Consider the following 129,798-nt stretch of genomic DNA (forward strand, 5'->3'; position numbering starts at 1 on the left):
CCACAAATTTCTTGTTAAAACCTCTTAAGTCTACCCCTTCCTTTTTCGAACATTCTGTTAAAAATCGCGCAACTTTTCAGCGTCCTGCTACTCATGCCAGGAATATAGTATATGCATATGATTAGTATGTGTGGATAGAAAACACTCTGAAGTTTCTAAAACTGGTTAAATCACGGCTGTGACTATAACAGATCGTGTGTTTCTTTGAAAAACGCAAGAAAAACTGCTCTCTGAAAGCTAAAAATAATTTCCATAAGTCACTTTCAAAAGGGGACAAAATTTAATATCGACCTGCATGCAATTCATACAAATTCCACACGATGTCGCCATTGTCGTCATTTTCAATTGAATTTTTTGTTGGAAAATCCAACTATCTGGATTCCGTTTCTTCCGGTCTCCACCAGGATCTATTCAATGTGGACATTGGCAGCCATTGATTTGCAGACGAGGAGCTATTGAATATACATCGCCCTGTAATCATTTTGATAGATTATAAACGTTTACTAATACCTAAAGTTGGATTACAAAAGGATTTCGAAGTGTTTTGTGAAAGTTTATCGTCGACTTTTTTAATTTTAAAAAATGACGCAGCGTTTAAAAACGATGTTTTTTTCTGAATGACACAGCTTCCATAGAAAGCTATTTTGGGTATATATGGACCGATTTAAACGAAAAAAAGACCCAATAGTGATGTTTATGGGGCATATAGGAGTGCCAAGAAAGAAGCTCGTCAAAGGTAATGAATGTTTTATATTTTATTTCTGCGTCGGATAAGCAAAGTCTTTGTTTACGTCGCATTCAGGCATTTTGAGGTGTTGCATGCTATCAGATAATAGCTTCTCATGCTTTCGCCGAAAAGCATTTTAAAAATCTGACTTGTTGGCTAGGTTCACAACGAGTGTAGCTTTAATTCAATACCCTGCTTGTGAATTTTGATCAAGGTTTGAGTTTTAACGAGTACATTTAGCATTTAGCGTAGCGCATTTGCATTTCCAGGTGCCTAGTTGAGACATATGCGTCTCAAGTAGAATCAAGAAGTTAACAAATTATAGTTTTGGCAATCTACTTTGTGCATGACTTTGTGCATGACACAAGTAATTTTCCAACAATTGTTTACAGACAGATTATTTCACTTATAATTCACTGTATCACAATTCCAGTGGGTCAAAAGTTTACATACACTAAGTTGACTGTGCCTTTAAACAGCTTGGACAATTCCAGAAAATTATGTCATGCCTTTAGAAGCTTCTGATAGGTGAATTGACATAATTTGAGTCAATTGGAGGTGTACCTATGGATGTATTTCAAGGCCTACCTTCAAACTCAGTGCTTCTTTGCTTGACATCATCCAAAGAAATCAGCCAAGACCTCAGAAAATAAATTGTAGACCTCCACAAGTCTGGTTCATCCTTGGGAGCAATTTCCCAACACTTGAAGATACCACGTTCATCTGTACAAACAATAGTACGCAAGTATAAACACAATGGCACCAAGCAGCCGTCAAACCGCTCAGGAAGGAGACATGTTCTGTCTCCTAGAGATTAACGTACTTTGGTGTGACAAGTGAAAATCAAATCCAGAACAACAGCAAAGGACCTTGTGAAGATGCTGGAGGAAACAGGTACAGAAGTATCTATGTCAATAGTAAAACGAGTCATATATCGACATAACCTGATAGGCCGCTCAGCAAGGAGAAGCAACTGCTCCAAAACCGCCATAAAAAAAGGGGGACAAAGATTGTACTTTTAGGAGAAATGTCCTCTGGTCTGATTAAACAAAAATGGAACTGTTTGGCCATAATGACCATCGTTGTGTTTGGAAGAAAAAAAGGGGAGGCTTGCAAGCCAAAGAACACCATCCCAACCGTGAAGCACGGGGGTGGCAGCATCATGTTGTGGCAGTGCTTTGCTGCAGGAGGGACTGGTGCACTTCACAAAATAGATGGCATCATGAGGAGGAAAATTAGGTGGATATATTGAAGCAACATCTCAAGACATCAGTCAGGAAGTTAAAGCTTGGTCGCAAATGGGTCTTCCAAATGGACAATGACCCAAAGCATTCTTTCAAAGTTGTGGCAAAATGGCTTAAGGACACCAAAGTCAAGGTATTGGAGTGGCCATCACAAAGCCCTGACCTCAATCCTATAGAAAATTTGTGGGCAGAACTGAAAAAGCATGTGCGAGCAAGGAGGCCAAAAAACCTGACTCAGTTACACCAACTCTGTTAGGGGGAATGGGCCAAAATTCACACAACTTATTGTGGGAAGCTTGTGGAAGGCTACCTGAAATGTTTAACCCAAGTTAAACAATTTAAAGGCAATGCTACCAAATACTAATTGAGTGTATGTAAACTTCTAACCCACTGGGAATGTGATGTAAGAAATAAAAGCTGAAATAAATCATTCTCTCTACTATTATTTTGACATTTCACATTCTTAAAACAAAGTGGTGATTATCACTGACCTAAAACAGGGAATGTTTACTTGGATTAAATGTCAGGAATTGTGAAAAACTGAGTTTAAATGTATTTGGCTAAGGAGTATGTAAACTTCCGACTTCAACTGTATATGGCTCTGCTTCTGGCTACCTAATAGCTAAGGTCACACTATAAACTATTTAAGAAATGGTTGTCATGACTTCTTTGAATAAAAGGTTTTAAAACAAATAAAACCGTGTGATAAAAGAGCAATAACAAAAAATGTTTCAAAACTTTCAATTCAGCTTTTAAAAACATATTCTCGTAAGGAAAAGCGAGACACAGAGACACTGGTTAAAGCTGTTGTTCTGTGTGTTAAACACATACTATGGTGGGTTTCCTAAAATCATAAAGACCATCTTTAGCACTAAGTACATGTGCTGATCAAAAAAATAAATAAATGTAAGCCCAAACTATAATGCTCCGATGTACATAAATACATATAAATTGGGATTTTGTCAAATCATGTTCCCTGATCCGAAACCACATCAGTGTAAAAATAAAACAACTTTTGGGTTCCCAAATGTACATATACATTTTTAGTAATTTATCAGACGCTCTTATCCAGAGCGACTTACTGGAGCAATTAGGGTTAAGTGCCTTGCTCAAGGGCACATCAACATATTTTTCACCTAATTAGCTCAGGGATTCGAACCAGTAACCTTTCAGTTACTGGCCCAATGGTCTTAACCACTAGAGGTACCCTGACACCACGGTACTTGGAACTTACATTTTTTTTACGTGTGTGAGGTCTTCTCCCTGCTAGCAATGGTGTGAACCATTCAATCAACAATGTGTATGAAAACGTTCAAACTTTTAAATAGACCCTCACAACCAAAAGGGAGTACGATGATTGCTAAAATAACACAGCAAAGTCGTCTCCCCGGGTTACCATAGCAACCCGACCATTAACCCCCCTACCCAAAAAAGAATCTCTGCATTTGCTCAGCTGACTAAATTAAATAGATCATCCATCACAAAAAAAATATTAAAACAAATTAAAGATTAAAAAAGTGGTAAAATAATGTTGATGAATATACACAGAGGCATATTATAATATTATATACAAAGACAGACAGGCAGCAAGTACCAGTGGGGGAGGATTGGTGAGGAGAGGAAGATTTTCTATTCCAGAGGAGAGAGGAGAGAAAGGTCTTTCTATTCCAGATCAGATCAGATCAAATCAGCATCGCTCCCCCCAAAAATCTAAATTGTTCACTACCACGATCACTTCTCCTCTTCTCCATTCATTCCTCCTTTCTCCCCAAAGACACCTTTAGTCAGTAGTACAGGTCATGTAAAACAACAATATTACATTACACAGATTAATAATAATAATAATATATCCACATTCTTGTCCACTGTCCACATACAGAATATGTCTGCGTCCCAATGTACCCTATTCTCAATAGGGCTCTGGTCAAAACTAATGTACTAAATAGGGGAAAGGGTGCCATTTGGGACGCAGGCCAACATGTGAAAACACGCATAGGGCATTTTCCTGGGAAGTTCAAAATTCAACGAAAAACTTTTGGTAACCTCATCTATCTCTCTATATAAAACCCTGGTGAGAAGAAAAAATATATATATATTTTTTTAATGAAAACATTAACAAAAAAACTAACTGAAGCTCAGGACCATTAGGTTTACATAAATGTACATATGGCTTACATATCTGCTTCTGATAGGACAGGGGTAGAGGAAGAGGATGAGTCCACCAATGAGGCAATGCTATTGTCCAGACTCCTGTTCCAGGTGCTCCTATTGGGTGTTAAGGGAAAAGTGGGTGTGGAGCAGTTGGAGGGCGGACCCGAGCTGGAGCTAGGGCTGTGATTGGATAAGGAGAAGAGAGCGTCGCTACGGAGACCTTTGGACTCGAGTTCCGCCTGCAGGTATTGGCAGATCTCCTCTGGTAGACGTTGTAACTCTGCCTCCAAGTCTCGCTCCAATCGGGCCTGCAGCTGGAAATCACAAAATGGAACATACACCAATTTGAGACTGCATTCAGAATACTACAAAAATATCCCCTGTGTATAACGTAAAATACCAAATAATGCATGTAGAGCAGAATTAGGCCGATACCTACTAATTATCAAAATCCAGAAAAAAGCTGTTAAATTCTACAACCACCTAAAAGGAAGTGATTCCCAAATCTTCCATAACAAAGCCATCACATACAGAGACATTAACCTGGAGAGGAGCCCCCTAAGCAAGCTGGTTTTGGGGCGCTGTTCACAAACACAAACAGACCCCACAGTGCCCTAGGACAGCAACACAATTAGAACCAACCAAATCATGAGAAAACAAAAAGAGAATTACTTGTAAAATAATTTACAGTGCTATTTGGCCCTAAACAGAGAGTACACAGTGGCAGAATACCTGACCACTGTGACTGACCCAAAACTAAATAAATATTTGACTATGTACAGGCTCAGTGAGCACAGCATTGCTATTGAGAAAGGCCGCCCGAAGGAAGACCTGGCTCTCAAGAGAAGACAGGCTATGTGCACACTGGCCACAAAATGAGGTGGGAACTGAGCTGCACTTCCTAAACTCCTGCCAAATGTATGACCATATTAGAGACACATATTTCCCTCAGATTACACAGACCCACAAAGAATTTGAAAACAAATCCAACTTTGATAAAGCACCACATCTATTCAAATCAAATCAAATTTTATTGGTCACATACACATGGTTAGCAGATGTTAATGCGAGTGTAGCGAAATGCTTGTGCTTCTAGTTCTGACAGTGCAGTAATATCTAACAAGTAATCTAACAATTTCACAACAACTGCATTATACACACAAGTGTAAAGGAATGAATAATAATATGTACATATAAATATATGGATGAGCGATGACCGTGCAGCACAGGCAAAATGCAATAGATGGTATAGAGTACAGTATATACATATGAGATTAGTAATGTAGGGTATGTAAACACTATATAAAGTGGCATTGTTTAAAGTGACTAGTGATACATTTATTACATCTAATTATTACTTATTAAAAAGTGGCTAGAGATTTGAGTCTGTATGTTGGCAGCAGCCACTCAATGTAGGTGATGGCTGTTTAACAGTGTGATGGCCTTGAGATAGAAGCTGTTTTTCAGCCTCTCGGTCCCAGCTTTGATGCATCTGTACTGACCTTACCTTCTGGATGATAGCAGGGTGAACAGGCAGTGGCTCGGGTGGTTGTCCTTGATGATCTTTTTGGCCTTCCTGTGACATCGGGTGATGTAGATGTCCTGGAGGGCAGGTAGTTTTCCCCCGGTGATGTGTTGTGCAGACAGCACTACCCTCTGGAGAGCCTTACGGTTGTGGGCGGAGCAGTTGCCGTACCAGGCAGTGATACAGCCTGACAGGATGCTCTCGTAAAAGTTTGTGAGTGTTTTCGGTGACAAGCTACATTTCTTCAGGTTCTTCACCATGCCGTCTGTGTGGGTGGACCATTTCAGTTTGTCCGTGATGTGTACGCCGAGGAACTTAAAACTTTCCACCTTCTCCACTACTGTCCCGTCGATGTGGATAGGGGGGTGCTCCCTCTGCTGTTTCCTGAAGTACACGATCAACTCCTTTGTTTTGTTGATGTTGAGTGTGTTAAGTTATTTTCCTGACACCACACCCAGAGGGCCCTCACCTCCTCCCTGTAGGCCGTCTCGTCGTTGTTGGTAATCAAGCTTACCACTCTAGTGTTGTCTGCAAACTCGATGATTGAGTTGGAGGCGTGCATGACCACGCAGCCATGGGTGAACAGGGAGTACAGGAGAGAGCTGAGAATGCACCCTTGTGGGGCCCCCGAGTTGAGGATCAGCGGGGTTGAGATGTTTCTAACCCTCACCGCCTAAAGGCGGCCGTCAGAAAGTCCAGGACCCAGTTGCAGAGGGCGGGGTCGAGACCCAGGATCTCGAGCTTAATGACGAGTTTGGAGGGTACTATGGGGTTAAATGCTGAGCTGTAGTCGATGAACGGCATTCTTACATACAGTGGGGAGAACAAGTATTTGATACACTGTCGATTTTGCAGGTTTTCCTACTTACAAAGCATGTAGAGGTTTGTCAATTTTATCATAGGTACACTTAAACTGTGAGAGACGGAATCTAAAACACAAATCCAGAAAATCACATTGTAGGATTTTCAAGTAATTAATTAGCATTTCATTGCATGACATAAGTATTTGATCACCTACCAACCAGTAAGAATTCCGGCTCTCACAGACATGTTAGTTTTTCTTTAAGAAGCCCTCCTGTTCTCCACTCATTACCTGTATTAACTGCACCTGTTTGAACTCATTAACAGTATAAAAGACACCTGTCCACACACTCAATCAAACAGACTCCAACCTCTCGACAATGGCCAAGACCAGACAGCTGTGGAAGGACATCAGGGTTAAATTGTAGACCTGCACAAGGCTGGGATGGGCTACAGGACAATTGGCAAGCAGCTTGGTGAGAAGGCAACAATTGTTGGCGCAATTATTAGAAAATGGAAGAAGTTCAAGATGACGGTCAATCACCCTCGGTCTGGGGCTCCATGCAAGATCTCACCTCGTGGGGCCTCAATGATCATGAGGAAGGTGAGGGATCAGCCCAGAACTACACGGCAGGACCTGGTCAATGACCTGAAGAGAGCTGGGACCACAGTCTCAAAGAAAACCATTAGTAACACACTACGCCGTCAGAGGAGGAATGGGAGAAGGTCATGTGGTCTGATGAGACAAAAATAGAGCTTTGTGGTCTAAACTCCACTCGCCGTGTTTGGAGGAAGAAGAAGGATGAGTACAACCCCAAGAACACCATCCCAACCATGAAGCATGGAGGTGGAAACATCATTCTTTGGGGATACTTTTCTGCAAAGGGGACAGGACGACTGCACCGTATTGAGGGGAGGATGGATGGGGCCATGTATCGCAAGATCTTGGCCAACAACCTCCTTCCCTCAGTAAGAGCATTGAAGATGGGTTGTGGCTGGGTCTTCCAGCATGACAACGACCCGAAACACACAGCCAGGGCAACTAAGGAGTGACTCTGTAAGAAGCATCTCAAGGTCCTGGAGTGGCCTAGCCAGTCTCCAGACCTGAACCCAATAGAAAATCATTGGAGGGAGCTGAAAGTCCGTATTGCCTAGCGTCAGCCCTGTAACCTGAAGGATCTGGAGAAGGTCTGTATGGAGGAGGGCCAAAATCCCTGCTGCAGTGTGTGCAAATCTGGTCAAGAACTACAGGAAACGTATGATCTCTGTAATTGCAAACAAAGGTTTCTGTACCAAATATTAAGTTCTGCTTTTCGGATGTATCAAATACTTATGTCATGCAATAAAATGCTAATTAATTACTTAAAAATCATACAAATGTGATTTTCTGGATTTTTGTTTTAGATTCCGTCTCTCACAGTTGAAGTGTAGCTATGATCTCTACATGCTTTGTAATTAGGAAAACTTGCAAAATCGGCAGTGTATCAAATACTTGTTCTCCCCACTGTAGGTATTCCTCTTGTCCAGATGGGTTAGGGCAGTGTGCAGTATGATTGCGATTGTGGTGTCTGTAGACCTTTTGGGGCGGTAAGCAAATTGAAGTAGGTCTAGGGTATCAGGTAGGGTGGAGGTGATATGATCCTTGACTAGTCTCTCAAAGCATTTCATGATGACAGAAGTGAGTGCTACGGGGCGATAGTCGTTTAGCTCAGTTACCTTAGCTTTCTTGGGAACAGGAGCAATGGTGCCCCTATTGAAGCATGTGCGCACAGCAGAATGGGATAGGGATTGATTGAATATGTTTCTAAACACACCAGCCAGCTGGTCTGCGCATGCTCGGAGGACGCGGCTAGGGATGCCGTCTGGGCTGGCAGCCTTGCGAGGGTTAACACATTTAAACGTTTTACTCACATTGGCCACGTTGAAGGAGAGCCCACAGGTTTTGGTAGCAGGCCATGTCAGTGGCACTGTATTGTCCTCAAAGCGAGCACAAAAGGTTGTTTAATTTGTCTGGGAGAAAGACGCCGGTGTCCGCAACGGGGCTGTTTTTTTTTTGTAATCCGTGATTGACTGTAGACCCCGTCATATATGTCTCGGGTTTGAGCCGTTGAATTGCGACCCTACTTTGTCTCCATACTGACGCTTAGCTTGTTTGATTATCTTGGGAATAGCTACACTGTTTGTATTCGGTCATGTTTCCGGTCGCCTTGCCATGATTAAAAGCAGTGGTTCGGGGCATTCAGTTTTGTGTGAATACTGCCATCAATCCATGGTTTCTGGTTAGGGAAGGTTTTAATAGTCACCGTGGGTACAACATCACCGATGCACTTGCTAATAAACTCGCTCACCATGTCAGCGTATACATCAATGTTGTTATCTGAGGCTATCCGGAACATATCCCAGTCCACGTGATCGAAGCAATCTTGAAGCGTGGAATCTGATTGGTCGGACCAGCGTTGAACATACCTGAGTACGGGCTTTTCCTGTTTTAGTTGATGTCTATAGGCTGGGAGCAACAAAATGGAGTCCTGGTCAGATTTGCCAAAAGTAGGGTGAACAAAAGGATTTAAGCTCCTGTATGTTGTTATGATTACACCACAAGTCGTTGGTCATAAGGCATACACCCCAGCCCTTCTTACCAGACAGATGTTTGTTTCTGTCGACGCGATGCGTGAAGAAACCAGGTGGCTATGCCGACTCTGATAACATATCCTGAGTGAGCCATGTTTCCGTGAAACAAAGAATGTTACAATCTCTAATGTCTCTCTGGAAGGCAACCCTTGCTCGAATTTCGTCTACCTTGTTGTCAAGAGACTGGAAATTGGCGAGTAGTATACTCGGGAGCGGTGAGCAATGTTCCCGTCTACGGAGCCTGACCAGAAGACCGCTCCATCTGCGGCGCCGTTGTTTTGGGTCGCCTACTGGGATCAGACACATTGTCCTGGTTGGTGGTCCAAACAGAGGATCCGATTCGGGAAAGCCGTATTCCTTGGCTGTATGTAATAAGACTTATGATTTCCTGGGGTAACAACGTAAGAAATAATACATAAAAAAACAAAATACTGCATAGTTTCCTAAGAACACGAAGCGAGGCGACCATCTCTGTCGGCGCCATCTTACTGGGTGAAATACCACTGTGTTCACTCACAGCAACAAGATTTGTGACCTGCTGCCACAAGAAAAGGCCAACCAGTGTCGAACAAACACCATTGTAAAAACAACATACAGTTGAAGTCGGAGCTTACAACAAACCTTTGCCAAATACATTTAAACTCATGTTTTCACATTTCCTGACATTTAATCCTAGTAAAAATCCCCAGTCTTAGGTCAGTTAGGATCACCACTTTATTTGAAGAATGTCAAATGTCAGAATAATAGTATGATTTATTTCAGCTTTTATTTCTTTCATCACATTCCCTGTGGGTCAGAAGTTTACATACACTCAATTAGTATTTCGTCGCATTGCCTTTAAATTGTTTAACTTAGGTCAAACGTTTCAGGAAACCTTCCACAAGCTTCCCACAATAAGTTGCGTGAATTTTGGCCCATTCCTCCTGACAGAGCTAGTGTAACTGAGTCAGGTTTCTAGGCCTCCTTGCTCGCACACGCTTTTTCAGTTCTGCCCACACATTTTCTATGGGATTGAGGTCAGGGCTTTGTGATGGCCACTCCAATACCTTGACTTTGTTGTCCTTAAGCCATTTTGCCACAAATTTGGAAGTATGCTTGGGGTCATTGTCCATTTGGAAGACCCATTTGGGACCAAGCTTCAACTTCCTAACTGTTGTCTTGAGATGTTGCTTCAATATATCCACCTAATTTTCCTCCTCATGATGCCATCCATTTTGTGAAGTGCACCAGTCCCTCCTGCAGCAAAGCACCCCCACAACATGATTCTGCCAGCCCCGTTGGTTGGGATGGTGTTCTTCGGCTTTTAAGCCTCCCTCTTTTTTATCCAAACATAACGATGGTCATTATGGTCAAACAGTTCTATTTCTGTTTCATCAGACCTGAGGACATTTCTCCAAAAAGTACGATCTTTGTTCCCATGTGCAGTTGCAAACCGTAGTCTGACTTTTTTATTGGAGGTTTTGGAGCAGTGGCTTCTTCCTTGCTGAGTGGCCATTTAGGTTAAGTGGATATAGGACTAATTTTACAGTGGATATAGATACTTTTGTACCCGTTTCCTCCAGCATCTTCACAGGGTCCTTTGCTGTTGTTCTGGGATTGATTTGCACTTTTCGCACCAAAGTACGTTCATCTCTAGGAGACAGAACGCGTCTTCTTCCTGAGTGGTATGACGGCTGCGTGGTCCCATGGTGTTTATACTTGCGTACTAGTGTTTGTACAGATGAACGTGGTACCTTCAGGCATTTGGAAATAGCTCCCAAGGATGAACCAGACTTTTGGAGATCTACACATTTTGGCTGATTTCTTTGGATGATGTCAAGCAAAGAGGCACTGAGCTTGAAGGTAGGCCTTGAAATACATACACAGGTACACCTTCAATTGACTCAAATTATGTCAATTCGCCAATCAGAAGCTTCTAAAGCCATGACATTGTTTTCTGGAATTTTCAAAGCTGTTTAAAGGCACAGTCAACTTAGTGTATGTAAACATCTGACCCACTGGAATTGTGATACAGTGAAATAATCTGTCCGTAAACAATTGTTGGAAAAATTACTTGTGTCATGCACAAAGTAGATGTCCTAACCGACTTGCCAAAACTATAGTTTGTTAACAAGAAATGTGTGGAGTGGTTGAAAAACGAGTTTTAATGACTCCAACCTAAGTGTATGTAAACTTCCAACTTCAACTATATATTTATTTATTTGACCTTTTGTACTTTATTTGCACATAATTACAACACATCAATAATATGACATTTGAAATTTCCTTATTATTTTGGAATTTTTGTGAGTGTAATGTTTACTGTTCATTTTAAATTGTTTATTTAACTTTTGTTTATTATCTATTTCACTTGCTTTGGCAATGTACACATATGTTTCCCATGCCAATAAAGCTCCTTAAATTGAAATTGAATTGCGAGAGAGAGAGGGATAAGGAGAGATAGAGACAGAGGAAGAGAGAAAGAGAGAGTGAAAAAATATACTTTAATTGATTAGATGAAGGATTAATTCAACTTTAACAGCCATGCCAATAAAGCATATTTGAAGGTACAGTATGTGTGTCTGTCTCACCAGTGTCTGTGTGTGTGCGTCTCACCAATGGTTGCTCCTCCTCTATGTGTCGCTGGGCTTCTCTCTGACCAATTACCAACTTCTCCTGACGCCTTGACTGGGCCTCATCCAACTAGGCAGGGTGAGGAGACAGAGATAATGGAAAGAATGCAGGAGGAAGGGGGAGGGAGAGAGGAAGAGGGAGAGAGAGGGAGAGAAAGAAAAGAGAGAAGAGGGAAAGAGAGGAGGGAGAAAACAAAGAGCAAAAGGGAGTTATTGACATCACAATGGCTGACAGAGATGTATTCCGCCATGAGCATGAAAGAGATGTACTCAAGAGTGGGGCGATAAGTATGTGTGTGTGAGGCCTGCACACACTTACCCTGCGGATTAACGTGACAGAGTCTGAGATATGCTTCCTGTTGATCTCATTCAGTTCCCTACAGAGAGAGGTAGAAAGAGAGAGGTGAAGAGAGACCATGAGAAACAGACACACACACACACTAGTGTTGTCTCGATACCAGAATTTTGAATTTGATACCAATACCAGGTTTAGTATCACGGTATTCGATACCGAAGTGATACCACTGCAAAAAAGATAAAGCATATTAGTAAAGTCAAAGAATAAAAGCTGGGCTGAATTTACACTATTCAGTGCATTCGGAAAGTATTCAGAACCCTTGACTTTTTCCACATTTTGTTACGTTACAGTCTTATTCTATAATTGATTAAATATTTTTTTCCCCTCATCAATCTACACACATAACCCCATAATTGTCACGACTTCTACCGAAGGTAACTCCTCTCCCTGTTCGGGCGGCGCTCGGCGTCGCCGGTTTATTAGCCGCTACCGATCCCTTTTTATTTTTCTGGTTGTTTTGTCTGTGTTCCTTTTCACACCTGGTTTCAATTGCTTTGATTTCTGTGGGTATATAGGGCACCTGTTACCTGCCGTAATTCGTGCAGGATTAAGTTTGTGAGTATTAGCGTTCAGTATTCTATGCGGTTTATTGTTTTCGCATTGACGTATGTGTATGTAGTGTCGGAACTGTGGTTGTTCCTCCGTGTACTGACACGAGTTTGTTTTCCTTCGAGCGCGTTGTTTGGACATTCATCTGGGCCAATTTTGTATTGGTGGACTATGTGTACTGATCTCTACATTAAACACGCTTCTCAAAGAAAATCCCTGCTCTCCTGCGCCTGACTCCTACACCTCTCACCGAGACGCACTTTATCACAATAATGACAAAGCGAAAACAGACGAACAAATTGTTGCAAATGTACTACAAATAAAAACATACCTTATTTACATTCAGTACCAGTCAAGTTTGGATACACCTACTCATTTCAGGGTTTTTCTTTGTAGAATAATAGTGACAACATCAAAACTATGAAATAACACATATGGAATCATGTAGTAATCATGTTAAACAAATCTAAATATATTTTACATTTGAGATTCTTCAAAGTAGCAACCCTTTTCCTTGACAACAGTTTTGCACACTCTTGGCATTTTCTCAACATGAGGTAGTCACCTGGAATTCATTTCAATTAACAGGTGTGCCTTCTTAAAAGTTAATTTGTGGAATTTCTTTCCTTCTTAATTCGTTTGAGACAATCAGTTGTGTTGTGAGGGGTGGTATACAGAAGATAGGCCTATTTGGTAAAAGACCAAGTCCATATTATGGCAAGAACAGCTCAAATAAGTAATGAGAAACGACATTTCATCATTAATAAGACCTGAAGGTCAGTCAATATCGAAAATGTCAAGAACTTTGAAAGTTTCTTCAAGTGCAGTCGCAAAAAAACCATCAAGCGCTATAATGAAACTGGCTCTCATGAGGACCGCCACAGGAAAGGAAGATCCAGAGTTACCTCTGGTGCAGAGGATAAGTTCATTAGAGTTACCAGCCTCAGAAATTGCAGCCCAAATACATGCTTCACAGAGTTCAAGTAACAGACACATCAACATCAACTGTTCAGAGGAGACCGTGTGAATCAGGTCTTCATGGTCAAAATATAATGCTACTAAAGGACATCAATAATAAGAAGAGACATGCTTGGGCCAAGAAACACGAGCAATGGACATTAGACCAGTGGAAATCTGTCATTTGGTCTGATGACTCCAAATATGAGATTTTTGGTTCTAACCGCCGTGATGCTGAGTAGGTGGACGGATGATCTCTGCATGTGTGGTTCCCACCATGAAGCAAAGAGGTGGTGGTGTGATGATTTGCTGGTGACACTGTCAGTGATTTATTTAGAATTCAAGGCATTCTGCAACGATAGGCCATCCCATCTGGTTTGCGCTTAGTGGGACTATTTTTTTTTTTTACAAACAGAACAATGACCCAACACACCTCCAGGCTGTGTAAGGGCTTTTTGACCAAGAAGGAGAGTGATGGAGTGCTGCATCAGATGACCCGATCTCAATCCATTTGAGATGGTTTGGCATGAGCTGGACCGCAGAGTGAAGGAAAAGCATCCAACAAGTGCTAAGTGTATGTGGGAACTCCTTCAAGACTGCCTGAAAAGAATTCTAGGTGAAGCTGGTTGAGAGAATGCCAAGAGCGTGCAAAGACGTCATCACTTTGAAGAATCTAAAATCTATTTTGATTTGTTTAACGCTTTTTTTTGGTTCCTGCATGATCCCATATGTGTTATTTCATAGTTTTGATGTCTTCATTGTCTTGATTGAAGTCCAACTGTGGTATAATTCAATTGATTGGACATGATTTGGAAAGGCACACTTGTCTTTATAAGGTCATTGTCAGTGCATGTCAGAGAAAAACCAAGCCATGAGGCCGAAGGAATTGTCCGTAGAGCTCTGAGATAGGATTGTGTTGTGGCACAGATCTGGGGAAGGGTACTAAAAAATGTCTGTAGCATTGAAGGTCCCCAAGACCACAGTGGCCTCCATCATTCCTAAATGGAAGAAGAGAAGGGCCTTGGTCAGGGATTCAACCAAGAATTCGATGGTCACTCTGACAGTGATCCAGAGTTCCTCTGTGGAGTTGGGAAACCTTCCAGAAAGACAACCATCTCTGTAAAACTCTACCAATCAGACCTTTATGGTAGAGTGGTCAGACGGAAGCCACTCCTCAGTAAACGGCACATGACAGCCCGCTTGGAGTTTGCCAAAAGGCACCTAAAGACTTTGGTCTGATGAATGACAAGCGTCACATCTGGAGGAAACCTAGCACCATCCATATTGTGTTAAACAGTGTATTGTTTGTAACAGTGATAACATCAAGTAAAACTGAAATGATAAAAAAGAAATCCAAAGTATAGATATCCATCAACAAACTTTGTATAGCTTAGCATGCTGTCAGGATGTTATTCAGCGGCAGGGACTGGGAGACTAGTCAGGATCAAGGGAAAGATGAACGAAGCAGAGTACAGTGAGACCCTTGATAAAAACCTGCTCCAGAGCGCTCAGGACCTCAGACTGGGGCTAAAAATTCACCTTCCAACAGGACAATGACACTAAGCACACAGCCAAGACAATGCAGGAGTGGCTTCGGGAGAAGTCTCTCAATGTCCTTGAGTGACCCAGCCAGAGCCCGGACTTGAACCCGATTGAACATCTCTGGAGAGACCTGAAAATAGCTGTGCAGCGACACTCCCCATCCAACCTGAGCTTGAGAGGATCAGCATAGAAGAATGGGAGAAAAAAAACAAATACAGGTGTGCCAAGCTTGTAGTGTCATACCCAAGAAGACTCAAGGCTGTAAAGGGTCTGAATACTGTAAATGTGATATCTGTTTTTTATTTGTAATACATTTGCAAACATTTCTAAAAACTTGTTTTTGCTTTGTCATTATGGGGTATTGAGTGTAGATTGATGAGGGTGAAAAAATACAATTTAATCTATTTTAGAATAAGGTTGTAACGTAACAAAATGAGGAAAGAGTCAAGGGGTCTGAATACTTTCCAAGTGCACTGTATATAGAAAAGTATGTGGACACCCCTTCAAATTAGTGGATTCGGCTATTTTAGCCACGCCTGTTATTGACAGGTGTATAAAACCGAGCACACAGCCATGCAATCTCCATAGTGGCTCAGCCACGAAGATCACAGAACGGGACCACCGAGTGCTGAAGCACATAGCGTGTAAACATCATCTGTTCTCGGTTGCGACACTCACTACCGAGTTCCAATCAGCCTCTGGAAGCAACAATAACTGTTCATCGGGAGCTTCATGAAATGGGTTTCTATGGCCGAGCAGCCGCACACAAGCCTAAGATCACCATGTGTAATGCCAAGCGTCGGCAGGAGTGGTGTAAAGCTCGCCGCCATTGGACTCTGGAGCAGTGGAAACACATTCTCTGGATGAATCACGTTTCACCATCTGGCAGTCGATTCTGGGTTTGGCGAACGCCAGGAGAAAGCTTCCTGCCCCAATGCATATTGCCAAATGTAAAGTTTGGTGGAGGATGAATAATGGTCTGGGGTTGTTTTTCATGGTTCGGGCTAGGCCCCTTCGTTCCAGTGAAGGGAAATCTTACAACGGCATTTTAGACGATTCTGTGCTTCCAACTTTGTGGCAAAAGTTTGGGTATGGCCCTTTCCTGTTTCAGCATGACAATGCCCCCCCCCCCGTGCACACAGCGAGGTCCATACAGAAATGGTTTGTTGAGATCGGTGTGGAAGAACTGACCTCAACCCCATCGAACACCTTTGGGATGAATTGGAATGTCAACTGCGAGCCAGGCCTAATCTCCCAACATCAGTACCCAACCTCACTAATACTCTTGTGGCTGAATGGAAGCAAGTCCCCGCAGCAATGTTCCAACATCTTGTGGAGAACCTTCCCAGTAGAGTGGAGGCTGTCATAGCAGCAAAGGGGGGACCAACTCCGTATTAATGCCCATGGTTTTGGAATGAGATGTTCAATGAGCATGTGTCCACATACTTTTGGTCATGTAGTGTATTGCTTTTACATTGAACAATATGTTGATAACTGGTAAAATAACAAATATAATATATTTTATTCTATATTCAATTTCTTTCCAAAATATACCCCCATATTAAATACCATGAGAATTTATTACATTTTCCTAATGAAAAACCATAGCTGAGATAAATTTACAATTACATTACATTAACTGTTTTAAAATGTAATTTGATACATATTTGGGTTAATTTGCTCATCTATGGCCATATTATCAGGTCACATTACATTCATTAGACCTATGATTCATTATTCATTGTACCTAAATAATTTAATATATTAAATCAATAGTTGAGTTCCAAATTACATAAAAAACACTTTGAAGCTCATTTCTGAAGCTTCTATATTGCAATAGTCTACACACCATAGAAATCATTTAATTTCTGCAGTTTCTGTATTGCAATAGTCTACACACCATAGAAATCCTATGGATTTTACATAGCATACTACGATTCCCAGAGTGCATTGCAACTCCCAGGGTGGCTACTGCTAGCAAGCCCAGACAAACACGAAGTAACGTTAGTCTAAATATATTGCTTTCATAGCTAAGTTATGAGTGCATTTCACATTACTTTTGGTTTGTAATCATATTATAATGCTCACATGAATGTCATGCTGAATATATGTTCATGTCATTGTCCCCCCCCCCAAAAAATCTAATTAAGTTGCTAGCAGAATGTTACAATGCAAATGTCATGTGTAAAATAGTTTTTTATGTTGTTTTGGAACTAAACCTCCCTTGCACTGCATGGTGTTTATGTTAGAAAAGCCATGTGTCTGCAATTTCTCATTCCTCTCGCTTGCTTCTCAAAAGTGTCTTGTGCTGTCAGGTAACCTGGCCAGCTTACTACTTCCCCTTTGAGAAGATTCAGACAAATGATTAAAATCAAATTGTATTATAGTCACATGCTTTGAATAAAAATAACATGGCTATATACAGGGAGTACCAGTACCGAGTTGATGTGCAGGGGTAGCTATGTATATATAGGTAGGGATCAAGTGACTAAGCAACAGGATAGATAATAGAGAGTAGCAGCAGCGTATGTGGTGTCAGTATGTATGTGTGTGTGTGTGTGTGTGGCATCAGTTTGCATGTGTGCGCATGTTATGTGTGTGGGGGGGCATATGTAGTGTGTGTATGTGGGTGTGTGTGTGTGTGTGTTGGGGTGTCAGTGTAAGTATGTGTGAGTGTGAGTCCAGCGTATGTGTGATGTATGTGCGTATGTGTAAGTCCAACGTGTGTGCATAGACTCAGTGCAGGAAAGTTAGTGCAAAAAATGGTCAATGTAGGTAGTCTGGGTAGACATTAAATGAGCTATTTAGCAATCTTGTTTAGCAGTCTTATGGCTTGGGGTAGAAGCTGTTCAGGGTCCTGTTGGTTCCACACTTGATTCACTGGTACCGCTTGCCATGCGGTAGTAGAGCGAACAGTCTATGGCTTGGGTGGCTGGAGTCTGAATTTTTTGGCCCTTCTTCTGACACTGCCTTGTATAGAGGTCCTGGATGGCAGGGAGCTCGGCCCCAGTGATGTACCGGGCCATTCTCACCACCCTCTGCAGCGCCTTGTGGTCGGGTGTCTTGCAGCTGCCGTCAGCTCCTTTGTCTTGCTGACATTGAGGGAGAGATTGTTGTCCTGGCACCACACTGTGATGTCTCTGACCTCCTCCCTTTAGACTGCCTCATCATCGTCGTTGATCAGTCCTACCACCGTTGTGTCTTTAGCAAACTTGATGATGGTGTTGGAGTCCTGCGTGGCCATGCAATCATGGGTGAACAGGGAGTACAGGAGAGGACTAAGCCCAGTGTTGATGGTCAGCGTGGCAGATGTGTTGTTGTCTACCCTCACCTCCTGGGGCCGGCCCATCAGGAAGTCCAGGATCCAGTTGCAGAGGGAGGTGTTCAGTACCAGGGTCCTGAGCCTGGTGATGAGCTTGGACGGGACTATGGTGTTGAACGCTGAGCTGTAATCAATGAACAGGATTCTTACATAGGTATGTATTCCTTTAGTCCAGTGTGGACTGCAATAGAGATTGCGTCATCTCTGGATCTGTGGGAGCGGAATGTGAATTGGAGTGGGGCCAGTGTTTCTGAGATGATGGTGTGGATGTGAGCCATGACCAGCCTTTCAAATAATTTCATGGCTATAGATGTGAGTGCTAAGGGGTGACTAGACAGATTCAATCCTCTCAATCCGTACATGACGTGAGACACATTTGACAGAAGTACCAAAAGTAAAAACAATTATTCTACCGAGACATTTTTCATGTTCAGAAGTTTCGGTATAGCGTGCAACACTAACACTCACACGCACGCACGCACACACACACACACACAGTAACATACGACTCAGCCTTGTCTCTGTCTCTGCTCTTGGCCTCGATAATGCTGTGCTGTCTCTTCCTGTCTAGAATCTTTTGAAGCTCCTTCTTCTCTCTGTAAACAATAACAAAAACAAATAAACAATAACTTGTAACTTAGCTTTCTGGTAATGGTGTTTTGATATGAATCCATCTGCATTCGGAGTAATACAGTTGCTATAATAGCTGATGCGTGGTGAGCGTTCTGGCACAAATGGTTGCAGTGCACCACCTAAGTGATGAGCTTCACGTTGGTGGTGGACGAAGTGAGTTCCCCTTAGTATTTACAGCGCTTTGAACATCTGGGAAAGCGCTATAATCCAATCAATTATTATTATAAATGATCATAAATGATCTTACCTCTTACCTCTTACCAGTGTTGGGAATAGTTACTTGAAAAAGTAATACATTGCATTTAAATCAATACAAAGAACAAAAGTAACACGTTACTTTACAAAAGTACTTTGTGTGGAAAGGAATGACTTGTGTTACTAGTTATATTACTTTGACTTATTTTCATGAAAAAAAATCTCCATCCGACAGTTGATTTACGTGCGCTCTACTAAATATAGGCTACTTACTAACTCTGGTTTGGAGTTTCTCTTTTCATCAGTGGCGTTCTTTCCTGTGCTAGTCTAAAAATACTTCACTATCATATGGGCTGCTTAATTAGCCATATATACTGCAAGCCAAACATCTGTACAGATCTTTTTGTTCAAAATCTTTCTCTCGAGCTGCAAGTTCTGGTAATAGATCGCACATACATGATGGACCCATAGAGATGTATATAGGGCACACTTGCAGCTAGACAGGACAGCCCTCTATGGGCTTTCATATCACAGAAGCGATCAATGTCAAAGATTAGAGCCCTCTACATCTCTATGGACAGCATCTTTAATGACATTTCTCCAAACAGCCTTTCTCCGCTCGCTTGAGAACTAAATGAGGAAACAAGTTGAGATCGGATCATGGAAACACGCACCCAGTAGAGATATGGTTCTGAAAGTAACTGTAAAAATATTACCCAATTTGAAAAAGTAACGTGTTACTTTAGTCCGCTACTCATAAAAGTAAGCTGATTACGTAACGTGTTACTTTTGTTACACTTTACCCCCAACACTGCCGCTCACATAAGAACTTAACTCTACTTATAAAGGTGTTTTTATAGAAATCCATCTACACTGAACAAAAATATAAATGCAACATGCAACAATTTCAAAGATTTTACTGAGTTACAGTTCATATAAGGAAATCAGTCAATTGAAAGGCCCTAAAGTATGGATTTCATGAATGTTGTCCCACTCCTCTTCAATGGCTGTGTGAAATTGTTGGATATTGATGGGAACTGGAGCACACTCTTGTACACGTCGATCCAGAGCATCCCAAACATGCTCAATGGGTGACATATGTCTAGTGAGTAAGCAGGCCATGGAAGAACTGGGACATTTTCAGCTTCCAGGAATTGTGTACAGATCCTTGTGACATTGGGCAATGCATTATCATGCTGAAACATGAGGTGATGGTGGCAGATGACAGCCCTGGTGGACCAGGGCAACAGCCCTGGTGGACATTCCTGCTGTTAGCATTTTTGAGACATCTGTGGAATTGTGTTGTGTGACAAAACTGCACATTTTAGAGTGGCCTTCAATTGTCCCCCGCACAAGGTGCACCTGTGTAATGACCGTGCTGTTTAATCAGCTTCTTGATATGCCACACCGGTCAGGTGGATGGATTATCTTGGCAAATGAGAAATGCTCACTAACAGGGATGTAAACAAATTTGTACACAACAATTGAGAGAAATAAGCTTTTTGTGCATATGGAACATTTCTGGGATCTTTTATTTCAGCTCATGAAACATAGGACCAACAAAATATGTTGCGTTCATATTTTTGTTCAGTATATATTGGAAGTCATACAATATAGTTATAAAGCGTTAAACAGTATCTTACTTCTCACATAATAATTTATGGTACTTAATAAGGTGACAGATGTAAGGTGTAAAACTGTCGTTATAAAGCATGAAACAGTATCTTACCTCTCACAGATCTCCTTAAGTTTTTTGAGCTGAGCCGTCTGACATTCCTGGGATGTCTCCTTTATTTTCTGAAATGCCTGGAACACACAGCAGGAGGGGTGAGAATCTGTATGTGATTCGTATGTGTGTGTGTGTGTACTTCTCGTAGGTGTGTGTGTGTGTGTGCGTGTGCGCATGTGCTTGGGTGCATGCGTGCATACCTCTCGTAGGTGTGTGTGTTTCTTCTCTCTCTCCAGTGTGTGTTGTTGTTGCCGTAGTTTTAGGAGCTCTTGCATCTGCCACTCTCTCAGCTGCACCGTCTGTTTCTGTAACTCCATCTCCAATGCTGTCAACTGCCTCTGCACCGGCTCTGCTGGCTCACTGACACACACACATAAACAAACAAATATATATATATTTTTTACAAATATATTATTATATACATACAAACACATTAATATACACAAATATTCCCCACTGTGTCTCCCCCCCTTTCCTGTGTAAGGGGCAAGTGGTTGATTTGGAATCTCTTTCTCCTTTTCATCACCCCCTACCAACTCTTCATCACCCCCCCATCCATCCCTCCCTCGCTCTCTTACTTTTTCTTCATGCTGCTTTTGAGATGTTTCTCCATCTGACTGCGTCGTCTCTGTGTGTCAGAGCGGAGCTGGTTACAGCGACTCCTCTGCTCTTTACTCAAGGCCCACACCTTTTAATACACACACACGCACGTATACACGCACAACCGTGCACAGACACACACACATGTCAAATAGACAGTGTGCTGATGCAAACACAAACAGCAGTATTCGTAATGGATTTAAGCTGTCTATAAAAAATATCACTGTGGTTTATTGACAACATCTTTACAAGTTAGTATTTCACATTTTGCAGAAAGACGGACAAGCTGTGTGTGTGTGTGTCAGTCTAACCTTCTTGAGGTGTTTCTTGCGGAGCTCCTTGAGTTCTTTACATTGTTTCTTCAACAGCTTCAGATACGACTTCTGCTGTTTCAACTCTTCTGTAGACTGAGCCTGGAGATCTGAGAGAACGAGAGAGAAAGGGAGAAATGATCTAACTGGTTTGGCCTCCCACCACATGAGGGTGATAATGAGTTCTGTGGTGTAATGTAATGTGGATGGGTGGATAGGAGATGACTTACTTGCCAGGACTGTAGCAATAAGATCCTCTTTCTGGCCTGACACATGGAGACAGGAACAGGACAGGACAGGTTGAAATGTAGATGTGATGTTTTCACTTCAGAACTCAGCAATGATACTCACATAATGGTTGTGCTCCAGTCTGACTACATTGCAGACATGCTGAGATCTGCATCTGCAATGTAGTCAGCCTGGAACGCGACCAATAGCTCTCCCAGGTTCTTGAATAGAGCATCTGGTTAAGCCTACACACGATAACTAACAACAAATACGTGCTCTCGAGTGGCGCAGCCGTCTAAGGCACTGCATCTCAGTGCTAGAGGCGTCACTACAGAACCTGGTTCAATCTTGAGCTGTATGACAACCGGCCGTGATTGGGAGTCCCATAGTGCGGCCCACAATTGGCCCAGCGTCGTTCGGGTTAGGGTTTGGCTGGGGTAGGCCGTAATTGTAAAGAATAATTTATTCTTATTAACTGACTTGCCTAGTTAAAAAAATATATACAATACTAACAATACAACACTCACAATACTCACACACATCACCAATCCCCATAACTCCACAAGGCCTGATATTTAATACAATACATAACACACCAGGGGTGGCTGGTAGGCGGAGATATCGGAGGATGGGCTTAGTATAATGTCTGGAATGGAATAAATGGATCGGTGTCCTCCGCTTATGCAAGTCATGTGTTTGATACCTTTCCATCCTCCAATAGCTCCACTCACCAGCCTCCTCTATAATACACCAAACAATGATAGGTGTGTGTGTGTGTGTGTGTGTGTTACAGTGTGGCCTACCTGGTCCAGATGAGCTGATGAGGTCGCTGATGTCATCAATGGGGGCGGGGACGGGGTGGAGGGGGGAGGGGATCTTCCCCAGGGGGGCGTCGCCCTTCCGATCCCTCTCTCCCTCCTTCGGCTGCTCCAATACACGCTACACACAGTGGAGAGAAGGTTGATGATTCTTAACTTGTAACTTGTGTAAATCTTTAATTCACAATTTTGACATCAGTCTCAAAGGCCTGCTACATTGGATGTGTAACTTTTGCAGATTGCGAGGCATCCCACTCATTTCAATGAACCCTGGGCGTAGTAAGCAGCATGGCTCTGCAAGGAAATTAAACTTTGGTTCTATTTTCAAGAATTCGATGCACGGATCACACCCAAGAACACTTGTCTAGTGTAGCAGAAAAAACCCTACTGGTTTTCACCACGCCTCAGTGTAGCCCCCATATCATGTGATGTGTTTTTGTGTGTGTGTGTGTGTGTGTAGGTGTGTTCTTCTATCCTTGTGAGGATGTAAAATCCCCCAAAGTCCCTACAATGATAGTAACACAAGGAAAAGTGTCCCTCGTGGGAGGTTATTTTAAGCTAAGGGGTTAGGTTTAGGGTTACAATTAAGGTTAGGGTTAAAATTAGGGTAAGGGGTTGGTGGATAGATTTAGGAGTTAGGTTTAGGGTTATGGTCAGGTTTACGGTTAGGGGTTAGGTAAAATAATTTTAGGTCACCATGAGGATAGAAGAACATAACATGCGTGTGTGTGTGTATGTGTGGTCTCCTCACCTCGCCGTTGTCCTCCATCAGAGCAGCTAGCTGTCTCTCTCTCTGGTCCAAAAGACTCACATGTTTGATGGGGTTGGTCAAGGCCTCAGCATACTCTAACATAAACACACAACACAACACAAAAGTGAGCAATGTGCCTAGACCTAGTGCACATACACACACTTAGTAATGTTTGTTGCTCTTGGAATTTAACTGCAGAAAATGCTATCATCAAAGTAATTTTCTTAGTAGGCGACGTCAGAGTTCAGCATGTCTGTAAACTCAGGATAGACGGATGATACCCCAGTTTCTGATTTGTTATTACGACATGGAAGATAACGAAGTGGAAATGAACAGGTTTTCTTGGTCGGAATTTCAGATAACTCAGTTCTTTAGTCATAGAGGTTATGGGTAATATAGTCCTTGGGGGTTAAGGGTAGTGTAGGTTATGGATAGTGTAGTTTCTTACCCTGGTGTTCATTAGGAATGTAGTCTTGAGCCTCGGTGTAGACCAATAAAGAGGGAAGCAACAGAGGTTGGTTCATCTCATTCTTCAAACTGATGTAGTGGTAACCTACACACACACACAAGATGACAGCATTGAAAGAACAGACTGTACGATACAAGATCAAAAAGATCTGCACACACGCAGCCAGGCAGACAAACACAGTACTGACCCGGTCGGATGGTTGACACAGGGCAGATCCGATGTCCGAGGAACTTCCCGTTCTCCTCAAACACAGCTATCCTCAGAGAGGCCAGAGTGGGCAGGACCACCTACACACAGAATGCTGTTACCTTGTGTATGTGTGCATCGTTATGTGTGTATATTGTTATACATTGAGTGTATGAAACATTAGGAACACCTTCCTAATATTGAGTTGCACCCCCTTTTGCCCTCAGAACAGCCTCAATTCGTCAGGGCATGGACTCTACAAGGTGTCGAAAGCATTCCACAGGGATGCTGGCCCATGTTGACTCCAATTCTTCCCACAGCTGTGTCAAGTTGGCTGGATGTCCTTTAGGTGGTGGACCATTCTTGATACACATGGTAAACTGTTGAGCGTGAAAAACCCAGCGGTGTTGCAGTTCTTGACACCCTCAAGCCGGTGTGCCTGGCACCTACTACCATACCCCGTTCAAAGCAACTTAAACTTTTGTCTTACCCATTCACCCTCTGAATGGCACACATACCCAATCCATATCTCAATTTAAATCAAATGTTATTTTTCACATGCGCCAAAAACAGGTGTAGACTTTACCGTGAAATGCTTACTTACGAGCCCTTTCCCAACAATACAGTTAAAAAGTAAGAAAATTAACAAAAAGTTAAAAAGAAAATAGTATCACAATAAAATAACGAGGCCTACTGGGGTATGAGGTAGTTGGAGTGACTGACTGAGGTAATATGTACAGTACATGTAGGTTGGATTCACCTGCTCAGTCTGTGTCATGGAAAGAGCAGGTGTTCCTAATGTTTTGTACACTGTGTGAGTGTGTGTATCGATATGGTGTGTGTGTCTCTTCAGCCTGTAATAACGTTACCTTGTTGAAGACAAAAGTCTCATCATCCCAGACTGGGTCCAGGCTGTTACCATTGGAAGTTCTGGTACGGTACTTCCTCTTTGTGTCAGCAGGAAGTCCAAATATGTCCACTTCCACGTACACACCCACTTTCTTATCGGTCAGGAACTGGCCCGAGATCACCTGGAGATGGAGGGATGGAGAGAAGGAGATAGTTACAGACATATACGTACATACACACACACACACGTAACCCCACCGCCCCACCCCCACCCGTCCCGAGACACACATACCCACTTACCCTGATCTTGACGGTGTTGGCTACGATGCCGTCCACTATGTTTTCAGTGAAGGGGTCAAAGTGTTTGTCTGTCCTTCTCATGAATTCTGGTTTGAGCAGGTAACCACTGTGTCCATTATACTCAAACACACCCATGTTCAACTGCATGGGCAGGTCTGAGAGAGAGGGGGAGAGAGGGAGATTGTCAGTCATGGAAATAAGTGAAGCAGGGGGACAGAAGAAAGAGAGAGGGCTGAGAGTGAGATGAGAAAATAATAAAGAAAGGTATGAGAAGATAAGAAGAGTTCAGGTATAAGGAAGAAAGATCGACATACCGAGTGTCTGGAAGTTTAGTGCCACCATCTGACAGCCTACGTTCCAGAAGAGTTGGGGCATGTAGTTTGAACTATCAACTCTCGTCCCTTTAGGATAGATACGACTCAGCTGCTTCTTATTGTACTCAACAAACTCGATGGGTGCACTCTTCAGTGTGTCCATACCCTTGGTCTCCACAAATGATGACATCTCAAAATACTTATTCCTCTCTGTGAGAGAGAGAGAATATATACAAATCAGTTAAAATCAATCAATATGTCAGTGTGTGTCTCTTGGCTAATAATGAACTATGAATTAGTAATTTAGCTAGCCTTATGCACTACATGAGAGGAGTGATTAGGCGTAATGACACCTATCCGCTCACTCACACACACACACGCACACTAATGATGCACATCATTGACACACACATACACACACACACACACACACACACACACACACACACACACACACACACACACACACACACACACACACACACACACACACACACACACACACACACACACACCTTGCTTGCTATCATCAGACACACACACTCACTGTTTGCAACCTCAAAGCTCTTGAACTTGACAGGTTCTATGTAGTTGACAAGGGTAGACATCTCCTCTGTCGCATTTACCTCACTACTGGCAGTACCCTGAGACAGAGAGAGAATTGTTATGTGTTCATTTTATTACTGGGCTGACCCATATTGATAGAAGACTTCGGGGATCAATGAAGGTCAATTAATAAATAGAGGTTTCACCTCATCAGAGTTTGGTTTCTTCAGTTCAGCCACAGGTTCATCTTCCTCCTCCTCATCACTCTCTCCCTCCCCTCCTAGAAAACATACACAAACAACTGTTACCAATATCCTCCATCTATCCAGCCACCCATTCATCAATCCATCCATCCATCCTTCTCTCCCCTTCCTCTCTCCATCCCCAGCATGTTCTTCATTCAAGATGTGAACTGACCAATTGACTTCCGAGGATCTCCGTCCTTGACCAGACTCTCTGCCAGCTTCTCTTCCCCATTGGACAGCAGCTGGCCCCCCTCGCTGTCACTGAATGGGAAGTCTATATACACACACACACACACACACACACACACACACACACACACACACACACACACACACACACACTTTAGCAGACATTTAGTGCATTCATCTTAAGATAGCTACGTGGGACAACCACATATCACAGGCATAGAAAGTACATTTTTTCCTCAATAAAGTAGCTATCATTATAGTCTGAGCTAGAAAGGGGGGGGGGGGGGGTCAAGTACAAGTGCGGTGAGGCAGATTATTTAAGATACTGTTTTCAGAAAAAGGACAGGGACTCTGTCCTAGCTTCAGGGGGAAGCTGGTTCCAGGACAGGGAAGAGCTTGGACTGGGCTGAGTGGGAGCGCTGCCCACCCGTAGTGATGGGAGGGCCAAGAGAACTGAGGTGGCAGAACGGAGTGCTCGGGTTGGGGTGTAGGGTTTGAGTATAGCCTGAAGGTAGGGAGGGGCAGTTCCTCTTGCTGTTCCGTAGGTAAGCACCATTTGTAGATGTGAGTTTCGACTGGAAGCCAGTGGAGTGTGCAGAGGAACGGGGAACTTGGGAAGGTTGAAAACCAGGCGGGGCTGCAGCGTTCTGAATAGGTTGCAGGGGTTTGATCACACAAGCGGGGTGTCCAGCCAACAGCGAGTAGCAGTACTCTAGATGGGAGAGGACAAGTGCCTGGATTAGGACCCGCACCGCTTCCTGTGTGAGGTAGAGTCATACTTTACGGATGTTATAGAGTATAAACCTGCAGGAGCAAGTCACTGCTTTGATGTTTACAGAGAATGACAGGGTGGTGTCCAGGGACACGCCAAGGTTCTTTGCACTCCAGGAGAGCGACACTGTGAAGTTGTCAACTGGCCTTTCCTGGGAGAAAGAGCAACGCTTGTCGAAGTTGAGCTTGAGGTGGTGGGCCGACATCCAAGTTGAGATATCTGCCAGGCACGCAGAGATCCATGTCACCACCTGGGTGTCAGAAGCGGGGAAGGAGAAAATTAGTTGAGTGCCAGCCGCATAGCAATGATAGGAGAGACCATGTGAGGATATGACGGAGCCGAGTGACTTGGTGTATAGAGAGAAGAGGGCCTAGAACTAAGCCCTGGGGGACACTAGTAGTGAGAGTACACAGATCCTCTCCACGTCACCTGGTAGGAGCGGCCTGCCAGGTGGGATGCAATCCAAGAGTGTGCAGAGCCTGACACGAACAGCCCTAAGAGGATGGAGGAGAGGATCTGATGGTTCACGGTGTCGAAGGGAGCGGATAGATCTAGGAAGATAAGAACAGAGGAGAGAGAGTCAACTTTGGCAGTGCGGAGAGCCTTCATGACACAGAGATGAGCAGTCTCGGTTGAGTCTTCAAGCCTGACTGGTTAGGGTCAAGAAGATCATTCTGAGAGAGATAATGAAAAAGTTAATCAGAGAAGGGATATAGGTCTATAGTTTTTGACGTCAGATGAGTGTCGGTTTCTTGAGGAGGGGAGCGACTCGGGCAATTTTGACCACTGAGATGATGAAGGGGGTGAGGAATGGGAGAAGGTCTCCAGAGATGGTCTGGAGGATGCAGGCAGGGATGGGGCCGAGCGGGCAGGTTGTCGGGCGGGCATACCTCACTAGTCACAGGATTTCATCTGGAGAGAGTGGGGAGAAAGAGGTCAAGGCGTAGGGTAGTTCTGTGTGAGTGACACCAGTGGACTCAATAGGCTGAGTGAATGAGTAGTGGATGTCTTCAACCTTTTTTTTCAGTGGTTGACAAAGTCGTCCGCAGGATTTTTTTGTCTCATTTTGTCTGTCATAGTTGAAGTGTACCTATGATGAAAATTACAGGCCTCTCTCATCTTTTTAAGTGGGAGAACTGGCTGACTAAATACTTTTTTGCCCCACTGTAAGTATTTGATACATCAGAAAAGCAGACCTTAATATTTGGTACAGAAACCTTTGCTTGCAATTACAGAGATCATACATTTCCTGTAGTTCTTGACCAGGTTTGCAGACACTGCAGCAGGGATTTTGGCCGACTCCTCCATACAGACCTTTTCCAGATCCTTCAGGTTTCGGGGCTGCCGCTGGGCAAGACGGACTTTCAGCTCCCTCCAATGATTTTCTATTGGGTTCAGGTCTGGAGACTGGCTAGGCCACTCCAGGACCTTGAGATGCTTTAAAAAAAAAATGTAACCTTTATTTAAGTCAGTTAAGAACAAATTCTTATTTTCAATGACGGCCTAGGAACAGTGGGTTAACTGCCTGTTCAGGGGCAGAACGACAGATTTGTACCTTGTTACTAGGTTACTAGTCCAACGCTCTAACCACTGTGCTTCTTACAGAGCCGCTCCTTAGTTGCCCTGACTGTGTGTTTCGGGTCGTTGCCACAACCCATCTTCGATGCTCTTACTGAGGGAAGGAGGTTGTTGGCCAAGATCTCGCAATACATGGCCCCATCCATCCTCCCCTCAATATGGTGCAGTCGTCCTGTCCCCTTTGCAGAAAAGCATCCCCAAAGAATGATGTTCCCACCTCCATGCTTCACGGTTGGGATGGTGTTCTTGGGGTTGTACTCATCCTTCTTCTTCCTCCAAACACAGCGAGTGGAGTTTAGACCAAAAAGCTCTATTTTTGTCTCATCAGACCACATGACCTTCTCCCATTCCTCCTCTGGATCATCCAGATGCTCATTGGCAAACTTCAGATGGTCCTGGACATGCGCTGGTTTGAGCAGGGGGACCTTGCGTGCGCTGCAGGATTTTAATCCATGACGGCGTAGTGTGTTACTAATGGTTTTCTTTGAGACTGTGGTCCCAGCTCTCTTCAGGTCATTGACCAGGTCCTGTCGTGTAGTTCTGGGCTGATCCCTCACCTTCCTCATGATCATTGATGCCCCACGAGGTGAGATCTTGCATGGATCCCCAGACCGAGGGTGATTGACCGTCCTCTTGAACTTCTTCCATTTTCTAATAATTGCTCCAACACTTGTTGCCTTCTCACCAAGCTGCTTGCCTATTGTCCTGTAGTCCACCCAGCCTTGTGCAGGTCTACAATTTTATCCCTGATGTCCTTACACAGCTCTCTGATCTTGGCCATTGTGGAGAGGTTGGAGTCTGTTTGATTGAGTGTGTGGACAGGTGTCTTTTATACAGGTAACGAGTTCAAACAGGTGCAGTTAATACAGGTAATGAGTGGAGAACAGGAGGGCTTCTTAAAGAAAAACTAACAGGTCTGTGAGAGCCGGAATTCTTACTGGTTGGTAGGTGATCAAATACTTATGTCATGCAATAAAATGCAAATGAATTACTTAAAAATCATACAATGTGATTTTCTGGATTTCGTCTCTCACAGTTGAAGTGTACCTATGATAAAAATTACAGACCTCTACATGCTTTGTAAGTAGGAAAACCTGCAAAATCGGCAGTGTATCTAATACTTGTTCTCCCCACTGTATTTGACCAATATGGAGAGTGATGGAGTGCAGCATCAGATGACCTGACCTCCACAACCACCCAATCTCAAGCCAATTGAGAAGGATTGGGATGAGCTGAAGTGCAGAGGGAAGGAAAAGCAGCCAACAAGTGCTCAACATATGTTGGAAAAGCATTCCAGGTGAAGCTGGCCAAGAGTGTCCAAAGCTGTCATCAAGGCAATGGGTGGCTACTTTGAGGAATCTAAAATCTAAAATATATTTTGATTTGTTTAACACTTTTTTGGTTACTACATGATTCCATATGTGTTATTCCATAGTTTTGATGTCATCACTATTATTCTACAATGTAGTGTGTGTGTGTGTGTGTGTGTTTGTGCTGTGTCGGTATGCATTTGTGTTATGTGTATGTGAATGTGTGTGGGTATTGTGTGAGAAAAAACAACAACATTAATACCTTATTTATTCAGAGCCTTTGCTTTGAGACTCAAAATTGAGCTCAGGTGCATTCTGTTTCCATTGATCATGCTTGACATGTTTCTACAACTAGATTGTAGTCCACCTGTGGTAAATTCAATTGATTGGACATGATTTGGAAAGGCACACACCTGTCTATATAAGGTTGACAGTGCATGTCAGAGCATAAACCAAGCCATGAGGCCAAAGGACATGTCTGTAAAGCTCATAGACTGGATTGTGTCGAGGCACAGATCTGGGGAAGGGTACCAAAACATTTCTGCAGTATTGAAGGTCCACAAGAACACAGTGGCCTCCATCATTCTTAAATGGAAGAAGTTTGGAACCACCAAGACTCGTCCTAGAGCTGGCCGCCTGGCCAAACTGAGCAATCGGGGAGAAGGGCCTTGGTAAGGGAGGTGATCAAGAACCTGATGGTCACTCTGACAGAACTCCAGAGTTCCTCTGTGGAGATGGGAGAACCTTCCAGAAGGACAACCATCTCTGCAGCACACCACCAATCAGGCCTTTATGGTAGAGTGGCCAGACGGAAGCCACTCCTCAGTAAAAGGCACATGACAGCCCGCTTGGAGTCTGCCAAAAGGCACCTAAAGACTCTCAGAACATGAGAAACAAGGTTGAACTCTTTGGACTGATTGCCAAGCGTCCCTTCTGGAGGAAACCTGGCACCATCCCTACGGGTAAGCATGGTGGTGGCAGCATCATGCTGTGGGGATGTTTGTCAGCGGCAGGGACTGGGAGACTAGTCAGCATCGAGGGAAAGATGAACAGAGCAAAGTACAGAGAGATCCTTGATGAAAACCTGCTTCAGAGCGCTCAGGACCTCAGACTGGGGCGAAGTTTCCCCTTTCAACGGGACAACAACCCTAAGCACACAGCCAAGATAATGCAAGAGTGGCTTCTGGACAAGTCTCTGAATGTCCTTGAGTGGCCCAGCCAGAGTGACCCAGCCGGACTTGAACCCGGTCGAACATCTCTGGAGATACCTGATAATAGCTGTGCAGCGACGCTCCCCATCCAACCTGAAAGAGCTTGAGTGGATCTGCAGAGAAAAATGGGAGAAACTCCCCAAATACAGGTGTGCCAAACGTGTAGCTTCATACCCAAGAAGACTTGAGGCTGTAATCGCTGTCGAACGTGCTTCAACAATTTAAAGGGTCTGAATACCTGTGTAAATGTGGTATTTCAATTATTTTTTTATACACATTTGCAAATATGTCTAAAAACCTGTTTTTGCCTTGTCATTATGGGGTATTTTGTGTAGATTGATGAGAAAGAAAAATTATGTAATACATTTTAGAATAAGGCTGTAATGTTACAACATTTTATATTGTATATATTGTATATACCGTTAACAGGTGAAGCCTGCTCCAGAGCGTCTATTTCTCCTGTCCTCCTCCTCATGTTGCCCCCGCTGGACGCTCTGTGGTGGTGCTTCTTCTTGTTCTTTATCAGAATCTTACCCAGCAGCTCCTGGGGCGAGGGTAAGGGCTGAACAGGGATCAGCTATAGGAATGGAGAGATAATATAATATATTAGTAAAAAAGTTGAACGGCTTGACCAGCTCCTAAAGCAGGGATCATCAACTAGATTCAGCCGCGGGCCAATTTTATCTTGAGTGGCTGGTCGTAGGGCCCAGAACATAATTCCAAATAAAAAATGTTTTTCTGTTTTTCTTTTCTTATTTCTTAGGAATAATTCCAAATAATTAGTTGACTGCATATTACCCACAAAAATAATATATAATATTTGACAAAAAAATTATCATTTCAAACCTTGCTTTACATTTGTATACAATCACATCTTTCTACTTTGGGTGGGAATAGATTTTTTTTAAAGTATCATTTGAAACTGTCCTAAAGGATTGGACACAGCATAATGAAGCAAAAAACATTCCTTACCCCAGGACACTTCATCAGAGCCTCACATAATTCTGTTTATTACGTAGAGGCTCTTATTGTCCCATTATGCCTAAACATAAGCCTTTTTGTAAGTCCCGTGAATAAACGTAGCAGTTCCATGAGTGCAGAGTGCTCTTTTTTCTTCCTTTTTCTTTATTCTTTGAAGTATTCTGGGGTAAGGAATGTTTTTTTCTTATTTTTTTTTACCTCAGTCGAGCACCTGATTCCCCTTTTGTGTTTAAGCTGGGCTGAAGCGCATTTGGGTACACTTTTATTTACACCATAATGAATGTTGGTCATGTGCAGCAGGTGGCAGTCCTATCACCTCTGACCACAGAACATCTGCTGTCATTTTCTGTTTCATTCCACCCAGCAGGTGCTCTACCGCACAAGGTCTGTTATGGTGTGTCCCGCCCTTAAGAATCACCCCAACCCTGACATCTAACCCCTAATCCTAACCCTTGACCTCTAACCCTTAGCCAGGCCTACCGGGTATTTCTCTAGAGGGTCGATGAGGAGGGCGTCGCCAAAAATAGTCCTACAATATTCCGCCATCTTGGCCTGCTGCTTCGCCCTGAGAGAGGGATGGTACGGGGGGACGAGAGAGAGAGAAAGAGAAAAAAATGAATGTAATAAGAGAGATACTTTTTAGAATTTTAGTTTTTCTTTCAATGAGCCATTCTCCTTATCACTACCCAGAATGATCACTCACGAGTCAACATGGTTTTCAAAGGAGAGGATTACGGGATAGGGAGAGGTCTTAAATGCACTTTCTGCTATTGCTTCAATCACCTCCTATAGGAGAGAGACAGAGAAGAGACAGAGAGAGTGTGAGAGAGAGAGGTCAAAAGTAGAATTCCATTTCAGACACATCCAATAATATGTGTGGTTAAGAACCTTAAAGGGTATCTCCGTGGACATGGTGAAGCCTTGTGTGATGCATACTGAACATAAATATAAAACACTTTCAAAGATTTTACTGAATTACAGTTCATATAAGGAAACCAGTCAATTGAAATAAATTAATTAGGCCCTAATCTATGGATTTCACATGACTGGGAACACAGTTATGCATCTGTTGGTCACAGATACCTTTAAAAAAATAAAAAAAAGGCAGGGGCGTGGATCAGTCCGGTGTGACCATTTGCTTCATGATGCGCTACACAGTTCCTTCGCATAGAGTTGATCAGGCTGATGATTGTGGCCTGTGGAATGCTGTCCCACTCCTCTTCAATGGCTGTGTGAAGTTGCTGGATATGTAACCTTTATTTAACTAGGCAAGTCAGTTAAGAACAAATTCTTATTTACAATGACGGCCTACCCTGGCCAAACCCGGAGGGAACTGAAACACACTGTGGTACAGGTCGGTCCAGAGGATCCCAAACATGCTCAATAGGTGACATGTCTGTTGAGTTTCCAGGCCATGGAAGAACTGAGACATTTTCAGCTTCCAGGACTTGTGTACAAATCCTTGCAACGTGGGGCCGTGCCATATCATCCTGAAACATGAGGTGATGGCGGCAGAAGATTGGGCCTCAGGATCTCGCCACGGTATCTCTGTGCATTCAAATATTAATTGATAAAATGCAATTGTGTACGTTGTCTGTAGCTTATGCCTGCCTATACCATAACCCCACCGCCATCATCTGGCACTCTGTTCACAACATTGACATCAGCAAACCACTTGCCCACACAACACCATACATGTGGTCTGCAGTTGTGAGGCCGGTTGGACGTACTGCCAAATTCTCTGGAGGCAGCTTATGGTAGAGAAATTAACATCCAATTCTCTGGCAACAGCTCCGTTGGACATTTCTGCAGTCAGCATGTCAATTGCAAGCTTCTTCAAAACTTGAGACATCTGTGGCATTGTGTTGTGTGACAAAAACAGCACATTTTAGAGTGGCCTTTTATTGTCCCCAGCAGAAAATGCATTTGTGTAATGATCATGCTGTTAAATCAGATTCTTGATATGCCACACCTGCCAGATTGTGGATTATCTTGGCAAAGGAGAAATGCTCACTAAGAGCGATGTAAACAAATTTGTGCACAAAATTTGAGAGAAATAACCTTTTTTGTGCATATGGACAATTTCAGGGATCTTTCATTTCAGCTTACGAAACACTTTACAAACACTTTACAGCTTATAAACGCACTTCACATGTTGCGTTTATATTTTTGTTCAGTGAAGAAATAAACACACATACTGAACCCCCCCACCACACACACACACCTTGAAGGGTATCTCAGTGGTCATGGTAAAGCCGTGCGTGATGTAAGGTTCTTCATCCTGGGGCCGTCCTTTCCAACAGTCCAGCTCTATACAGCGACAGCCGGTCAGCAAAACCTGGCGATACATCTCCACCGATGACAGACCTGTCAACTGACCAACTGTGTGGTGGGAGGGGGGGGGGTGGAGGTAAGAATGAGTGAGATGAGTGTGCGAGCAGCAAGTGTATCATTGTGTGTGTGTGTGTGTGTGTGGCATGTGTATCCATGTGCGGTGTGTATGCGTGTGTGGGTGGGTGAGAGGATAGTCAGTTGCACAACTGAATGCGTTCAACTGAAATGTGTCTTCCACATTTAACCCCTCTGAATCAGAGAGGTGCGGGGGGCTATCTGAATCGACGTCCATGTCATTGGCGCCTGGGGAGCAGTTGTTCTTGTGGATTAACTGCCTTGCTCAAGGGCAGGACGGTTGATTTTTCCATCTTGCCGGCTCAGGGATTCAAACCAGCGACCATTCAGTTACTTAACCGCTAGGCTACCTGTGTGTGTGTAGCTGTGAGGCTTGTCTGTGTGCATATCTCAGTGTGTGTGAACTTGTGACGTGTTTGCATGCATTTGAGCGTGTGCATTTGTGTGTGTGTCCGGGTGTGTGTTTGTGTGTGTACCTACCTGTGAGGTATGTGTTGTGTGAAGAGTTGATAAAGTAGTGGGACAGGGGCTGGTTCATATCATCTATGATGTCTAGTCTCTCTGGTGGGACGATGGTATTCTCCTCTCCTCCAAGATATTTACTGAACCCCATCAGACTGATCTGGTCTGGAGAGAGGGAGAGAGAGAAAGGGAAGGAGAGAGTGAAAGTGGGAAGAGAAGTGAGTGATCAAAAATAAACACATACAGGTGTCTGTGCAAACACATATACACACACAACAACCACAAACACAGTCTCTCTCTGCCTCCATTACCTCTCTCCAGCTGGCTAGCGTTGCTCTCGTATTTCTCCATCAGTTGTCTGATCTGCTCTCTCTTCAGAGGAGGATAGAGAACCTCGTTGAGACGAGAGTCTCTCTGACGACGGTTTATAAAGTCTGTCAGCTGATCCAATGAGAGGAACGGCTTTCCCCTAGAACCACTGGGGGGGGGGGGGTTCGAGAGAAAATAATGTTGAGATTTGAATCTGGCATCATAACATGTCATTTTTATGTATGTGTGCGCTTGTTTGTTTGTGTGTGTGTGTGTGTATGTGCGCATGTTCATGCATTCGTGTGTGAGTGACTCACAGCTCGACAAAGATGCGTTCTATCTCTGGTCGTAGACAGAGACTGTGTAGAAAGCTCTGGAACATTTCCCAAGTAAAATCATCTGGCTTAATGCCCTCCACCTACAGAGGTTGCGAGGGATGAAGGGAGGTGAAGAGAGGGAGGCAGGGAGAAAGGCAGTTAAGCCACTGTTCCTAGGCCGTCATTGAAAATAAGAATTTGTTCTTAACTGACTTGCCTAGTTAAATAAATAAAAAATGAAAAGTGTCAGTTGAAAGGCTTCTACACATCTATCAAACTAACAATTGATCTAGGAGGAAGGGAAGCGCAACTAAGGTACACAATAGTACATTTTGGTAAATAGAAGGTGCTCTTTGGTAAAAGGGGTAAATTGGTCATCAAAAAGAAAGGAGCAAGGTTATCATAAAAATACAACTCCAAGCTAGAAGTATCAGAACACTTAGAAAGGTAGTTTTAAACATGGCAATCCTGCCTCCCTACAAGCTAGGGGTATTGATCATATTCCGGCCTCTATTAGAAAAGGGGACCGTCTTAAACAGTTAAACCAAAGGGAAAGTTTTTGGATTTACAAACTACAGGCCACAAAATATCCTGGTTTAAATGAAGATATGGATTTCTCACCCTTCCTGTAGGGTTGTGATAGGTCCATTTGCTGTCATCTAGTGGACATTTTGCTCAATTTCCCTCAGCTATGTTTAGACTGTTGTTGTTCATGTTTTGCTGTGTTCTAGTGTACTATGGAATATATTGATTTCTTATTCTTGATACTTCTCCCAGTCATTTTTAAGATTATAACTACCTTTCTAAGTGTTCTGATACTTCTAGCTTGGAGTTGTATTTTTATGATAACCTAGCTACAGTATTTCACCTTTTAATGTGTATAGTATTGGTTACTAGGTGTGTCTAATCAATTTTGTCACAAATCCCTCTTCCAATTAGGGCTAATTGGAAAAACTGTTCAAGAGGGGATATTGGATTCTTTTTTTTCCGTACTCCCTGACGAAGGCCATGTAACCGAAACGCTGCATTGCCTTCTATTGAACATGCCATACTAATAAAGGCATTTTTAATTAATTATGTGAAGAGTGCCTTGGTCCTCCTTTCTTTTTGATAACTATTGATCTGTTGGGTAGTTTTCCCCGCAACACCAACTGGTGGAACTATGAACCACTATGTCCAGCTACGGCTACACATCATCAACATTCTCTCGACAACTGTCCGTAGATGGTTGGGTTGGCTTTAGTTTAATAGATGTGTAAAAGCCTTGACAGTCAGTTTACCAGCCCTTCTGTTATTGAATCAGCAGGGGGCAGAATGGGACAATAATAACACACACAGGCCTGGTATGACCAGCTACATACAACAGTTACCAGGGCAGCGCAGTATGTTGCCAAGGAACTGTTGTGTGTGTGTGTGTGTGTGTGTGTGTGTGTGTGTGTGTGTGTGTGTGTGTGTGTGTGTGTGTGTGTGTGTGTGTGTGTGCGTGTGTATTCATAGGGAGAAATGGTCTTCGACTAAAGCCTCCCGCATGCAATTTTACACCCAACTACGATGTTTGGTGCAGTATTTATCAAGTGAAAAAATGTGCATGAAAACGAGTCATCTATCGTTGAATGACAACAAACACTTCATTGAAGAATCCCTACTGTTGACCGATGACCGACGAAGGTGCAAAGACTTGAATTTGTGTGCACGAATAGCCGATAAAACCCTTGCCGAAAACCAAAACATCACAAAATGTTGTAATAATACAGTATTTGCACAAACTGTTCTGAACTATTTAAGATGGGAAGCATTAAGGGACACCTCGATATTACGGAGGAAATGGGTTTGAACTTTGACCTTTGAACCTGACTTTGCAATGCTTTCAGCAGTTCACATATGCTGATCAGCTCTAGGGGCAACTTCATCCTACACCGTATTTACTGATAGACAAAAAATGGAGGATTATGGATGAATCTGATGATGGATAACTGTGCCAGACAGGTTAGAGATGAGGTTATTGGTTATAGATCAAGATATTGATTACCCTGATCAGACCACACTATTCCAACCACATGAATAAATGAAGGATTGTGGATCAATAATAATTTTACTGATAACTATGACAGAGAGGTGATTGATTATAGATTGATAGTTAATTAATTGATTGAGTGATTGATAGATTACCCTGTTGGTGACCAAACCACACTGCTCCAGCGCTGTCTCCACTCGCTTCTTATCAGAAAACATCTTAAGAATACTGAGCGAGAAAGAGGGAGGAAGGGAAAGAGGGAGAGGGGAGAGAGAGCGAGAGAATTGTTCAGCATTGCTGATTTGGCAACACAAAAAAAATTGTCACGCCAATAAAGCATTTCAACTGAATTGAAATTGAGAGAGATGGAGGGGGAGAGCATGTGTTATTGTTAGAATCCATCTTACTAAATTGGATGTAATAATTAAGTTCACCTAAGCACTTTGCATTTAGTTTGGAAACAAAATGTTACATGGCTGGATTTCAGTTTCATTAAAATTAGTTGAGAGGGATAGCGAGCGAGAAGGAGAGAAAGAGAGAGAGTAGGTAGCGAACAACAGAGGGAGAAAGTGAAACTGAGAAAAGAGGTAGAAAGGAGAAGTGGAAAGTCATGTCTGAGAACTACGCCAGGACTGGCAGAAGTGTGTATGTGTGTGTCTCACTTCTTCACTGGAATCTTTCCATCCTGATTCACCTGCAACTTTAACTTGGTGTACCTGAGAGAGAGAGACAGAGAGAGACAGAGAGAGACAGAGAAATAGAGAGAGAGAGAGAGAGAGACAGAGAGAGAGCATCAAAAAACATGCTATTTCAGTATGAGTTTGATGCACACCACACACACACAACTTACGCTTTGAGGAGGAAAGTGTTGCGAGATGCATTCTGAGACAGAATGTTTGTGGCCAGTTTAAACAGCTCCTCTGTCCACACCTGAACATACACACACACAGCAAACAATTATTATCAAGAACAGTGATACACACACAAACACACACATGATCAGCACTTAAAATCATAACTGTAATACTACCCACAGTTACATAAACACAAACCACAGACTCAATATCACAAAGAACACAATCAGTGCAGGGCCTGAGAGACACAGGTCATGTCTCAAATGGCACCCTATTCACTATATAGTGCACTGCTTTTGACTAAGGCCCCATAGGGCTCTGGTGAAAAGTAGTGCACTTTGTAGGGAATAGGGTGTCATTTGGGGGACACACAGAAGAGGATAACAGAGAGAGTGGAGGGGGAAGGAAGGAGGGAGGGAAGAGAGAGATGAATGCAAACATAAAAGAGAGAAAGGAGAAGGGAACAAACAACAGGAACAGGTGAGCAGATCAGTGTTAGAGGTGGAGAGGAGAGAGAGTGAGAGAGAGAGAGAGAAACAGAAAAAAACGTAAGCAGAAAGAAGAGAGTGATAGATGGAGATTATATTTGTTTATTTACAAGTCAAGGAAGGAGGAAAGATGGAATGAAGAGACAAAGGTAACGATAAAGAGAGGCAAGTGTGAGGGATTTGAGAGTTGAGTAGAGGTGTTTCCATTGTAAGTCAAGGAAGGAAGGGAGAGAGAGTGAAGGGGACAGAGTTAGCGATAGGTGAGAGGAGAGAAGAGAGTGATAAAGGGGTGAGAGGAGAGGATAAAATGAGAGGGATGAGACGAGAGGTATTTCCATGGTAATACAAGGAAGGAGGGAAGAGGGAGGAAAGAGGCAGAGGGAACGAAGAAGGAGTGATAGAGGGATGATAGGAGAGATAGAGGGATGAGAGAAGATAGTGATAGAGGGATGAGAGTAGTGATGGATGAGAGGGGAGGAGAGAGAAAGCTATTTCCATGGTAACCTTGGCAGTGTCTTCCTGCATGGCCTGGAAGTTGAGGAAGGATACGTTGACCAGGTCATTGCCGTGGACAACCGTTACCAGCTTCCCCTCCACGGCAACACCCCCCTCGCCTGGTTTACCGAACCCCAAAACCTCTCTGACACGTGGGTCCTACCAGAGACAATACACAACACTATAAATACACGCTAAAAACATGTAACAACACATTATAAACATGTTAACCGCAGCACTTCTGTTACTGAACCCAGTGCACCTCTTAACACCGGGTCCTATGGGAGAGAACGTACAACACGTTAGTAAAATACAATATGCTAATAATATGCTAAATACACGCTAAGAACATTACTAACTACATCATAACTACAATACACATCAGTAACGCATCACTAACACACGGTCCTTCAACATACAGTATATACACAAACTAACAACATACCAACTACCATCGTCCTTCCCAGCTTTGGACATTTTTCTATACTTTGCTGTTCATTCTCTATAAGAGGGATCATCAACTACACTGAACAAAAATGTGTTGGTCCCATGTTTAATGAGCTGAAATAAAATATCCGAGAAATGTTCCATATGCACAAAAAGCATATTTCTCTCAAATGTTGTTAACAAATCTGTTTACATCCCTGTTAGTGAGCACTTTGCCAAGACCTGACAGGTGTGGCATATCCAGAAGCTGACTAAACAGCATGATCATAACAGGTGCATCTTGTGCTGAGGACAATAAAAGGCCACTTAAAAAAAAAAAGATAATAATAATTTCACCTTTATTTAACCATGTAGGCTAGGTGAGAACAAGTTCTAATTTACAACTGCGACCTGGCCAAGAATAAAGCAAAGCAGTTTGAAACAGTTGAAGAAAATCTATATACAGTGTGAGCAAATGAGGTAAGATAAGGGAGGTAAGGCAATAAATAGGAGATGGTGGCGAAGTAATTACAATATACCAATTAGACACTGGAGTGATTGATGTGCAGAAGACGAATGTGCAAGTAGAGATACTGGGGTGCAAAGGAGCAAGATAAAAAAATAAGTACAGGATGGGGATGAGGTAGTTGGACAAGCTATTTGCAGATGGCTATGTAAAGGTGCAGTGATCTGTGAGCTGCTCTGATAGCTGGTGCTTAAAGCTAGTGAGGGAGATACGAGTCTCCAGCTTCAGTGATTTTTGCAGTTCGTTTCAGTCATTGGCAGCAGAGAACTGTAAGGAAAGGTGGCCAAAGGAAGAATTGACTTTGGGGGTGACTAGTGAGATATACCTGCTGGAGCCCGTGCTACAGGTGGGTACTGCTATGGCGAAAAGCGAGCTGAGGGAAGGCGGGGCTTTACCTAGCAGAGACTTGTAGATGACCTGGAGCAAGTAGGTTTGGCGACGAGTATGAAGCGAGGGCCAGCCAACGAGAGCGTACAGCTCGCAGTGGTGAGTAGTATATGGGGCTTTGGTGACAAAACGGATGGCACTGTGATAGACTGCATCCAATTTGTTGAGTAGAGTGTTGGAGGCTACCTTGTAAATGACATCGCCGAAGTCAAGGATAGGTAGGATGGTCAGTTTTACGAGGGTATGTTTGGTCGCATGAGTGAAGGATGTTTGTTGCGAAATAGGAAGATGATTCTAGATTTAATTTTGGATTGGAGATGCTTAATGTGAGTCTGGAAGGAGAGTTTACAGTCTAACCAGACACCTAGGTATTTGTAGTTGTCCACATATTCTAAGTCAGAACCGTCCAGAGTAGTGATGCTGGATTTGCATTTAAGAGCAGTTGGAGGCCACGGAAGGAGAGTTGTATGGCATTGAAGCTGGAGGTTAGTTAACACAGTGTCCAAAGAAAGGTCAGAAGTATACAGAATGGTGTCGTCTGCGTAGAGGTAGATCAGAGAATCACCAGCAGCAAGAGCGACATCATTGATGTAGAGAAGAGAGTCAGCCCGAGAATTGAACCCTGTGGCAACCCCATAGAGACTGCCAGAGGTCCTGACAACAGGCCCTCCGATTTGACACACTGAACTCTATCAGAGAAGTAGTTGGTGAACCAGGCAAGGCAGTCATTTGAGAAACTAAGGCTGAAGAGTCTGCCGATAAGAATGTGGTGATTGACAGAGTCGAAAGCCTTGGCCAGGTTGATGAATACAGCTGCACAGTAATGTCTCTTATCGATGGTGGTTATGATATCGTTTAGGACCTTGAGCGTGGCTGAGGTGCACCCATGACCAGCTCTGAAACCAGATTGCATAGCTGAGAAGGTACGGTGGGATTCAAAATGGTCGGTGATCTGTTTATTAACTTGGCTTTTGAAGACCTTAGAAAGGCAGGGTAGAATAGATATCGGTCTGTAGCAGTTTGGGTCTAGAGTGTTTCCCCCTTTGAAAAGGGGGATGATCGCAGCAGCTCTCCAATCTTTGGGAATCTCAAACGATACGAAAGAGAGGTTGAACAGGCTAGTAATAGGGGTTGCAACAATTTCGGCAGATATTTTTAGAAAGAGAGGGTTCAGATTGTCTAGCCCGGCTGATTTGTAGGGGTCCAGATTTTGCCGCTCTTTCAGAAAATTAGCTATCTGGATTTGGGTGAAGAAGAAATGGTGGAGGCTTGGGCGAGTTGCTGTGGAGGGTGCCGGTCAGTTGATCGGGGTATGGGTAGCCAGGTGGAAAGCATGGCCAGCCGTAGAAAAATGCTTATTGAAATTCTCAATTAAAGCGGATTTATCGGTGGTGACAGTGTTTCCTAGCCTCAGTGCAGTGGGCAGCTGGGAAGAGGTGCTCTTATTCTCCATGGACTTTACAGTATCCCAGAACTTTTTTGAGTTTGTGCTACAGGATCCACATTTCTGTTTGAAAAAGCTAGCCTTAGCTTTCCTAACTGCCTGTGTATATTGATTGGTTCCTAACTTCCCCGAAAAGTTGCATATCGTGGGGGCTATTCAATGCTAATGCAGTATGCCACATGATGTTTTTGTGCTGATCAAGGGCAGACAGGTCTGGAGTGAACCAAGGGCTATATCTGTTCCTGGTTCTAAATTTTTTGACTGGAGCATGCTTATTTAAGATGGTGAGGAAGGCACTTTTAAAGAATAACCAAATGTGCAGTTTTGTCACACAACACAATGCCAGAGATGTCTCATGTTTTGAGGGAGCGTGCGATCGCATGCTGACTGAAGGAATGTCCACCAGAGCTGCTGCCAGAGAATTGCATGTTCATTTCTCTACCATAAGCTGCCTCCAACTTAAATTATAGAGAATTTGACAGTACCCACGCCAGCTCAGGACCTCCACATCTGGCTTCTTCAACTGTGGGATCGTCTGGGGGGGGGGTGGGGGGATGTGCTGAGGAGTATTTCTGACTGTAATAAAGCCCTTTAGTCAGGAAAAACACATTCTGATTGGCTGGGCCTGAATGCCAAGTTGGTGAGCATATGCCCTCCAAGGCCCACCCATGGAGACACCCCTGCCTAGTCATGTGAAATCCATAGATTATGGTCTAATGAATGTATTTCAATTGACTGATTTCTTTAGATGAACTCTAAGTCAGTAAAGTCTTTATTGAGCGGATGGTCAGGGGGGCGGAACATAATAACAAATAATTTGTAGATTGCAAACTGACAGCAAGAAGTCCAAACATATACACTGCTCAAAAAAATGAAGGGAACACTTAAACAACACAATGTAACTCCAAGTCAATCACACTTCTGTGAAATCAAACTGTCCACTTAAGAAGCAACACTGATTGACAATAAATGTCACATGCTGTTGTGCAAATGGACTAGACAAACAGGTGGAAATTATAGGCAATTAGCAAGACACCCCCAATAAATGAGTGGTTCTGCAGGTGGTGACCACTTCTCAGTTCCTATGCTTCCTGGCTGATGTTTTGGTCACTTTTGAATGCTGGTGGTGCTTTCACTATAGTGGTAGCATGAGACGGAGTCTACAACCCACACAAGTGGCTCAGGTAGTGCAGCTCATCCAGGATGGCACATCAATGGGAGCTGTGGCAAGAAGGTTTGCTGTGTCTGTCAGCGTAGTGTCCAGAGCATGGAGGCGCTACCAGGAGACAGGCCAGTATATCAGGAGACGTGGAGGAGGCCGTAGGAGGGCAACAACCCAGCAGCAGGACCGCTACCTCCGCCTTTGTGCAAGGAGGAGCAGGAGTAGCACTGCCAGAGCCCTGCAAAATGACCTCCAGCAGGCCACAAATGTGCAAGTGTCTGCTGAAACGGTCAGAAACAGACTCCATGAGGGTGGTATGAGGGCCCAACATCCACAGGTGGGGGTTGTGCTTACAGCCCAACACCGTGCAGGACATTTGGCATTTGCCAGAGAACACCAAGATTGGCAAATTCGCCACTGGCGCCCTGTGCTCTTCACAGATGAAAGCAGGTTCACACTGAGCACATGTGACAGACGTGACAGAGTCTGGAGACGCCGTGGAGAACGTTCTGCTGCCTGCAACATCCTCCAGCATGACCGGTTTGGCGGTGGGTCAGTCATAGTGTGGGGTGGCATTTCTTTGGGGGGCCGCACAGCCCTCCATGTGCTCGCCAGAGGTAGCCTGACTGCCATTAGGTACCGAGATGAGATCCTCAGACCCCTTGTGAGACCATATGCTGGTGCGGTTGGCCCTGGGTTCCTCCTAATGCAAGACAATGCTAGACCTCATGTGGCTGGAGTGTGTCAGCAGTTCCTGCAAGAGGAAGGCATTGATGCTATGGACTGGCCCGCCCGTTCCCCAGACCTGAATCCAATTGAGCACATCTGGGACATCATGTCTCGCTCCATCCACCAACGCCACGTTGCACCACAGACTGTCCAGGAGTTGGCAGATGCTTTAGTCCAGATCTGGGAGGAGATCCCTCAGGAGACCATCCGCCACCTCATCAGGAGCATGCCCAGGCATTGTAGGGAGGTCATACAGGCACGTGGAGGCCACACACACTACTGAGCCTCATTTTGACTTATTTTAAGGACATTACATCAAAGTTGGATCAGCCTGTAGTGTGGTTTTCCACTTTAATTTTGAGTGTGACTCCAAATCCAGACCTCCGTGGGTTGATAAATTTGATTTCCATTGATAATTTTTGTGTGTATTTAATAAGAATATTTAATTCATTCAGATCTAGGATGTGTTATTTTAGTGTTCCCTTTATTTTTTTGAGCAGTGTATAATATTTGACTAAAACATAGTCATTTCAAACCTTGCTTACATTTGTATAAGATCACGTGTATCTCATTTCCAGAAAACTTGGGGGGCCAAATATTTGGCCCGCGGACCACCAGACTCTATAAGATCTTGTCATTCTGTACTTCTGTTTATAATATAAACGTTATACTGTATGCATATGCAGGGATGCAACTTTAGTTATAGAAGTGGGGGGGTGGGGGGTAATATACAATCGAAGTCAGAAGTTTACACACACCTTAGCCAAATACATTTAAACTCAGTTTTTCACAATTAATGAAAGATAATCCTAGTAAAAATTACCTGTCTCAGGTCAGTTAGGATCACCACTTCATTTTAAGAATGTGAAATGTCAGAATAATAGTACAGATAATTATTTAATATAGCTTTTATTTCTTTCATCACATTCCCAGTGTGTCAGAAGTTTACATAAACTCAATTAGTATTTGGTAGCATTGACTCTAAATTGTTTAACTTGGGTCAAACATTTCAGGTAGCCTTCCAAAAGCTTCCCACAATAAGTTGGGTGAATTTTGGCCCATTCCTCCTGACAGAGCTGGTGTAACTAAGTCAGGATTGTAGGCCTCCCTGCTAGCACACGCTTTTTCAGTTCTGCCCATAAATTCTCTATGGGATTGAGGTCAGGGCTTTGTGATGGCCACTCCAAAACCTTGACTTGTTGTCCATAAGCCATTTTGCCATAACTTTGGAAGTATGCTTGGGGTCATTGTCCATTTGGAAGACCCATTTGCGACCAAGCTTTAACTTCCTGACTGATGTCTTGAGATGTTGCTTCAATATATCCACATCATTTTCCTCCTCTTGATGCCATCCATTTTGTGAAGTGCACCAGTAGCAAAGCACCCCCACAACATGATGTTGCCACCCATGTGCTACACGGTTGGGATGGTGTTCCTCAGCTTGCAAGCATCCCCCTTTTTCCTCCAAACATAACGATGGTCATTATGGCCAAACAGTTCTATTTCTGTTTCATCAGACCAGAGGACATTTCTCCAAAAGGTACGATCTTTGTCCCCATGTGCAGTCTTTTTTATGGCAGTTTTGGAGCAGTGGCTTCTTCCTTGCTGAGCGGCCGTTCAGGATGTCGATATAGGACTTGTTTTACTGTGGATATAGATACTTTTGTACCTGTATCCTCCACCATCTTCACAAGGTCCTTTGCTGTTGTTCTGGGATTGATTTGCACTTTTCACACCAAAGTACATTCATCTCTAGGAGACAGAATGCGTCTCCTTCCTGAGTGGTATGACGGCTGCATGTTCCCATGGTGTTTATACTTGCGTACAATTGTTTGTACAGATGAATGTGGCACCTACAGCACCAGACTTTAACTTTAAAGTATTATATATTGGCACTCCTCCATAGCGCCCCACAGTGGAGGTGTCATAATACCCATAAAACCTAGCAGTCAAACAGGGAAATGGTTCCAATCGTTTTTCCACCATTAATTTTCCCCGTTGGGGATTTTAGAAACACTTAATGGCTGTGTTTTGTGTAGGCTTACCCTGGCATGACGTTTTGATAACAATGTAAATCTCTCTCGGACAGGTGACTTTTATCAATAAATTTGGCTCTAATTACACTCAGATTAGAAAATGCTAATTATCATCAAAAGAAGACATGCAAAACTACAAATCCCTGAAAGCTCCTGCACATCATCTTTAGCTGACACCTTTGCTAATAGGTATTGTGTCAAATAAAAACTTGCACAAGACAGTTCACGGAATTGTCAATTCAAAGAAATGTAGCCAATTTATACATTACTACAATTTTATTTTTTATTTATTTTTATTTCTTAGCTGACATTAGATAGTTAATCCAAATATTCTTACCATTGCCTCGATTCGGCAGTCTAGTTCAGATCATCATGGCATTTGTAGATCTTTACGATAGCCAAAAAAGCAGCTAAGTAGTGCTTAATTTGTGGAGGGTAAATACAGCCAAATATATTGATTAAAGTCACCTTGTCCTTAAGAGATTTACACGGTTATCAAAACATCATGCCATCATGAATGGTAAAACCATTTCCCTGTCTGACCGCCAGGTTTAATAGAAACTTTGAGGACGGCAGATGTGACCAGGGCAGTAAATTGCAATGTCCTTACTGTGAGACACCTAAGACAGCGCTGACAGCTGATCGTACTCGCAGTGGCAGACCACGTATAACAACACCTGCACAGAATCGGTATATCCGAACGTCACACCTGCGGGAAAGGTACAGGATGGCAACAACAACTGCCCTAGTTCCAACAGGAACACACAATCCCTCCATCAGTGCTCAGATTGTCCGCAATAGGCTGAGAGAGGCTGGACTGAGGGATTGTAGGCCTGTTGAAAGGCAGGTCCTCACCAGACATCACCGGCAACAACGTCGCCTATGGGCACAAACCCACCGTCGCTGGACCAGACAGGACAGGCAAAAAGTGCTCTTCACTGACGAGTCGCGGTTTTGTCTTACCAGGGGTGATGGTCGGATTCACGTTTATCATCAAAGGATGATAAATGCATGTCCTCTGGAGCGGGATCGATTTGGAGGTGGAGGGTCCGTCATGGTCTGGGACGGTGTGTCACAGCATCATCGGACTGAGCTTATTGTCATTGCAGGCAATCTCAACGCTGTGAGTTACAGGGAAGACATCCTCCTCCGTCATGTGGTACACTTCCTGCAGGCTCATCCTGACATGACCCTCCAGCATGACAATGCCACCAGCCATGCTGCTTGTTCTGTGCATGATTTCAGGAATGTCAGTGTTCTGCCATGGCAAGCGAAGAGCCTGGATCTCAATCCCATTGAGCACGTCTGGGACCTGTTGGATCGGAGGGTGAAGGCTAGGGCCATTCCCCCCAGAAATGTCCGGGAACTTGCAGGTGCCTTGGTGGAAGAGTGTGATAACATCTCACAGCAAGAACTTGCAAATCTGGTGCAGTCCATGAGGAGGAGATGCACTGCAATACTCAATGCAGCTGGTGGCCACACCAGAAACTGATTGTTACTTTTGACCTCCCCTTTGTTCAGGGACACATTATTCAATGTCTGTTAGTCACATGTCTGTGGAACTTGTTGTTGAATCTTGTTATGTTCATACAAATATTTACACATGTTAAGTTTGAAAAATAAACGCAATTGACAGTGGGAGGACATTTGTTTTCTTATTTAAGTATTTTTTTGTTGCAGTGGGGAAAGTAACATTAGTAATCTCAAAAAAGTATACTTTAAGGAAATGTTTTCATATATTTTTTAGCTCACATAATATAATTTCAAAGTATACAGTACCAGTTAAAAGTTTGGACACATCTACTCATTCAAGGGTTTTTCTTTCTTTTGAATATTTTATACATTGTAGAATAATAGTGAAGACATTAAAACTATGAAATAACACATATGGAATCATATATAACCAAAAAGATGCTAAACAAATCAAAAAATATTTTAGATTTTAGATTATTCAAAGTAGCTACCCTTTGCCTTGATGACAGCTTTGCAAACTCTTGACATTCTCTCAACCAGCTTCATGGGGTATGCTTTTCCAACAGTCTTGAAGGAGTTCCCACATATGTTGAGCACTTGTTGGCTGCTTTTCCTTCACTCTGCGGTCCAACTCATCCCAAACCATCTCAATTTGGTTGAATTCGGGTGATTGTGGAGGCCAGGTCATCTGATGCAGCACTCCATCAATCTCCTGCTTGGTCAAATAGCCCTTACACATACTGGAGGTGTGTTTTGGGTCATTGTCCTGTTTGTAAAAAAAATGATTGTCCCAATAAGTGCAAACCAGATTGGATGGTGTATCACTGCAGAATGCTGTGGTAGCCACGTGGGTTAAGTGTGCCTTGAATTCTAAATAAATAACTGACAGTGTCACCAGCAAAGCACCATCACACCTCCTCCTCCATGCTTCACGGTGCGAACCACACATGCGGGGATCATCCATTCACCTACTCCGCGTCTCACAGAGACACGGCAGTTGGAACCAAAAATATCAAATTTGGACTCATCAGACCAAACGACAGATTTCAACCGGTCTAATGTCCATTGCTCGTATTTCATGGCCCAAGCAAGTATCTTGTTATTGTTTTTGTCAGCAAATTTACCATGAAGGCCTGATTCTCGCAGTCTCCTCTGAACAGTTGATGTTGAGATGTATCTGTTACTTGAACTCTGAAGCATTTATTTGGGCTGCACTTTCTGAGGCTGGTAACTCTAATGAACTTATCCTCTGTAGCAGAGGTAACTCTGGGTCTTCCTTTGCTGTGGCGGCCCTCATGAGAGCCAGTTTCATCATAGTGCTTGATGTTTTTTGCGACTGCACTTGAAGAAACTTTCAAAGTTCTTGACATTTTCGGTACTGACTGACCTTCATGTCTTAAATTAATGATGGACTGTCATTTCTCTTTGCTTGTTTGAGCTGTTCTTGACATAATATGGACTTAGCTCTATTTGATAAAATACTCTTTGTTTATCATCCCTACCTTGTGACAACAGAACTGATTGGCTCAAACACATTTAGAAGGAAAGAAATTCCACAAATTAACTTTTAACAAGACACACCTGTTAATTGAAATTAATTTCAGGTGACTACGTCATGAAGCTGGTTGAGAGAATGCCAAGAGTGTGAAAGCTGTCATCAAGGCAAAGGGTGGCTACTTTGAAGAATATCAAATATATTTTCTGTTTAACACTTTTTGGTTGCTACATGATTTCCTATGTGTTATTTCATAGTTTTAATGTCTTCACTAATATTCTACAATTGAGAAAATAGTAAAAAATAAAGAAAAACCCTGGAATGAGTAGGTGTGTCCAAACTTTTGACTGGTACTATATATTAAGGTGTCCGTAATAGAATAAATGTGGCAAAAAATATATGCAGACATTAATAAATGCATTTTATCTATAGCTTCCAAAATATAGTTTACAATGGTGGGGGAGTGCCAAAATGGAGGCACGGTGGTTTCAACACAGCGCCACCTATCAGTCATCAAGTGTATGTATAATCATTGGTCACTCTCCAAAATGTCAAATGTAATGTAAATCAAATGTATCCCATGACCTATTCTCTATCCACAGCTGTGATAGGATCATCGTTGTGGCCGTATTCATAAAGTGCACACCGTAGAACCATATCAAAATGTAGCAAAATGAAAACACACATACACGTTACCCACCTTTGGTAGTTTGGCTAACTTCCCCGTTCTGGTGTCTCTTATCTGGCTAATGTCAAGAATTTCCACTTCCTGAAAAAGAGAGATATATGGAGTTATAGAATGAGAGAGAGAGAGAGAGAGAGAAATAAAGACAGAAAGAGATACAGATAAAGCATGTTAATATTTGTCATTGTGGTCAGTCCCACATATATTGCTTGAAAAAAGTTTTTCAGACAAGACAGAGACAGATACAGAGAGAGATAATGAGAGAGACAGACAGTGAGACAAGTAAGAAGAAGCAGGACAAGAAAAGGAAGAGGAGTGAAATAGAAATTAAGCTTTTAATACTTTTTACTACAGAACTTAAAAGCCTTCTTTTTCACCCCATTACATCTCAATCACTGCTCCGACCCTTCATCCATTATTTCTAACCCCTCTCCTCCTGTCCCTCATGCAATCCCTCCTCTATCCCCTCAACCTTTTTGTATACCCTCTCTCCCCCTCCCCTTTCTTCCAACCCCAGATCCTTTCTTTCTATCCTCTCATCCACCTCCCACCTCTCATCTTTCTTTCATCCCTCTCTCAGACATAAACAGTATGTGAAGGGGAGCAGCTATAAGCTTTGAGGTTTCCGGGCACCTTCTATGGCTGTTCAAAGTCACACTGACAGACACTGAACATAACAGTGTACAAGACTGGGGGCTAGGTTGTAGGTCTGAGAAAGACTGGACACCAGGCGGAAAGAGGGATAGAAGGAGACAGAGAAGGAAATAGGGAAGGAAGAAGTGAAAGAGAGGGAGAGAGAAAGGAGGAGAGAAGGATGGACGGAAGAAAGGAGAGAAAGACAAAAAGGGGAGGGAGAGGAGGAAGGAGGGAGAGAAAGAAGGAGAGGGAGGGAGAGAGAGGGGGGGCAACATCCTCGTAAAGGGCACCATAAACAGAGTCGAGGCCACACTAAATATTTGTGATGTTAAGCTGAAGGTCGTCCTGACTGTATTTCTCTGACTCCCTCATTCTCCCTCTCTTCCTCCCTCTCTCTTTCCATCCAGACATCTTTCTGGATGAAAAGCGGTCATGAAAGGTTGGAGGTCAGGACCAGCAGACCAATGGGATTTGTTTCTGGTGCAGCCGGTCGTTCCTGATTGGCCTGTGCGTAAATGTTACTTCCTGGGGACAATGCTTCTGGGTCGTTAGGACATTTATATTCTCTCCCTGAGGCAAACACACACACACACACCTCTCCCAGAGGCCTTGGTTTCATTACAACATCGGCATGACGACTCCCTGGAGACCACGGAAACTGACTCGCTAGCTAACCAACCGCCAAGAGTCCATCCCACATGTGGAGTATGTGTGTTAGAGAGACCACTAATCACAGATCTAAATGGCCATGTAAATACCAGGGCCCTTGGGTCACACACACACACACACAAGTTCACACACACACCCGCCCACAAACACTCCACGGTGATGCAGCAAGCTGACATATCCTCCAAATGTCCTGACTTGTTGTGTAACAGAGGGTCTCTCTCTCTGTTTGTTTGTTCAAGGCACACATTCCAGGTATATATTGGCCTGTACATGTTGTTGGCTCAGTGTGTAATAGTAAGCCTTTTCCATCATTACTACTACTATATTTTAGGGAAAGAGAAGGAGAAAACGAGATAGAGAGGGGGACAGAGAGAAAGTTATTGCAGCTAGACTGTATTATTCAATGCATTTTTACCTTGTGACAGCATTCTACTACAGTTCACACACTGGAATAATAGGCCTATGTGTAGGCCTGTAAGATACAGACATATTTCAGATGGTAGAAAGATAACATAGTTGAGTTTTTAAACTTTTCCAAATTGAATGGATTGTTATCGATGCATTCTAATTAAGCAATAAGGCACAAGGGGGTATGGCCAATATACCATGGCTAAGGGCTGTTCTTATGCACGACGCAATGCGGAGTCTCTGAATACAGCCCTTAGCCATGGTATATTGCCTATATACCACAAACTCCTGAGGTGCCTTATTACTATTATAAACTGGTTACCAACGTAATTAGAGCAGTAAAAATACATATTTTGTCATACCATGGTATACGGTTTAATATCAGCCAATCAGCATTCAGGGTTTGAACCATCAATTTTATAATGTGGCTTCTCATGTGGGAGTTCCATGTGTTTAGGTCTGCTATTTGTGAGGTTCCTGTGGAACCATTGAAACAGGACCTGCTCTCATGTGTCTGTCTAATTTTCTGGGATATTCATATATCCTTATATCTGAAAGAAGAATCAGAGTGGCCAACATGTGGGACATGTATGGAAACTTTTTTTAATGTCTCGAGGACATCCCAAGCACAGATTTGAAACAGAAAAGTCCAGAAAGTTCAGCCCTCTCCTTCTTCCTCCTCCCTTGATCTCTTTCTCCTCCAACCATACCTCCCTTGTTCTTTCTCCTTCTAATAAAACAATGATGGAGGGACCACACCTTTCCTCTCACACCACTGTGTGTGTGTGTGTCTTGGGATTTGAGGTCTCTTTGTCTAAGACAAATATAGCCCAATCAGTGCAGCTACTAAATGTCACATGGCGTCACTAGGAAAAGTGATAGGGTAAGTAGGAGCTAGTTATTTCTCCTCCCCTAGACACAAACTATTCACCTATAACCATACACACACAGAACTTCCTCTAATAATCGGTGGCAACTATCACTTCCTCCTTGTAAGAATAGAGGAGGTGGGTCAAGTTGTACTTAAACAAAGCTGTTTTGATGCTTTTCCCACTAAAGTAACTATAAGGTTAGTAGTAACAGATTTATAGCTGTGAGTCTTCTTGGGTACTTCTCTAAGAGCTTTGCACACCTGGATTGTGCAATATTTGCCCATTATTCTTTTCATAATCCTTCAAGCTCTGTCAATGTGTTGGGGGTCATGGCTAGACAGCAATTTTCAAGTCTTACCATAGATTTTGACAGTGGGATACCACACACACATGCACGCACACACACGCACACTTTGGGGGAAGCGTTCAAACAATGGATTTGATACTGTGCACTTTCCCTGATCTGCATGACGCAATAGTTTCACTAAACCGAGGAAGAGAAAGCTGTATGTGTTTGCGTGCCTGTGTGCGCATGTGTCTGTCTGTGACGACAGCACTTTGGTACCCTGCAAAACATGATCCGTTATGTATCTCGCACGAGTCAAATGTAATGGAGTCTGTTACACATGTTAATGGTTGCCACTCATACAAGGACCTGTACAATCGTGGCCAAAAGGTGAGAATGACACAAAGTCTGCTGCCTCAGTTTGTATGATGGAAATTTGCATATACTCCAGAATGTTATGAAGATGAATCAATTAATTGCAAAGTCCCTCTTTGCCATGCAAATGAACTGAATCCCCAAAAAACATTTCCACTGCATTTCAGCCTGCTACAAAAGGACCAACTGACATCATGTCAGTGATTATCTCATTAACACAGGTGTGAGTGTTGACGAGGACAAGGCTGGAGATCACACTGTCATGCTGATTGAGTTCGAATAACAGACTGGAAGCTTCAAAAGGAGGGTGGTGCTTGGAATCATTGTTTTTCCTCTGTCATCCATGGTTACCTGCAAGGAAACACGTGCTGTCATCATTGCTTTGCACAAAAAGGGCTTCACAGGCAAGGATATTGCTGCCAGTAAGATTGCACCTATGTCAACCATTTATCGGATCATCAAGAACTTCAAGGAGAGCGGTTCAATTGTTGTGAAGAAGGCGCCAGGACCGTCTCCTAAAGTTGATTCAGCTGTGGGATTGGGGCACCACCAGTACAGAGCTTGCTCAGGAATGGCAACAGGCAGGTGTGAGTGCACCTGCACGCACAGTCAGGCGAAGACTTTTGGAGGATGGCCTGGTGTCAAGAAGGAGAACAAAGAAGCCACGTCTCTCCAGGAAAAACATCAGGGACAGACTGAAATTCCTCAAAAGGTACAGGGATTGGACTGCTGAGGACTAGGTAATTTTCTCTGATGAATCCCCTTTCCGATTGTTTGAAGCATCCGGAAAAAAGCTAGTCCGGAGAAGACAAGGTGAGCGCTACCATCAGTCCTGTGTCATGCCAACAGTAAAGCATCCTGAAACCATTCATGTGAGGGGTTGCTTCTCAGACAAGGGACTGGGCTCACTCACAATTGTGCCAAAGAACACAGCAATGAAAAAAAGAATGGTACCAACACATGCTCCGAGACGCAACTTCTCCCAACCACTCAGGAACAGTTTGGTGACGAACAATGCCTTTTCCAGCATGATGGAGGCAAAAGTGATAACTAAGTGGCTCGAGGAACAAAACATTGATATTTTGGGTCCATGGCCAGGTAAATCCCCAGACATTAATCCCATTGAGAACTTGTGGTCAATCCTCAAGAGGCTGGTGGACAAACAAAAACCCACAAATTCTGACAAACTCCAAGCATTGATTATGCAAGAATGGGCTGCCATCAGTCAGGATGTGGCCCAGAAGTTAATTGACAGCACGTCAGGGCGGATTGCAGAGGTGTTGACAAAGAAGGGTCAATGTAATTCATGTAATTGTCAATAAAAGCCTTTGACGCTTGTAGTTATACTTCAGTATCTCATAGTAACATCTGGAAAAAATATCTAAAGACACTGAAGCAGCACATTTTGTGGAAATTAATATTTGTGTCATTCTCAAAACCTTTGGCCACGACTGTACATACACTGTAGCTAGACATGAGCACCTAGACATGATCGCCTTGTCTCACCAACAGTACACATTCACAAACATTCTCATCAGAGGAGTCTGGTTTGATGTTGATGATGTGTTTTCTTGTATGCCAAATAAGACACATATTGTTGTTGTGGGGGAGGCAAGAGGGAGGTGCTCATTTTGGAAGTGGGTTTCGACTCTTACATGGTCCAGACTTTTGCTGACAAGTTACTGAAATACCAGCCCCTCGTGTCATGCCTGAACAGCCTCAGTTATCAGACCAAGCTTATGGTACTGACAGTACGTGACCTTCAGATTGCAGGTCTGCATAAGACAAAGGAAAATCAGCTAGTGAGGTACTGCTCCATGTCAGCGGTCATGGGCAGCCTTGCTGTGTGGAGAAGAAGGTGCTTTCTGTATCCAAAAGTGTCCAGATATCCATGCCTTTTGAAATGTTTGAGTCTTTAAAAAATATATATACACAGTGGGGCAAAAAAGTATTTAGTCAGCCACCAATTGTGCAAGTTCTCCCACTTAAAAAGATGAGAGAGGCCTGTAATTTACATCATAGGTACACTTCAAATATGACAGACAAATTGAGAAAAAAAATCCAGAGAAATTACATTTTAGGATTTTTTATAAATTTATTTGCAAATTATGGTGGAAAATAAGTATTTGGTCACCTACAAACAAGCAAGATTTCTGGCTCTCACAGACCTGTAACTTCTTCATTAAAAGGCTCCTCTGTCCTCCACTCGTTACCTGTATTAATGGCACCTGTTTGAACTTGTTATCAGTATAAAAGACACCTGTCCACAACCTCAAACAGTCACACTCCAAACTACACTATGGCCAAGACCAAAGAGCTGTCAAAGGACACCAGAAACAAAATTGTAGACCTGCATCAGGCTGGGAAGACTGAATCTGCAATAGGTAAGCAGCTTGGTTTGAAGAAATCAACTGTGGGAGCAATTATTAGGAAATGGAAGACATACAAGACCACTGATAATCTCCCTCGATCTGGGGCTCCACACAGAATCTCACCCCGTGGGGTCAAAATGATCACAAGAACGGTGAGCAAAAATCCCAGAACCACACGGGGGGACCTAGTGAATGACCTGCAGAGAGCTGGGACCAAAGTAACAAAGCCTACCATCAGTAACACACTACGCCGCCAGGGACTCAAATCCTGCAGTGCCAGACGTGTCCCCCTGCTTAAGCCAGTACATGTCCAGGCCCGTCTGAAGTTTGTTAGAGAGCATTTGGATGATCCAGAAGAAGATTGGGAGAATGTCATATGGTCAGATGAAACCAAAATATAACTTTTTGGTAAAAACTCAACTCGTCGTGTTTGGAGGACAAAGAATGCTGAGTTGCATCCAAAGAACACCATACCTACTGTGAAGCATGGGGGTGGAAACATCATGCTTTGGGGCTGTTTTTCTGCAAAGGGACCAGGACGACTGATCCGTGTAAAGGAAAGAATGAATGGGGCCATGTATCGTGAGATTTTGAGTGAAAACCTCCTTCCATCAGCAAGGGCATTGAATATGAAACGTGGCTGGGTCTTTCAGCATGACAATGATCCCAAACACACCGCCCGGGCAACAAAGGAGTGGCTTCGTAAGAAGCATTTCAAGGTCCTGTAGTGGCCTAGCCAGTCTCCAGATCTCAACCCCATAGAAAATCTTTGGAGGGAGTTGAAAGTCCGTGTTGCCCAGCAACAGCCCCAAAACATCACTGCTCTAGAGGAGATCTGCATGGAGGAATGGGCCAAAATACCAGCAACAGTGTGTGAAAATCTTGTGAAGACTTACAGAAAACGTTTGACCTCTGTCATTGCCAACAAAGGGTATATAACAAAGTATTGAGATAAACTTTTGTTATTGACCAAATACTTATTTTCCACCATAATTTGCAAATAAATTCATAAAAAATCCTACAATGTGATTTTCTGGATATCTTTTCCTCATTTTGTCTGTCATAGTTGAAGTGTACCTATGATGAAAATTACAGGCCTCTCATCTTTTTAAGTGGGAGAACTTGCACAATTGGTGGCTGACTAAATACGTTTTTGCCCCACTGTATATATATATACACAATGTGTGTGTGTATGTGTGTGTGTGTTTGTGTGTGTGTGTGTGTGTGTGTGAGAGAGTGTGTGTGAGAACACAGAGCATATGAGGAAAGGAATGAGAGAGAGAGAGAGAGAAAATAAGGGGAAACTGTCACATTATCATCCAACACACTCACTTCCTTCCTGGGTGTGTATCCCACAGAGTGACCATGCAAAGATCTGTTTGTGTGTGTGTGTGTGTGTGTGTGTGTGTGTGTGTGTGTGTGTGTGTGTGTGAATCCTCAATGGATTATAAAATCCTCAGTGGATTATAATTTCAGACACAAAGGCTCATCAAAGGAACATGTGAAAATGTTGCCATCTGGGATGCAGCCTCAGTCTTCAACTGGCTTAATTACTGCTGACACTGCCAATATAGTTATAGCAGAGGTGTGGACTAGAGTCACCTGACTTGGACTTGAGTCAGACTCGAGTCACAAATATGATGACTTGCAACTCAACTTTGACTTTAACACCAATGACTTGACATGGACTTGAACCTTATGACTCGACCTGACTTGATACCCTCCCCAAGCCCAAATATAAAAAATGATGCTATTAAAAAAAGTGTGCAGCGCATCAACTCTTCATTTAACGGATTACAGTTTGAATTGGACAGTAGCCAATCAAATTGTGCCAGCTGAGAAAAAGTTGCAGAGGAACGTCGGCGGGTGAATTCAGATGGAGCTCTTGGAAAGATGATACTGCCTCCACACAAGTCAGTCAGTGCGGGAACGTGATCATTGCACCCAAGATTGAGCTACAACTGGCTAGAGAGTTGGTAGCCTAAATCCTGCCTAATGGATGTTACTACTGTTCCTAAAACCATTGACATACGTTAGCCGACTGTAACCACACAGAAAGACTGTGTGTGTGTGTGTTAAGGTTGGGTGATTGTGTACAAGCTTACATCACCCGATTGCGCCCCATAGCCATCCTCAATAGTCGATCACTATTGGGGGGGTGGGGGGGGGGGGGGGGTCTTTCTCATGGCTTCTCATGGCTACCCATGTATTTCCATGGAAATACATGGGTAAAAGCATTCATGATTTGCATAAATGTAATATACTAACTATTACTCTTGTTAAAATATGAAATGGTATTCAATTTGGTGAAGAGAACATTATGACTTGTTTAGGACTCGGAACTCAAAGTTTAGGACTTGAGACTTGACTCGGACTTGCCTGTCTTGACTTGGGACATGACTTGGGACTTGAGTGCTAAGACTTGAGACTTACTTGTGACTTGTAAAACAATGACTTGGTCCCACCTCCGGGTTATAGTGACACACAAATAACAGCCTCTCCATAACTATTACTACTAACACTTAGTAATACCCTGGAGATAACATGACAGCCAGAGATAGAACACTGGAGGAGGACATGAGAGGAGAGAGAGGGGGAGCAGGGAAAGGAGGCAGAGAGAGAGAGATGAAAAGGGGATATGCTGAGAGTGAAAAGGGGAGTTGGAGGAATTTGGGCACACCAGATCCCCAAACCTCTCTTCTCTGTCTGAACAACATCCTGCCCTGTTTCCCACGCTAGAAAGAGAGAGAGAAAGAGGAGAGAGACGGGAGAGAAAGAAGAGAGAGATACAGAAAGAGAGATATAGAGGAAGAGAGAGAAATGGAGGCTGAAATGCAGCAGTTGATGGAACAGAATGAGGGAAAGAGAAAGTGGGGAAATTTAGTTTAACTTTTATTTAGCCAGGGAGTAATGCTGAGACCACGGTCTCTTCTGCATATGAGCCCTGAAACTAGAGGAAGGGAGGGGGGGGAGGGAGGGAGGGAGGGAGGGTAATCCGTCAGTTTATAGAAAAGGAAGAAGTTTGTTGCCTGCTCCCCTCTACTAATGACAACCAGATGGCCCTGAGGGAGAGGGAGGGAGGAATGGGAAGTAAAGAAGGGAGAGAGGCAGACAGGAAGGGAGAGAAAGAGAATTGTTAGGGCTAAGCGATTAGTAATTTTTGAGGTTGGTTTGGTTTTGGTTCGATTAATAAAAACATTTCATGGTTTTGATAATAAATGACATATGAAATAATGACATTCAAATGATTAGATATTCTGAATGGAAACACCGAAGCCTAAAATATTGAAGATATTCCATTGAAAAGATGTACATAGAAAAATAGGAAATTACTAGTAAATGACAAAATATTTCAGTTGTGTATATGTGACACATTTCAGGAAGTAAGGCGTATGTCGCACATTACTACTTCACAGGAGAGGTATTTTAGTGTATTTTATTTTCTATCAAAATGCATTTTTTTGCTTGAAAGCCTCCTGGAAGGTGAACTTTTATGTGCCTTAAAAACAAATGTGTATGCCATCTATAAATACGAAGAAAACATTTAAATTACGAGCCTAGATGGTTTATCCACAGAAAACCACAGGAACCTTCCCACTAGCCATGATTGGCTGAGATAATGGATGGGCTGGACATGTCGGGAAATGAGTTTGGATTGGTCTGCCATGTATATTCCCCCCTAAGCCGTATATATTCCCCCCCAAGCAGACACATCGATGGCCCTGAACAAACTTTATTTGACTCTTTGCAAACTGGAAACCACATATCCTGAGGCTGCATTCATTGTAGCTGGGGATTTTAACAAGGCTAATCTGAAAACAAGACTCCCTAAATTGTATCAGCATATCGATTGCGCAACCAGGGCTGGTAAAACCTTGGATCATTGCTATTCTAACTTCCGCGACGCATATAAGGCCCTCCCCCGCCCTCCTTTCGGAAAAGCTGACCACGACTCCATTTTGTTGCTCCCTGCCTACAGACAGAACCTAAAACAAGAGGCTCCTGCGCTCAGGTCTGTTCAACGCTGGTCCGACCAATCTGATTCCACGCTTCAAGACTGCTTCGATCACGTGGATTAGGATATGTTCCGCATTGCTTCCAACAACAACATTGATGGATACGCTGATTCGGTGAGCGAGTTCATTAGAAAGTGCATTGAAGATGTCATTCCCATAGCAACGGTTAAAACATTCCCAAACCAGAAACCGTGGATTGATGGCAGCATTCGCGTGAAACTGAAAGCGCGAAACACTGCTTTTAACCAGGGAAAGGTGACCGGAAACATGACCGAATACAAACAGTGTAGCTATTCCCTCCGCAAGGCAATCAAACAAGCTAAGCGTCAGTATAGAGACAAAGTAGAGTCACAATTCAACGGCTCAGACACAAGAGGTATGTGGCAGGGTATACAGTCAATCACGAATTACAAAAAGAAAACCAGCCCCGTCTCGAACCAGGATGTCTTGCTCCCAGGCAGACTAAATAACATTTTTGCCCGCTTTGAGGACAATATAGTGCCACTGACACGGCCCGCAACCAAAACCTGCGGACTCTCCTTCACTGCAGCCGACGTGAGTAAAACATTTAAACGTGTTAACCCTCGCAGGGCTGCAGGCCCAGACGGCATTCCCAGCCGCGTCCTCAGAGCATGCGCAGACCAAATGGCTGGTGTGTTTACGGACATATTCAATAAATCCTTATCCCAGTCTGCTGTTCCCACATGCTTCAAGAGGGCCACCATTGTCCCTGTTCCCAAGAAAGCTAAGGTAACTGAGCTAAACGACTACTGTAGCACTCACTTCCGTCATCATGAAGTGCTTTGAGAGACTAGTCAAGGACCATATCACCGCCACCGTACCTAACACCCTAGACCCACTCCAATTTGCTTACCGCCCAAATAGGTCCACAGACGATGCAATCTCAACCACACTGCACACTGCCCTAACCCATCTGGACAAGAGGAATACCTATGTGAGAATGCTGTTCATCGACTACAGCTCAGCATTTAACACCATAGTACCCTCCAAACTCGTCATCAAGCTTTAGACGCTGGGTCTCGACCCCGCCCTGTGCAACTGGGTACTGGACTTCCTGACGGGCCTCCCCCAGGTGGTGAGGGTAGGTAACAACATCTCCACCCCGCTGATCCTCAACACTGGGGCCCCACAAGGGTGAGTTCTGAGCCCTCTCCTGTACTCCCTGTTCACCCACGACTGCGTGGCCATGCACGCCTCCAACTCAATCATCAAGTTTGCGGACGACACTACAGTGGTAGGCTTGATTACCAACAACGACGAGACGGCATACAGGGAGGAGGTGAGGGCCCTTGGAGTGTGGTGTCAGGAAAATAACCTCACACTCAACGTCAACAAAACAAAGGAGATGATTGTGGACTTCAGGAAACAGCAGATGGAGCACCCCCCTCTCCACATCGATGGGACAGTAGGGGAGAGGGTAGTAAGTTTTAAGTTCCTCGGCGTACACATCACGGACAAACTGAATTGGTCCACCCACACAGACAGCGTCGTGAAGAAGGCGCAGCAGCGCCTCTTCAACCTCAGGAGGCTGAAGAAATTTGGCTTGTCACCAGAAGCACTCAAACTTCTACAGATACACAATCGAGAGCATCCTGTCGGGCTGTATCAATGCCTGGCACGGCAACTGCTCCGCCCACAACCGTAAGGCTCTCCAGAGGGTAGAGGTCTGCACAACGCATCACCGGGGGCAAACTACCTGCCCTTCAGGACACCTACACCACCCGATGTCACAGGAAGGCCATAAAGATCATCAAGGACAACAACCACCCGAGCCACTGCCTATTCAATCCGCTATCATCCAGAAGGCGAGGTCAGTACAGGTGCATCAAAGCAGGAACCGAGAGACTGAAAAACAGCTTCTATCTCAAGGCCATCAGACTGTTAAACAGCCACCACTAACATTGAGTGGCTACTGCCAACACACAGACTCAACTCCAACCACTTTAATAATGGGAATTGATGGAAATTGATGTAAAATATATCACTAGCCACTTTAAACAATACTACTTAATATAATGTTTACATACCCTACATTACTCATCTCATATGTCTATGTATATACTGTACTCTATATCATCTACTGCATCTTTATGTAATACATGTATCACTAGCCACTTTAAACTATGCCACTTTGTTTACATACCCTACATTACTCATCTCATATGTATATACTGTACTCGATACCATCTACTGCATCTTGCCTATGCCGTTCTGTACCATCACTCATTCATATATCTTTATGTACATATTCTTTATCCCTTTACATTTGTCTGTATAAGGTAGTAGTTTTAGAATTGTTAGGTTAGATTACTCGTGGGTTATTACTGCATTGTCGGAACTAGAAGCACAAGCATTTCTCTACACTCGCATTAACATCTGCTAACCATGTGTATATGACAAATTAATTTGATTTGATTTGATTTTGTGGGTTCGATTACAGGCTCAAAATGGCTAGAACCTAACACCTTTCTTCTGAAAATCGTCAGTCTATTCTTGTACTGAGAAATGAAGGCTATTCCATGTGAGAAACTGCCAATAAACTGAAGACCTCCTACAACGCTTTGTACTACTCCCTTCACAGAACAGCACAAACTGGCCCTAACCACAATAGAAAGAGGAGTGGGAGGCCCCGATGCACAACTGAGCAAGAGGACAAGTACATTAGAGTGTCGAGTTTGAGAAACAGACGGCTCACAAGTCCTCAACTGGTAGCTTCATTAAATAGTACCCGCAAAACACCAGTCTCAACGTCAACAGTGAAGAGGCGACTCCAGGATGCTGGCCTCCAGGATGCTGGACTCCAGTTCCTCTGTCCAATGTCTCTGCTCTTTTGCCCATCTTAATCTTTTCTTTTTATTGGCCAGTCAGAGATATGGCTTTTTCTTTGCAACTCTGCCTCGAAGGCAAATGTAGCTAGCTAGTTTAGCCTACTAAAACAACCTGCTCAAACAGAGGGATGCTATGTTAGCTAGCTGGCTATGACTATCCAACACAACACTGGAACTCTTCCAAGTAAATGTTTGTATTATTTTTTATTTTACCTTTATTTAACTAGGCAAGTCAGTTAAGAACAAATTCTTATGTTCAATGATAGTCTAGGAACAGTGGGTTAACTGCCTTGTTCAGGGTTAGAACGACAGATTTTTTTTAAACCTTGCCTTAATTAAGGAGGTAAGCTTTTGGTTTTACTAATTTATTGCCATCGGGGACCATTGGTGTAACTGCTAAACTGCTTGCTGGCTGTACACTGTACTGCATGATTGTAGCAGGTTTACTAATGCGTTAGTTATAGTAGCTATGTTGACGATGCCGTTAGCTAATATGGTCACAACGATGTAGGCTGTATGTAGCGGTTAGCGGTTATGATATGAATGTTTGGCTTGGAAATATTTTTTAGCCTGGTCACAGACAGCTGATGTGTTGTGCACTGAAGTCCACATGCAAGGGAAAAGGTGAGAGGAGTAGAGCACGTAGATGCAAGAAGGAATTATACAATGAGCAAAATGATCATGCTGTTTGTATGTAGTGGCTATGAAAGTGAACTTTTATTGCAGGGGTGTGTTCATTCCTCCAATTGTGTTGAAAAAAAATCTTAAATGGAAGGAAACAATACTAAATGGGAAAAACATACCTTTATTTGTCCAATATAAACTCTTGTTTGCAACTGCTGGACTAATGATTACACCCTAGATCAGTTATATGCAGGCAAGAGTGTGCAAGGTGGTATCGAATGGGTCACTGTCTGTCACCTTGATTACTCAAAAATGTTTCTCGACCTGTGCACCTACGTTGTAATCTTTTATTCATAGGCTAGGTTGTAGCAACCTCATGGTGGGTATAGCAAAAATTCAGATATCATATAGTAGCCTAAACCTATCAATGTTACATTGAGCTGGAATATGAATGACAGTCATCCAATATGCTTTAATAGAAATAAGGCCAGTCTTATAAAAAAATGATTGTCCTCCCTAATCTTAAACGCCACCAACCGCCACTCGTCTACATTCCGCTCTCATTCAGCAGCATATACTGTTGCAGGAGTAAAAGTGTATCTGTGTCCGAGCCGGAAAAAAACTGGCTCAATGAATCATGGTCATTGTAGTTAATTACCATGTTTCTGCACTGAACTAGGTTGAATATTTAACTCTCTTCAGCCCATCGTCCCATATAGTTCTTGACATCATTTCGCTCTTAAATGATTTGATTTCTCTCTAGAGAAATGGCTCGTTGGGCTCACAATGAAAGAAATAGAATTCAAGTAATTGAACAGACATCGGTCAATTAGTTGTTTAATAACCAAGAAAATACAAACAAAAAATTGGTTAAAATCACTCAGCACTAATAATTTGGACGTGGAATATTAAACGAGTAATAATATATAATAGATTTAATTTGTATAGCACTTTTCCACCTTTATTTAACTAGGCACGTCAGTTAAGAACACATTTTTATTTTCAATGACGGCCTAGGAACAGTGGGTTAACTGCCTTGTTCAGGGGCAGAACGACAGATTTTTACCTTGTCAGCTCGGGGATTTGATCTTGCAACCTTTCGGTTACTAGTCCAACGCTCTAACCACTAGGCTACCTGCCGCCCCCCAAAAAATGTCTTTACAGAAAGAATCTCAAAGACGCTCTCATAATAGAAAACAATTACATTTCAGTTAGCCTTTTAACAGTTCTGGGTGGAAGATCTTCCAACGTCATCCACAGAGACAGGAGCAAGTACAACAGATCACATCCTGTGTCCGATCCACACTCCATGTGCACCTTTCTCACCTGCACCTTCCACACCTTTTTCGACTGAGGCCCAGATGAAGGGTTGAGCAGGGGGGAAAACGATGGTCATATGATTCAGGGGGGAAACAAGTCATAAGTCAGGTCAACTCTTGCCATCCCCAGTCGTAGACTCCTTGGTAAAGACCTCCGAAAAACATGTAGCATCCACCTGGATGAAGCCATGCAGCCACTAAGCTTAGGCCGCATGAAGCTCACTACAGTCAAAAGGGATAGTCCACTTTGGAATAAACTAATCAGGAAAATCTTCTTCAACAGTCAACCCAGAACATTCACATTCATTCAAGCCCTGTCAAATTGGTTGTTCGTCATTGCTAGACAGCCATTTTTAAGTCATAGATTTTCAAGCCGATTGAAGTCAAAACTTTAACTCGGCCAGTCAGGAACATTCAATGTTACTCAAGAGTATTTGCTGTTTTAGGTTATTGTCCTGCTGAAAGGTGCATTTATCTCCCAGTGTCCATTGGAAAGCAGACTGAACCAAGTTTTCCTCTAGAATTTTGCCTGTGATTTTATTTTTATCCTTTAAAAAAATTCCCTAGTCCTTTCCAGCTTCCACCCATTTACGCAACCCTGCACTGGCCACTTTAATAATGGAACACGAGTCACTTTGATAATGTTTACATACTGCTTTACTCATCTTATATGTTTATACTGTATTCTATTATACTGTATTTTAGTCAATGCCACTGACATTGCTCAATCTAATATTTTATATTTCTTAATTCATTATTTTACTTTTAGATTTGTGTGTATTGTTGTGAATCATTTTTAGATAGATACCTGTTAGATACCACTGCACTGTTTGGAGCTAGGAACACAAGAATTTAGCTAAACCCACAATAACATCTGCATGTGACCAATAACATTTGATTTGCTAACATGATGCAGCCACCACCATGCTTGAAAATATGAGTGGTTAGGTACTAAGTGATGTTGAGTTGGATTTGACCCAAACATAACACTTTGTGTTAAAGGAGATGTATTAGTTACTGACTCAAGACATATCAGCTTTTCATTTCAAATGAATATGCACACATTTTGAAAAGCATTATTCCACTTTGACATTATGGAATTTCATTTAATCCATTTTAAGTTCAGGCGGTAACAGCAAAACTTTTGTTCTTCAGTACAGCTTGAATTAAAAAATTATTCAATTGAAATGTTGTTACACTGGCCTACACACAATATCCCATAATGTCAAAGTGGAATTATGTTAAGACATAATAAATAAATCACACAATAAGTTGCATGGAATCATTCTGTGTGCAATAATAGTGTTTAACATGATTTTTGAATGACTACCTCATCTCTGTACTCCACACATATATAAGATCCCTCAGTCGAGCAGTAAATTTCAAACTCAATCGCTGAATCAGTTGCCGGAGAGGAAGGAAACCGCTCAGAGATTTCATCATGAGGCGACTTTAAAACGGTTACAGAGTTTAATGGCTGTGATAGAGAACTGAGGATGGATCAACAACGTTGCAGTTACTCCACAATACTAACCTAAATGACAGAGTGAAAAGAAGGAAGCCTGTACAGAATAAAAATATTCCAAAACATGCATCCTGTTTGCAACAAGGCACAAAAGTAATACTGCAAAAAATGTGGCAAAGAAAATAGCTTTATGTCCATTATGTTTTGGACAAATCCAACCACTCTTCATATTTTCAAGCATGGTGGTGGATGCATCATGTTATGGGTATGCTTGTTATCGACAAGGACAAGGGAGTTATTTTTTTTAACATAAAATTAAATGGAATAAAGCTAAGCACAGGAAAAATCCTACAGGAAAATTTGGTTGAGTCTGCTTTCCAACGGACACTAAGACAAATGCATCTTTCAGCAGGACAATCACCTAAAACTTAAGCCCAAATCTACACTGGAGAAGCTTACCAAGAAAACTGTGAATTTGTATTAAAAAACTGTAACTCAGTAGCCGAGATACAGTTTTGACTTAAAATTGGATTTTAAAAAAATTAAAAAAATATTAAAAAACAATTGATGGCAAGACTTGAACATGGCTGTCTAACACTGATAATGCTGTCTAATAAAAATTATGTGCAAATATTGTACAATCCAGGTGTGCAAAGCTCTTAGAGACTTACCCAGAAAGACTCAAAGCTGTAATCGCTGCCAAAGGTGATTCTAATATGTATTGACTCAGGGCATTGAATACTTATCAAGTTATGTGTTGTATTTTAAAATAATTACTTACAAAAGTTAGAATTTTTGTTCCACTTAGAAATTATAGTATGTTGTGTAGATCTTAGACAGCAAATGAGAATTCAATCCATTTTAATTCCACATTGGAATTGGAAAAAGTCAAGGCGGTGTGAAAATGTGGAAAAAATCCAGGGGTGTGAGGAAATCTGACACCATCCCTATGGTGAAGCGTGCTGTTGATGGCAGAAATGTTTTGGAAATACAGTGCATTCGGAAAGTATTCAGACCCCTTGACTTTTTCTACATTTTGTTAATTACACCCTTATTCTAAAATCACTTAAATTGATATCCAACCTATTAGTTCCACCACCCTCACATGCGATGACATCTCCTGGTTTCAATGATGTTTATAGAGACAATATCTCTCTCATCATCACTCAATACCTAGGTTTACCTACACTGTATTCACATCCTACCATACCTTTGTCTGTACATTATACCTTGAAGCTATTTCATCGCCCCCAGAAACCTCCTTTTACTATCTGTTCCAGATGTTCTAGACGACCAATTCTCGTTGCTTTTAGCCGTACCCTTATCCTACTCCTCCTCTTTTCCTCTGGTGATGTAGAGGTGAATCCAGGCCCTGCAGTGCCTAGCTCCACTCTTATTCCCCAGGCACTCTCTTTTGATGACTTCTGTAACCGTAATAGCCTTGGTTTCATGCATGTTAACATTAGAAGCCTCCTCCCTAAGTTTGTTTTATTCACTGCTTTAGCAACCTCTTGCAATCTACTGCAAAGATAGGACAGAACTCTGCAGGCTACTATCCAGGTCTGTACCCAAACAATTAGAATTTCTACTTTTAAAAATCCACCCCTCTAAAAACAAGTCTCTCACCGTTGCTGCCTTCTATAGACCACCCTCTGCCCCCAGCTGTGCTCTGGACACCATATGTGAACTGATTGCCCCCCATCTATCTTCAGAGCTCGTGCTGCTAGGCGACCTAAACTGGAACATACTTAACACCCCAGCCATCCTACAATCTAAGCTTGATGCCCTCAATCTCACACAAATTATCAATGAACCTACCAGGATCCTCACCCAAAGCCATAAAAACGGGCACCCTCATTGATATCATCCTAACCAACTTGCCCTCTAAATACACCTCTGCTGTCTTCAACCAAGATCTCAGCGATCACTGCCTCATTGCCTGCATCTGTAATGGGTCAGTGGTCAAACGACCTCCACTCATCACTGTCAAACGCTCCCTGAAACACTTCAGCGAGCAGGCCTTTCTAATCGACCTGGCCGAGGTATCCTGGAAGAATATTGATCTCATCCCGTCAGTAGAGGATGCCTGGTAATAAAAATGTAATGCCTTCCTAACCATCTTAAATAAGCATGCCCAATTCAAGAAATGTAGAACCAGGAACAGATATAGCCCTTGGTTCTCCCCAGACCTGACTGCCCTTAACCAACACAAAAACATCCTATGGCGTTCTGCATTAGCATCGAACAGCCCCCGTGATATGCAGCTTTTCAGGGAAGCTAGAAACCATGATACACAGGCAGTTAGAAAAGCCAAGGCTAGCTTTTTCAAGCAGAAATGTGCTTCCTGCAACACTAACTCAAAAAAGTTCTGGGACACTGTAAAGTCCATTGAGAATAAGAACACCTCCTCCGAGCTGCCCACTGCACTGAAGATAGGAAACACTGTCACCACTGACAAATCCACTATAATTGAGAATTTCAAGAAGCATTTTTCTACGGCTGGCCATGCTTTCCACCTGGCTACCCCTACCCCGGTCAACTGCACTGCACCCCCCACAGCAACTCGCCCAAGCCTTCTCCATTTCTCCTTCTCCCAAATCCAGTCAGCCGATGTTCTGAAAGAGCTGCAAAATCTGGACCCCTAGAAATCAGCCGGGCTAGACAATCTGGACCCTTTCTTTCTAAAATGATCTGCCGAAATTGTTGCCACCCCTATTATCTATCCTACCCTGCCTTTCTAAGGTCTTCGAAAGCCAAGTCAACAAACAGATTATGCTATGCAATCTGGTTTCAGAGCTGGTCATGGGTGCACCTCAGCCACGCTCAAGGTCCTAAACGATATCTTAACCGCCATCGATAAGAAACATTACTGTGCAGCCGTATTCATTGATCTGGCCAAGGCTTTCGACTCTGTCAATCACCACATCCTCATCGGCAGACTCGACAGCCTTAGTTTCTCAAATGATTGCCTTGCCTGGTTCACAAACTACTTCTCTGATAGAGTTCAGTGTGTCAAATCAGAGGGTCTGTTGTCCGGACCTCTGGCAGTCTCAATGGGGGTGCCACAGGGTTCAATTGTTGGACCGACTCTCTTCTCTGTATACATCAATGATGTCGCTCTTGCTGCTGGTGAGTCTCTGATCCACCTCTACGCAGACGACACCATTCTGTATACCTCTGGCAATTCTTTGGACACTGTTAACAACCATCCAAGCAAGCTTCAATGCCATACAACTCTCCTTCAGTGGCCTCCAATTGCTCTTAAATACAAGTAAAACTAAATGCATGCTCTTCAACCGGTCGCTGCCTGCACCTGCCCAACATCACTACTCTGGACGGCTCGGACTTAGAATACATGGACAACAACAAATACCTAGATGTCTGATTAGACTGTAAACTCTCCTTCCAGACCCACATCAAACATCTCCAATCCAAAGTTAAATCTAGAATCATCTTCCTATTTCGCAACAAAGCATCCTTCACTCATGCTGCCAAACATACCCTTGTAAAACTGAGCATCCTACCAATCCTCGACTTCGGCGATGTCATTTACAAAATAGCCTCCAATACCCTACTCAACAAATTGGATGCAGTCTATCACAGTGCCATCCGTTTTGTCACCAAAGCCCCATATACTACCCACCATTGTAACCTGTACGCTCTCGTTGGCTGGCCCTCGCTTCATACTCGTCGCCAAACCCACTGGCTCCAGGTCATCTACAAGACCCTGCTAGGTAAAGTCCCCCCTTATCTTAGCTCGCTGGTCACCATAGCATCACCCACCTGTAGCACGTGCTCCAGCAGGTATATCTCTCTGGTCACCCCCAAAACCAATTCTTTCTTTGGCTGCCTCTCCTTCCAGTTCTCTGCTGGCAATGACTGGAACGAACTACAAAAATCTCTGAAACTGGGAACACTTATCTTCCTCACTAGCTTTAAGCACCAGCTGTCAGAGCAGCTCACAGATTACTGCACCTGTACATAGCACATCTATAATTTAGCCCAAACAACTACCTCTTTCCCTACTGTATTTATTTTATTTATTTATTTTGCTCCTTTGCACCCCATTATTTTTATTTCTACTTTGCACATTCTTCCACTGCAAATCTACTATTTATTGTGCCACCATGGCCTTTTTTTGCCTTTACCTCCCTTATCTCACCTAATTTGCTCACATCGTATATAGACTTGTCTCTACTGTATGTTTGTTTTACTCCATGTGTAACTCTGTGTTGTTGTGTGTCGAACTGCTTTGCTAAATCTTGGCCAGGTCGCAATTGTAAATGAGAACTTGTTCTCAACTTGCCTAACTGGTTAAATAAAGGTGAAATAAATAAATAAATAAAAAATGAGGTGGAAAAAACATCTACACACAATACCCTATAATGACAAAGCAAAACCAGCGATTACAGCCTCAAGTCTTCTTGGGTATAACGCTACAAGCTTGGCATACCTGTATTTGGGGACTTTCTCCCATTCTTCTCTGCAGATCCTTTCAAGCTCTGTCAGGTTGGATGGGGAGCTTTGCTTCAAAGCTATTTTGAAGTCTCTCCAGAGATGTTCGATCGGGTTCAATTCCGGGTTCTGGCTGGGACACTAAAGGACATTCAGAGACTTATCCCGAAGCCACTCATGTGTTGTCTTGGCTGTGGGCTTAGGGTCGTTGTCCTGATGATAAGTGAACCTTTGTCCCAGTCTGAGGTCCTGAGCGCTATGAAGCAGGTTTTTATCAAGGATCTCTCTGTACTTTGCGCCATTCATCTTTCCCCTGATCCTGACTAGTGTACCAGTCCCTGCAGCTGAAAAACATCCCCACAGCATGATGCTGCCACCACCATGATGCTGCCACCACCATGTTTCACCGTAGGGATGGTGCCAGGTTTCCTCCAGACACTTGGCATTTAGCCCAAAGAGTTCAATCTTGATTTTATCAGACCAGAGAATCTTGTTTCTCATGGTGTGAGTGTCCTTTAGGTGCCTTTTGGCAAACTCCAATAGGGGTGTCGTGTGCTTTTTACTAAGGAGTGGCATCCGTCTGGCCACTCTACCATAAAGGCCTGATTGGTAGAGTGCTGCAGCGCTCTACAGACAATTCCTTTGACCTCATGGCTTGGTGTTTGCTCTGACATACACTGTCAACTGTGGGACCTTATATAGACAGGTGTGTGCCTTTCAAAATCATGTCCAATCAATTGCAATTACCACCGGTGGACTCCAATTGTTGTAGAAACATCAATGAAGATCAATGGAAACAGGTTGCATCGGAGCTCAATATCGAATCTCATTGCAAAGGATCTGAATACGTAGGTAAATAAGTTATTTCTGTTTTTTATTTTTTATATATTTGCAAACATTTCTAAAAACCTGTTTTTGCTTTGTCATTATGGGGTATTGTGCGCAGATTCATGAGGAATTGTTGTAATTTAATACATTTTAGAATAAGGCTGTAACAAAATGTGGAAAAAGTCAAGGGGTCTGAATACTTACCGAATGCACTACACACACACACACACACACACACACTCTACTGGTCAAAAGTTTTAGAAAACTTACCTAGGGTTTTTATTTTTACTATTTTCTACATTGTAAAATAATAGTGAAGACATCAGAACTATGATAATAACACATATGGAATCATGTAGTAACCAAAAAAGTGTTAAACAAAACTAAATATATTTTAGATTCGAGATTCTTCAAATAGCCACTTTGCCTTGATGACAGCTTTGCACAATCTTAGGAATCTCTCAACCAGCTTCATGAGGTAGTCACCTGGAATGCATTTCAATTAACAGGTGTGTGTCACGATCGTCGTATGAAGGGGACCAAAATGCAGCGTGGTATGTGTTCATGATGATATTTTAATTAAAGAAAGCACTGAATACAAAAACAATAAACAAATAACGACCGTGAAGCTATAATAACTGTGCTGACACAAGCAACTAACATAGACAATCACCCACAACCCACAATGACAAAACAGGCTACCTAAATATGGTTCCCAATCAGAGACAATGACTAACACCTGCCTCTGATTGAGAACCATATCAGGCCAAACACAGAAACGGACAAACTAGACATCCAACATAGAATGCCCATTCCGATCACACCCTGACCAAACAAAACATAAACATACAAAGCAAACTATGGTCAGGGCGTGACAGTGTGCCTTGTTAAAAGTTAATTTGTGGAATTTCTATCACATTTCAGGCAAGACCCAGATGCAGACAGTGTCAAAGTAACCAAAGTGTATTACTAATACAGGGGCAGGCAAAACGACAGATCAAGGGCAGGCAGAGCTCAGTAATCCAGATAGGGTTCAAAAGGTACAGAACAGCAGGCAGTCTCAGGATCAGAGCAGGCAGGGGTCAATAATCCAGTGTGGTGTGGCAAAGGTACAGAACGGCAGGCAGGCTCAGGGTCAGAACAGGCAGAAAGGTCAAAACCGGGAAAAACCAGGAACTAGAACAGACAGGAGCAAAGGGAAAACCGCTGGTAGGTTTTACGAAACAAAACGAACTGGCATCACACAAACAAGAGAACACAGGTATAAATACACTGGGGATAATGGGGAAGATTGGTGACACCTGGAGGGGGGTGGAGACAAGCACAAAGACAGGTGAAACAGATCAGGGTGTGACAATTTCTTTCCTCCTTAATGCATTTGATCCAATCAGTTGTGCTGTGACAAGGTAGGGGGGTATACAGAAGATAGACCTATTTGGTAAAAGACCAAATCTATAGTATGGAAAAGAACAGCTCAATTAAGCAAACAGAACGACAGTCCATCATTACTTTAAGACATGAAGGTCAGTCAATACGAAAAAAAAGAACTGTGTGTGCAGTCGCAAAAAACATCGAGCAATATGATGAAACTGGCTCTCATGAGGACCGCCACAGAAATGGAAGACCCAGAGTTAGCTCTGCTGCAGAGGATAAGTTATTAGAGTTACCAGCCTCAGAAATTGCAGCTTCACAGAGTTCAAGTAACAGACACATAACAGACACATCTCAACATCAACTTGTCAGAGGAGACTGTAAATCAGGCCTTCGTGGCAAATAAACCACTACTAAAATGACACCAATAAGAAGAAGAGACTTGCTTGGACTAAGAAACATGAGCAATGGACATTAGACCGGTGGAAATGTGTCCTTTGGTCTGGAGTCCAAATTGGACATTTTTGGTTCTAAACGCTGTGTCTTTGAGGGACGTGGTGTGGGTGAAAGGGATATTTTACCAAGAAGGTGAGTGATGGAATGCTACATCAGATGACCTGGCCTCCACAATCACCCGACCTCAACCCAATTGAGATGTTTTGGAATGAGTCGGAACGCAGAGTGAAGGAAAAGCAGCCAACAAGTGCTCAGCATATGTGGGAACTCTTTCAAGACTGTCTTGGTCGGTAGGGATGTCCTTGTCTCATCGCGCACCAGCGACTCCTGTGGCGGGCCGGGCGCAGTGCGCGCTAACCAAGGTTGCCAGGTGCACGGTGTATCCTCCGACACATTGGTGCGGCTGGCTTCCGGGTTGGATGCGCACTGTGTTAAGAAGCAGTGCGGCTGGTTGGGTTGTGTATCGGAGGACGCATGACTTTCAACCTTCGTCTCTCCCGAGTCCGTGCGGGAGTTGTAGCGATGAGCGTTGTAGCATATGATTCTCAATCAGAGACAACTAACGACACCTGCCTCTGATTGAGAACCATACTAGGCACACAAAAACCAACATAGAAAAACAAACAGACTGCCCACCCGAACTCACGCCCTGACCATACTAAAACAAATAATAAAATAACAGAACTATGGTTAGAACGTGACAGTAACCCCCCCCCCCCCCCCCCCCCCCCCCCTCCCAAAGGTGTGGACTCCGGCCGCAAAACCTGAACCTATAGGGGAGGGTCTGGGTGGGCGTCTGTCCGCGGTGGCGGCTCTGAAGCGGGACGTGGACCCCACACTTCACCACCGGAGAGGCGGGAGACTCTGGCGGCTCAGGACAGACGGGAGACTCTGGCGGCGCTGGGCAGGAGGGAGGCTCTGGCGGCGCTGGGCAGGCGGGAGCACCTGTAGGGAGAAGACAAAGAGACAGCCTGGTGCGGGGGGCTGCCACCGGAGGGCTGGTGCGTGGAAGTGGCACCGGATAGACCAGACAGTGCAGGCGCACTGGAGCTCTTGAGCTCCGAGCCTGCCCAACCTTACCCGTAGCCAGGCCAGTGCGGCGAGGTGGAATAGCCCGCACTGGGCTGTGCTGGCAAACCGGGGACACCATGCGTAAGGCTGGTGCCATGAATGCCGGCCCGAGGGGACGCACTGGAGACCAGATGAGTAGAGCCGGCTTCATAGCACCTGGCTCGATGCCCACTCTAGCCCGGCCGATACGAGGAGCTGGAATGTACCACACCGGGCTATGCATACGCACCTGGGACACCGTGCGCTCCACCGCATAACACGGTGTCTGCCCGGTCCCTCTCGCTCTCCGGTAAGCACGGGGAGTTGGCGCAAGTCTCCTACCTGCCTTAGCCACACTCCCCGTGTACCTTTTTTTGGGGCTGCCTCTCGGGCTTCCTTGCCAGCCGTGTTCCCTCGTATCGCTGGCTCCTCTCTCCGGCTGCCTTGCTCTCCTAGCTGCCTCCACCTGTTCCCATGGGAGGTGATCCCTTCCAGCAGGGATCTCCTCCCATGTGCAGCAACCCTTGCCGTCCAAAACGTCCTCCCATGTTCAGGAGTCCTGACATCGCTGCTGCTGCTGCCCATTACCACGCTGCTTGGTCCTTTTGTGGTGGGTGTTTCTGTAACGGCATTCAGAGGTGGAAGGAGGATGGGACCAAAGCGTGGTAAGTGTTCATGATGAATAAAATAACAGAACTATGGTCAGAATGTGACAGTTATTTCATAGTGTTGATGTCTTCACTATTATTCTACAATGTAGAAAATAGTAAAAAATAAAGAAAAACCCTTGAGTAGGTGTTCTAAAACCTTTGACTGGTAGTGATATAAAAATATATACATATACAGTATAATATTTTACTGAGTTACAGTTCATAGAAGGAAATCGGTTAATTGAAATAAATTCATTAGGCCCAGAAAATCAGAATTAGTTTTTCCCTACAAAAGGGCTTCATTACAGACAGATAATACTCCTCAGCCCCCCTCAGATGATCCCGCAGGTGAAGAAGCCAGATGTGGAGGTCCTGGGCTGGCATGGTTACACATGATCTGTGGTTGTGAGGCTGGTTGGATGTACTGCCAAATTCTATAAAAATTAAGTTGGAGGCGGCTTATGGTAGTTAAAATAAAATAAAATGATCAGGTAACAGCTCTGTTGGACATTCTTGCATTCTAGCACACTCCCTCAAAACTGGAGGCATATGTGGCATTATGTCGTGTGCAAATTTAGAGTGGCCTTTTATTGTCAACAGCACAAGCTGCACATGTGTAATGATCATGCTGTTTAACATTGATAGGCGTCCCGCTAGCGAGACAACTTCCGGTGAACCTGGAGGGCGCGCAATTCAAATAAATAACCATCAAAATTATGGATATTAAACATTTTGGTAAATACAAGTGTCTTATATCGGTTGAAAGCTTAACTTCTTGTTAATCGAACTGCACTTTCTGATTTACAGTTGCTAATAGAGCGAAAGCATGCCATGCGATTGTTTGAGGACGGCGCCCCACATCTAAATATTTTTCATATATCTTTATGTACATATTCTTCATCCCTTTACACTTGTGTGTATAAGGTAGCTGTTGTGAAATTGTTAGGTTAGATTACTCGTTGGTTACTACTGCATTGTCGGAACTAGAAGCACAAGCATTTTGCTACACTCGCATTAACATCTGCTAACCATGTGTATGTGACAAATAACATTTGATTTGAAGGAAAAAAAGGAATTGCATCCTGGGAGCTAGTATTCAGCATGCCCCTGACCCATTGTGCTGCCATCCTGTTAGAAGGTAACAGATTATTTTATTACAATGGTTCAATTGGATTTTCATTGTGTGCAATGGTGTTATTTGCCCCCTAGTGGATGTTTCTGGTACTTAGAAAGACAACGCAAACAGGAAGTAGAGAATTTGTTCTGCACGCATAGAAGCAGCTACAAACAACGCTACGGTGCAGGTCTTTCAATGTAGTTATTTCTTGTCACGCTTCAGCCTTGGAAAATATTTGTTTGTAAGTTCAATTCAAGCATTTAGCTAATGATTATAATCTTGTTATTGATAGAGTTGCTTACATATCAATGTTGGTTGCATTTACTCACAAATTGCAATGCTTTTCATGTATGTCGTTAGCTGTATTACTTTGCTCGTGCGTCATGCAAACAAATTGTAAAATATACAATACTGTAGTTTTGTTACTGTTCCTAGTGTAATATGCTTTGTTATTCTACATAAATGGTTGTACATTATTAGAGTAATGAAAGGAGCCAATTACCATATGAGTAACAATTAGCTATATGGTTTGGCATCATGCCAGATGCATGGTACCTTAGCGCGTGCTTTGTATTTATGCAACTTCAAATGTATAATGTACAGCTACAGTATGTCGGTGTGAATTGAATACTAAAGTATATTATTTTCTGTATTTTGCAGTTTCACAACATAAACGTTTTCAATATATTCATTCAAGAAAAGTCACGCCTTGGGAGTTTTATTGAAGACTTAGTTGTTAGCTATCTGTCTAGTTTTGCATGGGAACGCAATTCAAGGGCAGAATACCCATACTTTCCATCGTAAGACCATGGTATCTCAACAAAGAAAAATCAGGTTAGTTTCTCTTTGGATTTTCTCCTATTGTGTTATAGTCTACTACATTATTTTAATATTTCTACAAACTTCAAAGTGTTTTCTTTCCAATGGTACCAATTATATGCTTATCCTGGCTTCAGTTCACTTTTGGCACGTCAGTCAGGCGGAAATTGAGAAAAAAGGGGCCTAACCCTAAGAAGTTATTAATCAGCTTCTTGATATGGCACACCCGTCAGGTGGATGGATTATATTGGCAAAGGAAAAATGCTCATTAACAGGAATGTAAACAAATGTGTGCACAAAATTTGAGAGAAATAAGCTTTTTGTGCATATGGAACATTTCTGGGATCTTTTATTTCAACTTTTGAAACATGGGACCAACACTTTACATTTATATTTTTGTTCAGTATACACACACACACACACAAAACATTAGGAACACCTTCCTAATATTGAGTTGCACCTCCCATAATTGTAATTGTTGCATTAGCTCCCTGGTAATTCACCGTAATTTCAATACAAACAGGCTAATCACGAATCTACAGCCATCTACAGACACCTTCCTTGTGTCTATCATCAGAATAAACACCAATCAACTGGGATCGCTGGCTGGACAGTCCTTTCTTTAAAAACACAACGCAAGAGAGTTACGAAGTACGATCACATTTGCTACATGTGTCCTACCCACAATGCCGGTGTAAACCGTGGTAACATCCAACCTTTCATATGCAGACAAAGATCCCACTAATTTGCCATGCCTTCTTCCATTTACCCGGAGTAAAGAACATGCCAAAATTAAATCCACCTGAAGACTTAGTCATGATTCTTGCATTTTCAGACCCTGTAATGAAAATATAGTACATTGGTCTCAGCCTTTTTGCAGGTATATTCATGAACACTTCCATCATTTAACATCTTAATTTGTAATGCAAACAGCTCCTATGGTTTAACACCCCCCACAAATGTGCCAGTTACCCATGAATATAAAAGGGATATACCTGGTAAATAAGGGGCTGTTTTAAAGGGACTCAAACATTGCATTATTATTTTTTAAAGGTAATATACCATATCTTCTGTCTGAAATTAGTAAAAGAGAGAGAGAGATATAGGGATCAAGAGAGAGAGAGAGCGCAACAGAGAGCAAGAGAGAGAGCGCAACAGAGAGCAAGAGAGAGCAAGAGAGAGAGCGAGAGAACAGGTGTGCACAAGAGAGACAGAGGGGGAATAAAGAGACAGAAACACCCCACGCCAACCTCTAAGACTGCGGAAAAAGGGAGATTGAGAGGAGGAAAAATGGTGAATGGATAGATGGAGGAAGAAAATAATAACAAAAGAAGAGTCCTGCTAATTTTCTCTTCTATAGAAACACCTAACTCAACCTATACATCGAAGAGGCTATTCTCACTGACGAACATTTAAGAAAAGACAGCGTGACGAGATGACAATTTACAGAATATGTATATAAACTTTTCAATTTACATTACATCCTTGCCTTACCTTTAATTGTGGCTGGCAATGTGACATTCTTGCTCTGCAGCTCCAAATTTACCATATCACAGTAGCCCCTGACTAGCCAGTAAGCTTGCAAACTATTCAGCAATGTGAGCATCTTTCCCTCTAAAACATATTAGCTAGCAACAATCTTGAATAATGCAACCAAACCATATTACACTCTTGAATAATGCAATAATCCACATTAGAGGTCGACCGATTAATCAGAATGGCCGATTAATTAGGGCCGATTTGAAGTTGGGTATTTTGGGGCGTCGATTTGCCGATTTTTTTAAATATATATTTTTTTATATACCTTTATTTAACTAGGCAAGTCAGTTAAGAACACATTCTTATTTTCAATGACGGCCTAGGAACGGTGGGTTAACTGCCTTGTTCAGGGGCAGAACGACAGATTTTCACCTTGTCAGCTCGGGGGATCCAATCTTGCAACCTTACAGTTAACTAGTCCAACGCAATAACGACCTGCCTCTCTCTCGTTGCAATCCACAAGGAGACTGCCTGGTACGCGAATGCAGTAAGCCATGGTAAGTTGCAAGCTAGCATTAAACTTATCTTATAAAAAACAATCAATCATAATCACTAGTTAACTACACATGGTTGATGATATTACTAGACATTATCTAGCGTGCCCTGCACCTAAGTATCTGACTGAGCGGTGGTAGGCAGAAGCAGGCCCGTAAACATTCATTCAAACAGCACTTTCGTGCATTTTGACAGCAGCTCTTCGTTGTGCGTCAAGCATTGAGCTGTTTATGACTTCAAGCTTATCAACTCCCGAGATGAGGCTCGTGTAACCGAAGTGAAATGGCTAGCTAGTTAGCGCGCGCTAATTGTCGTTGTGTTGCTGGTTCGAGCCCAGGGAGGAGCGAGGAGAGGGATGGAAGCTATACTGTTACACTGGCAATACTAAAGTGCCTATAAGAACATCCAAGGTTAATGAAATACAATTGGTATAGAGGGAAATAGTCCTATAATTCCTAAAATAACTACAACCTAAAACTTCTTACCTGGGAATATTGAAGACTCATGTTAAAAGGAACCACCAGCTTTCATATGTTCTCATGTTCTGAGCAAGGATTTTATTGATGTATTATATTAAGTTAAATTAAGTGTTCATTCAGTATTGTTGTAATTGTCATTATTACAAACAAAAATAATAATAAAAAAAAAAAATGGCCGATTAATCTCTATCGGCTTTTTTGGTCCTCCAATAATCGGTATCGGTATCGAAAAATCATAATCGGTCGACCTCTAATTCATATGTGCAGACAACTAAATTGTTTATTTTATCGTTCGTAGATGCATAAGCTAGCTAAATGTAGCTTGCAAGACAATAACACAGCTTACGTTAGCATATCAAACATGAACAATTCCCCCTCTCATAGGAATATAAAAGTACAGTTTTAGCGTATTAAAGTTACCTTAGAACAAACCTAGCTTCCTTTGATCAAAATCCTGAAAGCCATTATATGAGGTAAGCGCAAAATTGCAATTGAAATGTTTATAATCCTCCTGACAATTTCAGAATGTAACAGGCTGGTCCTGCAATTTCAGGTGAATACTCAATAAAACAAGTCTCAAATATATTGAAAATGTCTATACATTTCAGCTGTTTCAAAAACATTGCTGTGCTATTAGTATTTTTACTGTATCAATGTTGGGCTCAACTAAACAATTTTGTTTTCACTGCCCTGCTAAGAGGGGGGCAACTGTCAGGTGAGTGTCATGGAAGACCTCCAGAGGTAGCGTTAGAGATGTGCGAAAAACGCAAGTTTACATTACAGTAATGTCTCTCAAATCAATACCTCACGAGAATATCTAAAAATTCTCCTTAATTCTTGTCAATGAGAATAGACCCTAAAATAAGAAAGAGATTGATAGAGGGATAGAAGAAGAATAGAGGGTGGGGGAGTTTTTCAATAACAAGAAAAGAGGAAGGGAGGGAGGAGAGATGGAGAGAAGTCAGAGGAAAGGTGACTTACTGGGACGATATTGACTGGAGGAGTAAAAAGAAGAAAGGAGAGAGGGAAGAGAGGGTGAGAGATTAAACAATAGTTGGGAGAAGTGAAGAATTCATGGACGTGTAATTTGACCTTCCTGTACTTCTGGTCATGGTTATTGTAGAGACATATGTAAAACTCAGATTATTATTGGATGTAGCAATTATAGCCATGTCATCTAGATATAATAGCAGATTAATTCATTAATAAAAAAAATAATGAATTTTAATAATAGCATATTCCACTCATAGCTTCACAGTTCTATCCTCATAAGTCCTTTTAGACTGACTTCGTCCCAAACGGCACTCTATTCCCTATAAAGTGCAATAGTTTCAAAAGCAATGCACTATATAGGGATTAGTGTGCCATTTGGTACTCAGAGCCTTCATTTCCCTATGGGACCTGGTCAAAAGTAGTACACTAACTATGGAATAAGGTGCCATTTGGGATGCAGCCTCCATTTCTCCTTCCCTGGGGCATTCTAACCCTGTCACTAAACAGTGTCAACGACAGCCCTTGGGCTAGGGCTGGCCTAGTGTCCTACTAGAGAACAGACACACAGACACACAGACACAGTAAACACAGATAGGGCTCACACGCGCAAATACACACACGCGCAAACACACGCACACACTCCTAACTGCACAGTATTAACACGCCATTCCATAAATGCCTTTAGAGTAAATACACAGCGGAAAAAGACAGACAGAGAGAGAGAGAGACAGACAGAGAGAGAGAGAGAGAGACAGACAGAGAGGAAGGGTAGAGGCAGAAATTGTGAGATGGAGCACAACAAAAATGTGTGATGAAAAAGAGTGAAAACGGCAAAGAAAGTGAGAACAAGGAGAGAGAGAGAAAGAAGGGTGGCAGGGAGACAGAGATAAAGGGGGAGAGAGGGGGAGAAAGAGACAGAGATATTGATAGAGGGAGAGGGAGAGGGGGATGAGGGAAGTGTTTATTTAATTTGGGGCCTGAAATTTGATTCGATCCATGCCCTCATTCAAATGACCAACTGACTAAGGCTCAGTTCCAAATGGTCCCCTTTATAGTGCACTACTTTACTGCACGGTTCTAGTGAAACGTAGTTCACTACATAGGGAATATGGTGCAATTTCCAACTGTCTGTACTAATGAGGTGAGGAGAGAAGGACAACAACATCAGGAATTGACAGAGTGGACGTGTTTAACAGTACTTTTGGGGACCGGAAGTCCTCACAAGAATACCAAACAAACAAAAATTTGACCAACTGGGAACATTTTGTTAGTCCCCACAAGGTCAAATCCTATTTCTAGGGGGTTTAGGGTTAAGGTTAAAATTAGTGTTAGAATTAGGTTTAGGGTTAGGAGCTATGGTTAGTTTTAGGGTTAGGAGCTAGGGTTAGTTTTAGGGTTAGGAGCTAGGGTTAGTTTTAGGGTTAGGGGCTAGGTTTAGGGTTAGGGTTAGGGAAAATAGGATTTTGAATGGGACTGAATTTTGTGTCCCTGCAAGGTTAGTTATACACGACTGTCTGTGTGTAAGAGAGAGCGAGCGAAAGGACTCATGTTAGACAGATAGAGAGGACCCACTAGGGTTGGGCGGTAAAACAGATTTTCATACCATCATACCGTTTCTGTACCATACCGGGGTATATGGTATTTGCGAATGTGCACACAAGGGGCGCTTTTAAAAAAAGTGTACCCATGGTACACGGTCTGATATACCACGGCTTTCAGCCAATCACCATTCAGGGCTCAAACCACCCAGTTGATATTTTTGAATTTACATCTTAGATTTCTTATAGTTATAATGAACCTATAGTTAGTTATAAGCAGTGGCCTAGCACCCCCACCCCCGGAAAAATGGTATTGCAAATCATACGGTCGGTAGGGCTGTGACGGTAACTGAGTAATCATGTAACTAACGGTTATGGATGAAGACCGTCATGAAAATAAAACAACCATCAAAGCCATTTTAAAAACGCCTACATTTATTTAAGGATTAAAAATTTCAAAACATTAACTTTATTTTCATGTAGATAAACTTTACCTAACAGCGGGAGTTTAAAAAAATATATATATTTCACCTTTATTTAACTAGACAAGTCAGTTAAGAACAAATTCTTATTTACAATGACGGCCAACCAAGAGGAAAATGGCCTCTTGCAGGGATGGAGGATTTAAAAAAGGTAGGACAAAACACATCATTACAAGAGAGACACTACAACACTACATAAAGAGAGACCTAAGACAACACAGCATGGCAGCAACAAGGTAGCAACACAACATGGTAGTAGTACAAACATGGTACAAACATTGTTGGGTACAGACAATAGCACAAAAGGCAAATAGGAAGAGTCTACAATACATCACACAAAGCAGCCACAAGTGTCAGTAAGAGTGTCCATGACTGAGTCTGAATGTAGAGATGGAGATATAACTGTCCAGTTGGAGTGTTTTTTGCAGCTCGTTCCAGTCGCTAGCTGCAGCGAACTGAAAAGATTTGTGGACTTTCTTTTATACAATGTTCTGGCTCTGAGGCCTATAATGCGCTAATGTTGTGTCAAATGGACAATGCACCAATCCTCTCCAACCTGGCATTGTGTAATTTGATATGGAATCTTTTCTTAATTTATAGACTAATCCATGCTGATCAAGCCCAGTCCTGGCCGATATGTTGCCCTAGGCGAGTCAAAAAAAATTGCTGACCTCTTATCCCCGCAAAATATAATGGAAGCCTACACTGTAGCCTACAGTGTCGGCCACAATGCACTTTTATGAATGCCCATGTGGTAGCCTACTGTTTGTAAAACATGCAATTTACCATTAATCCCTATCACTTGGTTACATGTCTGTTAATAGATATATTAAAGAAATTTACCGTTCTCATTCTCAGAGTGGAAACATAGTTTTGGTTTATTTCATACCATAATTTACTCACTGCATGTGAGCAATAAGCATGTCTGGTTTCTCTTTTCTGTTAATGTTGATGGAGCAGGGAGCCTGGGCACGCATAGAAGTAGGCCTACCTAGCCTACTTCTCGCAAATGTAAAATGTAGGAAAGTGCCCAGCTGGGCTTCTCAGTCATTTTTTCTTCACCTCAAACAGTTAGTCAACGATGTCAATTTTTTTATTATAATAGTTCATCAAGGTATTTATTGTAAAAGAAAATTCAACACTCTCCCCCTCTATAATCAGCATTGCTGATAAATAGGTTATGGACATGTTGCGTGTATTTGCTTCTATTTGAATGATTGTCAACTTAATCTTCATACTATAGCATAGCTGTCCCCTTTATACATTCCTTGTCTATTCATTATCTTATAGCCTACTGATGATGATTTAATCTTGTAAAAGGCCTGTTTTCAGTAGTTTAGGCTACATTATTTATCTCATTATGGCATCCTCTCTTTGAAGAAGAAATGTCAATGCCACCATAGCTGCAGGAAGTATAGGTGCTGAGAGTGCTGCAGCACCCCCGGAAAATACATACATATTGATAAAAAGACATACAAAAATGTGAAAAAAAGTTTGCCACTAAAGTAGTGCACTGTTTTTACTAGTCCTGTATTGGCAGACCTAAATAGCCACCTGTAGCACGGGTACATTTTTTTGGTCTGTAGAACATCGTCCTGCGGCTATGAATGCCACTGCCATAAAATGACAAAAGCAGCAGAATTTGTGACATATAGAAGTAGGCCTACCTAGCCTTCTATGCGTGCCAGGTGCCCCCACCTCCCAATTGACCTGGCCAATTACCATAACCTCAAATTCCAAGACTGTCACTGCCCTAACGGTCGCCATTTTGAAATACCCTGGTATACAGTATATCGCCTAAGCCTAGGACCCACCATGTTAGGGAAGGTGGGAGATTTTTTGTTTAAGTTAAAGAAGGGAGGAGGTGGAAGAGTTAGAACAGGGGGATGATAAAGGAAAGATGAAGACAGTCATAACAAGAGAAATAACTTCTCCTCTACTTATGAGGTTATACATGTAACATTTCAAAGTGCCAAATCTCAATTACATAGCCATGGGGACCAGGGCAAAAAAGTATGAAAATGTATGCAAGTCGCTCTGGATAAGAGTGTCTGCTATAAATGACTAAAATGTAAATGTAGAGAGTGAGTAACTACTGTGTAAGAAAGAGAAAGAGAGAAAATAATAGACTTACCATGTTGGCCCCACCAGTCCAGTAAAGGAAGAATCCATCTGGGTCTACCTTCAGAGTAATCAGGGTGGGATGGCTGCTGTTGGGCTCCTACACACACACACACACACACACACACACACACACAGGTTAATACACCGAGATATACACACTGTGCAATGCACATTTGACCAACATGTGACCAACCGAGGTTCGAACCTGGGTTTCCTGCATGCCACAAGACTTTGTTAGCCTGCTAAGCTAAACATAGGCATTAGCTGGGGAGCTAATGCAAGTCTTCAGGTCTCAGACACAAGTCTCATACCTTCAGTCTTATGTCCAATGCTGGCTATGAGAGGGGTAAAGAGAGAGAAAAAAATCGTCAAAATGCTGTATTGTCAGACATTTTCTATTGTTTGTTGCATTGAACACTCCAGGGTGAAGTTTCCCCTGGGTTCAGATCTAGGATCAGTTTCCCTCCCCCAATCCTAACCTTAACCATTAGTGGGGAAATAAAAGACTGACCCAACATCAGCCAGCATCTAGGGGCAACTTCGCCCTAAACCACATTAGGGTTGGGCGGTATCTAGGATTTCATACATTCATACCATTCCTGTACCATACCAGGGTATACGGTTATATTTATAAACGCTGCATACATTTTAAACTATTACTGAAAAGACTGCATGCACAAAAATGTTGTGCTTTGTCAATTTGGCGCAGGTTTCTCGTTATATACTGAACATAAACGCAACATGTAAAGTGTTGATCCAATGTTTCATTACCTGAAGTAAGAGATCCCAGAAATGTTCCATATGCCGATAAAGCTTATTTCTCTCAAATTTTGTGCACAAATTTGTTTACATCCCTGTTAGTGAGTATCTCTCTTTTGGCAAGGAAATCCATCGAAATCCAGCCACTTTTATGCAGTTTTTGTGCAGTTTTGTCATTCAACACAGTGCCACAGATGTCTCAAGTTTTGAGGAAGCATCCAATTGGCATGCTGACTGCAGGAATGTTCATCAGAACTTTGCCAGAGAATAGAATGTTGATTTCTCTACCATAAACCGCCTCCAACGTCGTTTTAGAGAATTTGGCAGTACGTCCAACCGGCCTCACAAGCGCAGACCATGTGTAACCACGCCAGCCCAGGGCATCCAAATCCGGCGTCTTCACCTGCGGGATTGTCTGAGACCAGCCACCCAGATAGCTGATGACACTGAGGAGTATTTGTCTGTAATAAAGCCCTTTGGTGGGGGAAAAACTAATTATGATTGGCTGGGCCTTGCTCCCCAATGGGTGGCCTGGCTCCCAAGTGGATGGGCCTGTGCCCTCTCAGGTCCACTCATGTGAAATCCGTAGATTCAAGCCTAATGAATTGATTTCAATTGACTGATTTCATTATATAGACTGTAACTCAGTAAAATCGTTGAAATTGTTGCATCTTGCATTTATATTTTTGTTCAGTATAAATCAGTCCTGTCGTAAAACTGTGTGCGCGTGAACGAGCGTTATAACTCTGCATGAATAACGCTCGTCACTCAACTTTTTTGGTGACAAAAAAACTCCCTTATTTGCTGTATAGGGTAGATCAGCGTTAATATTGCAGATAGATTGTGGCTTCCATCAATGTAATTGTCTGCATCATTTCCAATCCCCCATATATATTTTTTTGTAAATATATATTTTAAATATATTTTCCTTCTTTATTATTTTCCCCTAACCCTAACACCATTCCCCTAATTGGAGTAAACTAATAGACAATAATACTTAGGCTTTCACTTCCAGCTTATACACACTACACATATTTCACGGACAGTATATTTTACCGTAGTTATCTTTTGTTTGTTTTTAGTCCCAGCCTTCAGCTACCCTCAACCCCTCTCATCTATCTCTGAAGACAATCAAGTTTTGATTTCTAGCTGCCACATATTTTTCACACTGTGCTGTGATGTTTCACAAAGGTTCTGAACCTTTCTATTCTCATAGTTTCTACAGATTGACAATTAAAAGATAAACACCTTTGCTGAGTATTATTATTATTATATTGATCGATTGACTAGGACTTTTTTTTTTCTTTACAACCAAAAACAAGCTACATATGGGGACTACCAAAACAAGTGATCTCATGATTCTGTCTCTTAACAGCAAAATCTGCACAGCTGGGATGGTTGTATCCCCATTATATAACTTTCTATTGGTTGCAAGAATTGTGTATAATAATTCAAATTGAAAAACTCTACGTTGTGAATCCGGGGTCGTTTTGTGTATCAGTTCATAAACCATGTGTCATGGAATCGTTACAACAAAAATCTCCTCCCAACTATTCTGCAACCTGTATGGTGCAACTGTCAAAGTTTTGGTCCTTAAATTAAACTGGTATACTTTATAATTGATCACCATTTTCTTTAGCCAATTTTGGTCTTTACTACTGCAGGGTCGACAGACAAGTTCCTTATCTTCTCCCTTTCCACTTGCCTCCTCCATTTTTGCGGTAATGCTTCAATCTGTTGGTTGAAATTTTGGAAAGAGCAGATATCTCCATATATTTTTGTTAACTGCATGTGTGACATAACTTCACCAGTCCTATTTATGATATCATTTACAAAGATTATTTGCTGTATATTTTAGAAGTATTGGAATTAGGCCAAGACAGGACATCAGTAGGCTATCTAAAGGAAATAGCAATTGCGAACTTTATGTGGTTTTCTGAAATGTGTTTATCTAGGCGTTTCTGAATGACAAAAACAATTGCAAATTGTTGTGGACCTGTAAACTGATCATTTTAATTCAATAATGTTTTGCATTTACTTTTTCCCGAACCTAAATATGCTGCACTGCCCGCGAATTCTGAAACATTGTCTATTCGGGGAAAAATTAAAACTAAAGTTCAACTACTTATAGTGGTAGCCTACACACTTCAATGCAAAATATCAGCTGTTGGTTCACCTGTATGTTATAAACCAGCTCCCTTTTGGATGCATAGAGCAAAAACTTGAAAGGTGGGGAATTTATTCTGCAATGATCATGGGAATTAAATAAATAACAGGAAATAGATGACCATTTCTAATTATTTTAGGATGCAAAGATAGAAAATTGATGTATTTTCTTCTCACTAACCAGCAAATGATCACATCTTGTTATTATATTTAGCTACCTGTTATTTTTTTTGTTATGAATAAGAATGTCATCCTATATTCCCAATTTGCACAAGGCTACTAGGCAGTGGTACAAAGTACTTAGTGGGGCAAAAAAGTATTTAGTCAGCCACCAATTGTGCAAGTTCTCCCACTTAAAAAGATGAGAGAGGCCTGTAATTTTCATCATAGGTACACTTCAACTATGACAGACAAAATGAGAAAAAGATATCCAGAAATTCACATTGTAGGATTTTTAATGAATTTTTTTGCAAATTATGGTGGAAAATAAGTATTTGGTCACCTATAAACAAGCAAGATTTCTGGCTCTCACAGACCTGTAACTTCTTCTTTAAGAGGCTCCTCTGTCCTCCACTTGTTACCTGTATTAATGGCATCTGTTTGAACTTGTTATCAGTATAAAAGACACCTGTCCACAACCTCAAACAGTCACACTCCAAACTCCAATATGGCCAAGACCAAAGAGCTGTCAAAGGACACCAGAAACAAAATTGTAGACCTGCACCAGACTGGGAAGACTGAATCTGCAATAGGTAAGCAGCTTGGTTTGAAGAAATCAACTGTGGGAGCAATTATTAGGAAATGGAAGACATACAAGACCACTGATAATCTCCCTCGATCTGGGGCTCCACGCAAGATCTCACCCCGTGGGGTCAAAATGATCACAAGAACAGTGAGCAAAAATCCCAGAACCACACGGGGGGACCTAGTGAATGACCTGCAGAGAGCTGGGACCAAAGTAACAAAGCCTACCATCAGTAACACACTACGCCGCCAGGGACTCAAATCCTGCAGTGCCAGACGTGTCCCCCTGCTTAAGCCAGTACATGTCCAGGCCCGTCTGAAGTTTGCTAGAGAGCATTTGGATGATCCAGAAGAAGACTGGGAGAATGTCATATGGTCAGATGAAACCAAAATATAACTTTTTGGTAAAAACTCAACTCGTCGTGTTTGGAGGACAAAAAATGCTGAGTTGCATCCAAAGAACACCATACCTCATCATGCTTTGGGGCTGTTTTTCTGCAAAGGGACCAGGACGACTGATCCGTGTAAAGGAAAGAATGAATGGGGCCATGTATCGTGAGATTTTGAGTGAAAACCTCCTTCCATCAGCAAGGGCATTGAATATGAAACGTGGCTGGGTCTTTCAGCATGACAATGATCCCAAACACACCGCCCGGGCAATGAAGGAGTGGCTTCGTAAGAAGCATTTCAAGGTCCTGGAGTGACCTAGCCAGTCTCCAGATCTCAACCCCATAGAAAATCTTTGGAGGGAGTTGAAAGTCTGTGTTGCCCAGCAACAGCCCCAAAACATCACTGCTCTAGAGGAGCTCTGCATGGAGGAATGGGCCAAAATACCAGCAACAGTGTGTGAAAACCTTGTGAAGACTTACAGAAAACGTTTGACCTCTGTCATTGCCAACAAAGGGTATATAACAAAGTATTGAGATATACTTTTGTTATTGACCAAATACTTATTTTCCACCATAATTTGCAAATAAATTCATTAAAAATCCTACAATGTGATTTTCTGGATTTTTTTCTTCTCATTTTGTCTGTCATAGTTGAAGTGTACCTATGATGAAAATTACAGGCCTCTCATCTTTTTAGGTGGGAGAACTTGCACAATTGGTGGCTGACTAAATACTTTTTTGCCCCACTGTAAGTAAAAAATAAAGTACTACTTAAGTAGTTTTTGGGGGTATCTGTACTTTACTATTTATATTTTTGACTACTTTTACATCACTACATTCCTTAAGAAAATACATTTTCCTTGACACCCGAAAATACTCGTTACTTTTTGAATGCTTAGCAGAACAGGAAAATAGTCAAAATCACTCACTTATCAACCGAACATCCCTGGTCATCCCTACTGCCTCTGATCTGGCGGACTCACTAAACACACATGCTTTATTTGTAAATTATGTCTGAATGTTGGAGTGTGCCCATGGCTTTCCGTAAAATTAAAAAAACAAGAAAATGGTGCCATCTGGTTTGCTTAACATAAGGAATTTGAAATTATTTATACTTTTGATACTTAAGTATATTTTAAACTTTCTCAAGTAGAATTTTACTGGGTGACCTTTACTTTTACTTGAGTCATTTTCTATTAAGGTATCTTGAAGTATGATAGTTGGGTACTTTTTCCACCACTGCTACTAGGCTACTTTTGCCTTCTTGCAATGCAATACTTCAACCACTAGAAACTGTGCGTACGCATGGTCTAAAGTTTGGGGGAGGATAAGCATATTCTCACGTCACGTATTCCCCCAAGCTTTAGGGAGCCACAAACCAACGGTAATGAAAATCATACTGTCTGTATTTCAAAATACCCCGGTTTACACTGTATACCGCCCAAGCCTGCACCACATTGGACGATGCAAGGTGTGTTCTATTTCCATTATTTCTATGATGGAACCACCCTACCTCCAGTTTAGGGTCCGTGGTAAGCTACAGGAGGGAGGACAGGGGGGAGAGTAGAGGAGAAGTGGAGAGGAGGAATGAGGGTGGCCACAACATAGACGGGTTAGCTGACAACGTCAAGGAAATTATGCACACGCTTCAAAGAATAAAATCACATCTATGCTAATATGGCAAAAGTTCGCTATCTAGCTGAACAACAACTGTCATCATGTATTTTTAGATGCATTTATGTTTTCAATAAACTTTAGAGACTAAATACAGTTTACATGTTGTCAAAAATCTAAGCCAGCCCCGTTTGTTTTGCCCAATAGTTGCGCATGTGTTGGTTTTGGTTTTGTTACAAAACAACCAAACCCAACTATTGTCTTAACGGCAAAATGTATCCTTCTTTTAAAAAATATATATCATCTGATTATTTTCTTCCAATACGAAAAAACAGAGATAAACAATAACATTCACTGTAGCGTTGAAGAAATCACAGAATTAGAGAACAAGACACTGAAGCCCCAGGTGCATTTGTTATCATTTTAGTTGGGGAAATGAGCATCTAGCATCGTGGTAAAAAAGAAGGTTGTTGGCCAAGATCTCGCGATACATGGCCCCATCCATCCTCCCCTCAATACGGTGCAGTCATCCTGTCCCCTTTGCAAAAAAGCATCCCCAAAGAATTATGTTTCCACCTCCATGCTTTACAGTTGGGATGGTGTTCTTGGGGTTGTACTCATCCTTCATCTTCCTCCAAACACGGAGAGTGGAGTTTAGACCAAAAAGCTCAATTTTTGTCTCATCAGACCACATGAACTTCCCCCATTCTTCCTCTGGATCATCCAGATGGTCATTGGCAAATTTCAGACGGGCCTGGACATGCGCTGGCTTGAGCAGGGGGACATTGCGTGAGCTGCAGGATTTTAATCCATGACGGAGTAGTGTGTTACTAATGGTTTTCTTTGAGACTGTGGTCTCCAGCTCTCTTCAGGTCATTGACCAGGTCCTGCCGTGTAGTTCTGGGCTGATCCCTTACCTTCCTCATGATCATTGATGCCCCACTGGGTGAGATCTTGCATGGAGCCCCAGATCGAGGGTGATTGACCGTCATCTTGAACTTCTTCCATTTTCTAATAATTGCTCCAACACTTGTTGCCTTCTCACCAAGCTGCTTGCCTATTGTCCTGTAGCCCATCCCAGCCTTGTGTAGGTCTACAATTTTATCCCTGATGTCCTTACACAGCTCTCTGGTCTTGGCCATTGTGGAGAGGTTGGAGTCTGTTTGATTGAGTGTGTGGACAGGTGTCTTTTATACAGGTAACGAGTTCAAACAGGTGCAGTTAATACAGGTAATGAATGAGTGGAGAACAGGAGGGCTTCTTAAAGAAAAACTAACAGGTCTGTGAGAGCCGGAATTCTTACTGGTTGGTAGGTGATCAAATACATATGTCATGCAATAAAATGCAAATTAATTATTTAAAATTCATACAATGTGATTTTCTGGATTTTTGTTTTAGATTCCGTCTCTCACAGTTGAAGTGTACCTATGATAAAAATTACAGACCTCTACATGCTTTGTAAGTGGGAAAACCTGCAAAATCGTCAGTGTATGAAATACTTGTTCTCCCCACTGTATACAAAAAAAGCAAAGAAAAATGTATACTATGTGGTACATATTATAAGAAGACTGTGCACAGTCATTACAAGCAATGTGATCATAACAAAAATACATATTGAGTGAAGTACAGCACAGCGTAGCAACAGATCATTGTCACAAACGTGAAGGGGGACTAGTCCTTACTGAACCACTTATCAAGTATCGGCTGACATATTTTGTAACATTTTGGACTTCTACTGAAAGTATTGTATCAAAACTTTTCCATATGCATTTCATTGTAACCACATCTCAAAAGGTATGTGCAATTTCCAATTTCCAAATTTGCAATATGAGCCGTTTGGCTAGCAGAGTACAGAGAGAGACAGCCTTCCCATCCAGGTTATTTCCATAAAAAGACAGATCAGTGGATCTGGGGCTATAACTCGATCAAAAGCTTTTGATAAGTAATCAAATATGAGCTCCCAGTAATTTATAATTCTTAAATCAGAGTTACCTATAGGCACAGATCTAGGATCAGCTAAACCTTATCATAAACAAAACTGTAACGATTAGGGGCAAACATAAAAGTGACCTTAGGTCTAGAGCTAACTACTCTGTTATACATTTAAGGAATACTCTACTGTGGAAAAACATAAAAGAAAAAGCAGTAATCTCCACCCTAATCTTTCTCTTCTTTCTTCCATCCCTTGCTTTCATTTCTCCTTTCCTTTTGATGTGCTTTCTGATCCCCTCCACATTTCTCTCTCTAGCACGCTCTCTTCAGCCATCTCTTTTCTCTATTGTTCTGTCTCATCCGTAACCATTTACCGTAAATGGAGGTTTTACTTTCCACTATCTTACAAACACACACACAATTTGCATGTAGAACAGCCTGTTGTGTTTTGCCTAAACGCTTCGTTGGTGATCATCTGTCTAACCACAATTGCCCCCTCCAAGCAGGGCACTGTGAACAGAATTGTCTCGTTGAGTGCCTTCAGAAAGTATTCACACCCATGGACTTTTTCCACATTTTGTTGTGGGATAAAAAATGTATTTAATCGTAAAAAAAATTTGTCAACGTTCTACACGAAATTCTCTGTAATGTCAAAATGGAAAACAAATTCTAACATTTGTCAAAAAGATTATGAAACATAAAATACTAATATATCTTGATAACATAAGTATTCAACCCCCTGAGTCAATAAATGTTAGAATCACCTTTGGCAGCGATTACAGCTGTGAGTCGTTCTGGGTAAGTCTCTAAGAGCTTGCACACCTGGATTGTACAATATTTGCACATTATTCTTTAAAGAAATTATTTAAGCTCTGTCAAATGGGTGGTGATCATTTTTTTTTGCTGATTTAAGTAAAAACTGTAACTAGGCCACTCCAGAACATTCAAATTTTGTCTTGGTAAGCAACTCCAGTGTATGTATATTTGGCCATGTGTTTTAGGTTATTGTCCTGCTGAAAGGTGAATTTGGCTCCAAGTGTCTGTTGGAAAGCAGACTGAACCAGGTTTTCCTCTAGGATTTTGACTGTGCTTAACTCTATTCCATTAATTTTTATCTCCCCCAAAAACTCCTTTGTCCTTGCCGATGACAAGCATACTCATAACATAATGCATCCACCACCATGCTTGAAAATATGAAAAGTGGTACTCAGTGATGTGTGTGGGATTTGCCCCAACATAACGCTTTGTATTGAGGACAAAAAGTGCCTTGCTGCAAACAGGATGCATTTTTTGAACATTTTTATTATGTACAGGCTTCCTTCTTTTCACTCTGTTAATTAGGTTAGTACTTTATAATAACTACAATGCTGTAGATCCATCCTCAGTTTTCTCCTATCAACGTTTTAAAGCCACCATTGGCCTCATGATGAAACCCCTGAGTGGTTTTCCTTCCTCTCTGCCAATTGTGTTAGGAAGGACTAGAGATCGACCGATTATGATTTTTCAAACGCCGATACCATTATTGGAGGACCAAAAAAAAGTCGATCAGCCGATTTTTTTTACATGTATTTATTTTTTTGTAACAATGACAATTACAACAACACTGAATGAACACTTTTATTTTAACTTAATATAATACATCAATATAATCAATTTAGCCTCAAATAATGAAACATGTTCAATTTGGTTTAAATAGTGCAAAAACAAAGTTTTGGAGAAGAAAGTAAAAGTGCAATATGTGCCATGTAAAAAAGCTAACGTTTAAGTTTCTTGCTCAGAACATGAGAACACATGAAAGCTGGGGGTTCCTTTTAACATGAGTCGTCAATATTCCCAGGTAAGAAGTTTTAGGTTGTAGTTATTATAGGAATTATAGGACTATTTCTCTCTATACCATTTCATATACCTTTGACTATTGGATGTTCTTATAGGCACTTTAGTATTGCCAGCGTAACAGTATAGCTTCCGTCCCTCTCCTCGCCTCTACCTGGGCTCGAACCAGGAACACATCGACAATAGCCACCCTCGAAGCATTGTTACCAATCGCTCCACAAAAGCCGCGGCAACTACTTCCAAGGTCTCAGAGCGAGTGACGTCACCGATTGAAATGCTATTAGCGCGCACCCTGCTAACTAGCTAGCCATTTCACATCGGTTACACCAGCCTAATCTCGGGAGTTCATTGGCTTGAAGTCATAAACAGCTCAAAGCTTGAAGCACAGTGAAGAGCTGCTGGCAAATGCACAAAAGTCCTGTTTGAATGAATGCTTACGAGGCTGCTGCTGCCTACTACCGCTCAGTCAGACAGCTCTATCAAATATCAAATCATAGACTTAATTATAACATAATAACACACAGAAATACGAGCCTTATGTCAATAATATGGTCAAATCTGGAAACTATCATTTTGAAAACAAACGTTTATTCTTTCAGTGAAATACGGAACCGTTAAGTATTTTATCTAACGGGTGGTATCCATAAGTCTAAATATTCCTGTTATATTGCACAACCTTCAATGTTATGTCATAATTACGTAAAATTCTGGCAAGTTAATTCGCAACGAGCCAGGCGGCCCAAACTGTTGAATATACCCTGACTCTGCGTACAATGAACGCAAGAGAAGTGACACAATTTCCCTAGTTTAATATTGCCTGCTTAACCTGGATTTCTTTTAGCTAAATATGCAGGTTTAAAAAAATATACTTCTGAGTATTGATTTTAAGAAAGGCATTGATGTTTATGGTTAGGTACATTCGTGCAACGATTGTGCTTTTTTCGCAAATGCGCTTTTGTTAAATCATCCCCCGTTTGGCGACGTTGGCTGTCTATGTTAGGAAGAAATAGTCTTCACACAGTTCGCAACGAACCAGGCGGCCCAAACTGCTGCATATACCCTGACTCTGTTGCACAATACGCAAGACAAGTGACACAATTTCCCTAGTTAAAAGAAATGTATGTTAGCAGGCAATATTAACTAAATATGCAGGTTTAAAAAGATATACTTGCATATTGATTATAAGAAAGGCGTTGATGTTTATGGTTCGGTACACATTGGTGCAAAGACAGTGCTTTTTCGCAAATGCTTGTTAAATCACCCGGTTGGTGAAGTAGGGTATGATTCAATGATAAATTAACAGGCACCGCATCGATTATATGCAACGCAGGACAAGCTAGATAAACTAGTAAATATCATCAACCATGTGTAGTTAACTTGTGATTACGTTAAGATGGATTGTTTTTTATAAGATACATTTAATGCTAGCTAGCACCTTACCTTGGCTCATTGCTGCACTAGCATAACAGGTAGTCAGCCTGCCATGCAGTCTCCTCGTGGAGTGCAATGTAATCAGCATCCAAACATGCCGATTACCGATTGTTATGAAAACTTAAAAATCGGCCCTAATTAATAGGCCATTCCGATTAATCGGTCGACCTCTAGGAAGGACGCCTGTATCTTTGTCGTGACTTGGTGTATTGTTACACCATCCAAAGTGTAATTGATAAATTCACCATGTTGAAACACAGTGCATGCAATTTATATGAGTTTAGCACATTTTTACACATTAACTTATTTAGGCTTGCCATAGCAAAGGGGCTGAATACTAATTGACACAAGACATTTCAGCTTTTCATTTTTCATGAATTTGTAAAAATGTCCAAAAACATAATTCCACTGACATTATGGGGTATTTTTTTACTTAATTTTTTTAACCTTTATTTAACTAGGCAAGTCAACAGCCTGTTCATGGGCAGAACGACAGATTTGTACCTTGTCAGCTCAGGGATTTGAACTTGCAACCTTACGGTTACTAGTCCAATGTTCTAACCACTAGGCTACCCTGCCGCCCGTGTGTAGGCCAGTGACACAAAATCTCAATATAATAATTTTTTAAAATTAGGCTGTATCAATAAAATGTGGAGAAAGTCAAGAGGTGTGAATACGTTCTGAAGGCACTGTAAACGGTAATAACAGAGCAATGTTTTTGAAACAGCTGAAATGTATAAACATTCTCCTGAATTCCCTTTTATTTGAGATTGTTTAATTGAGGTTTACCTGAAATTGAAGTAACAGCCTGTTACATTCTGAAATTGTAGCAGTAACTGTCATCTGGCAGCTGCACTGAGCCACAGAAAAAACTATGGAAGCCCATTCCCACCGAAAATAAAATACATATAGATCATACATATAAGTTATATTTTTTCATTTGAAGCATCTTGTGGCATCTTTTTTTATGTCAATTACTATTAAAAAAATTGACATACGCAAGTCAAACTACATCAGTCAACATTTTGAGATAGTAGATCATTCAAATACAATACGTTTTTTCATTTGTAACATTGTGCGGTGATTTCACAGGTCCCAGAGTGGTGGAGGGGAAATTGTTTTCCTGGGGCCCAGAGTTCCTGATCTTGTAGACTAACCTAACCAGGAAAAACTCTGGGTATAACATAGTAATAAATCAGCTGTAAAAAAAAAACTGTTTTATATGGGCTATGATGGGACCAGATTTTTTCTAATCAGGTTATATGATAAAACAAAATAATAAACTCCTGGAAAAACTCCTGGCCCTAAGGAGGATAAAATTCTGTCAAACAAATCAAGAGGCGAACAGTAGAAACAACTGTTTTTTTAATGGGGTGGTAGGGTAGCCTAGTGGTTATAGCGTTGGACTAGTAACCGAAAGGTTGCAAGATCAAATCCCCGAGCTGACAAGGTAAAAATCTGTCGTTCTGCCCCTGAACAAGGCAGTTAACCCACTGTTCCTAAACAGTCAATGAAAATAAGAATGTGTTCTTGGCTAGTTAAATAAAAGGTAAATATGCAATATATTTTATTAAACCAAACCAAAAGTGCTGGGGCAAATGCCAGATCGCACACACGTTTGCAGGCAGCCCTGCTGTGCTGATCTCTGCAACATGAAGAGATGGAAATCACCACAAGATGCTTCAAATGAAAAAACATAACTTAAATGAATGATCTATATGTATTTTATTTTTGCCGGGAATGGGCTTCCATATATAACAGCTCAACTCCTCAGTGAATTATACCCACGTTTTCAGTCGCAATTTGCTTTTACCACATGTAGCCTGATTTCCATGATATTGATCAAAATTAATGTGGTAAGGTAGGCCTATTGTATTTATATATTCGTATTAGCAGGATAATCGTTCATTTTTGATAGGCTAACGTTACTTGATGAAGACCTGTCGTTAGCTTTAACGCTGTGCTTTAATCAGCGAAGCTAAAATGTAATGAGTGTACAGATGAGAAAATAAACCCTTTAATTGTCTGCACATGCTTGTGAATTGTTGCATTATTCAAGAGTGTAATATGGTTTTGTTGCAATAATTAAGTGTATAATATGGTAGATGCATGAAGAGTTGCCTGAAGAGTTGCTTGCTTAACTTTAACTAGTAGCTAGCTAGCTAACCCTCTCTCGGCTCGTGATATTCTAGTCGCTAATGGGAATTGAAACGTGTATGTAAATTGACATTTTGTCCAGATAACTCTATTCAGTGAGAATACTACTAAAGAAAAAGAGGGTGAGAGAAGAGCGGTAGAGAGAGGAAAAGAGGGGAGGGGACGGGGGAGAGAGGGGCAGAATGTTTTCATTATGTTCACTATAAAAGGTGAAGTCTGGGTTTTCAGCACCTCTAATAAACCAGTCATTATACAGGGACAACCAGACTGTGTGTGTGTGTAGCTGCTTTGGCAACAAAGGTTGATGACAGTCAATAACCTTTGGACTCTGGTGAGAAGAGGAAAGGGGTTAGAGGGGAAGGGACGACAGGAAAATAATTAAGCGAAAGATAACGAGAGGGAAAGAGAGATGGAGAGGGAAAGGAGTCAAAGTGGTAAAGAAAAAGAGCAAGAGGGAATGAGGAGAGGAAGACAGGGACCGTGAGAATAACAACAAGGGTAGGGAAAGAAATGACACAGAGAAGGAGAGAAAATGACAGACAGAGAGAATGATAAGAGAAAAAGACAGAGAGGGAGAGACAGATATAGAGCACAAATAAGGACAAAGAGAGTGGGTACAGGAAATCAAATGTTATTTTTCACGTGCTGAATACAACAGGTATTCTTAACGTGAAATGCTTACTTTACAATCCCATTACCAACAATGCAGTTAAGAAAATAAATTTAAGAAAATATTTACTAAATGAACTAAAGAAAGAGAGTGTGAGAAAGAGAGGGATGAGGAGGAGGGGGAACAGAGGGGTGGTGAGAAGCAGAATACTTATGTCAAATCCCAAAATGCTTCACTTCACATCTGAGTTTGACCTACGACCTTTCTCTCTTTCTTTTCCCCTCTGGCTCAACCACTCTTCCTTCTCCATTCATCTCTCATGTTAACGCTGTGTTTCACTAAGTGGTGTGACTCGCTTAGACAAACAGTGGCAGGTTTCTCCCATTTCCTCCCTCCCTTCCTCTACATTTCTCACCCCTCTGTGAGACTAATGGCTTGATTCACTGTGTGGTGTAACTCTTTAACAAACTCTTTTCTCCCTCCCTCCTTCCTAACTTATTCAGTCATCATGTCAGTCCCTCTGTCTCTCCCTTCATCTCTTTAATCATAAAGAACATTCAGAAGCCTATCTATCTATGATAGACATTTCACTTTCAGATAATCCACTAGAGCTGCATCCCAAATTCTACAATATTCCCATTACAGTGGATTACATGTGAACAAGGCCCATTTCAGGGAATATGGTAGTATTGCACGGTAGGGGTCTAAATGTTTAAACAAAAATGGGATTGTTAACGTCCCACCCAAAAATGGACGACGCAGATGCAGTAAGTAAACAGCATAGTGGGTTAATTTCCCCAACATCTAAGAGCATCGAAGAGCAAGGCTCAACTTTTCTGCTGTTTTGGTGCCCTGGCTACCACGATGTGATCACTGGAAGCGAACCTGTGCAGATACTGTGTGAGTGCGAAGTGTTGCATCTCGCTCATCTCAATATCCTAGCCTATTCATTGATAACAGGCCCTGATTTACTGAAGTTGCAAGACAATGCAAGCCAAGGAATTGCGAGGTACAGCTTTTGATTGCCGATAGATAGGCCTAGTGCACGGTTCTGACTGCTTTCCTGATGGCCGACAGGCCTATGCTATTCTACTCCCCTCGCTCAGCTTTAGGCTAACTTTTCGTGCCAGCTTACAGCTGAAACTAACATCAATTCACTGCACTAGTACTTTGTTTGTTATAATATGCAAACCATAACGCAAAATAAGCTGATTTTAAAGCTGATTGCCACCAAAACATTATTACTTCACTTAAAAATCGGTCTCTCTCACGTCTCTCCTAAAGATAATCTATTACCTCAGTGAACTGATTGTGTGTGAGAATAGGGCTCTACCACCCTTGTCTCATGAATGTCATTACTGGTTAATAGTGCTGAGAGATTAACCAAAATGTTGGTTATTTTTCGGGGGGTTTTAAATGTCAGACATCCGTTAAATTATTTATTTAATGCCCACATTGCGCAATGTCTCTAGAGCAGTGGAGGCTCCTCAGGGGATGGGGATGACCATCCTCCTCAGGGAATTTCATAAAAATAGTGAAACATTTTTAAAAAGTTGTCATTTTTTGATAAAACTACAGTACCAGTCAAAAGTTTGGACACACCTACTCATTCAAGGTTTTTCTTTATTTGTACTATTTTCTATATTTTAGAATAATAGTGAAGACAAAACTATGAAATAACACATATGGAATCATGTAGTAACCAAAAAAGTGTTAAATCAAAATAGATTTTAGATTCTACAAAGTAGCCACCCATGTCCTTGATGACAGCTTTGCACACACTTGGCATTCTCTAAACCAGCTTCAAGAGGAATGCTTTTCCATGTGGGAACTTGAAGGAGTTCCCACATATGCTGAGCACTTGTTGGCTGCTTTTCCTTCACTCTGCAGTCCAACTCATCCCAATCCTTCTCAATTGGGTTGAGGTTGGGTGATTGTGGAGGCCAGGTCCATCGCTCTCCTTCTTGGTCAAAAAGCACTTACACAGCCTGGAGGTGTGTTTTGGGTCATTGTTCTGTAGAAAAACAAATGATAGTCCCACTAAGCACAAACCAGATGGGATGGCGTATCACTGCAGAATGCTGTGTTAGCAATGCTGGTTAAGTGCAATTAACTCTAATGAACTTGCCCTCTGCAGCAAAGGTAACTCTGGGTCGACCTTTCCTGTGGCGTCCTCATGAGAGCCAGTTTCATCATAGCGCTTGATGATTTTTGCGACTGCACTTTAAGACACTTTCAAAGTTCTTGAAATTTTCCAGATGACTGACCATGTCTTAAAGTAATGATGGACTGACATTTCTCTTTGCTTATTTTGATCTGTTCTTCCCATAATATGGACTAATATGGTATTTTACCAAATAGGGGTTGTATACGGAAGATAGATGCATTGTGACAAGATAGGGCTGATTGGCTCAAACGCATTAAGGAAAGAAATTCCACAAATTAACTTTTAACTAGGCACACCTGTTAATTGAAATGCATACCTCATGAAGCTGGTTGAGAGAATGCCAAAAGTGTGCAAAAGTGTCCATCATCAAGGCAAAGGGTGGCTACTTTGAAGAATCTAAAGTATAAAAAAAATTGGTTACTACATGATTCCATATGTGGTATTTCGTAGTTTTGATTGTCTTCACTAATATTTTACAATGTAGAAAATAGTCAAAAGAAAGACAAATCCTGGGAATGAGAAGATGTCCAAACTTTTGACTGGTACTGTAAATTAAAAAATCTTGCATATCTTAATTTATTTCCACAATTAACTAATATGTGTAACAATGTCAGCAGTTCATACAAAGGATTGTTACCTATAACCTGGATTGGCATTACAACAATTACATTTTTGGCAAGCAATTATTATTTTGGCAAGCAATTCTTGTGATTCATCCTATATTGTCCCTAACATCATTAACCCATAGCAACAGATGTGGGATACATACACACACACACTCATACACACTCCCCACCCTTCCCCCACAAACAACCACAAGCTCAGATGTTCAACAGTTGTTCCGAGCCCAACTCAAGAGAATACTTGATGTGCGAATATACAGTTGTAGCTGTTTGAGAAGGCATGCAAAATTGAGCAAGAATGGGGAGATTTGATTAACCAATGTCAAGTCCTAGCTGATGGAGCACAGATACAACCCCTTCCCCTGAAACACACACATGCTGGTCTCCCACTGTGACCATTTTCCCAAGCATCTCTGTGCAGTCAGACCATCTGATCATTTTGTGCCACCAGGGCCACAATAATTTGCCCCCACTAAGATTGTCAGAGTGTGACTGATTCCCCATGGTTTACTGCAGCTAGTGTTGCCAGCACTGCCACTACCTAGGTGGAATTGGAATTCCAACCGTCTATACATACAAGGTCTTCAAGGTTCTCATTAGCAGCATTGAGAAATTCCATGTATATTATGCTCAAACATTTGGGGGCTTTGACTTTGTTGGACCAACCCTGCCAGGCAGGCTCAGACTCTTGAGGGGGTGGTGCTGCTTTGATCGCATTTATCTTTCTGTTTTGGCTGCGTATAGCCTCACCAGGATCTTGACCTGACTGTGGTTCGGCGTCGTGAGCAACTTCATTGGGCTAATGCTCACCTCCGATGGCCACTGGTATGCTGGGGAAGTGTGTTCTTCACAGATGAATCCCGGTTTCAACTGTGCCGGCCAGATGGCAGAGTGTGGCATTGTGTGGGTGAGCGGTTTGCTGATGACAACATTGGTGGCAGTGGGATTATGGGGTTATGGTATGGGCAGGGATAAGCTACGGAAAGCAGACACAATTACATTTTTTCGATGTCAATTTGAATGCACAGAGATACCGTGACGAGATCCTGAGGCCCATTGTTGTGCCATTAATCTGACGCCATCACCTCATGTTTCAGCATGATAATGCACGGCCCCATGTTGCAAGGATCTGCATACAATTCCAGGAATTTGAAAATGTCCCAGTTTTTACATGCCCTGCATACTCACCCATTCAGCATGTTTGGGATGCTCTGGATTGATGTGTACAACAGCGCGTTCCAGTTCCTGCCAATATCCAGCAACTTCACACAGTCATTGAAGAGGAGTGCGACAACATTCCACAGGCCACAATCAACGGCCTGATCAACTCTATGCGAAGGCGATGTGTCGGGCTGCATGAGGCAAATGGTGGTCACACCCGACACTGACTGGTTTTCTGATTCATGCCACAATTTTTTTAAGGTATCTGTGACCAACATATGCATATCTATATTCCCAGTCATGTGAAATCCATAGATTATGGACTAATTTATTTATTTTAATTGGCTGGTTTCCTTATAAGAACTGTAATTCAGTAAAATCTTTGAAGTAGCTGCATTTATATTTTTTGTTCAATGTAGTTAGATTGTTTTTACCAAAGTCAAATTGATTGTATGATTGCATAATTGATTCATGAATGCACACATAGCTGTCTCTGAAAAAATGTAGACATAAAACATTTCAAATGTAATGATATTGAACTCAAAAGATGACCAACGATTGAATAGAGCAGTACCTGAATTTATCTGTCTGGATCAAGTGCCATTTTGTGACTTGGCTAATATGCCTTATTTTGTTTGCTATGGTATCGTTTTGGTATCGAGTATCGTGATGGTATCGAGTATCATGACGGTAAGGTTTGGTTTCGAAGTAAAAATTCTGGTATCGTAACACTAGAATATGGTACCACCAGATTCGCATTCTAGGGAGGTTCTTGAGTCCGGAGTACACTAAACTGTACTGTCCAGGATTTTGTGTGTGTGTGTGTGTGTGTGTGTGTGTGTGTGTGTGTGTGTGTGTGTGTGTGTGTGTGTGTGTGTGTGACAGAGAGAGACGAGAGACAAGGGTTCAGGGTTGAACTCACAGAGGTATTTGTTGCAACAGTATGTAGAGGTTCTCTCTCTGTTACACGGAATAATTTTTATTGAATTCAACTGTGATTTATCTCAATTGAGGAGCAGAATGGATAGGGTTGAGGAAGAGGGGAAGGAGCGAGAGATGGAAGAAGGAGGGAGAGAGAGGAGAGAAAGAGAAGGAAGGGGGTGTAGGAAGGGTGGGAGGGATGGGGGAAAGGGAGAAGGTAGGGAGGGCTGGGAAAGTAGTTTTGGCTCCAGAGAGCACAACAAGCTGAGACAGGAAGTAATTCAGAGTGAAACACACACCACACACACACATTGACTCACTGTAGGTGGAGAAATGTGCTGCATGTCTTTCTACAGTGTGTGTGTGTGTGTGTGTGTGTGTGTGGGGGCCTGGTATTAACTTGAGACTAGATTCTCGGCTCTTTCCCATTTTCTCAAATCAGATGTCCTTATTTGGGGTCTGAACAACGTGAAATGTTGCTCTCTCACATTCCCTCTCTTTCCTCTCCCACACTCCTCCTCTTTCTCTGACATTTTTTTTCTCTTTTTCCTTCTCCTACAAGTTAGTCTCCTCATATCAGTTCTGTTTCTCTCTGCAGAGGGAAAGCAAATGAGGAAGGGATATAGGAGGCAAAAGAGGGAGTGGAGAAAGAGAGATGTGAACATTGTCCCTTGCAGTTCGCAAAGTTAATCACAGACCTAACAACTTCCTGGGAATTCCCTCAGAGAAAGGAGGAAGAGAGAAAGAGGAGGGAGGGGAGAGAGAGAGAGATAGAGGAAGAGAGTGAAATAGAAAAATTTGAGAAAGAAAGGAGAGAAAGCAAGAAAGATCGATGAAGTGAGACTGAGGAGGAAGAAAGAAACAGAGAGAGAAGAAAGAGAGCGAGTGAGAGAAGGAATGTAATGCCATCCAGGACCTCTATACCAAGTGGTGTCAGAGGAAGGCCCTAAGAATTGCCAAAGACTCCAGCCACCCTAGTCATAGAATGTTCTCTCCAGCAAGCGGTACCAGTGCGCCAAGTCTAGGTCCAAAAGGCTTCTTAACAGCTTCTACCCCCAAACCATAAGACTGATGAACATACAATCAAATGGCCACATGGACTATTTACATTGACCTCCCCCCTTTGTTTTTACACTGATGTTACTCACTGTTTATTATCTAGGCATAATAATTTTACCCCTACCTACATGTACAAATTAACTTGACTAACCTGTACCGGTACCCCCTGTATATAGCCTCGTTATTTTATTGTATTACTTTTTACTTTAGTTTATTTAGTAAATATTTTCTTAACTCCATTTCTTGAACATTGTTGGTTAAGTGCTTGTAAGCATTTCACGGTAAGGTCTACACCTTCGGCGCATGTGACAAATATATTTGTATTTTATTTGTAGTCTATTCATTCTTTCTGTCTGTTTGCAAAAATATGTTTTCCTATTGACACCATTAAAGCAGTAAAATGCTTCAGGCGCCCTCCTCTAAAATACTGACAATGAAACGTAATATATCTCTCTCTCACACACAGTCCACGGTTGCCAGGCAAGGAGGGGTGAAAATACATGGAAGAGAGAGTAGGGCCAATCCAGTGGGGATATCTTTGAATTTCCCGTAAAACATATTTGGGTTGTCTTGCTTTATTAAAATACAAAAAAATATTGTTTCCAGATTAACAACCTGAAACAGGAAGTACTAAAATAGTCCTAAAATGTCTTAAGAGTTGGGGACATACAAATGTGGGTGTTTCAGCCTAGGCTACATGTCGACATGGTTTGGAAGAGTAGGCCTATGGAATGTTCATTCAGAAACTCAATTCACAAAGTCTGTCTCTCCTATGTTGAGATAAACATTATAATTTGCCATGTGTCATTCCATTGACTCCCACTGTCTATCGAAATCCCTTGGAAAGCAGTGACAAAATGGTGCTAGAACAGAAAGAGAGAGTAGGCCAAAAGTGTGAAAGAAAAATGGCTTTGGTGGATAGTCGGGTTGTCTAAAAAACCTGAGTGGTGGAAAAACTTGCTTGACAAGAATTCAAAGGAGAGCAGAGCTAGGCCAATCTATTGCAGGATAGGTATAGGTATGCAGGACAGTCCAATGGGTACATCCCAAATGGCAACCCATTCCCTATATAGTGCACTACTTTTGACTAGAGCCAATAGGGATAGGTCAAAAGTATAGGGCAGGGGTCCCCAACTTGCGGTCTGCGGGTGATTTTATTTGGCCCATCAAGAGATATATGTGACCATATATAAATGTAAGCAAGGTTTGAAATGATTGTTTTAGGCAAATATTAATATTATGTTTGGGCGGTCTACAAATTGCTTGTAATTATGTTCCAGTCTCCTGACCCCCCCCACTCAACAACAACAAAAATTGTCCTGCAGCTAAATCTAGTTGATCCCTGGTACAGGGAATAGGGTTGACATGTAGCCTAGCCTATACCAGTCATGTAGTGACATACCTACCTACAGCCTCTGGCCTGCAGTGTCTATAATAGTAAACTCTAAAGTCCACAAAGTAAGGATGTATCAATAAAATCAACTATGCTACTATTATTTTATAATGAATGCAACTTGAACACCTGTGGTGGGGGGGGGAAACGAGAAAACTAAATGTAGGCTATAACTCTCTCACTCGCTCACAAACAAACACGTTTAGAGCCACTAGGCTATATTACTAACCTCATCCCATTTGATAAACTTGCTCCCCCGTTTTAGTATGTCGTGAACCGACACCGGTTTGAGCTGCAGAGCGTGGACTCCTGGCTTCGCCCCGGCCATGGCTCCGGGTCAAAGCCGTGTGGCAACGCCTAAACTCCGGCTGCGGTGACCTGCCCTCGTTGGTGCCCCTTGGTCCTTGGGGCTAAATCCTTTTCCGGGGTGAGCTGTGACTTGCAACGCTGGAAGTTGATGTATGAATTAGAAAATACGATAACTTGGTTCCTAATAGCCTAAGTTTGCGTATTCAACTATCCTAAAATAGTTTTAAACGTCACAAGTTGAGAAGAGTCGAGTAGCTACGTTTAATATAGGTCAATATATAGTTTGTTCATGTCTCGTTTAATCGCGTTGTATGGCTGGATAGATCCCTTCCTTAATTTCTTCCTTCCTTCCTTCCACCCGCCTATTAATGTCCCCCTCTCTTGCTTTCCTCGAACTTTCTCTTGTTCACACTCGTCCCCCCCGGATTCTTATCTTCTCTTTCTTCCTTCATGTTTTCTAGAAAGGGGGAGAGCAGAGGACAGACAGAGCGAGAGGAGGAAGATAGGGAAAAACGGACGGGGAGTGTTCTCTCTCTCTTCTATCCTTTCTTCTCTCATTTTCAGTCAGACATTCGACGCGGTCAGTCCATTTGGTATTTCTAGAGGCATGTTCTGTGCGTTGGGGACTTAATGCAGAAGTGTGACAAGAACGTTGGAGTTTGTAACGCTCAAACTGCCAGCTAACCCACATTTTTGTTGTTGGGCAAAGTTATTTTCTCATGCATGCAGCCTCCCACAACACCTTTAAAGAATGTCAGCTATGTGCTGTAGCATGTCTTCTAGGTTCAGTCTATACAGAACAGAGACGTGTGTGTGTGCGTGCTTCTGAAACCTCACACACTTTCAGTCAAACAGCAAAAGAAAATCAGAAAACAATTTAATAGAAATAAAAGACGTGTATGACTTCCTTTGTTAAATTATCCTGTTTGGTTTGGTTTTAAAGGGTTACAGCTTGACTTGTAATGTGTGTGTTGGCATTTGTACGATCTGGTATAAAAGGGAATATCCACTCAACAACTGGTATTTTTTTAATTAGTCCGCTGTTGATACAGTCCCAAAAATGTTTTGCATTTCAGCAGTCAGGTCTTCCAGATATTGGACCTTATTGGATATTGTCACTGGCCACATCATCATGTTGATTTGTTTTGCTGATGAGTTTCCCCTTAAAGGGACATTTCACCTGTCACGACTTCCGCCGAAGTTGGTTCCTGTCCTTGTTCGGGCGGCGGTCGGCGTCGCCGGTCTTTCAAGCCATCATCGATCCACTTTTCATTTTCCATTTGTCTTGTCTTCCCACACACCTGGTTTCAACTCCATAATGACATCTTGTGTATTTCACGCTCTGTTCCCCCAATGTCCTTGTCCGGAACTGTTTATTGTAAGTGCGTGTGCACGTATTTCTGGTGTGCGACGGGTTTCGCACCCATTGTATTGATCGTTCTGTTTACGGTGATTTTATTTATTAAACTGTGCAGTTGTAAAACAGTTTTGCTCTCCTGCGCCTGACTTCCCTGCCGCCAGTACGCACCCCTTACATCACCCTGGCGCTGCCACAGCATAATGTCATTACTACATTGATCACAAATATAAACGCAACGTGCAACAATTTAAAATATTTTACTGAGATAGTTCATGTAAGAAAATAAGTCAATTGAAATAAATTAATTAAACCCTAATCTATGGATTTCACATGACTGGGAATACAGATTTTTTTTAAATATTTTAATTTTATTTCACCTTTATTTAACCATGTAGGCTAATTGAGGACAAGTTCTCATTTGCAACTGCGACCTGGCCAAGATAAAGCAAAGCAGTTCGACACATACAACAACACAGAGTTACACATGGAATAAACAAACATACAGTCAATAATACAGTAGAAAAAAGTCTATATACAATATGTGCAAATGAGGTAGGATAAGGGAAGTAATTGCAATATAGCAATTAAACACTGGAATGGTAGATGTGCAAAAGATGAAAGTGCAAGTAGAGATACTGGGGTGCAAAGGAGCAACATAAATAAATAAATACAGTAGGGGATGAGGCAGTTGGATGGGCTATGTACAGTTGCAGTGATCTGTGAGCTGCTCTGACAGCTGGTGCTTAAAGCTAGTGAGGGAGATATGAGTCCCCAGCTTCAGTGATTTTCGCAGTTCGTTCCAGTCATTGGCAGCAGAGAACTCGAAGGAAAGGCCGCCAAAGGAGGAAATGGCTTTGGGGGTGACCAGTGAAATACAGTGCCTTGCGAAAGTATTCGGCCCCCTTGAACTTTGCGACCTTTTGCCACATTTCAGGCTTCAAACATAAAGATATAAAACTGTATTTTTTTGTGAAGAATCAACAACAAGTGGGACACAGTCATGAAGTGGAACGACATTTATTGGATATTTCAAACTTTTTTAACAAATCAAAAACTGAAGAATTGGGCGTGCAAAATTATTCAGCCCCCTTAAGTTAATACTTTGTAGCGCCACCTTTTGCTGCGATTACAGCTGTAAGTCGCTTGGGGTATGTCTCTATCAGTTTTGCACATCGAGAGACTGACATTTTTTCCCATTCCTCCTTGCAAAACAGCTCGAGCTCAGTGAGGTTGGATGGAGAGCATTTGTGAACAGCAGTTTTCAGTTCTTTCCACAGATTCTCGATTGGATTCAGGTCTGGACTTTGACTTGGCCATTCTAACACCTGGATATGTTTATTTTTGAACCATTCCATTGTAGATTTTGCTTTATGTTTTGGATCATTGTCTTGTTGGAAGACAAATCTCCGTCCCAGTCTCATGTCTTTTGCAGACTCCATCAGGTTTTCTTCCAGAATGGTCCTGTATTTGGCTCCATCCATCTTCCCATCAACTTTAACCATCTTCCCTGTCCCTGCTGAAGAAAAGCAGGCCCAAACCATGATGCTGCCACCACCATGTTTGACAGTGGGGATGGTGTGTTTAGGGTGATGAGCTGTGTTGCTTTTACGCCAAACATAACGTTTTGCATTGTTGCCAAAAAGTTCAATTTTGGTTTCATCTGACCAGAGCACCTTCTTCCACATGTTTGGTGTGTCTCCCAGGTGGCTTGTGGCAAACTTTAAACGACACTTTTTATGGATATCTTTAAGAAATGGCTTTCTTCTTGCCACTCTTCCATAAAGGCCAGATTTGTGCAATATACGACTGATTGTTGTCCTATGGACAGAGTCTCCCACCTCAGCTGTAGATCTCTGCAGTTCATCCAGAGTGATCATGGGCCTCTTGGCTGCATCTCTGATCAGTCTTCTCCTTGTATGAGCTGAAAGTTTAGAGGGACGGCCAGGTCTTGCTAGATTTGCAGTGGTCTGATACTCCTTCCATTTCAATATTATCGCTTGCACAGTGCTCCTTGGGATGTTTAAAGCTTGGGAAATCTTTTTGTATCCAAATCCGGCTTTAAACTTCTTCACAACAGTATCTCGGACCTGCCTGGTGTGTTCCTTGTTCTTCATGATGCTCTCTGCGCTTTTAACGGACCTCTGAGACTATCACAGTGCAGGTGCATTTATACGGAGACTCGATTACACACAGGTGGATTGTATTTATCATCATTAGTCATTTAGGTCAACATTGGATCATTCAGAGATCCTCACTGAACTTCTGGATGTGTCGTTCCACTTCATGATTGTGTCCCACTTGTTGTTGATTCTTCACAAAAAAATACAGTTTTATATCTTTATGTTTGAAGCCTGAAATGTGGCAAAAGGTCGCAAAGTTCATGGGGGCCGAATACTTTCGCAAGGCACTGCACACCTGCTGGAGCGCATGCTACGAGTGGGTGCTGCTATGGTGACCAGTGAGCTGAGATAAGGCAGAGCTTTACCTAGCAGAGACTTGTAGATGAACTGGAGCCAGTGGGTTTGGCGACGAGTATGAAGCAAGGGCCAGCCAACAAGAGCATACAGGTCGCAGTGGTGGGTAATATATGGGGCCTTGGCGACAAAACGGATGGCACTGTGATAGGCTGCATCCAATTTGTTGAATAGAGTGTTGGAGGCTATTTTGTAAATGACATCGCCGAAGTCGAGGATCGGTACGATGGTCAGTTTTACGAGGGTATGTTTGGCAGCATGAGTGAAGGATGCTTTGTTGCGAAATAGGAAGCTGGTTCTTGATTTAATTTTGGATTGGAGATGCTTAATGTGAGTCTGGAAGGAGAGTTTACAGTTTAACCAGACACCTAGGTATTTGTAGTTGTCCACATATTCTAAGTCAGAACTGTTCAGAGTAGTGATGCTGGACACAGGTGTGGGCAGCGATCGGTTGAGGAGCATGCTTTTAGTTTTACTTGCATTTAAGAGCAGTTGGAGGCCACGGAAGGAGAGTTGTATGGCATTGAAGCTCGTCTGGAGGTTAGTTAACACAGTGTCCAAAGAAGGGCCAGAGGTATACAGAATGGTGTCGTCTGCGTAGAGGTGAATCAGAGAATCACCAGCAGCAAGAGCGACATCATTGATGTATACAGAGAAGAGAGTCGTCCCAAGATTTGAACACTGTGACACCCCCATAGAGACTGCCAGAGGTCTGGACAACAGGCCCTCCGATTTGACACACTGAACTCTATCAGAGAAGTAGTTGGTGAACCAGGCAATGGAATCATTTGAGAAACCAAGGCTGTTGAGTCTGCCGATAAGAATGTAGTGATTGACAGAGTCGAAAGCCTTGGCCAGGTCGATGAATACAGCTGCACAGTAATGTCTCTAACCGATGGCGGTTATGATATTGTTTAGAACCTTGAGCGTGGCTGTGGTGCACCCATGACTAGCTCTGAAACCAGATTGCATAGCAGAGGAGGGACGGTGGAATTGGAAATGGTCAGTATTCTGTTTGTTAACTTGGCTTTCGAGGATTATAGAAAGGCAGGGTAGGATAGATATTGGTCTGTAGCAGTTTGGGTCTAGAGTGTCTCCCCCTTTGAACAGGGGGATGACCGTGGTAACTTTCCAATCTTTGGGAATCTCAGACGATACAAAAGAGAGGTTGAACAGGCTAGTAATAGGGGTTGCAACAATTTTGGCAGATAATTTTGCAGCTCTTTCAGAACATCAGCTATCTGGATTTGGGTGAAGGAGAAATGGGGGAGGCATGGGCGAGTTGCTGTGGGGGGTGGAGGGCTGTTGATCGGGTTAGGATTAGCCAGGTGGAAAGCATGGCCAGCCGTAGAAAAAATGTTTATTGAAATTCTCAATTATAGTGGATTTATCGGTGGTGACAGTGTTTCCTAGCTTAGTGCAGTGGGCAGCTGGGAGGAGGTGCTCTTATTCTCCATGGAATTTACAGTGTCCCAGAACTTTTTTGAGTTTGTGCTACAGGATGCAAATTTCTGCTTTAAAAAGCTACATTTGCATCTGTTGATCACAGATACCTTAAAAAATGTAGGGGCGTGGATCAGAAAACCAATCAGTATCTGGTGTGACCACCATTTGCCACATGCAGCGCGACACATCTAATTTGTATAGAGTTGATCAGGCTGTTGATTGTGGCCTGTGGAATGTTACCCCACTCCTCTTCAATGTCTGTGCAAAGTTGCTGGATAATGGCGGGAACTGGAACACGCTGTCGTACACGTCGAGCCAGAACATCCCAAACATGCTCAATGGGTGGCATGTCTGGTGACTATGCAGACCTTGGAAGAACTGGGACATTTTCAGCTTCCAGGAATTGCATACAGATCCTTGCAACATGGGGCCATGCATTATTATGCTGAAACATGAGGTGATGGCGGCAGATGAATGGCACGTCAATGGGCCTCAGTCTCTCGTCACGGTATCTCTGTGCATTCAAATTGCCATTGATAAAATTATATTTTTTTCACGTTTGTAGCTTATGCCTGCCCATACCATTTCCTCACCGCCACCATGGGGCACTCTGTTCACAAAGTTTGACATCAGCAAACTGCTCTCCCACACAATGCCATACACATCCTGTGCCATCTGCCCAGTACAGTTGAAACAGGAATTCATCTGTGAAGAGCACCCTTCTCCAGTGTGCCAGTGGCCATCGAAGGTGAGCATTTGCCCACTGAAGTCGGTTACGACACCGAACTGCAGTCAGGTCAAGACCTTAGTGAGGACGAAGAGCATGCAGGTGAGATTCCCTGAGATGGTCTCTGACAGTTTGTGCAGACATTCTTCAATTGTGCAAACCCACAGTTTCATCAGCTGTCCATGTGGCTGGTCTCAGACGATCCTACAGGTGAAGAAGCCAGATGTGGAGGTCCTGGGCTGGCATGGTTACATGTTATCTGTGGTCGTGAGGTTGGTTGGACATACTGCCAAATTCTCTAAAACGACATTGGAGGCAGTTTATCGTAGAGAAATGAACATAAAATTATCTGGTAACAGCTCTAGTGGACATTCCTGCAATACGTTGGAGTGGGTTGGGGCAATTCTGTTTCTTTCTGTCATTTAGACAATGACGAGTCCAGTTAGCACTAGTTTATGCTAACTTGCTAGCTATCAACTAGCAGTGAATTCTAGCCAGCTAGCTAGTTAGCATAAGCTGCTAGGATGGCTAGCTAGCAACCTTACTACCAGATATTCTGAGGTAAAATACATTAAAAAGATAACGTAGCATAATTGCAGTTGTAAATGTTTCCGCTAGTGACTGATAGCGTTACAGTTAATGTTACTTTATGGCCTTTTAGCTATTTTACACAGCATTTTATGTTATATTACCAGATAGCTAGCTACATTGTTAAGAGAGAGCTTTTCAATTGGCATCTCTCCCCCTGTTTTCAGTCACAGGTGGGGACTGGAATAGGTGTGAGCAGTGCAGGAGGTGGGCTCATGAGTTATGCTCCAATATTACTGTGGATAGCTGTATTTATTTTGGCAGTTATCCCAGTACTTAAAAAAACAATGCCCCTTTTCTAAAAACAACATTTCATAAAATAACTTTGAAAAAGTGTAAACTGTAGCCATTTATTTCCCTTTATAGTTTATTCATCTAAGAATGACCTTCCTCCACATACCAATTGTTTCACAAACACAATTAGACATTGTTCTTAGGGGTGGGGCTAGTTACTCCCTAGTACTCTACATGTCCTAATAATTGTAAAGATTGCCCAGGTGTTTTAATCAGCATATGCTTACTTCGATTTTGGCCTTACGCCGATTAAGATAAGCAGAGTAAGGTGTTTACATGACTATTGCATAATCTGCCTACTGCCATAATCAGTTTAATATCAAATTATTAGTGTGAATGTACTCATAGTGTATATATATATATATTTTTCCCAACACTATCTTAGGTCACTGTGAGTGGTTGTGTAAGCTCCTTAAATCAGCACTCCTACCCTTGGATGCTTTATGAATATGGGCCCTTGAGTATTGTGTGATCTTAGGCATGCGCCCACTAATCCTCCCCTCTTTCTCTCTCTGTGTCTCCCTCCTGGAGGACCTGAGCCCATGGTCATGCTGCTGTTCCGACTGCAATTGTGGACCAGTGGCCTGATTTCAATGGGTGCAGGGATAGGCAAAAATCACAAAATACAATTATCAAATACAGATACAAAATACCATAAATATCAATGTATCAAAAATAAACTTGAAAATATTGTGTTTTTGCATTTTAAAATATAATATACATATACAGTACTTTAATTAAATACATTACAAAATACATTTGCAAGTAGCCAGCCCAAACAGCAACAACATTCTCAGTAATGATTACAAAAATGACTGTGACATGTTATTGTTAATCTACCTTAGTTGAGCAAGTCACTCTGGATGAGAGTGTCTGCTAAATTACTAAAATATAAATGTATATAGTGCCTTCAGAAAGTATTCAGACCCCTTGACTCTTTCCACATTTTGTTACGTTACAGCCTTATTCTAAAATGGATTAAATAATTAAAAATCTCTGAAATCTGCGCACAATACCCCATAATGACAAAGCGAAAACAGGTTTTTAGAAATGTTTGCAAATGTATAAAAAAACAAAAACAGAACTACTGTAACGGCTTTCTTCTATCTCCTCCTCTGACGAAGAGGTGTAGCAAGGATCGGACCAAAATGCGGCGTGTAGATTGCGATCCATGTTTATTAAACTGAAGCAACACGAATCTAAATACAAACACTACAAAACAATAAACGTAACGAAAACCGAAACAGCCTAATACTCGTGCACATAAACACAGAACATGGACATCAGGACACTAAGGACAATCACCCACGAAACACTCAAAGAATATGGCTGCCTAAATATGGTTCCCAATCAGAGACAACGATAAACACCTGCCTCTGATTGAGAACCACTTCAGACAGCCATATACTTAACTAGAACACCCCACTAAGCTACAATCCCAATACCAACACACCACATACAAAAACCCATGCCACACCCTGGCCTGACCAAATAAATGAAGATAAACACAAAATACTTCGACCAGGGCGTGACAGAACCCCCCCCTAAGGTGCGGACTCCCGGACGCACATCAAAACAATAGGGAGGGTCCGAGTGGGCGTATGTCCATGGTGGCGGCTCCGGCGCGGGACGTGGACCCCACTCTATCAATGTCTTAGTCCCTCCTCCTCGCATCCTAGGATAGTCCACCCTCGCCGCCGACCATGGCCTAGTAGTCCTCACCCAGAATCCCACTGGACTGAGGGGCAGCTCGGGACTGAGGGGCAGCTCGGGACTGAGGCAGCTCAGCACTGAGAGGAAGCCCAGCACTGAGAGGAAGCCCAGCACTGAGAGGAAGCCCAGCACTGAGAGGAAGCCCAGCACTGAGAGGAAACCCAGCACTGAGAGGAAGCTCAGCACTGAGAGGAAGCTCAGGCAGGTAGTTGGATCCGGCAGATCCTGGCTGACTGGCAGATCTGGAAGAGTCTGGCGGATCTGGAAGAGTCTGGCTGACCTGGAAGAGTCTGGCTGACTGGCAGATCTGGAAGAGTCTGGCTGACTGGCAGATCTGGAAGAGTCTGGCTGACTGGCAGATCTGGAAGAGTCTGGCTGACTGGCAGATCTGGAAGAGTCTGGCTGACTGGCAGATCTGGAAGAGTCTGGCTGACTGGCTGCTCTGACTGCTCCATGCTGACTGACTGCTCTGACTGCTCCATGCTGACTGGCTGCTCCATGCTTACTGGCGGCCCTGGCTGCGCCATGCTGACTGGCGGCCCTGGCTGCTCCATGCTGACTGGCGGCCCTGGCTGCGCCATGCTGACTGGCGGCCCTGGCTGCTCCATGCTGACTGGCGGCCCTGGCTGCTCCATGCTGACTGGCGGCTCTGGCTGCTCCATGCTGACTGGCGGCTCTGGCTGCTCCATATAGACTGGCAGCTCTGGCGGCTCCTTGCAGACTGGCAGCTCTGGCGGCTCCTTGCAGACTGGCAGCTCTGGCGGCTCCTTGCAGACTGGCGGCTCCTTGCAGACTGGCAGCTCCTTGCAGACTGGCAGCTCTATGCAGACTGCAGCTCCTTGCAGACTGGCAGCTCCTTGCAGACTGGCAGCTCCGTGCAGACTGGCAGCTCCATGCAGACTGGCAGCTCCATGCAGACTGGCAGCTCAAACTGCGCTGAACAGGCGGGAGACTCCGGCAGCGCTGTAGAGGAGGAAGGCTCTGGCAGCGCTGGACAGGCGAGGCGCACTGTAGGCCTGATGCGTGGTGCTGGCACTGGTGGTACTGGGCCGAGAACACGCACAGGAAGCCTGGTGCGGGGAGCTGCCACCGGAGGGCTGATGCGTGGAGGTGGTACTGGGTAGACCGGACCGTGCAGGCGCACTGGAGCTCTTGAGCACCGAGCCTGCCCAACCTTACCTGGTTGAATGATCTCGGTCGCCCTGCCAGTGCAGCGAGGTGGAATAGCCCGCACTGGGCTATGCAGGCGAACCGGAGACACCGAGCGCAAGGCTGGTGCCATGTAAGCCGGCCCAAGGAGACGCACTGGGGACCAGATGCGTAGAGCCGGCTTCATGGCACTTGGCTCGATGCTCACTCTAGCCCGGCCGATACGCGGAGCTGGAATGTACCGCACCGGGCTATGCACCCGCACTGGAGACACCGTGCGCACCACAGCATAACACGGTGCCTGCCCGGTCTCTCTAGCCCCCCGGTAAGCACAGGGAGTTTGCGCAGGTCTCCTACCTGGCGTAGCCATACTCCCTGTTAGCCACCCCCCAATACATTTTTGGGGATGACTCTCAGGCTTCCATCCGCGTCGCCGTGCTGCCTCCTCATACCAGCGCCTCTCCGCTCTCGCCGCCTCCAGTTCTTCTTTGGGGCGGCGATATCCAGGCTGTGCCCAGGGTCCTTTTCCGTCCAATATCTCCTCCCAAGTCCAGAAACCCTGTGATCGCTGCTCCTCCTGCCGCTGCCTGTCACCACGCCGCTTGGTCCTGTTGTGGTGGGTGATTCTGTAACGGCTTTCTTCTATCTCCTCCTCTGACGAAGAGGTGTAGCAAGGATCGGACCAAAATGCGGCGTGTAGATTGCGATCCATGTTTATTAAACTAAAGCAACAAGTATCTAACTACAAACACTACAAAACAATAAACGTAACGAAAACCGAAACAGCCTAATACTCGTGCACATAAACACAGAACACGGACATCAGGACACTAAGGACAATCACCCACGAAACACTCAAAGAATATGGCTGCCTAAATATGGTTCCCAATCAGAGACAACGATAAACACCTGCCTCTGATTGAGAACCACTTTAGACAGCCATAGACTTAACTAGAACACTACACTAAGCTACAATCCCAATACCAACACACCACATACAAAAACCCATGCCACACCCTGGCCTGACCAAATAAATGAAGATAAACACAAAATACTTCGACCAGGGCGTGACAACTACCTTATTTACATAAGTATTCAGACCCTTTGCTGTGAGACTCGAAATTGAGATCAAGTGCATCCTGTTTCCATTGATCATCCTTGAGATGTATCTACATCTTGATTGGAGTCCACCTGTGATAAATTCAATTGATTGGACATGATTTGGAAAGGCACACACCTGTCTATAAGGTCCCACAGTTGACAAGTGTAGATCAGAGCAAAAACCAAGCCATGAGGTCAAATGAATTGTCCGTAGAGTTCCAAGACAGGATTGTTCGAGGCACAGATCTGGGGAAGGGTACGAAACAATGTCTGTAGCATTGAAGGTGCCCAAGAACACATTGGTCACCATCATTCTTAAATGGGAGAAATTTGGAACCACCAAGAGCTGGCCGCACGACCAAACTGAGCAATCAGGGGAGAAGGGCCTTGGTCAGGGAGGTGACCAAGAACCCGATGGCCACTCTGACAGAGCTCTAGAGTTCCTCTGCAGCACTCCACCAATCAGGCCTTTATGGTAGAGTGGCCAAATGGAAGCCACTCCTCAGTAAAAAGGTACATGACAGCCCGCTTGGAGTTTGCCAAAAGGCACCTAAAGACTCTCAGAACATGAGAAACAAGGTTCTCTGGTCTGATGAAACTAAGATTGAACTCTTTGGCCTGAATGCCAAGCGTCACATCTGGAGGAAACCTACGGAGAAGCATGGTGGTGGCAGCATCATACTGTGGGGATGTTTTTCAGCGGCAGGGACTGGGAGACTTGTCAGTTTCGAGCCAAAGATTAAGCAAAGTACAGAGAGATCCTTGATGAAAACCTGCTCCAGAGCGCTCAGGACTTCAGACTGGCCTCAGACCTCAGACTGGAAGCACACAGCCAAGACAACGCAGGACTGGCTTCGGGACAAGTCTCAGAATGTCCTTGAGTGGCCCAGCCAGAGCCCAGACTTGAACCCTATTGAACATCTCTGGAGAGAACTGAAAATAGCTGTGCAGCAAAGCTCCCCATCTAACCTGACAGAGCTTGAGAGGATCTGCAGAGATGAATGGTAGAAACTCCCCAAATACAGGTGTGCCAACTTGTAGCATCATACCTAGGAAGACTCGAGGCTGTAATCTCTGCCAAAGGTCGTTCAACAAAGTATTGAGTAAAGGGTCTGAATACTTATGTAACTGTCATATTTCAGTTATTTATTTATTTATGGCAAAAATGTCTATAAACCTGTTTTTGCTCTGTCATTATGGGGTATTGTGTGTAGATGAGGAAAAACAAGGCTGTAACATAACAAAATGTGAAAAAGTCAAGGGGTCTAAATACTTTCTGAACTTACTGTATGTGAAAATGAAAATATCAAAATTAACTGCAAATACTAGCAATTATTATTGGTCTTGTTTCAGGGTGGAGCTCATTAGAATGATACTGTTTATTTTTACATTTACATTTTAGTCATTTAGCAGACACTTATCCAGAGCGACTTTTAATTTGTGTATCATAAGATAGCTAGCTACCTGAGACAACATATCACAATTGTATAAAGTACATTTTCCGTCAACAAACTATTTATCAACATTTGTACATATATACATATATTTAGTTAATTTGGAAGACTGTCTTATCGAACCATAATGCTATCAGACTTCTGATACCAATGGTATAGAAAAAGCACACACAAAAACAATTTGTTCTAAATGTTCTAAATTTCCAGATAGAGGAAGGTTACCAGATTTCTTTGGCTTGTAAACCATAGCAGAACTCTTTTTGGTACAAAACACTAGAAACACCTTCCAAATATTAAGTTGCACAGAACAGCCTCAATTGGTTGGGGCATGGACTCTACAAGGTGCTGAAAGCATTCCAAAGAGATGCTGGCCATGTTGAGTCCAATGCTTCCCACAGTTGTGTCAAGTAGGCTGGATGTCCTTTGAGTGGTGGGCCATTCTTGATACACACGGAAAACTGTTGAGTGTGAAAAACACAGCAGCGTTGTAGTTTTTGACACACTCAAACACGTGCGCCTGGCACCTACTACCATACTCCATTCAAAGGCACTCAAATATTTTGTCTTGCCCATTCACCTTCTGAATGGCACATCCATGCCTCAATTGTCTCAAGGCTTAGAAATCCTTCTTTAACCTGTCTCCTCCCCTTCTTCTACACTGATTGAAGCAGATGTAATAAGTGACATCAATAAGGGATCATAACTTTCACCTGGATTCACCTGTTAAGTCTATGTCATGGAAAGAGCAGGTGTTCCTAATGATTTGTACACTAAGTGTATAATCCTTGTTTGAAGGAAACATGCTCATAAGGTTCTAAATGGAAGGTAAAAATAAAGGGTTCCGCTATGGTTACAATCTTTTTTGGGGCTATATAGAACACTATATAGAACACTTTGTGGTTCTTTGTAGATCCTTTTGAAGAGCCAGTGATGTAATATTAGGATAACATCAGATATTGCATGTGATGTGCTATATCTATTCTGGACAGGGGGCTAGCCATGCTGTTCTCAAAATATTGGATTACTAACTTGAACCACAAGATCTTAGCGAGATAGCTAAATAGCAAAGCCAACCAAATATACACCCGAGCAAAGAAGAATTTTGTAAACGAATACTAGCCTCAACTAACATGAAAAGTACTTAGACATATTTCTCTGCTTAACAACGTTAGATACGGTCTAGCTATGATAAAGGCCAGAAGGCTCTGATGCTAGCTAGCAAACCAGCCATGTCAAGTATTGAAGAGGCTAGCTAGCTAGCTCACCAGCACGTTGCTGTAGCTTTCCATTTATATGAATGTAATTGAGGAATTTTAACAAATTTAATACATTTTTTTATGACATATCTTCCCTGTTGGCAATGCCTGACGATACACCGGAAAAGGCTCCCCCATACGAGGAGGCCAGGAAATGGTAGAGCATGGAATTTGCATAGTGGCTATTGAATTAAATTAGACCCAGTGCATTCAAAAACTAGATTTTCCTGTTTTTTATATATATTTCCACACTATGAGGTTGGAATAATACTGTAAAATTGAAAATTATGACAATGCCCTTTTAGTTTGAGATCTGTTTGAAAAGGCCGCCTGAAATTTCAGCCCGATTTGGTGGGATGGAATTTTGACATAGACTAATAAGAACCTCTGCCAATAACAGCTAGTTTCCAGTTTTTCCCTCCCATTCAAACTACTCCCAAATAGTCCTAGCAAAATCTTTGCTTGAGGAATTGCTCTTTGCTTAGAAGCTATTTTTGTTTCTTTTGACCATTTAAATGTAAAACAATCACAGTAAGGTACTAATTGTTCCCCAGAAAGGATTTGATATTGAGATAAAATACCTTTCCAAATTGACTCCAACCCTGACACACACACACACACACACACACTTCATATCGCAACAACCCTCTCTCTCCTCCTTGAACAATGCACCAGCCCCCTGACACACACACACCCCCACACACACATACACCACAATGGCCTTCTCATACTTGGCAGAAAACATTGAAAACTGGACACCTGTGGTGGCAATAGTCTCATTCTCTCTCTCTCTCTCTTTCTCTCTCTCTCTCTTCTATCTCTCTCACCCATGCTCTAACCATCTCTACATTTCTCTCTCCCTTGATTCTACCCCCTTTCTCTTTGATTTCTGTCTTTCTCCCTCTAACCACTTTCCATCTCCTTACAACAGGTATTTGGGACCCACAGCAGGTGTTCTGTTCACAAAGGAAGTATTAGGTAAGTATTTAGAGAAAAAACTGTTTTATTCTGTTTTCTCCTCCAATTATCTATATCTTGGGTCATAATATATTTTTTGTAATGATTTTTTTATTCATGATGTTTAAGAGTAAAGATTGGAAAAAAGAGAGGAGCAAGAGGGAAAGGAGAATGGTTAAAGGAAGCATAATTTGACAGTCGTCAAATTAGGTTATGAAGACAGAGGGGGATGAAAGGAGGATAAAAATGGAAAGAAGAGGGAGAGACGTATAAGGTAGTGTATTCTGAAAGTCCCCCTTCCTTCTCCCTCTCGCTCTCCTACTTGCTCCCTCTCCTTTCACTGATATCCAGACATTTCTGACAACATCGCAACGATTCACAAAGACACACTGTGTCTGAGTGCACGTACACGCAAACACTCTTATTCTGGGTTGACTGCTACTATACTACCTCCCGAGTGGCGCAGCAGTCTAAGGCACTGCATCTTAATGCTAGAGGCGTCACTACAGACCCTGGTTCGATTCCAGGCTGTATCACATCCGGCCATGATTGGGAGTCCCATAGGGCTGCGCACAATTGGCCCAGCGTTGTCCAGGTTAGGGTTTGGCCAGGGTAGGCTGTCATTGTGAATAAGAATATGTTCTTAACTGACTTGCCTAGTTAATGTATGTCTTTATTGTCTTTATTGAACACACTGTGTAAACATTCACAATGCAGGGTGAATAAAGTATGTGAACCCTTGGATTTTATAACTGTTGACCCTTCTTGGAAGCACAACAGTCAGGAGGAATTTTGGACCATTCCTCTTTACAAAACTGTTTCAGTTCAGCAATATTCTTGGAATGTCTGGTGTGAACTGCCCTCTTGAGGTCATGTCACAGCATCTCAATCGGGTTGAGGTCAGGACTCCAAAAGGCATGTTTTCTTCTGCTGAAGCCATTCTGTTGTTGATTTACTTCTGTGTTTTAGGTTGTCATCCTTTTGCATCACCCAACTTCTGTTGAGCTTCAAATTGGCGGACAGATAAAGACACTTATTTTCCACCATAATTTGCAAAGAAATTCATTAAAAATCCTACAATGTGATTTTCTGGATTTTTTTTTCTCATTTTGTCTGTCATAGTTGAAGTGTACCTATGATGAAAATTACAGGCCTCTCTCATATTTTTAAGTGGGAGAACTTGCACAATTGGTGGCAGACTAAATACTTTTTTGCCCCACTGTATATACAAATGACAGATGCCACTATCTAACTGCTAGTGGCTAGTGGCTACATTTTGAGTAACAAAAGCGTCACACCCAATGCTGTCACATGTGGACCGTGCATCCTGTGCACTAACTTCAAGTTTCTCTGGATTAGAGCATCTGTTAAAAAGATCATGTAAATGTCTCTCCAGACAAAAATGTATATGGTTACCTGAATGAATAAAATGGCATAAAAATAACCCTGAAGATCTTTATTTATTTTTTAATGCTGACCCTGCATTAATGAATCGGTCTCTCTACCCTCCCTCACCCTATCTCTTCCTCCAGTCCACACCAGTTATTCTGCTAAAGGAGGGGACTGATAAATCTCAGGGCGTCCCCCAGCTGATCAGCAACAGCAATGCCTGTCAGGTCATCGCCGAGGCCGTCCGTACGACCCTGGGGCCTCGCGGCATGGACAAACTCATAGTGGATGGCAGAGGTGAGGACAAGGGAGATGGTAGGGGAGAGATGGGTAGGAGAGCGGAGGGTAAAGACACAAAGGCCATCCGTACCCCCTGGGGCCTCACAGCGTGGATGGCAGAGGTTAGTACTATCCTCCTATGATGATGTTTTTTAGTGAGCGGTTGTATTCATTAGTGCACATTAACTTTTTATGGCTGCAGGGACACTATTGAGTAGCTTGGATGAAAAGGTGCCCATTGTAAACGGCCAGCTCCTCAGTCTCAGTTGCTAATATATGCATATTATTATTAGTATTGGATAGAAAACACTCTAAAGTTTCCAAAACTGTCAAAATATTGTCTGTGAGTATAACAGAACTGATATTGCAGGCGAAACCCTGAGGAAAATCAAAACAGGAAGTGGCTTCAATTTTGAAAACTCCATGTTCCATACCCTCGCTTTGCTGGATTTAAAGGGATATGAACCAGATTCCTTTTTCTATCGCTTCCTTTTTTTTGTCAACAGTATTCAGACATAGTTTCAGGCTTTTATTTTGAAAAATGAACAAGAACGATAACATCGCGTCAAGTGGTCACATGAGTTTTGCTCCCGCAGCAGAGTTTGGATAGGTATTGCTTTTCCCTCTCCTACTGTGAAAGACATTTGCTATTTGGAATTTGTCTGCATTGTCGTGACCGCTCTTTCCTGTGGATTTCTGAACATAACGCGACAAACAAACAGAGGTATTTTGGATCTAAAAATAATCTTTATGGAACAAAAGGAACATTTGTTGTGTAACTGGGAGTCTCGTGAGTGAAAACATACGAAGATCATCAAAGGTAAATGATTAATTTAAATGCTTTTCTGATTTTAGTGACTGAGCTACCTGATGCTAAGTGTACTTAATGTTTTATCGTGCGATTGATAAACTTACACAAACGCTTGGATTGCTTTTGCTGTAAAGCATAATTTCAAAATCTGACACGACAGGTGGATTAACAAAAGGCTAAACTGTGTTTTCATATATTGCACTTGTGATTTCATGAATATAAATATTTATAGTAATATTTATTGTATGTAGCTCTATGCTGTTCAGCGGTTGTTGATGACACTTATCCCGATATCGGGATTGCAGCCATAACAAGTTTTTAAGGCAGACAGTGGTCAACAGAATAGATCAAGGGGTGCTTGCTCCCCATCCACCCAGAAAAGACACGGCAGTAAAACAGATGGCCTTTTCTTTGTAATGTCTTATAGGTTTATTAATAATTTAAGTTTCTGTACAACAAAAATTTAAACAATTCTTATGTAATGTGTCTCTTAGGCATAGCCACCATCTCCAACGACGGGGCGACCATCCTGAAGTTGCTGGATGTGGTTCACCCTGCAGCCAAGACCCTGGTGGACATCGCACGTTCTCAGGATGCTGAAGTGTGTGTCTTGTTTAATAACCTCTTGAAGCTAGGGGGCACTATTTTTATTTTCGGAAAAATAACGTTCCCAAAGTAAACTGCTTATTTCTCAGGACCAAATGCTAGAATATGCATATAATTGACAGCTTAGGATAGAAAACAGTCTAAAGTTTCCAAAACTGTAAAAATATTGTCTGTGAGTATAACAGAACTGATATTGCAGGCGAAATCCAGATTTTTTCTCTTATTTTGAAACCCCTGTCTTTTTATGCATCCCTATTGCCCATTGAAAGGGATATCAACCAGATTCCTTTTTCTGTGACTTCCCTAAGGTGTCTACAGCCTTTAGACGTAGTTTCAGGCCTTTATTTTGAAGAATTAGTGTAAACGTCCACATTGCGTAAGTGGTCAGTTGTTGGCTCACAGTGTGCGCTAAACAGAGAGGTAGCCATTTTTCCTCCCAGGCCTAGTGATAAACCAATATATTATTGGTATATTATCAAATAGATATTTGAAAAACACCTTGAGGATTGATTATAAAAAACGTTTGCCATGTTTCTGTCGATATTATGGATATAATTTGGAATTTTTGTCTGCTTTGTCGTGACCGCTATTTCCGGTGGATTCCTAGGCATAATGCATCAAACTAACGGAGGTATTTGGATATAAAAAATATCTTTATGGAACAAAAGGAACATTTGCTGTCTAACTGGGAGTCTCGTGAGTGAAAACATCCGAAGCTCATCAAAGGTAAACGATTAATTGGATTGCTTTTCTGATTTTCGTGACCACAGTACCTGCCGCTAGGTGTACATAATGTTTTGTTAGTATATCGATAAACTTACACAAACGCTTGTATTGTTTTCGCTGTAAAGCGTAATTTCAAAATCTGAGACGACAGGGTGATTAACAAAAGGCTAAGCTGTGTTTCGTTATATTTCACTTGTGATTTTATAAATATGAATATTTTCTAGTAAGATTATTTGACCGTTGCACTATGCTATTTAGCGTAGTTGATGACAATTGTCACGGATCCGGGGGGGGGGGGGGGGGGGGGTTCCAAGAGGTTAAGTCTGTCTTCTGTCTGTGAAAGCGTGTGTGATTTCTTCTTTATCCGTCTCTCTCTGTGTGCTCTCTCTCCCTCTTTTCCTGTGCTCTCTATGAGCTCTCTTTCGTTTTTGTATACCTGTTCTAGTGTTAGTCTATTCACACTCCCTCCTTCCATCTCGCTATTTTTAATTTTATTGTATTTTTTACTCTAGGTGGGTGATGGTACTACATCAGTGACCTTGCTAGCAGCTGAGTTTCTAAAGCAGTTGAAGCCGTACGTGGAGGAGGGTCTCCATCCTCAGGCCATTATCAGGGCCTTTCGCAATGCTATGCACCTGGTCGTCAAGAAGATCAAAGACATATCTGTCACCGTCAAGAAGGACGACAAGAATTGAGTTTGAGTGTGTTGTTGCTGGTGTGTGTGTGTGTGTGAGAGGGAGAGATCTTCATTAACGTCAATAAGGATGACAAGCATTAAGTTGGAGGGTTGGTCATCACTCTCATTTTCCTCTCTTCTAACTATCCTCTCACTCTCCCTATAAATCCTCTCTCTGTATGTATGTTTTTCTGAGGGGATGGAAAAAAGCGGAAGACAAGTTCTGTTGGGCATCAATGCACATTGAAGAATAAAGTCTTCATCTTATTTTTCTTCTTCTAGAGAACAGAGGGAACTCCTTGTGAAGTGTGTAGCCACAGCCATGAACTCCAAGCTGATTGCAGGGCAGAAATTTATTTTTATTTTTAACAAAAACAAGGTGATGCAATTAGCTAAACTAAACGGGCACTTACAAAATTACACTAATTGGCCCAAAGGGGGCACTATAGTAATCAACTGAAATTCCAGACCTGGGAGAGGCTATACGTACACCTCTGGTGCCCATATTTATGACGTACAGTACCAGCCAAAGGTTTGTACACCTACTCATTCAAGGTTTATTTTAATTGTTATACTATTTTATACATTGACTCCTGGATTAAATAAATTCAGGAGTCAAAATGTGCTTAACAAGTTGCATGGACTCTGTGTGCAATAATAGTGACTATGACTACCTCATCTCTGTACCCCACACATACAATGATCTGTAAGGTCCCTCAGTTGAGCAGTGAATTTCAAACACAGATTCAACTTCAAAGACCAGGGAGGTTTTCCAAGGCCTCGCATAGAGATTTATGGTTCCAACCTCCGTGTTTCGACTGGTCTAATGTCCATTGCTCGTGTTTCTTGGCCCAAGCAAGTCTACTCTTATTATTAGTGTCCTTTAGTAGTGGTTTCTTCGCAGCAATTCGACCATGAAGGCCTGATTCACGCAGTCTCCTCTGAACAGTTGATGCTGATGTCTGTTACTTGAACTCTGAAGCATTTATTTGGGCTGCAATTTCTGAGGCTGGTACCTCTAATGTACTTATCCTCTGCACCAGAGATAAGGTCTTTCTTTCCTGTGGCGGTCCTCATGAGAGCCAGTTTCATTATAGCGCTTGAAGATTTTTGCGACTGCACATGAAGAAATGTTCAAAGTTATTGAAATTGTCCGTATTGACTGACGACGGACTCTCGTTTCTCTTCGCTTATTTGAGCTGTTTTTGCCGTAATATGAACTTAGCCCTATTTGGTAAAGGACCATCTTCTGTACACCACCCCTACCTTGTCACAACACAACTGATTTGGCTCAAATGCATTAATAAGGAACGAAATTGCACACTAACTTTTTACAAGGCACATCTGCAGAGGGGAAGAAGGACAACCTGTGCAGCAAGCAGGCACACAAGGTAGCCCACAAGTGATGGTACTCCCCTGTGGTACGCATCAGGGTCTACCAACAACCAACCGTGGAACGAACAAACATGAGGAGGAGGATCACCTGGGTGATCCTCCTCCTCATGGTTGTTTGTTCCACGGTTGGTTGTTGATAGACCCTGATGTTCCTTGTCTCCCACAGGACCTACTTGACAGTGCCGATGATCCTCCACTGCTGGCGGAGCTGTGTGGTGCTACATCCGCCGGGAGGACCGTTGAGAATATTCTCTGCCGTCAAGCAAGGTAGGGTTAGCAACCTGTTCCAGGCAACCTGGTGGAAACGAGGGAACAAACAAGGCCCAGACCCGCCTGGCCATGGTGCACTCAACAAACAGGTGATAGATATTTTCAGTGTCAGTGCATCCGTGGGGGCAGCTTTCTGTACGTGCTATGTGCCGTCTATACATTAATTCCATAATGGGGAGGCAACCATGAACAGCCATCCATGAGACGTCTTTCTGTTTGTTTGTGATGCCGTGGTGTTTGACGTTTAACCATAGCTGTTAGTTGTACGGCTGATCTGGTTCTCAGGTGGGGAATGGTGTTCTTGGAGCAGATGTGGGCCATGATGTCCTTGTACTTTCAGGATGCCTGCCCCACCTGCCCAGCCGTTAGGACACAGTGTGGTCGATGGTGCTGAGTCTGAGGGTTCTGAGGATGGGGATGGCAAAGTACCGTTCGAAGTAGCTGGCTTTCCTTTCTGTCTTGTGGATGTTGGTGACCAAGTTGGATAGTCCCTTTGCCCTAATGATGTTAAGGATGTCTGGGACCCCCTTCCCCCTGTTCTCAACTGCTTTTTACATGGTGCTGCGCTTGAGTCGCTCCATCTGGCTCCCCCAGACAAACGTAAACATCATGCATTCTATCTTCTTCCTGGTCGCTCTGTCTGGGGGAAACACTCTGCTTAGGTACAGGAGAATGGGGAGAATGATGGCCTTCAGGACCAGGAGAGGGGCGGCAGGGTAGCCTAGTGGTTAGAGCGTTGAACTAGTAACCAAAAGGTTGCAAGTTCAAATCCCCGAGCTGACAAGGTACAAATCTGCCCCTGAACAGGCAGTTAACCCACTGTTCCTAGGCCATCATTGAAAATAAGAATTTGCTCTTAACTGACTTGCCTAGTTAAATAAAAGTAAAAAAAAAAAAAAGCATGTGTGGATTGTGAGTCTCCCCTTTCAATATTGATGAGATATTAGTTTGTAGCTCACACAGTTCTGGTTTTACAGATGATTACGTGATGACTTTGTTGTCCGGATCCTCTCATGTGTACAAAAAGGTATCTTTCACAAGCCCCATGTTATGGAAAAGGCACAAACTTTATATTGGCAGATTACGCTGCAGACACAACGGTAAGTCTCTAGCATAAACACATAGGGAGATATTCAATATACAAAATGACATCACCATGTGACGCATGGGTGCATCAATCGACTCTAGGGGGTTTTAAGTCATGGATAAAATTCACTGCAAGCAAAACACTTGTCTCAAATATATTAGCATAACTACACAGAACTGCCCCAGTGAACAAGCAACAAGCCTCTGCCCACTGGGGCATGGTTTACAAAGCGCTCTTTGCAATGTAGGCTTGGTAGCTGTCTCTCCGGTTGGAGTTATCTTATCACATTGCATCAACCACTGTATTATATCTACTGTCTGAAAGCGTCTTCAGCAAAATGTGACCCTTTGCTAAAGTCTGGGTACAGGTTGGTTGTTTTAGATAACATTCCACTCCTTGCCACTCCATTTGCCAAAAAGATTAGCCTTTCGGTAATCTCAACATTCAATATGCAGTAGTGATGTGCAGTTCGTGAACGATTCGTTCTTTTTAAATCACTCTTTTTACAGACTCAAGAGTCATGATGTTTTTCTGAGTGACTCATTTAATTTTAAGCTTGCTGAATGTGCAAATATATATACAGTACCAGTCAAAAGTTTGGACACACCTAATCGTTCCAGGGGTTTTCTTTATTTTCACTATTTTCTACATTGTAGTGAAGAAATCAAAACTATGAAATAACACATATGGAATCATGTAGTAATCAAAAAAGTGTTAACAAATCAAAATATATTTCATATTTAAGATTCTTCAAAGTAGCCACCCTTTGCCTTGATGACAGCTTTGCACACTGTTGGCACTCTCTCAACCAGCTTAACCTGGAATGCTTTTCCTTCACTCTGCGGTCCAATTCATCCCAAACCATCTCAATCGGGTTAAGGTCGGGTGATTGTGGAGGCCAGGTCATCTGATGCAGCACTCCATCACTCTCCTTCTTGGTAAAATATCTCTTACACAGCCTGGAGGTGTGTTGGGTCATTGTCCTGTTGAAAAAACAAATGACAGTCCCATGCTCTCATTCAACACCATATAAGTCTCATTCAAATTGATATTATTGGTTGACATATAGTAGAACCCCTAGGCAGTGCAACATCATTAATATCTCAAGGGGATTTCATTGGGGACTCTGGTGAATACAAACAAAGCTCAGATTTCTCACTTCCTGTTTTGATTTCAACTCAGGATTTGCCTGCCATATGAGTTCTGTTATACTCACAGACATCATTCAAACAGTTTTAGAAACTTTAGAGTGTTTTCTATCCAGTACTAATAATAATATGCATATATTAGCAACTGAGACTGAGGTGCAGGCCGTTTACTTTGGGCAACTTATTCATCCAAGCTACTCTATACTGCCCCCCAGCCATAAGAAGTAAATATGGTTTCTACTGATAATTGAGATGTACAAACTATGGAATAAGGGAACGATTAGCAGATAAGAGATAAGAGGCAATCCAGTAATTTTGATTAAGACATTAATGAACGAGCTAAGACGGACATAGTCAATATAACCATTTGTTCAGCACTTTTGAAATGTACATTAACAGAATTCAGAACATAGGCTGTTCTTAGAGTATTCTCCCTGTACACCAAGTCAGAACACTAGGATAAATAAAGGGGGCATATAAGCAGACAATAAATGCTCTTACAATATTCGATGATGATATTTATCTAAAATCAGTTATAGGCTACATGTGCACCACCAAGTTAGAACGGTAGACTAAGTTATGAGAGGGAAAAGGACCAAATTATTAGGGTGAGGCACATGGGGTACTAAAAGCTTTTTACACACCATACACTTAGTATTACATTCTTAACTACAGTATGTGAAAGATGGCGCCGGAGAAGATGGCTGCCATTTTATTGGCTCTTAACCAACCGTGCTATTTTTTTTTTTTTGCATTGTTTGTAACTTATTTTGTACATAATGTTGCTGCTACCACCTCTTATGACCGAAAAGAGCTTCTGGACATCAGAACAGCGATTACTCACCTCGAATTGGATGAATAATTTTTCTTTAATGAGTTGGACGGGAAGGATATACTCCAAACACCCGAACAGGCCCTCATCCCCGTCATTCGTTGGAGAAAGAAACAGAGATTTTGTGAGGTTCAGGCGACAAGTGGCTAATCTGCCTTTG

At 42.5% G+C, this 129,798-nt stretch overlaps 1 protein-coding gene and 1 long non-coding RNA gene across 3 annotated transcripts; one reads left to right on the top strand and one right to left on the bottom strand.

Moving 5' to 3' along the window:
* Nucleotides 1-2,696: 2,696 nt before the first annotated feature.
* Nucleotides 2,697-106,447, bottom strand: LOC139378789 (1-phosphatidylinositol 4,5-bisphosphate phosphodiesterase beta-3-like). 2 transcript variants are annotated; one of them, XM_071121287.1, is made up of 33 exons: nucleotides 105,821-106,447; nucleotides 84,643-84,729; nucleotides 50,361-50,429; nucleotides 39,992-40,141; nucleotides 38,996-39,075; nucleotides 38,808-38,861; nucleotides 38,301-38,373; nucleotides 36,132-36,232; nucleotides 35,817-35,983; nucleotides 35,524-35,670; nucleotides 34,859-35,016; nucleotides 33,338-33,420; nucleotides 33,115-33,199; nucleotides 32,074-32,230; nucleotides 26,766-26,867; nucleotides 26,555-26,628; nucleotides 26,350-26,446; nucleotides 25,803-26,012; nucleotides 25,489-25,643; nucleotides 25,209-25,370; nucleotides 24,341-24,440; nucleotides 24,133-24,237; nucleotides 23,685-23,779; nucleotides 22,919-23,054; nucleotides 22,118-22,153; nucleotides 21,888-21,997; nucleotides 21,555-21,664; nucleotides 21,177-21,336; nucleotides 20,977-21,053; nucleotides 18,926-19,015; nucleotides 12,011-12,068; nucleotides 11,675-11,761; nucleotides 2,697-4,436 (listed from the first exon to the last, which is right to left on the bottom strand). In XM_071121287.1, the coding sequence occupies exons 1-33, from the start codon at nucleotides 105,917-105,919 to the stop codon at nucleotides 4,143-4,145; spliced, it is 3,768 nt and encodes a 1,255-aa protein (XP_070977388.1). In that variant the 5' UTR covers nucleotides 105,920-106,447; the 3' UTR covers nucleotides 2,697-4,142. The 2 variants fall into 2 exon arrangements, with proteins under 2 accessions (XP_070977388.1, XP_070977389.1); XM_071121288.1 differs by having other exon boundaries at nucleotides 4,158-4,436; nucleotides 11,650-11,761; nucleotides 105,821-106,387.
* LOC139378790 (uncharacterized) lies at nucleotides 76,318-79,667 on the top strand. Its single transcript, XR_011628328.1, has 3 exons — nucleotides 76,318-76,404; nucleotides 76,824-76,997; nucleotides 77,560-79,667. It is a non-coding gene; the product is annotated as an uncharacterized lncRNA (long non-coding RNA).
* Nucleotides 106,448-129,798: the final 23,351 nt, after the last annotated feature.

The sequence above is a fragment of the Oncorhynchus clarkii genome, chromosome 21, assembly GCF_045791955.1.
Source record: "Oncorhynchus clarkii lewisi isolate Uvic-CL-2024 chromosome 21, UVic_Ocla_1.0, whole genome shotgun sequence".
Classification (NCBI taxonomy): Eukaryota; Metazoa; Chordata; class Actinopteri; order Salmoniformes; family Salmonidae; genus Oncorhynchus; species Oncorhynchus clarkii.

What these genes read in the sequence shown, in the direction of transcription:
- LOC139378789 (XM_071121287.1), bottom strand. Translation starts at nt 105,919, where the DNA reads ATGGCCGGGGCGAAGCCAGGAGTCCACGCTCTGCAGCTCAAACCGGTG. An exon ending in GAACGCATCTTTGTCGAGCT is followed by an intron (nt 35,984 to 36,131) that starts GTGAGTCACTCA and finishes CCCCCCCCCCAG; the next exon opens with TGGTTCTAGGGGAAAGCCGT. An exon ending in ACACAACACATACCTCACAG is followed by an intron (nt 35,017 to 35,523) that starts GTAGGTACACAC and finishes CCCACCACACAG; the next exon opens with TTGGTCAGTTGACAGGTCTG.